The 120,159-nt window shown below is 37.7% G+C and overlaps 14 protein-coding genes across 20 annotated transcripts; 7 read left to right on the top strand and 7 right to left on the bottom strand.

The window, feature by feature from the left end:
* Positions 1-10,387: 10,387 nt before the first annotated feature.
* On the top strand, positions 10,388-15,851 carry RB195_003869 (uncharacterized protein; the record flags this gene model as incomplete). Of its 3 annotated transcripts, XM_064201710.1 has the most annotated exons (8): positions 10,388-10,460; positions 10,781-10,844; positions 11,140-11,200; positions 11,649-11,767; positions 13,316-13,365; positions 14,616-14,676; positions 14,973-15,033; positions 15,783-15,851. In XM_064201710.1, 8 exons carry the CDS (start codon positions 10,388-10,390, stop codon positions 15,849-15,851), a joined length of 558 nt encoding a protein of 185 aa, XP_064057591.1. The 3 variants fall into 3 exon arrangements, with proteins under 3 accessions (XP_064057591.1, XP_013292064.2, XP_064057592.1); XM_013436610.2 differs by lacking the exons at positions 13,316-13,365; positions 14,616-14,676; positions 14,973-15,033; positions 15,783-15,851 and having other exon boundaries at positions 11,649-11,780; XM_064201711.1 differs by lacking the exons at positions 10,388-10,460; positions 10,781-10,844; positions 11,140-11,200; positions 11,649-11,767; positions 13,316-13,365 and adding an exon at positions 13,418-13,487.
* Positions 15,852-17,082: 1,231 nt separating this feature from the next.
* Positions 17,083-25,669, bottom strand: RB195_003868 (uncharacterized protein; the record flags this gene model as incomplete). Of its 3 annotated transcripts, XM_064201707.1 has the most annotated exons (7): positions 17,083-17,322; positions 18,166-18,366; positions 20,072-20,264; positions 21,643-21,809; positions 22,312-22,521; positions 25,477-25,579; positions 25,656-25,669. In XM_064201707.1, the coding sequence occupies 7 exons, from the start codon at positions 25,667-25,669 to the stop codon at positions 17,083-17,085; spliced, it is 1,128 nt and encodes a 375-aa protein (XP_064057588.1). The 3 variants fall into 3 exon arrangements, with proteins under 3 accessions (XP_064057588.1, XP_064057589.1, XP_064057590.1); XM_064201708.1 differs by lacking the exon at positions 25,656-25,669 and having other exon boundaries at positions 25,477-25,557; XM_064201709.1 differs by lacking the exons at positions 25,477-25,579; positions 25,656-25,669 and adding an exon at positions 24,825-24,917.
* A 12,875-nt stretch (positions 25,670-38,544) lies between these two features.
* RB195_003867 (uncharacterized protein) lies at positions 38,545-52,278 on the bottom strand (the record flags this gene model as incomplete). The annotated part of the gene is made up of 6 exons (XM_064201706.1): positions 38,545-38,695; positions 39,269-39,372; positions 39,433-39,559; positions 39,611-39,732; positions 40,828-40,893; positions 52,222-52,278. 6 exons carry the CDS (start codon positions 52,276-52,278, stop codon positions 38,545-38,547), a joined length of 627 nt encoding a protein of 208 aa, XP_064057587.1.
* A 19,098-nt stretch (positions 52,279-71,376) lies between these two features.
* On the top strand, positions 71,377-73,137 carry RB195_003866 (uncharacterized protein; the record flags this gene model as incomplete). Of its 2 annotated transcripts, XM_064201704.1 has the most annotated exons (5): positions 71,377-71,436; positions 71,630-71,702; positions 71,773-72,438; positions 72,511-73,028; positions 73,099-73,101. In XM_064201704.1, 5 exons carry the CDS (start codon positions 71,377-71,379, stop codon positions 73,099-73,101), a joined length of 1,320 nt encoding a protein of 439 aa, XP_064057586.1. The 2 variants fall into 2 exon arrangements, with proteins under 2 accessions (XP_064057586.1, XP_064057585.1); XM_064201705.1 differs by lacking the exon at positions 73,099-73,101 and adding an exon at positions 73,127-73,137 and having other exon boundaries at positions 71,773-73,023.
* Positions 73,138-75,991: 2,854 nt separating this feature from the next.
* Positions 75,992-76,294, top strand: RB195_003865 (uncharacterized protein; the record flags this gene model as incomplete). The annotated part of the gene is made up of 1 exon (XM_064201703.1): positions 75,992-76,294. One exon carries the CDS (start codon positions 75,992-75,994, stop codon positions 76,292-76,294), a length of 303 nt encoding a protein of 100 aa, XP_064057584.1.
* Positions 76,295-76,404: 110 nt separating this feature from the next.
* On the top strand, positions 76,405-77,442 carry RB195_003864 (uncharacterized protein; the record flags this gene model as incomplete). The annotated part of the gene is made up of 1 exon (XM_064201702.1): positions 76,405-77,442. The coding sequence occupies one exon, from the start codon at positions 76,405-76,407 to the stop codon at positions 77,440-77,442; it is 1,038 nt and encodes a 345-aa protein (XP_064057583.1).
* Positions 77,443-77,573: 131 nt separating this feature from the next.
* On the top strand, positions 77,574-78,167 carry RB195_003863 (uncharacterized protein; the record flags this gene model as incomplete). Its single annotated transcript, XM_064201701.1, has 1 exon — positions 77,574-78,167. One exon carries the CDS (start codon positions 77,574-77,576, stop codon positions 78,165-78,167), a length of 594 nt encoding a protein of 197 aa, XP_064057582.1.
* A 2,281-nt stretch (positions 78,168-80,448) lies between these two features.
* Positions 80,449-85,784, top strand: RB195_003862 (uncharacterized protein; the record flags this gene model as incomplete). 2 transcript variants are annotated; one of them, XM_064201699.1, is made up of 5 exons in its annotated part: positions 80,449-80,508; positions 80,717-81,209; positions 84,966-85,038; positions 85,509-85,575; positions 85,650-85,784. In XM_064201699.1, 5 exons carry the CDS (start codon positions 80,449-80,451, stop codon positions 85,782-85,784), a joined length of 828 nt encoding a protein of 275 aa, XP_064057580.1. The 2 variants fall into 2 exon arrangements, with proteins under 2 accessions (XP_064057580.1, XP_064057581.1); XM_064201700.1 differs by lacking the exons at positions 84,966-85,038; positions 85,509-85,575; positions 85,650-85,784 and adding an exon at positions 81,268-81,277 and having other exon boundaries at positions 80,717-81,073; positions 81,130-81,209.
* RB195_003861 (uncharacterized protein) lies at positions 85,664-86,767 on the bottom strand (the record flags this gene model as incomplete). Its single annotated transcript, XM_064201698.1, has 2 exons — positions 85,664-85,778; positions 86,574-86,767. 2 exons carry the CDS (start codon positions 86,765-86,767, stop codon positions 85,664-85,666), a joined length of 309 nt encoding a protein of 102 aa, XP_064057579.1.
* Positions 86,768-87,072: 305 nt separating this feature from the next.
* Positions 87,073-87,273, bottom strand: RB195_003860 (uncharacterized protein; the record flags this gene model as incomplete). Its single annotated transcript, XM_064201697.1, has 1 exon — positions 87,073-87,273. One exon carries the CDS (start codon positions 87,271-87,273, stop codon positions 87,073-87,075), a length of 201 nt encoding a protein of 66 aa, XP_064057578.1.
* A 169-nt stretch (positions 87,274-87,442) lies between these two features.
* On the bottom strand, positions 87,443-88,078 carry RB195_003859 (uncharacterized protein; the record flags this gene model as incomplete). The annotated part of the gene is made up of 1 exon (XM_064201696.1): positions 87,443-88,078. The coding sequence occupies one exon, from the start codon at positions 88,076-88,078 to the stop codon at positions 87,443-87,445; it is 636 nt and encodes a 211-aa protein (XP_064057577.1).
* Positions 88,079-91,721: 3,643 nt separating this feature from the next.
* RB195_003858 (uncharacterized protein) lies at positions 91,722-95,176 on the bottom strand (the record flags this gene model as incomplete). Its single annotated transcript, XM_013442263.2, has 5 exons — positions 91,722-92,060; positions 92,131-92,280; positions 92,354-92,418; positions 93,214-93,311; positions 95,037-95,176. The coding sequence occupies 5 exons, from the start codon at positions 95,174-95,176 to the stop codon at positions 91,722-91,724; spliced, it is 792 nt and encodes a 263-aa protein (XP_013297717.2).
* Positions 95,177-112,362: 17,186 nt separating this feature from the next.
* RB195_003857 (uncharacterized protein) lies at positions 112,363-113,604 on the bottom strand (the record flags this gene model as incomplete). The annotated part of the gene is made up of 2 exons (XM_064201695.1): positions 112,363-112,518; positions 113,518-113,604. The coding sequence occupies 2 exons, from the start codon at positions 113,602-113,604 to the stop codon at positions 112,363-112,365; spliced, it is 243 nt and encodes an 80-aa protein (XP_064057576.1).
* A 306-nt stretch (positions 113,605-113,910) lies between these two features.
* RB195_003856 (uncharacterized protein) lies at positions 113,911-114,196 on the top strand (the record flags this gene model as incomplete). Its single annotated transcript, XM_064201694.1, has 2 exons — positions 113,911-113,950; positions 114,036-114,196. 2 exons carry the CDS (start codon positions 113,911-113,913, stop codon positions 114,194-114,196), a joined length of 201 nt encoding a protein of 66 aa, XP_064057575.1.
* Between the last annotated feature and the right edge of the window lie 5,963 nt (positions 114,197-120,159).

The following is a 120,159-nucleotide window of genomic DNA, read 5'->3' as shown; positions in this document are numbered from 1 at the left end:
GTTGTCTCAAGAATAAGCCCACTACGCAGGCATAAAAGTAGCTTTTACTCAGAGCCATATCTCCACATCTTCGAAGGAGAGCATTTTTTTTTTTGTGTAACCATTTGTTTTTTTCTGTGTACCATTCAAAGCATGAGTTGTAGCAAGTTTTTTTTGTTTGAAATTTTCCAATTTTTGTTCTGATTTGGGCTCCTGTATATTTTGAAAAATTTCCACTTAATCCGAATCCAGCATTTTACTGTAGAAACGATTCGCCGCAATATTTGGTGAAACAATTTGCTTGAAGAAATCTGGAAAAGTTTGATGGGTGGTTTTGAATGCACTCCCGGTAGTCTCACTGAAATCCCTACCCAACAGTTTTTTTTTCCGTTGTTGTATCAGAGCATCGTGATTTGATCTGCAAGAATTTGATCTACCCTGCGAAGAAGTTCGGCGGGTAAGCGATCTGTTCAAAATCCACGTTTGAGGCTACCAGTAGACTCCTTAGTAACATGCTGTTTTTAAATTAGCGTCATCCAACATTTTCATATAAACATGCTTTTCTTCCCGAAGCAATTCATCCCCACCAGTCACTCCGTTAAGTCAAAAGGTATGTAGTTTCGTTTGCGTGAGTTACACCTTAAAAAATAATTTTGAGAGCGAATAAGTGATTCTCGGATCTATGCAATGTTGGAACAACAATAAATATTAGCAATATTTTTCGAATTTAGTTTGCAGAAGTGAGTTTTAGGTAAGAAATCTCTAGTAAATTATTTGGATAACTATTACTATATGAAACTTCGCATACTGTTTTTTTATAAACGAATGGAACCGTGATTTATTACTGATTTATTTCTTTTACTTCTTATTATTTTTTCTTATATTTTTCAAATTTATTTTTTACTTACAAAAATCCGGTCCAGTTGCAAATCTAAGCCTATGAACCGCGAAAAAAAAATCTGCACGAGTTGAACTTTTTGAAGCACGGGGAACACAATACAATTTTTTGTACCATCTCACCATAAATATTAATACAAAATTTCACCTAATTTCAAACTGCAAGTTATGAATCTACTGGTTTGTCAAATCTTTGTAATACGTAACGAAATTATACAGTTCAAGAATTTTCAGTATTTTCGTTTTTTTCTCGTTTTCCTTCCGTGTCCCTTGTTCTTCCGTAATATGATCTCTTCCGGTCATTGACAGTTAGGGAACAAAGATACGCGAAGTTAATTTTTGTTACAAGTCGAGAAACGGTAGATCAGTATCGAGCGTAGGGAGGAGTCTTCCAGTTCTGACCTACCCGTAAACAGCACTAATCAGGAATTGTTTCAAGGGTTAAGTTTGGAAAAGAGAAGCAAGAAAAGCTAAGATTTATTTTCTTCAAAAAAAAATTATCACCTCCATCCATACCATCAACTGTCAACTCCACAAATGTTCGCCAATTCGTAGCCGAGTTACGATAATAATAATAATGATAAGAAATAAAGTCAAATCGATTGTTATCTATTTGATTAGGGCCATTCAATTACTATATCTTTACAGAAAGCTTTTTAAAATCATTATAGGAAAGCGGGTCATTTGAAAAACATGCTACTACGAGAAGTCGATAGATAGAAAAAATTATTTGTATTCGTTTTTTTTTCTATGGAATCTATGGAAGTTTCTAGGAGGAATGGGATCAAATCTTCCAAAAAAGATCACTCCACCTAGCGGATGCACTCGATCGGGGAGGCGTTTCGTCACTAGCGCAAAGCCTTCGCGTGAGTGTGTTGACGTATTTTTGGTGCAATATAGAAGAACAAAATTAAACACCTTTTCTATGGGATAAAAATAGAGCTTTGTGAAATCTGCGACATGACTTTTACTTGTGAACTTTTCATCGGACATTCCGTTGGATTTCCGGGGGATGACACTGATCTCGATAGATCACTCATCAATCATTTGCATTCCAGCCGCACTACTAAATCTTCCTGCTTTGCTCAAAAGCGAACTTTTTCTTTCATTCTTCGAAATGTTTTAACAAAACTTCTATTAATCATAAAGTGATCGCCTAGGTGAAGAGAGAAAAATTAAAGTTGCAGTTTCTGAAAGTTAAGAAAAGAGGCCAGCGGTTCTGCTTTATTGTCTTCTTCTCAGGTCCTTTAAGTACAATGTCCCGAATAAAATCGAGTGTTAAGTTATTTCAGAGTTCTGCAGTTACAACATGAATGTGCAGCATTTAACTTTTCAGATAATTTTTCAGATTCAGGCCTTTTGAAACTTTGTGGTAAATCGAATTTTTTTTGATCGAATTTTCTGACTACCGTAAACCAACAGTTTCTTCTCGAACGGAATCAAGAATAACTAATCTCACCTAATTTCACCAAATCTGTTGTTTGCAGAAATCAGTTGTTTTTTTTCGCATTGTTTTGTCATATGCCATCTAGAAAATATTTTAAGTTGACTTGCAGTCGCGATCAATGTTCCTTTCTTGAGATTTACTTGTTTTCTGTTTTAAGATACACTGGGAAAAATCGATAAAGTTCCTGGGAGCATAGCTGCGTGTAAGACCTAACTGGTAAATGTAATTTGTAATTTTAGGACCAGGTTAAATGATCCGCGCTCAATGACTCAGTGGTGTGAACACGAAGCAACAGTGTACCGTTGTGATGTGTTCACTTGTATCGGCTGCCGATCGAACGCGTTGAATGAATGCGTCATCCGTCCGTCCGACGCAGCGTTCGGCTCTCATATTTATGCGTCGCATTTGTGCAAAATGCCTCAGGTGTGAATCACACGCGCGTTGGTCACTTGCGCTGTCGAAGGTTCCGATTACTGTTCGATACGGATTTCACTTTGTTTTTTTTTAGGTGGTAGAACTCTAGAGACACTGAACATAAGTGGAACAGCTAAAGAAGAACACATTGAACAATCAATAAATAATCAACAATTAATAAAACAATAACAACCAATAAAAACAATAATCAATCAACAACAATGAAGGAAGGGTACGTGTAAGTAACTAAGAATGAAGGAAGTAAACGAAAAGAGAAGGAATGACCAAATCATCACTGTTCACTTCCCAATCCTGAGCTCCTATCTTCAACCTAAGGTACATATTTGGAACCTAGGCGAACAATTCGCTTCTACCAAAATGTTGATAAACCCAAATTCAAGTTCTGATCAAAAGTCTTCTTATAGAGCAATAGAAGGAAAAGAAAAAATATTTTTCTAAACATTAGTTATAATGATCATCTATGGATTACTGTTCACTACCGTCTATGGCGTTTGTTCCATGATGAAGGTCACCGCCGATGGAAGAATTGAACAAAAATTTCCACAAAGAATTCCTAGCCGCCAATAGTGGAGTGAATCCGAAAAGTATATCAGATGGGTTGATGTTGTGAAAACACTGAATGTACTTGATCATCTGATGATCGTAAAAATTCGTAAATTACCGTGTGAACGGCCTTGTGTTTCGAAAATAAGAGGACGATTTATTTGTTTGTGGAGAAATCTCCTAATTCCAGTCTATGGTGCAACAATATATTTTCACTTTCATCAGAACCTTCCAATGATCGACACCAAAAATGTGATTTTCTCATTTAGTGAGGAATTTCATGTTTTCAACTTTTAGGGACTTTTCAACTACTATCTCTATTATTTCAATTTTTTCTTCAATTCCAATCAATATTTCGAAAAAAAAAATTAATGACACAAGGACGATGAGGGTAGTGTTCAGACGCGTTTTTGATACGGAAATAACGCTACGGAGTTTCAAATGACACGGAACTTTTAGGGTAAAATGTAGGGACAGGCACAAGCATAATAGTTCCACATAACATGCCCAGTTTGCGCATAATGAGGAAAATAAACAATAAATAAACATAAATAAAATAATTAAACTGGGAGTTGGGTTAAGTTGGGAAAACATGTGGGAAAATACTCTCTCGGGGTTGCCAACCATAAAAATACATTGATAAATATTAGATTTTACTTAATCATGGAATGTCACTAAAATTTTTAATTTAATATAACTACAACCTCTTCTATTCTATTCTATTTTTTATTTTGCTCTTAAACTACGTGATTGACTATTAACTACATACCGTCTTGTACGGGGTCGTGATCAAATTTATCGGGGATTTTTGATTCGATTGGAAAAAAATTGCAGTTTGAAGAGTATAAGCTATGAATATCTGTAATGACAGTCGTTGTCCATGCATAACAACAGCAACAAACGGTAATCCTGAAGAGGAGCTTCGAGAAAAAAGAAAGCTTTCTCCATGCTCTCAGCAAATTTTCCTGAGTCCAAGCTGGCTGCGTCGTAGGGAACATTCGGGTGACAGTGTGAACAGTATATCTTCTTTATAGAACAATCTTTAAGTTCCTTTTCTAGACATTGGGACTTGGAAAGTTTATCCATCGCTTTATTGCTTTCGCTTCTTGCTAGTCACTAGCTCAAGAAATTTTCTTGTCTAGCTAATCAAATTTCTCTTTTGTTAACGGCACAAAGATGGAGAACATTTGTACAACTACAATAAACAGATAAAGCACATACAATGTGTTAAATTTTTCGTGTTATCCCCCTTTTCTTAATTTTTTCAGCTTGTTGCTATCATGCGGTTAAAAGAGGTGCTTCTAAGATCGAAGATTCTCTTATCGCGGCTTAAATATAAACATCATAAAAATAAAAAAGAAGATAAAACTGTACTTGACTTATGCAACAACAAAAATCGTTGTATTAATATTTTTCGAAATTAAAGGAAGGCATCACTCCACGAATCTGAGGTGCTGCGGATTTCAGGTGGAGTATTCGTATACGGGATGGGAGACTATGGAGAGGGAGGTGATTCCGTCCATTTCTTCCTAATTGCCGTAAAAAACGGCCCGGAAGGCGGCTTCGGGCATTCTGGCGCGCTATTTTCTACAAGGAGTTCGACTGGAGCGCGCCAGTCTTGTGCATGTGCCGCATCTTCCGGGCCGTTTTTTTTTGCGGCAATTAGGAAGAAATGGACGGAATCACCCCCCTCTCCATAAGCTACGATCCCGTATAAGAATACTCCACCTGAAATCCGTACCACCTCAGATTCGTGGGGTGATGCCTCTAAGATCAGCGTAGGAAGTACCGAAGCAAAAATATAGAAATTGAACTACTGCAGCCCATTTCTTCCAGCCAATTCAGGAAGAACTTCATAATGTTCAGCAAGGAAATAAAGCATGTCCTTTTGACTCTTAAATTCTAATGCATCTGCTGTCTTAACTACATAGAATAATACAGTATTTGAGCGTAAGATGCAATGTTTACATATCTCATGAGGCACGAGTGCGAGGTGTTTAATGCATACGAGCAGCGTTACATTTACCAGGTCTCAGTAGAACATCACCAACAGACGATTAACTGTAATCTCTCGGATTCGCTTTCTTCCTGTGTCTTTTTCGTTTCGAACTTTTCTATCGAACTGTACAGATAGTTTGTCGGTGATTATCGTCCATTAAGTTTCTGTTTTTTTTTCTTTCCGCTTAATTCTTACAATTTGGAGAAAAAATCTTATAATTTCTTACAATTCTTAATTTGGAAAGCGACTATTGTATTCAATGATTAGGATTAGGACAATTTTAGCATCATGGATTCGTTCATTCTCCGAAAGCTCCGTATGCAAGCAATTCGTCATATATAATAGTGAGTGGTTATAGTTTTTCACGTCAGTTGACGTCAACGTTAATGCGGTGGTCCTTGTTTGGATTTTATAATGTCAGTCGTGGATGATTTTAAAGATTCTCTTCCAATTTTTATGATGTAAGTGCATGTACATGTGCAAGTAATCTATGGGGACACATGTAAGAAAGGTATAACATGAGGTGCAGAGGAGTCTATCAAACTCAAAGTGAGCAAGAATCGAAAACAGATCATAAGCGGGCGATTAACAAGGGATAGACTTCCCTTTACTCGTTTCATCTCTAATTTTGCTCTGGAAAATTGGAAAAGAAGTGGAGAAGAAAGGAAGGCTAGGAAGAGTTTTCAAAATTTCCTTAGGTATCCTCCATACGTACTATTTATTGTGTTGTATTATCATCTAGGTTGCCTCTTTCAAACGTGCTTGATATCCCTTTTACCGAGACTGACTTGAAAATGACTTGACGATAGGTGTCGTGCGACTTATTCAATTTTATTGTATGAAAAGGATATTTTCGACTTTTCTATATTCAAATCCACACTTAGGCGGTCGAATGTGTACTCAAAAAAGGAATTTCCGCCTAATCCGTGTATATAGATTTTCTCAGGACCTCAAACAAGAATCAATGAAGTTCTTTTTGTATATTTTTATCAGCTGTAGATATTGACCGAGGAATGAAGTTCCGATGGATACAGTGAATTCCGTCGTCTTGTTCACAACTTACACTTGACTACGGTAAGATACCACAACAAATTCAAGCTGTGCGAGTCGTAAGTAAGCGACAGAAATAAGGGACGTTAGTTATAAGCTTGATTTCGAATTGGCTAACTCTGGTGGCCATTTTCTTCATGTCTTTTGACAAACGACATCTTGTTTTTGCCAGAAAAAGATCCTTAACCAGTGGAAGACCCAAGAAACCGTTTTTATTCACGTAAAAAAGGATTTCTGCAGAAGGATAAAGGTCTTTTTGGCTATCTCGTATGGCGGTACTAGAAAGTTAAGGTTACTAAAAGCTCCATGATAAGATCTACTGCATATGCAACCCTTCGTGGTCAATTGTTTAACTCAACATGTATTCCTGCGATCCATTACTCAACGCAGCTTCTATTACTACCTCAATTAAGACGTTATCATCCATTACTGTTGAAAAAACGTCTAAAATTTAGCCGCCACGCTGGGCTTCTGAATTTCGACATATGAATAATGTTTCCGAAAGGGAATATGTGCAGAATTCTTCACAAAGTGTCCTCTGAATAGAAAATGGTCTCCTTATGAGTTCTCGCTGTACATGTGACTAGTATAGGTCAGAGGAAAGTAAGAACTAGGTTATCTACGAATGGGGTTAGGTACCTGGACCGGAGCGAATGTGCTGGTTGACGTTAGTGACACCGAAAAGCCTATTTGCTGTTAGCGGTACGAACAGCAGAGAGCTTTTCGTGGAAGTTTGTGATTCTGATTAATCATAATCAAAATCATAATGACGGAAGAGTTTGGTTAGCTAGTTTTGATCTACTTAGCTCATGATTTGCTCCAAAGAGTAAATTGTTATGACTTGATTTTTCGCTAAAATGGACGTTCATAGTACCACTTTCAAAACGCGCCTTCAAAGAACCAAATTTGGAAGTTTACCTCAAAGACTTGGACCGGCGCAAGGATGCTCCTGAGGCAACCTGAACAGGAGCACGTGCGATGGCCAGCAAAGGTAAGGCTTGTGGCAAAGGTAGCAGAAGCGCGCATGCCACAGTAGTCCTGACATACTGGGACTTCCATGGGACCACCAGTTCCTAAGTGTAGTTCGATCAACCTCAAGTCATTGTTTACTATTCGATAAATGGGCACTAGTTATTATTTTTTCGATTTCTCTTAAGCTAAGAAAAATGTTTTAGGAGAGTCCTCGAGAATAACCTGCAGCAAAAAAAATGTTCTGGATGCTTTTTCTATGGCCCTAATCTCAATAATATCAATGCTGATTACATCCGATCTGTCAAGTCAATGTTTTTATCCTCACAGTCCTGTCCGGTATCACTTTTTCGGTCCCGACGGAGTAAAGGGTTTGGTTGGCACTACGATGGTCTCGAACCATCGTCTTCACGGCTACAGCGGACCCTTGAGAAAATCATCTTCCTGAAGGCGTGCGCTACATAAATTTTCCTCTTGATTTGGAGAAGGTACCTTGAGGCTAATCCAATTGTATTTGCTCATACCGGGTAGCAGTGTTTTCTTGCAAACGAGCAAACTTTTGCAGATTCTCAGGGTGAGTGAAAATGTTCTTTACGGACGTTCTTCCCGCAGCGCATCTGGACATACCAAATGTCGAGCGTTCGACTATTCACCGCTTCGTAGAATAGCTATGTCATTAGTCATTACCCTGCTTGTAGAATGTTTTGTCCGTGTAGTCTAAATGAGATTACGCTATGTGAGCACCATAGTAATCGACCAAGACAGTTGAGAACAAAAAAAGGATCTTGTTTGAGTGGCTTGACGGATTCCTTCGAAGGTACATAGTTATCGATAGGAGCGTTATCTGGAGACAATTATTCGGGTTCGGTGGTACAATCCTGGTCAATTTTATTTTTGTATGTGTATCATTGTAATTTTATATTAATTAAAAAGGTTGAGAGAATAAAATGTTTAAGAAAGAATAAGGTGCCGTTAGTTTGGTATGCGCTAACGAATAGATGGGTATCTGGAGATAGTTGTTTAGTTAGAGATAGATTGATTCCAATTCAGAATTGCCTGATATTTCTGAACAGCATTATTTAGTAAGTATTCTTTAGTACATGCAAGAAACAAAGTAGAAAGAAATAGAAGTAGAAAAAGAAGTAGAGTTACTAACTGAGTTACTGCAGGATATAAAAAATATGAAGAAAAAAATAAAAGAATCAAAAAAATTCGACGTTTATAAGCACACATGCTGGTCACCCAACAACCCGCGGTCCCAGCGAATTATTTAATCCTGTGTTTTTACTTTCAGGAGAAATATTCTAGGACTATTTTATCGACCTCGAAAAGGTGAGAGACCTTGTTTGACCCAGGATCTATTTTATAGATAAATTGGATGATGATTTCATGCTATCAATGTTTGAAGACTGGTAGACTTAACTGGCTGCAAACCCATGTTGGTCCTGATTTCGGAAGGGTCAGAGCTAAATATTTTAGCTGAGCTCACCATATATGGAGAGAATAACTCAAAATACTAGACATAAGTTTCACATTATAGCCCTCCGATCGATTTTGTCAATCAATTTCGATTAGTTTCATCGTTTCATCCTACAATCTTATCAGTCTGTCGTTTCAATGGTTTTTTAAAGAGCGCACAATAGTTTTCCCTTGTCTTTCTAATCGATCCTTGCCTAGGCACTCGTTCCAGTAGATCGCCCGAACAATCGATTTTATGATGGAGTTTCTGGAAGATTTTGGAAGATACATAGGAACGACGGGCAGTGAGACCCGTAAAAATCAAAGATTTCCAGATCCCTTGCTTATAGTGTTTGCTATATAGAAATGTTATTGGGGAGAAGTTAGCAACGTTCTTAAAAACAAACAAAGTGATTCGTTTCTCGTATCGACAATAAAAAAATCCCTTTGATGGTAGCTTAAAGTGTTTTATTTTGCAAAATATACGGCTCTAGCCGTCGTCGTTTGAACCCAATTAGACGTTTGCTCCCTTATCAGAAAGGACAATTCTGCAGAAAATTCCATTTCGAGGGCAACGGGAAAATAACGCATGACTTGTGATTTTATTGTTCACGTATTAGGAATTTTCCTTTCCAGATTTGTGGGTTTAAATGTCTGGATGCTGGTTTACGCTAAAATTTCCTAAACAAATCATCAGAAAAGTACAAATGTTCTAGAATTTGATTAGAAATTCAGTGTCACATGTTTACTTTGATGACGAATAAAAATGATCAACATATAAAGGAAGTGTTGACTGCGCGCGACAACAGGACTGACTGGACGAGGACGTTTCCCTCTTAATTTCCTCAAGAGAAAAAACTACAACTGCTATTTTATCCATATTCGTCGACATGTCTCTGATTGTTTTCAGTGGATCGATGGTAAAAAAGAGCTGAGACGATCCTCGCCTCATGACGAACAGCTCGGCGACGATGTGACCGCAGTGGTATTAATCCCTCAGCAAATATTTATTTATTTCTTTGCTTATCAACACTTCAGGCACTCAAAAATAAATGAGTAACAAGAGTGATGACTACATACGTGGAAATAAAATACTTGAAGAAATTTCTCACCTTTGCTGGAGGAATTTTCGAGTTTTTCTTTTTCAAACGCTTAAAAACTTCGGATGTAAACACAGAAAACTGAATTGTGGAGTGAAATCCAGTTCTGCTGCCACCATTTTTTTTTCTGGATTTGGAAGTGGAAATGCACAGCGTTATTCGGTTCAATCACTCTTCTCGAGTGATTTTCCATGTCATTACCGTCGATATTCAGGTTCTTCAGGGCTTTTTTTCCAGTTTTTTTTTTTTGGAAAAATTTCAGAAAAGTCAATCTTTTCTTGCTTTCTCTAGTTATCTTTATTCGATCTTTGTACTTTTTAATAGTTTACATGAAGGAGAAAGTAACGTGTGGTTGAGAATATTGCAAAATTTCAACTACAGTCCCAAAATTGAATTGTGTTCAGCTGTTCTCTGTCTCCATATCAGAAAATGTAGGAACGTACGGTTTTTTGTTATTGAACAAACAAGAACCGCCTTAGGCAGCCATAGTTGAGGTGTACAGTTCTCAAAATGACATCGCCACGAATTCTCGCCATCCTTCTTGTTCTGGTTGGCGTTGTAACTGCACTAAAATGCTACACTGGTAAGAATTCACGTATCCATGTATCCGTCACCTTTATAGCTTTGTTCTAAAGATCACCAGGTCCTTAGTAAAACTCTACAATACTACCATGAACGTCTAAAATCAGTTTTGTACGCTCGTATTAAATTTTAGTCATTGGAATTAAATTCTTTACCTCTTCGTTTCCTCAGTCACTTGATATTTGCAAAATTTTCTATATTTTATAAAAGACTACTGGTTTAAAGGAAAATAAGAACCTTGCTTATTTGTCAAGCGTTTACAGATCCCAATTTTCTAAAATGTTCTCCAATATACCGAAGCAACTTTTTTTTTAAATGCAGGTCACTACGCCGAAAACGTCAAGCCATCTTCAAATTCGGAATGCAAAGGGAAATCCTGCACAAAGTAAGTCACAGTTATTAAAAAGAGAAGAGAATTTGAATATTTTAACGTAACTCAGCAACTGTCGGCGTTTTTTTCTCTTTTCGGAATATGGTTTATAGTTTCACATAGTCAAGCACGAATGGCAGCAACGCTTAAGTTAGCAATTTTACTCACAATTTTTGCATGCTGAAAAAAGATCAAATGCTCTTTTCATTCCCAAAATTTACTCCTATCAATGGCCAGCGTGAATATTTGGTTGAATCGAATCTCAACGGATAATCAAGAGCGTTAATTGCTTAAAGGAAACTCTTTTCAGGGTTATTTTGAAGAATGATAAATCAGCCTACTACGGTTGTGACATGACAAATATGTGTAATGTAAGTTAAATTTGCCACTTTTTTAAATCATAGTTTTTTTTTCGAATAATAAAGGTAGTGGGAACGTTCACATACATACAAAGCACAGTAAGTAGCGAACGTTCTGGTATTTTTCAGAGAAATTTTGACCAAAATGTGGGGCATTGGCCAATCCCACTCCAATATTTTTTTAATTTTTTTTTATATCTTACATTCCGAAAACGAATCGGGCAATTTGTATTGTATTTTATAGTTTATTTCTAATCACCTCAGAAAGAACTGAGAAGAACATTCTTGGAACTGCCTCTTCCGAGCCGGGGAGATCCTAGATTTCAGAATAAGTGTTTTGAATTCTAGAACATTCTTTGAGTAATATAATGAGTTATCTTTTTATTATGATATTTTCTAAAATACTCGTTTTGAGTATTCGTTTAAATAGGTGTTTTTCTAACCAGATTTTTTTTTACAGAAAGATGACTGCGTGACGGACAAGAACGGTGACACATTGTGTTGTTGTAGCAAAGAGCTTTGCAATTCTTCATCAAAACTTTCAGCTCTTTTCATTATTGCACCGCTTGCTTTGATCACGTTTTTCATTTAAGAATGTAATTGAATTGATTTTGTGCCACTATTTCTCTGTGATTCTGAAAGCTAGAATCTATCATTCATTGAAGAAAAATTATTGTAATCGTCGTCTTCCTGGGATCCTTTGTGTTCCTTTGAAAGGAGAAGATGTCATTAAATGAACGCTCGTTAAAAATTTGTACGTTCTTATCACTTGACAAAGCACCTATGCACGGATAAACATGTTTTTCTTTTCTTACATTCCTTTTTTATACCACACAAAGCATTTAATCCTTGTTGGAAAAGCTGTTTCCATGAAACGCCGTCTCCTATGAAGGAAAATTCGAGAAACGGTAATTTACAGCCGTGGAAACTACTCACATAAAAATTAGTGCTTTTTATTCACAGAAATGAAGAAATCCGAGTTGGAAATACTGTCGAAAACAGTGGTGGATTCATCTCAGATGAACTCTAAAAGGGCTTTAAAATTCTGCTACGAAAGGACAGTCAGGAAAAATGGGCAACAAATATTGATGGTAACCCGGGGAGGTGCAAATAAACAACCAAGCCTTTGTTTACCGTTATCATTCTCTTCAGTACGGTATGCTTCATATTACTAAAATATCTGCGATACCGAAAATGCTTAAAATGTTAAAAAAAGAAGTGGAAGAAAAATAAACTGATTCGCAAGCAGTCCTATCCCTCATAAACCAAGTCCACAATATTTTTGAATTCCTGTGTTCGAGCCGTTGGTGATTTGATTGAAGAAAACATGAGAGTCACTTTTTTTTATTACTCCAGAAAAATAAAAAAATAATTGGACACTACGCTGAGCGTTAGTGAAGAAAGGTACTCTGCAAAAGATTTTTTTTGAAGCAAAAAGAATAAGTCTTAACTCAGAAAAAAGACATCTAAAAACCCAATTGGATTACATTTATTAATAACTTTAGGGGCCTTCGGTACTAAGTTTCTGACAAACGTCGTCCACAATTTTTCCAAATTTTTCCTTATTACTATTATTATAGAAATAATTCAATTAAGACAATATACACTGGGCTATCAAAATTGAAAATAAATCCAAAGAGTTAACGTTGTTACGTTCATTCATTAGAAGGTTTTTTTTTATTTAAAAAAAGTCAGTCAAAGTAAATAAGATGATTTACTTGATTTAGGAAATTTGTAAAGAAAAACAATTAGTCTAATGCCAAAATGTGCCAAAATAAAGACTACAATCGATTGCGACATACATATCTACATACGAATGCGATGTAGAGTACTCTTTTCAGGAGTAATAAACAATTTTTAGTGAAAATAAAAGCAGGTAATTCGCTGATCCAGGAGCCCAGAGTAACATTGCAAAAAAAAGTGGAACTGTAAAGACTAGGTTGGATCTTATCCAGTATCGAAATATTGAGAAAATATTATGAAAAGCACTGTTAGTGTAAGTGCAGTGCATTTTTTTCCTAATGACTGGATATTTAAGGTTTGAATTCAGGTGTCCGCAACCTGGCGGCATTCCAATGAATTTTGGCAGAGCATGGAGTTTTTCTTTTGAATTCTGATTGCTCAAAGGACAACGTCTCCTTATCAGAAACACAAGGATAAACATTGTTTGTCACTGAGTAAGTAACAAACATTTCCAACGACAAGAGTAAAAGTATTCCCACTCCCGCAATGATTTCGTTCCGACTTCTTGCCTTTGTTGCGCTCGTCAGCGTAACAGTTGCTATTAAATGCCATTTTGGTAGGATTTTATCTGAATTTTAGCGCTTTGAATAAGTTTCTAGAAAAAGGAAGGCCTAGAGAATTTCAAAATAGTCCCTATTTTGATTTTTAGGATTTTTGAATTAGTTCCTGTTCCCCTTTTTTCGCCATCTATTCAAAATCCCATATTTTAGAAAAGTCAAGTGATCAAATGAATGGCAGAAGCGTGTTGGTTGAAAACCATTTGAGATATTGTTGCATACGTGCGAAAATTTGGCGCGAGTGGGGTTCGAACCCACGAGGACTTACGTCCATTGGAACTTAAGTCCAACGCCTTAACCACTCGGCCATCGCGCCACGTTTATCGACTTTACTGGATAACTACCGAATCTGCCCTTGCATCTAAAAAATTAAAAATCAAATTCTCTGCACTATGAAGTGCCGATCAAATTGAATAACCGCAGGTTTACCATTGGAAATTCAAATACGTTAAGAAAACGATTAAAACTAATGTTTATTAACGAATTCTCGGTTGTCGAGTTGGCGCTTAAGTTATTACTATAAATTTTTTTTTCTGGATACCTCATAATAGTCAGAAAATATGCGAAATGGTAAAATGAAGAAGCTTCAACGTTCCGCATGTAATGCTGTTGAAGGCAAATATCAATGAGCACACGTACTTTAGAGATTAAAGGTCCATTGAAGGATTCCTTAACCGATTTTTTAACCATCGCGACGAAATTGTCGTGAAGTCTGTTATATCCGTGAAACTTTCCAAAATCCCAAAAAAAAAACAATTCCAAAGAAATAAATCACTGCTTGTAGGCAGCGTACTTCGCCTTTATCTATCTTTACTTAAAAATTTTTCTTTTTTCAAAATTTCTTCAAAATTTTTTGCTTTTTGCGTTTACTACGCCATGTTATTTTTTCCCCACTATGTTTGGAGAAATAACCAAAGTTCTCAAGAAGGCGCGAATCGAACGGATTTCTTTTTCGGGTATAATCATAATCTAATCCTAATCGTTACGGGTTCCGGGAGCTACCGGAGCAGATTTTGTCATCGTTACTAGTTTTGTGCCTTATATAAGCTTTTAAAGAAACAAGAAAACTTTTAAAAGTTATTTGAATAATTAATTATTTGAATAATTATCAAATAGTTTTTTTTCAGGGAGCACAAATACTTCAAAACCTCTCGGAATTTTGAATTGCAGTGGAAAATACTGCACATCGTAAGTTGCATAGAAATACCTTATTAAGAAGAATTTCGTATGGTTCCTTCCTTTCGTATTTTGTTGCGCTCTATGGCACAATAAGTTAAAGTAATCGTAGCGAAAAAGCTACAAAGCGCTGCACACCGTTAGAAAATAATTCTACAGACAAAAAAAAAACACAAAAAAATTGCAGAATTATTTTCTTATTGTTATTCATTATCTCTTTGTTCATTATTAAATTATGAGTACGGATATTAACCTAACGATAGTAATCGTTATGGAACTTTAAGAATTAAATAACTTCTTTTTTCTAGGACAATAACGACAGATAGCGATACGATCTCTTACGGCTGCGATATGATCAATAAGTGCAGTGTAAGTTTTTTTTTTGTCTGAAATTACTTATTTAGATATAACCTTAAGAGACAATCTGAGAGGGACAGCGCTGAAAAAAAAATATAAATAAATAAAAATAAAAAAATCGGTTCCTCACCTCATCCGAAAATTTGGTTGAATCGAGGGTTCATATGAAGATTTTCTGAAAAATGTGCGCTTCTAAGAAAATGACAAAGAAAACAGAGGAAAATTAACCCATCCAAATAATATTTAAATTTACTATTACTTTTTAAGCCATTCAAATAATGTTTAAGTTTACTGTTAATTTTTTTCCATACACAGAAAGTCTCTTTTTACCTAGTAAAATTTTGGTACAGTGTAAGGTTACTTAATGTTCTTAATTTCCATTAATTGCAAACACTTGAGCAAAACATTGCAATTTTTCAATGAGTTTTTTTCTTGAATATGCATAGAAGCGTGAGGGTATTAAGAATTGCTCAAAAATTAGTTTTTTTTTTAAATCAAGGTAAGGTTTTTTTGAGGTTTGCGTATGTCCCTAATGAACGTGTTTTCAAGGCGGATGATTGCGAGATGGAATTAGATGGTAGCACAAGATGTTGCTGCAGTACTGATCTCTGCAATTCTTCTTCACCAACTTCATTTCTCGTTCTTTTCACTCTTGTACCCTTCGTTTTGCTAAAAATTATGTTCTAAAAAGATTACAGTATCTACATATATGCAAATGTGAACCTTTGTTAAACAACATTCATATGATTACATATATTCAGGATGCCATTGTAACTGCTTCTCCTCTTTTGAATAGTGCTCAATTTCCTTACAGTAGTGAAAAGAAGTGAAAAATTAAAGATTCTTTGCATAATTCTGAACTCTCTCATCAGCTCAAAGGGCTCCTTTGAGGTAATAAAAATGCATCTAAACTACTCTTCTTGACTGAATTTTGCTTCATTAAGGACTAAATAACATCTAGTAGAAAAATCCTTTTTTGAAAAATGTTAGGTTCATGTTGAGATTTTTTATATGGAAATCTTTTCCTACAATTAACCTTAAGTAAAGATAGATAAAGGCGACGTATCACGAAAAACTGGGCGGTACAAAACTCGGTGAAAGACTGGAGTTTGGATTATGGATGGCGGGAACGCTCGTCCTCCCCGAATCGTCGTGGAAGATGCTGTTCTTTCCCACGAAATCAGTTGCGACGCATCAACCTTCTGCACGCGCCGTATCCACTTGCGAGCTGTCGTAAACCAATAAGGTCTCCTCGACAGGGTATTCAAATAAAACCATTGTACAGGAACCTGAGGGAAACGGAGCGTGCACGAGGTGACACGTTCTTAAGTACCTCGTAAGAACAAACGTCGTTCCCATGCTCTTTTAAAAGACGATTGAGGGACGATGAGCTAAACAATGCTGGTAAAAAAAAAAACAAGCCCAAGGCTTTTGATATTGTTTCCATTCCAAATTCACGATACACTGCCTACAAGCAGTGATTTATTTCTTTGGAATTGACTGGGTCGAAAGGAGGATCTAGGCAAGGATTTTTCTTCTAGAAAGAACTTCCGAAGATATTAAGAAGGATGTAAGGGTGTTAAGGATAATTTCAAACTCATTAATACAGAAACCCTTTTTTTTAGAGCAACTGCGAACAGTAAAGGTGGTCACGGAATGGAATCGTACGTTTTTTGAATTTGATGAAGACTGGTGAAATTAGAGCATTCTTTCTTCATCATTCTGGTGACAAAAGCTTGAAAAAACCTGCTTGGAGAAAAGTTCCTCACATCATCGAACCCGGTGTTCAATTGGTTTGAGCACAACATGAGGGAAAATAATAAAAAAAAGGAAAAGAAATAATTGTTTGCATTCGCTCATTCATGTACACCTTGCTCTCCTGTAAAATGTGATGAAAATAATAAAAAACAAGGTGCAATCTCATATGGACCTAAAACCAGTTCGGACACAACTCCAATAATAAAATTCCGGATTAAAAAAAACATTTATTGTATTTCACACAAACAAACTGGTTAACTGAATGAACAATGAAAATTGATGAAATGTTATGAACCCGATTTTTTACATTGTGCTTACTAAAAACAAAGAACTTTTAGATTTTATCATAGTTTTCTTAAAAAATGAGAGAATAAATTGCCGGAATTCTCTCATGAAACATATGGTAATCAAAGGATTGATCGCTGGACACCAGGCGAAGAGGAACGGGAAGTAGTTGGACGCTTCTCCTGTGCGACCTTCGAAAAGTGGTGCCAGAATCGAAACGTAGAACGGGACGTGAAGCAGAAGAAACGGGCATGCAGACTGAATACGAACCATTAAGTTTATTATAGATGTACCTTAACGTTGTGCTTTATTTTACAATATTCATAAATTAATATTTTTTATCTCCTGTAATTACATTATAACACAATATATTTTACTTCCCAGTGCGCATCATAAAGAGCTAATATTTAATAATAAAGTGAGTTGAATTAGAACTCAGGTGGAGTTATTCTGGAAGTCTATTTGTTTTTTTTTTTATTGGGTTCGTGGAAAAAAAGCGGAAAATATTCGTTGACGTGAAAAGAAAATAAATGAACTAATTTCAGCTGCGATAATTCCCGTTGAAGAAACAATCTCCCACAGAGGATTGTGTATTAAAGGATCATAATTTACTTTAAACTATTATTAGTTTAAAATAAAAATATAATTTACTTTAAAATAACTAATATAAAATAGTTACTTTAAAATAATCAGGCATACACCTTAGTGATGAAATAGCGTCAAAAATTTGTCTATTAGGCTAAACATACTGAACCCAAGTTAGCAAAAACTACTTATTTTTTAGGTATAGTTGCAAATATTTCAACTTTGAGCGGTTTTCCTCTTCGAATGCATAAAACACTATGTAGGTCATCTCAGCAGTACATACTAAGTTCATAATTTTTTCCAAAGATAATCTGGGATAATCTTGAATCTTAGACATATTTAAAAAGAATTTAAAAAGCTATTAAATAAGTAATAAATAAACAAAAGATGACTGATCTAAAATATGATTTTTTTCTAGATTTCCGTGGAAATAGAGTTGTTTTGATGAACTAGTTCCTTTTTTGTAGCCATCCATTCTAATTTTTTTTTTCAAATTAAATTCTAATTTTCGCTTACCTGCGCGACAAGTGTTTTACATAGCTGAATATGAAGTTGTCGAGTATTTCCGCTGGTTGTATGCATTACCACACAGATAATTTTTTTAGAGCAGAAAATCATTGTTATCATTGACGTTACCATTACAAGAACAATACAGAAAATAGCAGCATAAAGTGTGTAGCTTTGAAGAGCTTCCAGAATATTTGCGTTAGTAGGATTCTGCAAAAAAAAGCATATATTTATATTCATATTTTCCTTGTCAGAACATGGTAACTGACTCTTTGGATGCTGTGAGGGCACATAGTTAGTTTATGAGGGAACTAGAGAAAATATAGATTTCAGATCATCTTAACTCTTCGTTCGCCTTCTATAAATCCAGAAATAGAACTTAACGCTCTATTTTGACTTCAATTACTGGAATGACTTAATGAAACTCAAGACCTCAACATGAATTTAAAGCTTCCGAAGCATAACTCAAGCAGTAGGATGTTATCTTAAATTTTCTAGTACAAAATCTGTAGAGAACATTCTTCTGAACATGTGACTGTGACATGAAAATGCATACTCAGTCGCTTAACTCCTTGCATTTCCCAGTAAAATTTTTTAAAAATATGTATGCACGTTCAATCGGAGGTTCGAATCCGCTCTGGCCCTCACCAAGTCTTTCATCCCTCCGAGGTCGATAAAATGGCACCAGACTTGTCTGGGAGGATAAAAACGCTGACTTAGTTAGCCACTGCAAGTCATTATATGGGTCAGTTACACGTTCGGAACCCCAACCGATTCTGAATTGAAGTGAACGTGGGGGGGCGCATCCCAAGCGGACTGATTAACGCCAGAAACTTTAACCTCTATCATTTTGTTTTTAAAAACTAGTGGGAAGGTAAGTTCAAAGGACAAAATAGCAATAGCTATTTCTTAGTTTGTCTGAAAAATAGGTTGCATAATAAAGAAAAGAGACAACTCGGCGCATCCTTTCTCAAAAAAAAACCTTAAAAGAAATGCGTCGGGATTGCGCACGATCTCAGTCGTCTGGATGGTGGGATCCTTGTTTTCGCAGTGGTTCCAACTGTCAGAGTATACGCAAATGCTGCTACTTTAAAAATCCATATTCTCTACGGGGATTCTAATGATCCAACTTCGATCTCCCTTTACTTGCTACCGATCTGAAAGGTGCATGGATCAAAAAGAAGTGGAAGCGCTTCGATACCATTTGAACCATTAAGCCAGAAGACAGAAGAGCCCTGAAGCCTTAAGGTAAAAGAGCCCTGGAGCCTTAAGGCATCTAATATCCATTTTGATCCTGACTCATACACTCTAATTCGTGTTATTAGTACACTATTACGTCGTCATAAGTTATGGATTAGGGTTTAGGACGTAATTAGCCATTTTACATTGTAGTGATGCCTCAAAGGCAAATCCCACTAGTCAACTTTGTGTGGCCCATAATATATGTACACGGCAGCGACACTGTAGGAATGGTACGTAGAGATAACCCTCGGGCCTGCAAGAGAGAGCAGGAGGAGCAGAATTAGTGGCCGCGCCCCAGCTATGGGTCCGTTAGCTAGGCTGTTAAAATGGCCCAGCCCAGCGCGAGTTCTTTTGGATCCGAGCAGTCGTGATCGAGGTACGGTCACCAAAGACCGTTGCTTCTTCGGGATGGAGTATATTCTCGCTGTAAAAACCATTCTCCATCTGTTGCTACATAATTGTTTATGAGTTTTACAAATTATTAGGTACTGATTCTTCGAATTTCAGGGATTTCTGCTTCTTTTAGACATTATAGAATCATTATAGATATAGGTATCCAAAATAATCATCAGCTAAAGAAAGCATCTCGTGCTATTTAAGTAGAAAAAATACGATAGGAGTAGATTTTTTTGTTAGGATCCTTATGCTGAACGTAGGACAAAATTCGACTCACGTGTAAGGTAGCGACGAGGAATGTTGTATTTCCGTTAACATTAATAGCATAAGCTATTGATGTGAAATACTCGAGATCAAACTGTGTTGGCCAAGCAGCAAAACATAACAAAGCACACGTTGATGAAGATGTGAGAAATGGAACGATCAGGAAACAGCGCAGCCACTGGACCCGTTGAACAATGTAATTCGACCTAAACATCTGGAGATTAGTGGTAACTTAAGAGTTATTAAGTTTATTTTATTATAGTTTATTTATTATTTTATTTTATTTTAGTTTATTTTAATAAGTTTATTAGTTTGTTTAAGAGTAATTAAGTTAAATTATAAATCCTGCTTTACTTGGATATAATGGATCATACGTCCAAATTGCTTCAGGAGTAATAACAATTTCTAAGGAATTTTCAGCATTGTTCTTCATGTTTAAGTATTGAATAGAAAATAATATGGTATTTGTGAAAATTGTGAGATTTATCACACAGAATTACATTCACTGCAAGTACAAAGCAAAAAAATATAAGAGAAGGTATGTGATACTAAGAAATAAATAATCATAGTAAGGATATATCATACTTTATAAAATCTCCTTTAAGAAAAAGAAGAAGACGTTGTTAGAAAAACAATTCTAGTTTGCAGAAAATGTCATTGTCATTAATTTATTTTCAATAATCAGTGATGGCGAGCGGAGCGAACACCACAGAAATAAGCCTGTTATTATATAGTACCAGTCTGAAAGTCCAGCTTTAGCCGGACATTCAGACTGGTACTATATAATAACAGGCTTATTCTGTCACGTGTGTGTGTGTGTGTGTGTGTGTGTCTGTGTCTGTGTGTCTGTGTGTCTGTGTGTCTATGTGTTACACCGGCGCCAGAAAGCTATAAAATGGAGCGCGACGGGTCCATCGGCGCCGGATCGGTGAGCAATAACTTCGTGTGGATGTCGCGAAAGGTACATTAGACGTTGCAACTGTTTTATATCCATAGCCACTGCAGGAGTTACATTGCATGTCTGTGACTCCTCCGTGTATCTATTTCGTTGAACGTTCCCCTCAACTTGGTAGTATGCGTTCTTCAGAAAGTGGAAACACCCGCACAAAGGGCTGCTTATATAGTGCCCAACAGGTTACATGATCTGATGTGGAACTTATCTTTATCAGTATGATGATGTTGTTTAAGTGATTTTATGTTAAAACATCATTCTGTGATGAATGTTGGGGAGATCAGGAGGAACACCCATACTTCGAGTAATGCTTTCTGCATCTATGTATATTACATTGGTATGGAAGAAGTGTTTGAAGCTGATGGTTCAATATTCTCCAAAAAACTCGTAAAGGAGTACGTGTCGAATATGCGTGGAATGTTCGGTCATTATAGGATGAAATAGGCAAGTAAGAGGGAGCCAGATATGTTATGTGTATACAAGCGATAGTTTCCTTATATAATATATTTAAAACGGGAACTTCCAGATCATCTCAAAAAATCTGCGCTACTGCGAAATTTTCGGCAGATATTTTCCGAGCACCCTACTAGATAGGAAATTATTTTTGATTGTTCACATTATTCTGATTTTACCTGCATATCTGTAGATACCGGAACACGAATAGACAAGCCGGTGTGACAAGCGATTGACAAAGCAACCATACAAATACTATTAGCAGCATGAGACCCCAATCACTTGACATTAAAAAACCACCGTTGACTATAAGTAGTGCTGACATTTCAGGGGTAGCGGCGAATGTCTATAAAATTCATCCTCAGATCTTGAAAATTATCAATTTTCAATTTTATCCAATAATTTTTCTACTGCTGATCACCGCCTAACGATTTTTATCCGCATTAGAGTTAAAGGCATCACTCCACGAATCTGAGGTGGTACGGATTTCAGGTGGAGTATTCGTATACGGGATAGCAGATTGTGGAGAAAGGAGTTCGACTGGAGCGCGCCAGCCTTGTGTGGCGCCGCATCTTCCGGGTCGTTTTTTAACGGTAATTAGGAAGAAATGGACGGAATCACCCCCCTTTCCATAATCTACTATCCCGCGTACGAATACTCCACCTGAAATCCATACCATCTCAGATTCGTGGAGTGATGCCTTTAAAGGTACCGTATCGATCGGGGCGCAAGCTCCACATGAAACGCGTTGCATACGCGTGCCGCAACGTCCGCAATGTGGTGATCAACAGCACAAAAACAATGCTGATGGCTCTTCAGAATAGAACAATTCTAATTATCGTACTTACCGGACTTACAACTATATACACAATACTAAAACAAATATCAAAAATTGCACAAGCAGTCATCATATATTTATATGCTCCTATCACTTTTGGACATCGTTTATGAATCACATAGATAAGCAAGGTGTTCAATAAAATGGATATCACACCGAATATATACGAATTGATTGTTGACAAGCCTGATTCAGCGATGCTGGCTGTCATTACGTGATTCTGAAAATGGAAACATGAAGTGAAGAAAGTCTCAGAGTTCATCATCAGCGCTGTAGATGTATTTAGTTCGATATTCGTTCGCAGTATAAAACAAATTTGTTTATTTGTTCGAATCCATCAAAATCTGCTCGCCAAGTGATAAATTGCTAAAAAGTATTCACTGAACAGTAATTAATGTCCATGGGAATGTTTTGAGTGGATAAGAAAACTCTGCTGCTCAACGATCAGCAAGAGGATAGAGATTCTGTTCTGATTCCTTCAAGAAGGAAGTGATAACTTTTCAGGAATGAGATGGATTCATTATTTGTAATTTTCAAGGATCATGCGGTAATCGCACGATCCTACCAAGCCAACTATATTATAAACTATTCATACCGAACATAAAACAATATCCCACTATGATTTTCAATCAAAATCTGGCTGAGCGCGTTAGTCGGAGACGACGTGAATAGAAACTGTGTAACAAGAGGAACATAATGAAAGTTGAACAAAGAAAAACTTGTACTGAATGAAAATTGAAACAACTACAAAGAATTGAAGGAAAACTCGTGGAATAACGCTGTCAGTACATTCACAGGAAACAAACACTGATAATTACCACATATATGTATATAGAGTGTGAAGAAAAATGCTTCACGAACTTCCAGTCTAATACAATTCAATCTAAAGTAATTTAAATGAGGAAGTTTGTTGAAGAGTTTCAAATTTAAAATTTATACGTTCGGAATTAAAAGATGGAAGTGAAGATCCTAACGTGTTATTCGGGATCGAAATGAAAGTGTTTTGTAGCACACACGCGCACAAATGTATGCAGCTCTAGAAAATTTTAGAATCAAATTTTAAAAGTGATGATATGAGCTGTTTTTAATTCTCCAGAAAAAAAAAGACAACAAATAATAACTAGCTTGCTGCAACGTTTACAAAAAATTCCCAAAGCCCCCACGGAATAGGAATTTGGCAAGTGTCAGCAATAAGTATTATATTTGTAAAAGAGTGGGCGTTAGATTGATTCTACACAAAATGTAATGAATTTTATAATATGAATCCTTCCACTCTCACTTTTTTTTCTCACAATAGAAAATATTGAGTTCCACACATTCTCCAGAAACAATATTTCATGTGAATGAACGAGTAGTGTGGGCATACCACCCACAAATGCTTATTACACTAAAGTTCTAAAAGATTTTAATAGATTGGAGCACCAGGAAATTATCCAGGAAAACAACAATTTATCCCAATATTTCTTCAGTAGAGTCAATTACGAGCACGAGCAGCAAGAAATGATACTGAGTGTTGAGGAAGAGTCTGGTGGCGATCGATAGGTCAATAACGACAGGATCCATGGTGTAGCATCCATGCTTTACAATTATTTTTTCTCAGTGAATCGAAAATATTCGACGATGCTTGTACAGGTTCCAAAGTACAAAATCATGCAAGAATGCTTTGATCGAGTAATCACATCATAAGACGAATTTCTCCTTACAGTAGCAGGTATTTTGTGCAGACATCACCTCTAACGAGTACTGTGAACTAGTACAGTAATTCAAAAATGCAACGAGCTTCAACACCAATAGATAGCTAATGAATCGTAAGGGAAATAAGGAAAAGAGAAAGAGAGACTGCTTTTATCACGAAAGAGACAAGGACGCAACAATTAGCGGCACCACGATTTTGATTCCTGCAATCCATGGCTCACCCTCGATAAGGGAGAGAGTCGCAGCCGATAGGAGCATGCTGAAATGACTTTCAAAGCCACCTACTCCAGAAACACCTGGTTCCCACTCGATTTTTCCTCTTGCACTTCTATTCCATTCAATTGAAACAATAAGATTATTTACGTATTGATAACAAAGGATTTCTTTTAAATGGTGAATGCTGTCTTTAGGAAAAAAATACGCACATACAGAAAAGAAAATGATAGTTTTTGCTAATAATGCAAAGCTAACAGTACACAATTACCTACCGGACAATCTAGGACAATAGGAATTGAATAAAACTTTTGTTTGCCTAAAAAGTATCATTGATTACCAGTTTTAGAACGCAAATGTGGGACCGACAACATGCTAAATAGATCCAGTGTTTGTGTTTTCCACAAATTTTTCTACTATAGAATCGCTGAAACGTTCAAAAATCCTATTTATTTCGATGGAAACGACTGAATAACCGTTGATTACTGGAACACGAGTAGATGTGGACAGCTAGTGGCTGTGGATAACAAAGCTGTGATAATTTGTAAGATAAACGGTGTAGGAAAGGAAGAGGGTAGAATAAGGAGAGACCTCCTCACATATTTGTTATCGTACCGATGCCAGAATTTTCCATGAGTTTAATACTTGTATGCGATTGTTCGTTGAGGTGTTTCTTTGAAATTTCTCTCCTACGCATGAGACGTTCATTCATATTCACGTCGAGACATATGAGTCATTCTAAAAATTACATATATTTAAGATGTTGTTTTTGAGGAGAAAAGTGATAAGTGTGGGGAACTACTTATGTAGAACAGTAGTCGGATGGCATCATAAATCAGTACATAATTTCTTTACAGTATTCTTAATTGTAGCACACAACCAGTCAAATGAATAGATGTGAGAATGGCGCCCGAACCGACGAGAAACTCTACTATGCCCCCATTTGGCTATATGGATTGGATCAATCGAGTAATCGATTATGATCTCTGCCTTTAAAATGAGAATTCTGCGTTATGAGTTTATTTAGGCAGAAACCTGGATAACAACACATCTTGAAGAGAGAAATTTTAACTTCTTAATCTGATGAGCAGTTGTGCTTTTTGAATTTAACAACTGCATTTGATTTTTTCAGAATTTATGTCACTGATTAGGATTTTAGTATTTCTTTAAACATGTACATGAATGGGTTATAATAATGGTGAACGTATGTGAGCACAATTCTTTCGTGAAGGGAATTAGAATGAATAGGATAAACGGAAAAGCTGACATTTGTGAATAATGGAGGAACAAGTTCTTTCCTAGGTACGTCTTCAGGTTCGTCTTCAGTTTTGTGCGATCTTGACGACATACGACGTTGATGAGCCTCAATCCTAGAGAAAATCGGAACAGATTTGTCACTGAGATGCAGTTCTGCTATGTAAAGGAAAAATTGCGTAATTTACAGACATAGTCATAGTCATGCTGATTGGGAGTAAATGGAAATTTAATGTTATTTACTGAGTGATCACCGAAAAAAAAGTAGACGACAAAAGAAACTCCTTCGTTGTTTTGTAATAACTCTCATTTAGTCGCCACAAAGTAACTAAATCGTTGCCTCTTACGAAGCCAGAATGTATGGAAACTTAATGATTGGAATAATATCAAAATGAAGATAGCAAGAGGGATATAATGATAATAATAATAATAATAATAATAATAATAATAATAATAATAATAAGAAGAAGAAGAAGAAGAAGAAGAAGAAGAAGAAGAAGAAAAAGAAAAAGAAAAAAAAAAGAAGAAGGAGAAAAAAAAAGAAGAAGAAGAAGAAGCATTGTCACTCTCTTAATATGACCAGACTTCAATTTTCGGATATCTCGGGACATCTATGGATGTCGATATTGATTTGATAATGACCTAGTGCAAGCCTTACTAAATGCGACTTTGTCGATGACAGTTCTCCTTATGTCAATCATACTTTAAAATTTTAGAAAAATTTAAAAACTATTATTAAATATAAGCACGAAATTGAAATCCACTTTTATTACGAAACATAATCTTAAGTATTGATCGAATGTGAATTGATATCAACGAAAACTCCCGAAAACTCAACCACGACACGATAGGAAGTGATCTAGCGGTGAGTCTATGACCTACGATTAGGTTCAGCTGTGATCTACACGAGATAAAAACGGGAAACAAATGCATTCATACGATTTTTGCTCGTTTAATCATACGATTACTGGGTGCTCTTAGGCTAATACTAAAATCTAATCAAAATTGTTGTGATGAAATTATAGATGTCTGTGATGATAATTCCCATCGGAATGACTAATTTATTGCGAATATTTGTATTCGAGCATTATCCAATGCACGATTTCCCTATTCAAATGAATAATATCCGGAGTATCTATATCCGGAGAATACATCCGGAGAATATCCGGAATATTTTCTCAAATTTTTTCAATTTTTGAAGTTTCAAAATGGTAATGATCTAGCGTTACACGTTCAGTTCAAAATGGCTATGATCACACAACACCATCCATACAATCATGATTTTCCTTAGATGTTTTCCTGTAAATCATTGTTGACGTGAAATTTTCATTTTTTATTGAACGTATTTACAGTATTACGGAGACGAAACCAAATTTCTATTCCCCATAGCGGATTATAGCCGAAATATCCAGTTTGTTGAAGGAAAATTCGAGTTTTGCTCTCCGTATTGTAGAGCAGATTTTTCTCCGGGTCTGCTTTGCTGCAATGCTGCGCTATCGATTTTTTTCCCAACATTTCTTTGCGATATCCTGCCGTATTTCTCCTTTTTCAGCATTTCCGTACAACTTTCGTACCTATATTTCCTTTTAATTCCAGATCTAGCTTTGATTTTACTGGATCCTTCGGTATTCGGTAATTAGTGCATGAAATGATAAAATGATTGCATAAATCTGAGAGAAATCATGCTCAAAAAATGACTCATTCACATTTTTGAACAACGTATGAACAATATTCAAAATTGATTTCTTTAAGAAAAAAAAAGTGAGAAAAAAGGAACTACTTTTTTTACCACCGGCTAAATTTCAATTTTTCCAATCTAATTGGAAAAATTGAAATTTCGTAATATTTGAAATGTAGAGCGAGTTTGAACCGATATCCCAATTCTGTGGGACATCGGTCTTCGAACCGATCATTTTCCTATAGCAGACCTTTGAATCCACAATCACCATTACAAACGTGATTTGGATGGAATGGGCTGCACTGGGTTCGAACTAGGAACCCCGTGATTGGTAGCAGCGATCTCAGCCGCTGCGCCATCATAGCTGTGTGTGCGTTCCAAAAACCGTAGAATAATCCTAAGGACGCTCTTCCACGTCGCTATTCATTCTTACTTGAAGAATCTCTATAGCAATTTCATTTGATTACCTCTTCATACAATCTTGATTGTAAGCATTTCCTCTTCTTTGAAGGTGAGGGGGGAACAAGGTAAAGTTCTAATTTATTTGATTCTTATGTTCTTCAATGTTCAATTTTTAATTCCAGTGCTGAAAAAAATCAGGACTGCATTCACTTTCGGTTAGTTTCTATTGATTATTCTTACATTTCCATCTCAAGATCCTCATCAGCACTTTAGCCAACACTTTCTTTCTTTTTTTCTTTCTCTTTTCTTAATATTTCTTCACTTGTGTCTAATTTTCTCATTATTCACTTCACTAACTTCACTGGTGTCCTTTCTACAATCCTTTTTGATTAAGTTAGTTTCTAGGCCTATGTTTGAGTTACATGGATTTTCTTTTACCTGACTTCTTAGCCTTTCCATAGTAGCTTTTATGTCGTTTTTTTTTCCTTAGGTAATGTACATCACGCATTTGTCATTTTTGCAGGTCACCAAAGCTTGAATAGCTGGAACGCAATCATATATTCACGTAGGTGCTAATCATTTTATGCTTATCCTTCTTTCACAAACCATATTCTTTAGTTCAACTCATTTCACACCGCTATCTCTTTTCTAGCCATTACAAAACATTGGTTTTAGGTAATTGCCATTCCTGACTAACCTTTGCTATTTGCTATCAATGTTTTCTAGCGACGTATCCCGATGGAACGAAGCCGGAAGCCCACTTCGTAATTAACTACCTACATTAAAACACGGATAAGTTACTAATCTATTTTTAGTTTTCATCTGTGCGCGCTGGGAACTCATCACAACTCCATTCCTCACATTCTCACCTCAGCTCAAACTAGGTAAATTCCGTATTTCTCTATAGTTAGGTATTGGTTGATCCGAGACGTTTAGCTGTGACAATATGCCGTCATTTTGAGCCGAAGCGCCAGAAAGACTCGTCACGTGGCCTAGCTTCGGTGGCTTAGCGGAGCCTTGTAGGGAGTGTCTCGGTAGAACCGCACTTGTAGTTGGCTTAGCGGAGCCTTTTAGAAACGAGATGGAGATTCCAGATCGTCAGGCCCAAGTACCCTTCTATCCCTCATTTCCCATCCCTATAGGGTCCCTAGAACTCTGCGCACAATGTGATATAAATGTAATGAAATATTGTTTTATTCTTACAGCACAAGAATACAAAATATCTACACCACAACACAACTATATGCAAAACTATACAAATAATAATACGGAGGGACCATGCACGATAAACGGGGAATTGTGGCATGGCTAAGTGTTAAATTATATTAGGCCAAGGCCCGCGCGCTCAGATGGGAGCACGGTGCGTACACCCTTCCTGAGGCGCACGGCCGACCACTGTCCACATGGTGAATTTCAAAATCACAATCAAAATACGACTCAAATTCAAAAACGAATTTAAAAGCATCACCCCACGAATCTGGGGTGGTGAGGATTTCAAGTGTGTTACGCCTATACGGGGTCGCAGATTATGGAGAGGGAGGTGATTCCGTTCATTTCTTCCTATTTGCCATAAAAAACCACCCGAAAGATGCGGCGCGTGCACAGGGCTGGCGTGCTCCAATCGAACTCGTCGTAGAAAATAGCGTCACGGAACGCTCGTAGCCGCATCTTCCGGGCCGTTTTTTGAAAGCAATTAGGAAGAAATGGACGGAATCACCTTCCTCCTCATAATCTGCGATCCCGTATAGGCACAACCCACCTGACCTGAAATCTGCACCTCGCCAGTTTCGTGGGGTGATGCCTTTAAATTCAAAACGCAAGAAAAAACAATTCAAATTATGATGCAAGCAAAGGAGTGAAAAAAACTAGAACCGGGACCTAAGGTGCGGGGTGCGCGTCCTCACATACTGGCAGGGGAAAAGCTGAGAAAGTTAGGAAGGTACCGCCGGCGATATCTAGAACATCTCTTCACCATCGTGCTATAGCTATAGGGTCGCTGTTCGAAAAACCACTCCTCTTAGGTACATCACTTTTTTCCGTAAATGCTTGCGATATTCGCCAACAAAGCACAAAACAATCAGCAGATTGATAACTGGGCACCAAGCAAACAGAAACGGTAAATAAGCTGTAAAACGACCAGAAATGAGGTCAATCAAGGGTGCAAGGATACACAAAGAGAATGGAATATTGATAAATATAAACGGGATGGCGAACTGAAAAAGATGTTTAACCTTAGTTGATCGTGGAATGATATGTTTTCCAAATTAGAATATTCTAAATTGATTTATCACCTGGAATATTAGAGTTTTTGAGAGCTGAATTTGTAAGCGGCGAGCATTTGAGCTGGTGACCTGTAGTAGCGTTGTCATTATAGATTTCGTACAATACAGCATGACAATTAATGAGGTTAGGATTAAGAAGACAAGTAGAATAGCATCTGTACACATTATTCCGCTTTGGATATGTTTACATGTGAATCCGTCCATCTGGAACATTAAAGTGATGCTTGAGAAAAAGTTACTAATAAATTCCCATCACTGATTTGCTGGAATTGCGGACAGCTACGAATTGATCATGTGGATCAGTTTAGTTTGAGAAATTTTACCAAAATTAACCTCTTGGGCGGCATGCACTTGAACCCAAAGTACACCCCAAAGTGGAGGCATGTTGGGACCGGATGCGACTAAGCACGTGCCGGGCGCATAGAAAGATGAACGAAAGTAGTGCATGTTATCACCCAGGGACGGGACGGGCCATCTAAGTAAGTATCTAGGTAAGTATCATTCACAAAGAAGAGAAAATCACTAAGAGTTAATTAGTCGCCGTTCCAGAAGGTGCTATCGCAAAATTCAACTTTATGCTATAGTGGAACATCGTAGAAATCCTTACTCCAGACTTCAAGCAGTTAACTAATTACTCATAGTTGTTCTTTAGACCGTTTCTTCGTAGTTCCTGCCAGGACTCAGAATAATCCACTATTTCGGAACCGAAATTCTCCAGTGTTCAGCACCAATTCAATTTACGAGCCGCTGTTTTCGAACGTGGAGCTTTCGTTTCTTTAAAGGATAGAGGATAAAGGTTAAAGTGTCTGGCGTTAATCAATCCGCTTGGGATGCGCCACCACGTTCACTTCAATCCAGAATCGTTTGAGGTTCACGAACGTGCTTCAGGGCTCTTCTGTCTTCTGGCTTAATGATTCAAATCTTATTGAAGCGCTTCCTTTTCTTGTTGATCCATGCGCAATCCAGATCGGTAGCAGGCAAAGGGAGATCGAAGTTGGATCGTGAGAATCCTCGTAGAGAATATGGATGTTTAAAGTAGTAGCACTTCGCATACTCACTGGCAATTGGAAATAAAGCAAAAACAAGGATCCCACCATTCAGACGACTGAGATCGTGCGCAGCCCCGACACATTCCTTTTATGGTTGTTTTTTTTTTTAGAAAGAATGCGCCCAGTTGTCTCTTTTCTTTATCACAGAGCCTATTTTTCAGACAAACTAAGAAATAACCATTGCTATTTTGTCCATATCTTCGAACTTACCTTCCCACTAGTTTTTAAAAATAAATTGATGGAGGTTAACGTTTCTGGCGTTAATCAATCCGCTTGGGATGCTCCACCACGTTCACATCAATCCAGAATTGTTTGAGGTTCACGAACGTGTAATTGGCCTATACGATGGATTGCGGAGGCTATCCGATGTGTGAGGTCAGTGTTTTTATCCTCCCAGACACGTCTGGTACCAATTCATCGACCCCGAAGGAACGAAAGGCTTGGTGAACGCTAGAGCGGGATTCGAACCTCCGATGCAGGCAGAAGAACCTCTAACCGACCGCGCTACACCGCCTTTGATTTTTTTTACCTATGTGAATTTGAATTCTTAAATACTAGAACACTTTTTTTTGACTTTCTGTCACATCGTTTCTCACCTCCCTAACCTTTGCGCTGAGGTGCGTCGAGGAAGACTAGCGTTGAAGCGTAATGCACATGTGATATGAGCAGAGGAACGGGCAGGTCGCGATTTCCAGCTATTGTTTAGTTTCTACGCGCCAGCGATGCATAATCCATCGAGCTCCAAATTACGAGTCAACTGCGATTTTGGAAAAAAACGTAATATCTACTGAAGCGGAACGATGCTCTCACAAATACTGCTTTTTGATCTGATTTAGTCAATCACAAACGTTTTGTTAATGTATATTACAACTTACACTAACTGTTGCAACGAAATATCCTTGTTCTTCATGTCTGGTAAGGTTTGTCACAAGTGACTCAAAATATTGTCTATCGAAAGCAGTAGGCCAAGAGGCGAAACAAAAAAGTCCACAAGTTGTTGAGGAAATAAAAATGGGAATAACTAGAAGGTAGCGAAGACAGTGGTGATGACTTGCGAGAAAGTTTGACCTGGAATTCTTGCGGAATTTGTTTGCTATGCAAACACAGTTTTAAGAGCAACATAGACTATTTTTCTTTACTTTGTTTCCTGATCAGCGTTACTCATTTAAAGGCATCACTCCACGAATCTGTGGTGGTCTGGATTTCAGGTAGGTTAAATCTATACAGGGTCGTAGATTATAGGGAGGAGGGTGATTCCGTCCATTTCTTCCTAATTGCCGTAAAAAACTGTCCGGAAGATGCAGCTTCGAGCGTTCCGGGGCGCTATTTTCTACAACGAGTTGGATTGGAGAGCGCCAGCCTTGTGCACGCGCCGCATCTTCCGGGCCGTTTTTTTAACGGTAATTGGGAAGAAATGGACCGAATCACCCTCCTACCTAAAATCTACGACCTGGTATAGGCATAACCCTGACACCTGAAATCCAGACCACCCCAGATTTGTGGGGTGATGCCTTTAAATGTTTGAGGACATTCATGCAGCTCTACGACATCAGAAATTCGTATCTAAAAATTTCGACGAGATTTGGAGAATCGCATTAGAATTTGGAGATCTTAAGTGTGTACGAACGAAATAGTGATTTGAACCTAACAATTCGTTCAATTCTGGCACTCTCTCTTCTTTAACTAAGTGTAATACTTAGTGATGGTGCCATCGGTATTTATAAACATCAACCGGAATCTCTAAAGAATCGGAAAAACAAACTTGCATATTTGAAGATAACGAAAAACAAATAAACATAGTGGTGTGACAATAGATTGGAAGAGTAGAAACAGAAATATCATAAGTGCGATTCTTCCGATGTTATTCGGTAACGGAAAACCACTTTTGACGATAAGCAAATAATTCATCACATCAACATCTATGAATACCTAAAAAAAGAGGTTTTGACAGTGAATCCGTTTATAATCTATATTGTTTTGTTTGTTCTTTGTGTTGTTTTGCCTGTTTGATTTGTTCGTAGCGAAATCTACAAAATGAGATAATTTGAATTAAAATGACGTTTTCTTCGAAGGGATTTTGAAACGAAAATAGGTACGGCTAGTAGCATTTTCTTAGTAATTTCTTAGCTGATCTGGGATTCCAGTGATGGAAACGGAACGAATCTTAGCAGCACATACGATTAAGTGAAATTTTTCACTCATAATGCACCTTGTATTGTACTGCTGCCTCAATATTTTCTCTTTTTTTTATTCATCGCGCGGAAAAAAATGACTTTTAAGAATGGAAACTTCTGTGTGAACTGTGAAGTGTGTTTTAATGTAAAAACTCGATTACAGACATGTTTAAAATCCTCGATGGTGGAGATTTGAGCACTTATGAGACTATGTTTTATGATATCATCTATGCCTACGTTATTGCGAATGAATAAGGAAGTAGTCCTAGCATACTTCCGTTCTTTAAGTCTTTGTTCAAAAGCGATTAACAAACCAGGTGTTGCGGAACCTTTTTTTTTGGAGTTTATTTTTCTTCTCCTTGAAAACTACAGATGGTTATCGTTCCGGGATTCAGACTCTACCGATACTATTAGACCATTTGATGGGAACGCCTACGCATTCGAATCTGTTTCCAACAAGAAATTCCTGGTTACAATGAACTGGAGCGTTTTTTTTCAATTGCATTCACTTCTTGTTAATCATGTGGAATGAATATATTTTCAATTGTGCTGCGATTCGTTATGTATGCATTAAAATACAATTACATGTCGTACGTACTATTCGTGAAAAAGAATATGTGAAATTGGTTAGCTCAGCGGCAGAAAGGGAGAGTTTTTGAGCTATGCTGCGTAGCTGCTTTCGTAGGTGTCCAAGATTAAAATTCAAAGAAAAGGAGAATTTCTCTGGAAATATAAAGTGATAATATGAGATGAATCTCCCGCTTCTCACGTTTCTTATAAAGAAAAAGTCAAAGTATGGATTTCTCAGTTTATCAATAGAGTACTTAGGAGCCTTTCAGGAGCCTTTAGTAATTTTTTCTTTCAACACAAAAACGAATAGAAAAAAGAAATTAAAGGATACCACATCATAAAACAAAGGTTCCTCAAAAATCACTGCTGATACCACTGAAAAAGTGATTTTGTTTGTTAGGATTTTAGGATTTTTCTCAGTTGTAAAGATTCCAAGAGTGCGCTAGTTGCAAAGTTTTCCCTAATAATAAGCTGCAAGTAAGGTGCCGTGCAATAAAAAGGTGTCAGTTTTGAATTAAGTCCTCAAAACTACATAGTTGTTTACTGATTTCCATTTAAAGCGTATTTTACATAGCACTAGTGAAAGCACTATGTTCATTAGCTTTTACTAAAAGCCACCAAAGTCGATTCTACAAGCCTACAAAAAAAGATAGAAGCTGATATTTTGCATTTTTTTTTGTAATGTTTTAATAGAGACGGCTGCTTTCGACAGGCGTGGGCCATCTCGAGGCTTAGACTTTGGACTCGGGACCTTGGTTGCAGGTTTATGCAGCCAGGTGAACAACTGTGGATGGCAGATCACCTTCCATAAAATCACTCTTTCTCGGCTCTAAACCTATCAGAGAAGTTCCACAGGAGCAAGTTGAAAATGGAAGGAGTAAATAAGTCGTGGGTGTGGACGAGTTGAGAGGTAGATCTATGTTAGCTGTTAGCATTAATATCTGTGCTGCATCTGTGTAACACCACTTTTTTGTAAGTTACAATTCAGATACTTACTAAATTTTGCTTTTGGAAATGTGTTGAAAAAAATTGCTCTGGCAGCTTCGACCTTACAAGTTTCGGGAAAAATCAAAAGAAAAAAAAATCAGGAACTAGCTGATCGTGAAGTAGTAAACTACCCTTTTCTCGGGTTTTCAGTTATTACGGAAAATTCTCAAAACATCTCTGCGAGTACGGAAGTGTTTGTTTAGAAATTAATTGAAAAAGTTCTTACAGGGCTTGCTATAATGCACATAAGACTGAAGGCCGCATCAAGTCCAGCAGATGTGATCATGAAATATTTGAAAGCACCGACAGCAGTTAACGAATGTTTGTACAATAAATACATTAGCAATGTATTTATAAAAATTGATAGTGCACCGAATAAATAAAAATTAATAGACGAGATCGTGGTCAAAATTGGATCCATTTTCCTGAAAAAAGAAGATTTCGTAGTATTAGGTGGAGAAAAGCAATAGAAACCATGGAGTCGTTGATCTTCATTTCATCGGATCAGGAAGAATGTGGCAGGAAAAGAAAAATTATCACGCTTATTTAAATACCACAGCATTAAAGACGAAAACTACAAAACTTCTTAAATTTTAATTTTTTAATTTTTTATATTCCAAAAGTCACCGATACACTATGTTACACCTTAAGTTTTTGCCTAATATATCGCATTTTTGAAGGTGGAACTCGTATTTCTTGAATTGTCCTCAACGTTCCACATAGGCCTGGTCAACTTAAAGGCATCACCCCACGACTCTGCGGTGGTGCCGGATTCAGATGGGTTATGCCTAAACGGGGTCGGAGATTATGGGGAGAAGGGTGACTCCGTCCATTTCTTCTTAATTGCCGTAAAAAACGGTCCGGAAAATGCGGATCTGATCTGCGTTCAGGGGCGCTATTTTCTACAAGGAGTTCGAGTGGAGCGCGCCAACCTTGTGCTTACGCCACATCTTCTGGGCCGTTCTTTTACGGCAATTAGGAAGAAGTGAACGTAATCAATCTCCTCCCCATAATCTACGACCCCGTATAGGCATTACCCATCTGATATCCGCACCAGCCCAAATTCGTGGGGGGTGCCTTTAAGTTGATCATACCTGCCATCTTGGAGTTCCATTTCAGGATCCTTTTTTCATTGAAATTTTCCCTCAGGTAGGATGGTTTGACAGAAAAATATAAACTGAAGAGCAAAGACTACGAATCGTAATAATGAATGTTATCGTGAGTTCATTAAAGTTTTTCGCAGAGTAGAAATTAAACTAAAAATAAAAAAAAACCAAAAAAATCGATGTTTTTTTGCGAAGAGCAGATTCTCTTCATTTCTTTCGTAACATTGCTGTTAAGGTACACAGCCTTGTTAACTTTAGGGAATGAAAACTTTTTTTTTCTTGAAATAGGAATCTTACCTTGCTTTTGTTTTTTGAAATCCTCATCATAAAGGGACTTACCGATCTGTGTCAGTAAATTTAAAATGTAATGAGAGTCGGTCGTTAGGCGGGAAACTTTGGATAATCAAAATCTTTTTCTGATGTTTTTTTCTTGTGAAAGACTGTGATTAGTTACCGTATTTAAGAGTTTTCATACAAGCAGTACTAATCAGCGTAAAAAAATTATAAAAAGGCCATGGTCAAGTGCAGCCACGGGCACTGCTAGACTAATTTTAATGAAATATTACAATTTTTATTGGATAGAGGTGAAAGCAGTGATAACGGTTTGTTGCAGCTGTAGTTCAGACTATGACTACTTGAAACGAACTATTGCATTTATTTCTCAGAAAAAATGTACGTCTTTTGGAAGTATAAGTGCAATCGTTACGAATCTGTACGAATCCAATAATGTGGAATTAGTGTGCATTTTGCAAAAAAAAAAAAAATGAAACCCATGTTATCCACTTTATTCGGAACGAATATCGTATCGTTTCATGGAGCAAACAGAAATAGGAGCTTTCAGAAATGATTATAACTTTTACTTGGACCACAAATTTTTGTTTTTCAACAGTCTTTGCTTTAATTTCATACAAATAAAGACAACTAGTAATATTTCTCGCACTATCAAATTAATTTCACTAGCTTTAACTATCGGTGCTATACCTCTGAATGAAAAAAAAAATATTACGTACCATGAAGAACTGTAGGGTAAGAACGATAACATCATATGTATGAGGGAATAACTGGGGATTTTATCAGCGAAGTGAAAATCCAAAGAAAAAAAAGTAGTGCTTATCTCCTAGCAAAAAGTCCTTTCCGATTTTAACAGACATACATCTTTCTTTTCTAAATACGGATAGGCTTGGTGCAGCGGCTAATGGATCTTGGCGTTAAATTTCCGGAAATATTTGCCGCTACAAGCTCGAAATTTCGTATCTATCAGAGCATTTCAAGAATCTTTTCCAGTTATTATGTTAGCTCCTGCGCCTAATTACTACGATCTTTGTTATAACGCTTTTTACAGTACTATTACCTTATGCGCACATGTGCGCTCCAAGAAAGACACTGGTTCCTAATTTCTTAATGTGTACATAGTTGTTGTTGAGAAATGCACGAGATACGGTATATGCAGTGGTACGGTAGCCGCATTCTATACGACGATGCTTACTTCATTGTGGATAGTTTTGGAAACTTTTTGAAGAAAACTCATGTTCAGGGATTGTTCTGTTTCATAAAAATTGTGATAATGAGAACTGGAAGTGTGCTCGACCTTAAAGGCATCACCCCACGAATCTGAGGTGGTACGGATTTCAGGTGGAGAATACTTATAAGGGATAGTAGATTATGGAGAGGAGGGTGATTCCGTCCATTTCTTCCTAATTGCCGTAAAAAAACGGTTAGGAAGGCTTACGGCTCCGGGTATTCTGGCGCACTTTTTTCTACAAGGAGTTCGACCTGAATTGAATTGTGCGGCGCCGCAACTTCCGGTCCGTTTTTTACGGCAATTAGGAAGAAATGGACGGAATCACTCTTCTCCCCATAATCTACTACGCCTTATACGAAAACTTCACCTGAAATCCGTACCACCTCAGATTCGTGGAGTGATGCCTTTAATGGATATGAAACTCCGTAGTGCGAATACGGTAGTCTTTGGTAATCTTTTACAGGTTACTGTATTGGTAAGCAGACAAATTTACCGTTTTCTTTCAACCACCGATCAGCAAGACCCTCCGCTAGGCCAAGGGATGTGATGAAAGTGGAAATATGTGTGGATACATGTATGATCCGTAAAAGGCTGCGAAATATTTCTAATGCAAGTCTATTTTTAAACTCTGAGACCATAAGAGCTCGGAAACGTCAGGATTTCTTCCGGAGTTTAACTGTAACTTAGGCGATAGGATTCTTATAAACACGAAACAGAAGTTGTACACAAAATAGTCATTTGTTCTGAGAAAAAAGACAATTTGAGGATCCGTTTATTTCAGGAACAAAAAGAAAGAGGAATTAATAGTAAATTTGTCAACACTGATCAAACGATGTATGTGTTGAGATAGTTGCTACAGTAACTAAAGGATATTTTGTCGATGTTTACACCTGTAAACAGTAATAAAAAGCGGAAAGGCATTAGAAGACAACGTACGAATCATTTTCAAACGAATAATATTTGGAGACATATTTAAGTACAAGAAAACGCATACCGGCAGACATGGGTATGGGACTCGAGACAATTGTTCAAATAGAAAATGTTGAACACTTAAATAGACTGCAAAATTAAGTAAGCTCATCGAAACAACTTTGTAGGATATTGAGGACTTCGAAAATTCAGAAAAAAATTAGCGCCAGCAGCATTTAAGTCAGCGTCATGAATGAAGAAAAGACATACATAATGTTGATAATGGGAGAAAAATGTCGACGTAGGCGTATCAGCCTTAGAAGATGTGATCCGCTAGAACTCCACTCAACGCTTGATAGGCGACGATCGGAGCTTTTTCCCCTCCCCGGGAAACAGTTCGATTTACCTCGATGTGGATCTGGTCAGGGGTCCTTCTGTTTGTATGGTGGCGACTATTTCTTCGAGTCGCTGTAGGGCTTTTTGTTCTTGCATCGCTAATTTTTTCATCGCCTCACGATGCTCCAACTGTTTCTGTTCGATCATTTGCTCAGCGCTGAAAGAAAAAAACAGAACCTTTTCTAGAGCAACAGATTCTGCTGAATTGTAGTTATGGATGAAGTACTAGTGGATTTTGGGAGGGTAGAAATCAGCAAAAGTAGGAAGCGATTAAAATAAGGAACAAAAAACTAGTAACTACGGATTTGCGAGAAATGATGGACAAAAAATCATACGAAGAATGAATAGGCGTGCACCGTTTTGGTAGCAGTTACCGTTCGATATCCAAAGGAGAGAAAATGTTCAGAAAAAAAAAATCTCCAGAAGGAGTAAGTCCCAAGTTCGACCTAACAAAACCTTACTCTAACAACTGGTGGTCTGCTAACATCACGATTTTGTTCTGAAGAAGGCGACGACGCCGAAACGTTAACCAGAATAAAGATCAATAACAATCTTGGTTCTGCTCAAAAAGTAGTAAACAATCTCCAGAAGGTTTTCAGAATACTGGCACATAAAAAAAAAGAAAACTGCACAAGCTCAAGAAGAACTGCACAGCGGAAAGTGATTTTCGTACAATTCATGTACCGTATACCAACCTTCCATGACCCATCCAGTAATCCACGAAACTCACCCAATCGAAAAACGCTTTCTCTCCTTGTTGAACACATGTTTTGTGCTCTCATTCATATCACGCATTCGTTTCTCGCGTTCCTGTCGAGATCGAATAGATTGGTCCTGAGAAGAAATGGAGGTGGATTAGAGAATACATTGGATTTATCTATTTAAAAGAATTACCATTGAAAGACGTCGAAATTTGTTCACAGCGAGATCTGTTTGTGCTTGTTCCAGATCTTTTAGACGTTTCTCGAGTTTCTGTCGTAAAGCATCAACTTGTGCTTGATGCGCCTCTTCGGTTTGTTTTCTAAACGTGATGATCAACGTACGGTGAGCACAGAGTGATGTCGTCACTTACCGTCGCTGCTCAAACTCCTTCCGTATATGAGCACGGCAACGTTCCAATTCTTGGCTAGCATGACGTTTCGCTTCTTCGTAGCAGCGTTCGGTCTCAGCCATTTTGTAGATCCACTCCGGTATCTGAATAGATAAGGAATAGATAAAAACTATGAAGCTGGAAATAGGACTTGGATACGGTGTTTATGCGTCTAAAAGTAAGTTTTGTAGCAAGTTGACAAATAAGATCTGAAACAACTCGGTGTATGTAACTGAGAGACCTGGATTACTCATATCACAGGCAGACTGCACGCTGTTACCGTTGAAATATATTTTTGGAAAATTAAAATTATAAAGGATAAAGTCACTGGCGTATTATGCCACTCGAAATGCGCCTTTTTTGAAAATGATTGAAATAAAATCAAAGTAACTGGAATAGATAGAAAGGATATAGAAGGACAAAGAAGTTGGGAGGGTGACTAGGTGGCAAGAGACATTAGATGGATGGAAAGCAAGAACGGATTTTCTCCCGGAGCACAACAAAAATTAAAAGTTTATGACGTTCTCCTATGTAGTAATAATAACATAATATACATAATAATAATATAATAGAATGGTGGAAAGCGGGGGAGTTACCAAATAAAATATGTATTATGAACTATGAAATGACCCAAAGAGAATGAGGATGATTTTCTGTATGAATGAACGCAGAGAAACGAACCATAAAACAGAGGCAACATCGAGAAAATAAATGATAAAACAGTTTAGATGCTCATTTTTATTTTTGACGACTACATAAATCCATGAATATACATATATCCATATATCTGAATATCTATATACATAGATAGAAAAGGGATTCAACAGACTACTGCGTGAGTGTAGAAGAAATGATTCATGAAATAGCCTGGATTTTTGATCTCCGAAAAAAAATTGCTTCCATCCAATTCACTATCTTTTATTGCTTTTGATGAATAAAATATGAAATGACAGTAACCAAACGAGTTACAATTCGAGGGAAAAGTAGTTAAAGTAGCTTTTTGAATATAGTCGGTTCTACATACTGCAAGCCATCCGAAAAGAGATGGTGGCTGGTGGTGTTTTCGATGAGTACACGTCTAGACTGAGGATGGATGGAAGAGTTAGCTGTCCGTCAACAAGTGCAACTACATTTCAAAAGAATGTGTTACTATCTTTATAACTTTACGTCTTGGGAAAAGTCAGAAAAAATGAACTCACATCCCCTGTGTGCGACGAAGACGCCGACAACGAAACGTGATCCGACATCGCGTCCTCGCTTTTGCTCTGAAATTAAGGGAGGATTACGTGGTTCTCCGCTAGTTGCAAACTAAGAACAAATAAAAATGAAAAATTTGACAAGGAAGCAAGAATATCCTCGGAAAGACTCTTGAATAATTAACTAGAACCAGTCATTAAAAGCCCTGAAGTCCTTGAAGGTATGTTTTCCTAGAGAGAAGCCTCGTGGTTACTAACTGAACTTATGCCAATATGTCCTTCTCACACAGACACAAAACCGCCGAGCGATTCTCACGGATCTCACGAACAGGAAAGCGGGTTACGCTCGGGCGAAAAACTCTCAATTCTCAGAGTTCGGCTCTCTAAGGTTTCACAGGATTTTTTCTATACTTGGATACTATCTTAATCGAATATAAGGTGGGAAAAATGCAAACTATGAATAAGGGCAAATATTAGTGAAGAAAGAACGTGGAGGGCTATGCTAAGAAAACGAGGAATGGGAGAAAAGTTTTGAGAAAAGCTTAGTTAAAATTGTCCAAAAATTCGAAGTTGATGAACAGTTTTGGGACTCAAGCCCGTCTTTTTAAAAAAAAAAAAACCGATAACAAACAAAAGAAAGTAAGGGAATTTTTTTTAGAGAAAGCAGAAAGCTCTCGTTCATTTCTCTAAAAAAATACATGGCATTCGTAAATGGGATAAACAATTATCCAGGATTTCTCAGAATCAGGAAGAAAACTTAAAAAAGACGGAAAACGGCCAAAAACAGAAGACGGTTTAATTCTTAAATTGGTTGTTTTTTCATTTTCTCTTCTTTAATCGTTCGTTCCACTACTTTGAGCAAGCCTCTTTTCTTTTTGTTGTATTAGGAGAAATCGAAAAAATACATAAAAATATGTATAAATACGACGGAAAATAACTGACCATCAGCAGAGAAAATAGTGCCATAGTGCGAGGACGAAGCGTTGCAAAAGGACAGCGCTATGGTGGTTTGCGCGACAAATCCGAGATGAAGTCAGTGACAAGAGGAAGATGGAAGAGGAGGAGCGTCTTCGCAATAAACCACGTGAGATGCAAACAAACTTTGCTATCAGACGAGAATCTCAACGGATCACTGAATTTTTCACAAAACTGAGCGACATATTGTCAAAAAATTAGAACCGGTGCCAAAATAAAAAGAACATTCAACAACGAACGTCTTTGACGACGTCTGAGACCGTCAGTCAGAACGCGCCTCCCGGCTCTCCGTTGGGAATAGAAATAAGCAGATATAACGACGTGGACGTAGTGTTCTACGACGATTCCCAACACATTCGTGCATCCATGGATATGAGGCAAAAATTGGTTCGGAGAACTCTCGTGAATCCCATCGAAAACATCGCACTCATGAATCAGAAATCGTGCTTTTATTATGCTGAACCGAAATTGAGGTGGTTTGCCTCTGTGGCCGCCCAAAGATGGATGGGCAAATCCGCGAGGTTTCTAAACGTGTTACAAAACTTTCCATAGATTCCAATAATATCCGTCTTAAGCTGCGGAAATTATAGAAAAAAATATTGAAAAAATAATAATGGACAATCTCTTAGGATTTCCGACTTTTAGGATTAAACACTTTGAAGATGTATGGGGTATTTCAGCTGCAGGAAAAAAAGGAAAGTATTGCATTGCCCTTTCAATTATTTTTTCCAGTTTGAAAGAAAAACTTTAGCCATTATAAGAATTTCAAATCATAGAAGTTATTAAAAGAAAAATAAAGGAAGGAAAATATCTTTTTGAAAATCTCGAACCTCTGAGATTCAAGGATCGTATGGATGGGGCAATGAGACAAATACTATTTCTGTTGGGAATTGGGTAGTGAGCACATCCGGACAAAACAGGGATATTTACAAGCAAAAAGAGCGCTATTCATTCTATTTTCTTCTTTTCTGTCATTTTCTTACTTTCCGTTATTCTTTAAAAAAAGAATTTTATGCGAAATACTAATTAATCTTAAAATAGAATATACTGAGCCACTACTGAGAAATAGAAAGAAGATAGAAAGCGGAAGATTTTTTCCGGGGTGATGTTTCAGTGAACCCTTAATATATGGAAGGCCAGTAGTGGGAAAGATAATCCGAGAACTCTTTCGGAGTTATGACAATGAATTTTCGGACGCTTCGAGCGGCACTTGGCAACAAAAGCACCCAGACTTCGCACTTTTTCGTCGTTATAGGAATTCGAATAGATAAAAAAGTAATGAAATGGAAGAATGTACTTGACAGCGAATAATGGATTATTGACGAACTATTCCCGTCGGTACAACAGAGGTACATAAACGATGAAAAGAGGAGGAGATTCTGAAGGATAGGCGGGGAGGAGAAAATGCGAAAACTGATCCCCCTCTTCCACACTGGATTACAAAAAGTTTGATTTCCATTTTCAAAAATAAAAAAGAAATTGATATTCCAAGTACTGTTGGGAAACTTTATGCGAGCAATTTTGACTCTGTAGCTTCTGTAAGATTTCCACGAATCATAGAGTTTCTGTGGTCGGTGTCACAGTCAAGGACCAGTTCTCGCTTTGAACACAATGATGATGTTTTGATTAAGCGCGCTCTAAGTATGGGCCTAAAAGAAGTAGATGGGCGTCGATTTTGAGGGATTTGGAAATCAGAAACTACCAATTTCAGTTCAATTCCCGACTACAGAAGGGATGAAAAGTACCAAAGTAAAAAAAAAAAAATCCCTAACGAATACATACGTCAGAACCGGATTACGGTGTTATTCCCATAAAAAAAACTAGATTCATGTTTATTGATATGGTTTTTAATAAAGCATACTGTTTCAATAAAATCAGCGTTGGGATTGTCTAGAAAAAATGGTTTTTTCGATGTCATTAAGTAGGTAAATATTTTTAGGAAATTGAAATTTTTCTAGCTTTATCTACGTATTTCATAAACTAAACAAATTTCGGTTTTCATCAAGCAGATACTTTTTTTTAAATTGAAAAATAGCCACTTCAAAAATGGAAGTTGAGAATTTCAAAAGAATCGCAGTTGATCCCAAGGTTGGAAGTTTTGTACACATAAGTAGAAGGTTTCCCCTAGGAACAAGTCCAGCAAGTAGCTGAACGATGAATTCCAGCAAGTTCCACCATTCAATCCATTTCATAAATGAATTTCATGCCTCAAGCAACGATAAAGACATTCAGATATGCATTAGGCAATGAAATTGGCGTTTTAGAGCCATGCTGGAGGTCTTTGAACAAGCATTATGGTAGTTGCACCGAATTGAAAAGAATTTCAGTAGAATGAAGTGATCAACAGTGGTGTCTGGATGTACGGTACAGACCGGAACACACGCCTTTGGAAGCCAAACACGTTCTGCAGCTTCCCGGGGGCGAAAAGTGCATCGGGTCCGCGTTTCGGAATCACGAGTTTGGACGGATATGAGCTGGAGCTGAGCGCACACGCGCCGCACGAATCCACGGAAAGCAACATTCAGTTTTTGGCGTAAACAGAGTATGCCATTTGCAAGCAATTCCATCCATTCAAACTAGTCCGATCCAGTTAGAAAACCTCTACATTGAGTTCAACTCGGCAGCTTTATGAGGCGAAGACATAATTTTGGAGCGAACACAGCATATAAACGGAAAATGTTTTCCACTAGGGAAATCTTAGTACACAAGACGTTGCACCAATAAAAGATTTATGGCAGATTTAATGGGGCTCAAAGAGTAGAGGAAGTTCTAGAATTTATAGGTTCGTGCTGTGATTTCATGTTCAGAGATACAAGAGTGTTTCAAAACTGCAGATATTTTTTCTTTTCTTTTTCAAACAAGAAAAAAAGAGCCATAACGAAAATCTGTAGTGACATCTAAAAAAATTCGCACAGATTTCAATGTCTGGAGTCAGACTAACGTCTGAGGAGATGAAAACAAATTTCTAAGCTGACCATAGCCTGGGAATATAATTCGTGAAAGCCACGAATTTGCGTAGTAGATCTATTTCTTTAGAGCATATAAGTTTATTTTTGTTGTGTGAACTGTGTTTGTTACGGTTTTTTTGTTGGTGTTATCTTTACCAGTTTTGGCTGGAGCTATTACTATGTTGTTAACTGATCGTAATTTAAATACTTCTTTTTTTGATCCAAGTACAGGTGGTAATCCGTTAATTTATCAGCATTTGTTTTGATTTTTTGGTCATCCTGAGGTTTATATTTTAATTTTACCAGCATTTGGTATTATTAGGCAATCAACTTTATATTTAACTGGAAAAAAAGAAGTGTTTGGTTCTTTAGGTATAGTATATGCGATTTTAAGAATTGGTTTAATTGGTTGTGTAGTTTGAGCTCACCATATGTATACTGTTGGTATGGATTTGGATTCTCGAGCTTATTTTACTGCTGCCACTATGGTAATTGCGGTTCCTATTCGTGTAAAGATATAAACCCTTACTAAATCATGAGTTTCGTTACCTCAAGTCGGGAACGACGTACATACCACAAAACAATTACCAGCAAGCAATTCACATTTATACGTTTGATGCTTAACACGCAAAATAGCAATTGTGCGAAGCAGGATGATGTCGTTTTTATGGGGCGCATGGAATGACCACCAATAGGAGAATCGTTGATGCATGGAGATGAGATGTCGATTGAAGGGAGAACGAAGGGAAAAAAAACAGCTAGGAGATTTTTAAGGATGATATGAAAAGAATGACGAGAGAAGTGCAGGCCACGCAGAGTAGACGCACAGCGAACGAGAACGAGCAGAAGCAGAAAAACGATTATTCGTGGATGAAACTTTCTCACGCATCAGTTTTTAGTGAAGCAGAAGATGAAAGAAATCTCATCATTTAGGAAAACAATTAATTGATGAAAATCATCCTAACTACTAGGACATACTGGGACATATTTGTGGCATGAGTATGCGTTCACGCATTCAAATGCATACGTATTGTTAACGACGCTGTGCTGAAGAAAGGCGGGACCGGATGTTCAACCAATAAGGTGTCATTCAATAACATGCGTAGGACACACCTTCTCTTTTTACATCATTCCGAGGTACATTTTAAAACATGATCTTATAGTTACTTTCGAACATAGGACCCCTAAGAGTGAGCCTGGACCGTTTTTTTTTTTCAGGAAATATGCTCCGATGTTCAAAACTTCTAAGAGACAAGAGATTAATGAAAACATTAAGGTCATAAAAACAATTGCGTGATTTTTCTTTCAAAATCTAGCTCAGATAGAACATTTCAAAAAGCATTTGCGAATTGGAAATGTGATGGGACTCACGGTGTCCATGCAGTGCACATTTACAGAAGAAAAATTGACTGTAAAAGTAGATAGATAAGATAAAAAATACGATGTGAAAGTTCTCACAATACCATGACTTTTGAAGGAAGCAGATCTGAAATGAAAAAAAAAACGGCAGAACTGCCATTCATATAAAACCAGTGACCAGATGGCGGGCAACGGATTTTTTAATTAAATGATCGAATTCAAGTGAAAACAACTAGTGGCGACGGTAAACAGCCCAGCCCGACGAACTGAAAATTGGGGAATGCTGGCTTTATGGGTAACTAGGGAAATCCAGGTTCCTATTCATGAACTCATTTATTAGCTGTCTGCCTAGATAAAATCTGAGCTACGGAATTTATTGGCATACATGCTGTTGTTATAAGATGAATTTCATGTCACCTTATTCAATTTGCCCTCATAAAATTTCCACAGAAAAGACTTCCATGCTCAGTTACGGTTCCTCAGTTTGAATCCTAGTAGCGTGGAATTTTCGTGTCAACGAACGAAAAATTTTCAAAGTTAAGGGATATAGCACAAAAGAAAAATGATGGAAGTGTCTGTGCGCTTCATTCGATTTCCGTAAGTTCACACCATAAAAGGAAGGTGCTCTTTCCTACAATTTTCTGATTATTCTAAGTTAAACACTAGAAAAGATCGCTCATCATATCTCAATTCCATTTCGGCTACTGATCCTAACTGAGTTATTTGCGAATTGTTCGCAAAAATCAACAAAAAAAAATTTTATTTCTTCTTTTTTTTCTATTGTCAAATATTGGGGTACTGCTGAAAAATTGCATAGAAACTACAAATTATCCTGCAGCAGCAGATTAAACTTTGCTTTTTGTTTAATTTTGGCAACGATGCGGAAAGTTGCAGTAAATGTGAATTCGTGAGCTCATTGATGTATTAAAAATTAAAAATTCTAATTAGAGAAGCAGAGCGGGCAAGATCCACAGAAAAAGCATCAAATCATCATTGAAAGGCTTGCTTATAGGAGTTATTACCATTTAAATTCTAGTTCTAATTTGAAGAAAAGAGCTGGATAACTGTTAGAATCCAAAAAAATTAAATACGGGAAGTTTGCAGAACGCTTAATATCCTTTATATTTTCAAAAATAGGTAAAAAGGGACACCACTTTTCTTCGCATAGTTATTCGCCTATAAATTTCTGCCGAACTATGTACCGGGATTAGATTTGAAATAATAGCTTCAACCATCTACATCCAGTTTGAAATAATCAGGATTCAGACTGCTGAATCCCGATTATTTCAAACTGTGGATGGTTCAGGAAGAATCAAAATAAAAAATGCTTTAGTATAATAGTAACGGTCGACGAATGACATAAATGCCCACAATTTGTTCCCTGTTCAGCATGAAACGAGCAAAAGTCAGCAAAAGCTTCTTTAAATGAGGTCCATCCAAGCACATTCATGGTCCAGCAGTTTCAGCTAATCAGCTTCTGATGAAAACCGTCAACAAAAGGGAATAGCTGGCCATCATTGATTGTGGATGACGTTGTGGTAACGTTGGATTGCGGAAATGGCTATGTAAATGAAACCTACATGCATTAAAAACCGACTAAAAGCGTTTTTTTTTAAATTTTTCCTTCATAAATCTCCAAGATTACAGTGTCGAATCTCTGGAGAGCTAGAAAAAATCATCATCTCTACCGCAGCTTTGAGTTGAGCAATGAATTTCTTGTCAAGAACTAAACTCACCAACGGATTGAAAAGAAGGATTTCAACGGGGGAAACAAATTAAAATAAAATAGCTGCAGAATTCCCTGCAGAGGGAAAGAGGGAAATTGAAAAGTCAAGAGAGCTGTTCCTCATCGACAATTTCTTCCTCTTATATTTCTCGGTCTCATCTGCTCTTCCATTTTCTTCTGGTTTACAATGAAAGATGATCCTTTGAGAATTCGATTGTCTCGAAACACTCTGGAAATGATGGAAGACATGCTCTTCTCCAATCCGGGTGGGTATGGAGAACAGAATTCTGCTGTTCCCGAAATACATAATCGAGCCGAATAGTAGAAATAGAGAGGTACATGATGACGTTCTCCAATATTCACGCGGAAAGATGACCTGGACCTATTAAAATATTTTCTGGAAAAAGTAGAAAAATTAGGAAAATAGTCTGCTGTTTCGTTAAATTATGTGAAGATATGGAAAAGATACTGAGGGAATTGTTTTCCTAATAGCTGATAAAAAAATGGTGAAAAATAAATAAACGAACAAATATATCTTCTCTGCAGTTATTGAAAAATAACAAAAAAACCTTTTTTCGATGGAGGATAGAGCAACGCAAATCCTCGAAAATCTCATCAAATCAATTAGGCTGGAGACTTTATATTTTTCGAAGACGTTGGTAAAATTCTGTGCTTAGCAGTGCTGACTATTACACCAGTAATCTCGAACTGATTCTCTTCTCAAATTTAGTAAATTCGATTTTGGTGGCTTGTCTCGTATTAAATCCGAAAAAATGTTGGGTGTGAAATCTGCTTCACAAGATTATAAAAGGGAATCTATTGAAACGAGGTTATGCAAGGCGTATCTCCCCAAACATCCAGGATTTCATGGAAATATAGAATTTCCGATAGGGTGATCGTGGAAAGATGGGGAAAAAATCCTCAGTATTACGTCTCTACATAAGCACTGAACACTTGAGCCTTGAGATATGTTCACTGCTACGACAAGTGGTTATTATTGAACGAGATGAGGTAGCCGGAAAGAGCACTCGTATCACAAATCATACGAGAAAGAAAGGAGGGGGAGAAAAAACTGAGATGTACTATAAATAAATAATAATAAATATTAATGTATTATACTATTACTGTATCTGTTGCCTTTTCTTAAAAAACGATTTAAAATTAAAAGCAGCAAATTTCTAAGCTATTCTGTCCAGTTTCTACCTGCCCTAAGAATTTCTCAGGAAAAGAAAAAAGAAAGAAGGATCAGCTCAAGTTATCAGAAATAATCCTGGATCAGCGCAAGTTATGAGAAACAATTTCTTCATGAAGTATTCATGAATTCAGAAATACCACGAATATCGCAATTCGCCTTCGTTTGCAGAAGAGCAGCGGCCATGCAAATGTTGCGTTGAGTTAGCAATTGGGACATTGTTATTTTTGATTGGAACGGAGTACATGGCGAAAAAAAGCCGTCATGCTTGGAGCTTGGATAGGAGGAGAGAAAAATCAAAAAAAAATAACGCTGGAGTGTTTTGAGGGAGTGAGAGAGGAGATATTGTACGAGTTGCTAGATAGGACTAATTAAGCAAGATTAGTTTCCAGGCAGATTTAAATTTGACCGATGGGTTATTCGATCCGGATAGAGGACAAAACTTTTGAAAAAAATAGCGAATTTTCGAAAGATTGTAACAAAAATCAGCAAACGGAAAATATTGGAACGGAGCCCGAAAAAAAAGTTTCGTCAGTTTGGAGAGGAAGCTAAGAATTTTTGCAGCTTTTGCAGCTGACTAGCAAAATTGGCACGCTGCCTTCCCTGAGATTTTTCAAGTTCATTCAGTAGAAAATAGATAAAACAGAGTTATGGATTAACTGCCCGAATAACAAGCTTCTTATAGAGAGCATAACTGAGTGATTTCGTATGTTGAAGAAAATGAAAAGTGGGGGGAGAATACGTAAATTTTATCCAGAATTTCCAACTTCCTACTTTCTATAAATTAAATGAAGCATAAACATCCTTCGCACATTTAATTCATAATCTTCCAGATAAATAATTTTACTATACTTTGTGAGTTTTTTTTGGTCATCAATCTACTAAATAATCCTTGGAGTTTTCCGAGCGTTCAAAAAGAAAGTAATTTCATGATTTTGCTGCTTTACTACGAAACACAAGTAAATGTGTAAAAGAACTATAAAAATAAACTTTAGAAAATATTCAATAGGAATATATGACATACATTATTTGGACCTTATTTTGGCTATTTTTTTTCGGGGGAGGGGGGGGGGGGGTGAGGGGAGGAGGACTTATAGGCGACAATCCAATCGAGTTTTCTATGAGACTCTAACTTCATTTTACTGGGAATTGGCAGAAATAAGAAGTTCTGCAAAAGTCGCAGCTAGTCACAGTATTTGTGTTAAAATAAGTTGTATGCGCATTTCTGCATGTGTCCTTCCACAAAAGAATTTGAAATAAGTCTAGGAGTGCATTTGATTTATTCCCGAGCTTTTGGATTTAGACAAAGAATGCTGCGTAGCCTCAGCACCGCCGGCCCTCTGTTCACAAAAGAGAAGAAAATTTTAGCAGATGATTAATTCATAGACGAAGCAAACGGTGCTGACAAGAATAAAAACTGAAATCTTCCTGGATTTCCTATCCTACAGAGCAGGTGTTCATTTTCGCTTATGAAATATGATCGTATTCGACGGGAGGAAGTTGTGTTACCTGTTTTTTGATCAAAAATAGGAGCGAAGATTGTAAACGGGTGGTTTTCATAGGATCTCACATGAAAAGGTGGTCACTATGGGAAAATTGTGAACAACTCTATCTACTTTCTTATTTCTCCATAACCATTCTTTTTCTGGAGGTGAGGGGAATGAGAAACTACAGTCATTTATAAAGACATCTGAACCCGTTACTGTTTTTGTCAAAGAGGACTCTCAATCAAACTGAGGACGATGAAAACAGAGGTGTGAAGCCTTGTCTGTGCTCTCTCTGGTCCAAAGTTTTATTTTACATGGTTTTCATCTTAGTATTTTTCTTGGACTAGCTATCATGGATATGTTTGAGACAAGGTTGAGGAATGGAACAAATCCCTTGGGAGTTTAATCTGTAAACAAAGAAATGATCCCATCAAAAAAGCGAGAAACTCTGAAACCCTGAAATTTCACCTGTTAAAGGTATCACCCCACAAATCTGAGGTGGTACGAATTTCAGGTAGAGTATTCGTATACGGGATCGTAGATTATAGAGAGAGGGTTGATTCCGTCCATTTCTTGTTAATTGGCGTAAAAATGGCCCGGAAGATCTGGCGCGTGCAAAAAGCTGGCGCGCTCCAATCGAACTCGAAAATCGTTGTAGAAAATAGCGCTCCGGAAAGCTCGAAGCCGCATCATTCGGGGCATTTTTTACGGCAATTAGGTTGAAATGACGGGATCACTCTCCTCCCCATAATCTACGTCCCCGTACAGGCGTAACCCCCCTGAAATCTGTACCACCTCAGATTCGTGGGGTGATGCCTTTAAGTAACGTATCGTGAAAAAGAGTCTTAAGTAGCAAGTTGAAATCTTTAAATAGTAAAATAAATTATAAACATTATAAAAGATTCCCAAATGTGATTTCGATTCCTCTTTTGGTTTCTCCTAATGAGTTCCCAATGACTCTACGGGATTGCATAACTATACATAGATCATATCTGAAAAACGATCTTCATTAATGTCCTCTTTGACGTCACGTGCTTCATAAATCCCTTTGGGACCCAACAGATGAGTTATCTATCCACTCTTCTCACTATTACCCTACGCTAGACGAGGAAGTGAAACTGAGCAGAGATGTCCGGGTGTTTATGTATGCATGTTTGCGGATTCGTTGTTTATGCATCATGAATCCGTAAGGAATATGTCCTTCAACAGCAAACAAGCGCAGAAAACGGGAAGCACGTCAAAAATTGCTTTTGCAAAATTATTAGCTTCGCTAATTTTTTTTTTCGAAGAAAAAAGCGTCTGTTTTTAGGTTTAAGTTTTTTTGAAGAATCTTTTCGAATGTGTGCTGAGAGGAACCAAAAAAAGCAGCGCGCAGTGCTAATTTACTCCCTTTCGCTGATCATTTATCTTCTTGACGTAGGCAACTGAAAAAACAACGGACCACATGTGAATTGGGGCTAATTTTTTGAGATTTCGAGAGGATAACCAGAACGGTAACGATTAGCTAACAAACCCTCTTAGGTTAGGCAATTTTCTACTACACATCTGCTTTTCTGTGGAGAAGAATCCCCACGCCAGAGAAAAAACTACTTAAAATGGAACTGCAGGCGAAAAATGTTGGCAGAAGACGAGGTTAGAAAAATATTTTTAATTTTTTGCTACTACGTGGATGTTGCTGGAAAGATACCCTAAAGGAAATCGTAGACATACCTTCTTCTGCTTGAATAACACTCTTTGGCATTGATCTGATAGTTTTCGTAGCATCATTTCGATCCTGAAATTGATGTGCTGTCACTAAACTTTTCTTGTCATTCTTTGACCTTCTGGCTGAAGTAAAACAGCAGAGAAACGGAAAGAAAATATTGGTAACAAAAAAGAAACAACGAAGACTGAATGAATATCATCTCTACAGCGGATCACTACTATGAGTTACACCAGAACTATTCAGAAAAGCTGCTTTTGTCCTCTCTGCTATGCCAGATAAGAGGAAATGAAAGTAGAGAGGACAAGACCACTCGCTCAGGGCAATTTGTATGAGTAATTAAGTAATTTGTGATTGTTATGAGTTGTTTAAGTCCCTAGCAGTACTGTAGCAGAGGTAAATAGCCGGCAAACTAAGCAAAAATGGTAAAGCAATAGTCAAAAAAGGATCAATCACTGGTTTTTTGAGGATACGATTACATGGAAATCGTTCAAAGGCATCACCTCACGAATCTGAGGTGGTGCGGATTCCAGGCGGAGTAAAGACCTAGACGGGGTCATAGATTATGGAGAGGAGGGTGATTTTGTCCACTTCTTCCCAATTACCGTAAAAAAAACGGCCCAGAAGATGCGGCGCGTGCACAAGGCTGGCGTGCTCCAATCGAACTCCTTGTAGAAAATAGCGCGCCGGAATGCCCAAAGCCGTATCTTCCGGGCCGTTTTTTACGACAATTAGAAAGAAATGGACGGGACCACCCTTCTCTCCGTAATCTGCGATTCCGTATACGAATACTCCACCGGAAATCCGTACCATTCCAGATTCGTGGGGTGATGCCTTTAACCTCGCGCTTTTTCCGATACGCGATAACTCTTGCGCTGGGAAAGCGATATTAGCTTTTCAATTATTTCATCTGCCTCTCAGAAAAAAAAAGAACAAAAAAGAAAAGAGATAGTGGTAGAAAATGAGAATATTCTCCTTCGCATTATAATGCAGATTAATTTACATTTTCTACATTTTTCTCCATTTTTTGCCAGCAGAAAAAGCTCGTCTATATGCATTATTTATAAAGGAGCACGCCTCACTACTCTTTCAATAAAAATTGTCGACAATGCATAGTAATAAGGATACGGTATAAACGAGTGCAGTTATGCGGAAAGGAAGGACGATGGGTATGAAAATCTGCACTTATGTAGCAGTACTCCCTCCCATGAGGTACAACTGTTCATCCGGGGGCACTGAGCGATCACGGATGTGACGGTAAAGCATGAGAAGAACGTTGGTGGCCACAAGTTCTCCTGAAATTCGACACCTCACAAACGTCACTAGCAAGTGGTTAAAGAAGCCGACATTTCTGATATTTATTACAACATTAGCTTCATAGAAAGGAAAATAATGAAGAAATAGAATTAAAAGACGAAAAAGATAGAAGAAATTAAAAAAATGAGGAAACAGAGATGTAAATGTACACATTTCTTGCAGAAAGAGTTCCACAATGTGATCATGATCAATAAAATTTGATTTTAGGAGAAGTAAAGGAAGTGATTAAGTCGGAATAACCAAGCAATGAATACTACCATGGTGAAATTGTCTCGCACGGGAATTCGAATTAATCGAATGAATGCTACGAATAATTTACTAATAAACAAAAATTTGGCCTAGTGTCTTCGTCTCCTCATCCGAAGAAATGATTAAAAAAAATTGTGCATCTAAAGAAAAAGGGAAAAGAGTGAAAACACGAAAGCCTATGAGCCCTCACAAGACCATATGAGGAAAAAAGGCGTGTTCCAATTAGGACCTTCGTGCTAACGTACGTTATTTGAACAAAGAAGAAGCTACAGTCAGGTCAGAAAGATCTGAAATCGTTGCAGTTGCGTAAGGAGCTGCGGTCGTAGCGGAGTCGTTGGGATCGAGATCCGGCCAGCGCTAGCTCCACTGGGACTGTAGCGATGAGTAGTGCTGGCGATGGTGGGTCCCGACTCGATCCTAACCGCTACATTCGATCGCGTCGCTTCAAGTGCAACTGCACCGAGCAAAAGGTTGTTTTGACTCTACTCTAACAAATGAAAACATGGTTCTTGCCACTCCTGTCAATAACTAGATGCCTTTCAGTCGCTCATCAGAGTTTTGTGGAAAAATTTTTAGAAGTTAAGGAATTTTTTAAGAATCTAAAAATAGATTTTTAGGAATTTTTTAGCAATAAATAGCTTTTTCAGTTTAATGGCTGCAACTGAGGTGTAGTTATAATAGTAACATTTGCTGTGTCTGCTGCTTCACCTTAATGAAATTTGTACCATATCCTGGAAGTAAGACAGTAAAACAAACAGCGCATATTATAAGAAAATCTTCAGAGAAAAGCGCTCTAGGGAAAACCGCTGTATTAGAGGGCAGAAATACACTAAAACACGGGATAAAATTGAAGAAATTGACGAAATGATGCGCTTAGAAGTGCAACGTATAAGGTCACTAAGCTTAGAAATTAATGAACTATCCCTTTTTTCCGTTAAAATCGTCAACAAATGATACTAAGAATAGCATCCAAATTTGATACTTTGAAAAATTCTTTACATTTCTTCACATTTCTTTTTTTCCTCTCTATCTTCTTTTTTTTTACTTTACATTACAATTACAATTCTTCTTTCTTTTTTTGCTTTAAAAAACTTTTTTGGACAACTTTATTGTTATTTTGGCTGGAAGGAATTCGAAACACGCCACTCAACTTCAAATTTAATGCTCTATTCAACAATGTTAAGGAATTCAATCAAGTTTTTCTGGCCCAGTAGGAAATGAAGAGGAGAACGGAGGACATATTGACAATGTGTATTTTTATATTATTGAGGTATTACGACTATACCGAGAGATGTTGGAAAAGACTGTTCATATTAGTAATTCATTCTTAACTTATTCATCTTAGGTACAGTTTATTTATTAACGTATTTAAGATTTATCGTATTTAATATTTATTTGGTCTCGCTGAGTTTTAGAAATTTTGAAAATAATTTGTGTTGGATGTGGATCCGCTATTTGCATCCGCTATCTGCGAACCAAGACAACTACCACCCTCCAACAGAAACGAATGCATAGAAGGAATTCCAGGAATAACAGTCGAGCCTTTTTTAATTACTGGGAACAAATTGGGGATTGGTGAATGCAAAAAAAATTTGCCGCATGAATGCTATTCGCATTTTTCTTCCACATAATGTTCTATGCTTTTCAATTTCCACAGACATCTCGGTTCTGGACGGAAAATTCCACAGGAGACAATTCCAGACACGTGGAATTAAAGTTACAAGTCCTGCACCTTCGCCAATCGTTCGACTTTAGAAGAAAAAGAAACAATTTACGGAATCAGTTTACGGACAGTAGAAAGAATTTAGTTCCGACAGCGGAAACCAAGCTATGAATGATTGGTGATTTCTAAACTCTTATCTACTTATAGAGGTGATTCCGAAAAAAAAAAACGAAGAAGAGAAAAAATTAGAAGAAATTTGGAAAGAATTTGTTTGGATTGGAATTCTACAAGATTTTCAGTGAAAATAGCCGAAAGTATTGTATTATAAGTATTATTTTGTATCACAAGAAGAAAACCAGGAGAAGGACAACGCAATGTTTCACGCTGAGAATTTTAGTCGTTTTTAAGTATGCTTGACATGTCTATAACAAATGCAAGCCAGTGTAAACACCAAGATGTTACGTAAACAAAAATTTCTCGCCCAGCGAAAAAGAACCACCAACGAATAATCGGCCGTGTTTATTAGCTAGGAACCCCTGAATTTCTGGAATTTTTAGAATATGGTCGCCAGAAAAATGATGAATATGAACAGAAAAATGGATGTTCCTGAAACTCAATGCAAGAAGAAAACGTTTGTTAATTAATTCAAGGATCAACTTCACATCTTATTCGCATTCATATGTTAATATCACGAAAAAATCTCTCTAATAGAGCTTCAAGTGTGTTCATTTTATTTATTTATTTACTTATTTACATGCACTAATGATGTACCAACAAAGCAAGCGATATTTTACCCGATTCGAAATGAATTTTTTTTGTTTTTTTTTTCTAAATTTTTTGTTACTATTACAGCAACTATGTCAGTTGTTAGAGTAGTAACAGAAATGGCGGATCCCAAGCGGATTGATCAACGCTAGGAACTTTATCCTTTATCCTTTTCTTCGTCCTTATCGTTTACTACAAGTATAACTTAATTCAAGTAAGGATGCAGAGAATAGGAACGAGAATAAGAGTTTCAAAGAAACTTCTACTGCTTTTCTTTGCTCTTTACCTCTAGTTTGTTTACAGTAAACAAAATTAATTCAGTAGGCTAAGTTTTTTTTTAACATCCTCTTCTAGAGGAACGTTAAGCAAGAAAATAAACATTGAAACCGTTGTAGCGAGTGTGGATATCGACGTCCAGATAGTGGGTCGTTAGCAAAAAATAAACGACTCCACACATTCGCACCAGTTGCCCGTTCCCTCACAGTAAGACCAAAGTTTGTCAAGGAATAACTCCTAAGAATTTTTTCAGATAGTATTACGATCAGGAATATTGTTCAAAATATGTATATCCGTAAAAAACCGTTGCTCTACAGGAAAATTCAGAAAATGAAATAGCATTTCCTACAAAGTTTACTCAATTCACTATGGTTGCATATATATACTCACGAATCAATCGAAAAGTTCGACTCCGAATGAATCTTTTTAAAAAATTTTAATGATTAGATTTTCAATAAGCTACACACGAGTTTGTTAAATAATTTTGTTGTCTAACAATTTGGAAAAATCCCCTTTTTCAGAACCTGAAAAGGTCAATTCAATCCAGAGCTTAAACGGGAAAATCTCCCCGCAACTAAGCAGAAAAACCCTAAGCCTACTTTTTCAACCACTGACGTAGCCAGTAAGGTGAATGTTCACCTTGGCTTGGAGAATCCTAGTGGTGACCGTGGCCTGATCGACCACAACAGCGAATGATTAGAATGTTTCTTCCGGAAAAGAAGGGCCATACCAGTTATGGTGCGAGTTCCCGCGTTATCGAAAGGCATTCGCCCTTGTGGTTCATTTTAGGGTTTTTCGCTCGGATCCAAAATACCTCCAAAGATTTTTGAGCCGAAGTTTTAGACTCGTACGCCACGATTTAAACCCTAATTTCAAGATTGGCTTCGTTTTTGAGGTCTATGGATGTCTGTGGTTGTTGTAAACATGGATATAAAGTCCTTGGTTATGAAATCCGATCGTCACGAAAACAATTAGATTGAATACAATGTCACAGTCCCTTTACACCGAGTTAGCTACTCCCTTCATTGATACGTAATCTTTCAGGAAAACGACTAATACTAACATTGCAACTAAACCACCTTTTTCCCGCTGTTGTAGAGAAAACACCTAAACTCCCTTTTAAAGGCAGCATACCGCGAATTTTACGTGGTGAGGAAATTTCTAGAAAAGGCTAGAGATAAGTTTGTAGATAGTGGAATCAGGGGTAGTTCCGCTCATCTCTTCCTAACCGTCGAAAAAACCGCTTCAGTTCATGCGAGTTACATTTTAACACTCCTCTATGTACACATTCCTTTCCTCTCAGGAGCCTATTCATTGGTTTCATTTGAATAGGCTGGTGAAGACCCATTATTGATCTTGGACCGCTCGCACCTGGATGCGGCGCGTGAGGATGGCGCAACGACGTCTCCCAAGTCTTTTTTTTACGACGATTAGAAAATGTGAGCGGAACTACCTCGAATCTCACTTTCTGCAAGCCCATTTCTAGCTTCTCCCTCGGATTTCCTCATCACGTCAGATTCGTAGAATCCTTTAAATGAGAAATGAAGCATTTTCTTTACAACGTTGGAAAAAGTGGTTTGGTTGTGGTGCTAGTATTAGACGTTTTCCTGAAAAGGTACTTATCAGTGATGGAAATGAAGGAAAATTGACAGAGAAGTTACTTCGATGTAAAGGGACCGAGACATTCTATTCAAACTAATTGTGACCTTTATTTATTGTTGCCTATGACTTTTAATTTACTTCTAAGATGTACCTCGACAGGCCAATCACACATTAAACCTAAGAGGCCAATGCGAATTCTTCGTAATTGAAGAAAGTCTATAAAAGATATTCAGTTCCCTGCCATAAATCGACTTTTTCTATTCATTCCACCTATATTTCACCCCTGGGAAATTATTGTGCAGTATATGCTCTCAGCGGAATGCAATCAACGACTAAAATTCAGATTAGAAGAGTGGTAAATTTTGTTTTTGTCGAACCACAAGAATGGAAATCACTCAAAAACACATTAGCGAGCAAATGACAGAATTAAAGCAAACTTTCTGAGGGGATAGAATTCTCGGTAATAGAAATATGATAGAAAATAGATTCTAGCATTATTTTCTTCACTTCTTGGACTTTGTTTTCGTATCTATAATCGCAACAAGAAGATTATAGCGCTCTGGAAGAAATTCGTATTGAATTAGCTCAAAAATGTCAACTTATATCTATCACATATTCTGTTAGATTGTGAAAAAATGTTTGGTGCTGCAAATCACTTAGAAGTTTTTGAGACAATTTTTGCTCTTTTCTTTTTTTCTTTTCTTTTTTACTACTCCGTTTTCAAAGTTTTTTTTTCCCCAATGTTTCAGAGAGCATTTCGAATACTTCTATTTTAAACGTTTTTTTTTTCAACGGTAATGTTTAAGTGTCTCCAAACTAGTCTTATCTAAAAATGGATCCTACAAAAATTTCAGCATGCTTCCTGCAAAGAGTTTCAGCATGTTAAAGTATCAGATTTATTCCTTGAACAGTACATTTTTAATCAGAACCTACGGCGGAATGGATGGCGAGAGTCCACTGAAGGGAAGTCCTACAGAAATACTAAGGAATACCCTCTGCTTCCACAGAGAAAAGCGACTGACCCTCAGCAGAGAGTGAAGGAGACTGGAAATGTCAAAACATCGAAGGGGAAGATCCCGACTAAAACGACAACGAGAAGATCTGTCAACGTTTTTGTGGAAGGAAATGGGCTGCAAATCCCAGGGTCAAATGCTCTGTGAACACATGGTTTAGTTTGAAGTTTTCTGTGGTGGTGGGAAAAAGTAGCTGTAACATCTGCAGAGGAAAACGTTAACGATCTTTCAAATTTTGTGATATCCCTGATCCAGTCTGGAAAGTGCACGTCCAACTTTCATGAGCATGTTCAATCCAAATCTCAATGAGCAGGAAGCTTTGAAGAAATAATCTGCAAATTTCTGGAGACTCTACGGATCCACCAGAACGAACAAGGAGTCAGAATATGTAAACCAACAGCTTCCGTTTTTTTTTGAACGAAAAAATCGCATTTGGAGGCCAGTTCTGAAAAATTATAGGTTTGTTGCTGCTTTGTTCCCTACTCTGAATACTACATTAGGGGTCCAGATTTTTGATGTGAACCGGAAACACGCAAGGGACTAATATTTTCTGGAAGCGGAAAAGATCACAAAAATCTCTCATAAAAGTTGCAGTTAGTGAATATTACGTATGAATCTAGCAGCGATCCTGATATCATTCGTCTGAAAAATCCAAAAATAAACACTGTAGGATACGGTTTAGATGAATAAGTTGCTTACTGTGCTCGAATATTCCCGTGCCTCCTGAACACCAGGAATTTCTTGCAGATTTTTCTTTGTTCCTTATGACTAGCCATTAATTTTGGCAGAAAACCACTCTACAAATTCCTCGTGGAATTTTTCTTGCACTAAAAATATTATGTGCAGATCACAGCAGTGGCTACACACGTACGCATCAACGATCAACACGTGCCGTTACGACAACTGTCCCTGTGGGATTTATTTTCACAAGTACTATTTCACTTTATTACTAGTATAGTCGTACTGTTTTCCCGTAGAATTAATGCAAGAATAGCGCAGGCTGAAGAGTACTGTATCAGGGGAAGTATTCTTCTGGATTTTTGCTTAGGTGACCAGTAGATGAGGAAAAACGACTTTTGTGGCTAAGATCTCGTGGCTTAGTCAAAAAGAAGCGTAAAAGCGCGATTGGATATTAAAAAATACCAAAAAAAATAAAATAGGAATAAATATAAAAATAAATAAAAATAAAATAATAAAAATGAAAATAGAAAACACCGCAGCGTTTTCGGAAGAAATTACCTAAGGACTCGAAAAAACGGAAAATTCCTAAGTCTGCTAGGCTTTCAGCAAATGTGAACAACTCGTTTCATAGAAATTTCTTACACAGGGATTATTTCTGCTCTAGTCTTTGGCTGATCGATAGGTTTCTTTCCCACCGGCAATAAGAATAATTCATTTGTTTTATCTTAAACAATAAGTGATGCACTCTTCAGCGGGTGCTCAATTGTTTGCAACCGAACAAAAGTGATTAATGGATCTCATCCAGAATAATGCTTCTACGACCTTTGTGCTTCGCAAAAAACCAAGAGAACACAGTTCATACTGGCAGAATGATATCGTTTGCGGTGAGAATTTCTTAGAGCAGACTACCGGAACGCTGGACTATTCCTAACGCTTCCTAAGAAACCTAATAAGTGAGAGTTAATTTAGGTAGCTCATCTCCTGGAGGGGTTCTGGACGTTGAGCACACCGATGTCATATAAATCAGCCTGCAAACTTGCATAAGTGCATGCTTCCATGCGTTCGCCTGAATTTTGCAGCGATCACTTTCAAATGCGTCATAGTTTGCAGTTTACAGGAATCCTATTCTTTCCCTCCTCTGCCATAAAGTTTTTTTTGGAATTTTTCTTCTGCTTTAAAAATTGCTAAGAGCCATTTTTACAAAGATAAACACAGCTATGCTCAACTCCCTGCAAACACCGTTGTACAAAAAAATTCCTTCAAAAAATCCCTAAAGATGAGTCCCTTCATAAACATTTATCAACAGTGGTTTGAAAGTGGGGTTTGTGGATTAGGTGGATTATTCGAGAAACGCGGGAAAAAAGTTTCCTTGAGGAAAAGAGTCAGTAGTTGCAGACTAAAAGAGCAAAAGTACTTCGAAGACCTGGAGCCTGCGAATGGGAAGGGTCGGTAAAATTTGAATCGGAGATATGGGAAATAAAAACGGGAGGGAATTTTATGCAAAATGGTTATTTTCCCTAAACTGCCAATAATGTAAGAAAAAAAAAACAATTTGTTGAAAATTACGTTGAATGTCGTACGAAAATGAAGTTTTCCTCAAAACTGAATGGTCTTCCATTTTCAAATGTACACAAACTTAGCAGATTGCAATATTACTCTTTTTATTATATTTTTCTTATTATTTATTAATATTTTATTACTCAAGAAAAGAAATTACCTCTTATGTACGCTGAAAAATCGAAGATTTCAAAAATTTGCCACTGCTTATTCCATAAATATTTAACAATGTCTGGTTCACCGATGAATACGGAACTATACGGACTCTATATGTGATCTCACCTGAAAGGAAATCCTCCATCCCTTAAGTCCCTAAGGATAACAACTACATTAAGGACCTAGAAGTATGCTATTGTTTTATATTACATTAGGCAGAACTTTTCTGAAGAAAATTTGGAAGGTAAAAACAAACCGCTTTTTCTATCTTTCATTTCATTTCTCCATGGAAATGAAGAAAATCGTCGTGCATGCATAATTCACAATTGTCGAAAATTTTTCAAAGACTAAGAAATTTATAAAAACACTATTTACATCTAAAATAGAAGAACAATTAGCATAACAACTTGAAGGAATAATTTTTTTTCTTCTAATTTGTTTAGGTAGTGCATGAATATTGGACACAGAGCCAGCACTTTTTCATAATAGCAGCTGTATAGTTGGATTTAATTTTGGGATTAGCCAGAACGGATCGTGAAACGAAATGAGTGAAAAATGAAAGACTGAGGCGAAAAATCAAGTCTATGGACCTGAGACACCATAATGATGAAATTTTTGACAAGATTATATCAAGCTAAATGCCATAAAAAAATAAGAAGTGTATACATAGTATAGGAATTCTGATTACAAACTAGGAAGCAAGTTTTCACTAAGTGAAGGCGAAACAACCCCCTTACGCCTTTCTATTTTTTGTTGCTTAAAGACATCACCCCACGAATCGAATAAGGTGATTCCGTCCACTTCTTCCCAGTTGCCGTAAAAAAACGGCCCGAAAAATGCGGCGCCTGCACAAGGCTGGCGCGCTCCAATCGAACTCGTCGTAGAAAGTAGCGCGCCGGAACGCCCGAAGCCGTATCTACCGGGCCGTTTTTTACGGCAATTAGGAAGAAGTGGACGGAATCACCCTTCTCCCGACAATCTACGACTCCGTATAGGTGTAACCCATCTGAAACCTGCACCACGCAAAATTCGTAAGGGTGATGCGGGTAATCCTCATTAATTAATCAGAATTTGAATGAGAAAAGCAACTAGTAACAGTTCCTACGTTTCATGCTAAATAGGTTCTCTTTCAATTTCTTTTTCAAAAAGAAAGAAACGGAAGAAACATGTCGTCTTTCTGGTGTACTAAGATAACAAACTTATGTAAAGTATACCGGTATTTATAAGATCGCTAACAAAAGAATTTGTGAGATTCAAATTCTAAACGGGAACACTTTCGGCAGCTTTAAATTATGCTAAACAAAATTTCCGGCCAAAAATGGCTCAACGACGATTTTATTGTGAAAGGAGTTGGTTTCAGAGAGTTTGCAAAGAAACTCCTGATCTTACAGTAGAATTCTTTTTTTCCTCGACTATCAGGCTACCTTTCTGCATAATTCACTAATGAATGTACTCGTAAGAGTTAATTTGTATATTTGAACAGGGTTCCGACAAGAAAATCTCCCTCTCCCTGAGATTTTCGTGTTTTGAAATGTTCTCACACGACACCTTTCGTATACTTGCTGTTCTTGCTGTACTTGAAAAGCCTGAATAATCCATTTGGAAGTGGGGAAGTGGGACATTGAATAAATAAAGAGAAAAAAGAAACAAACGCTTAAAGAACTGTTCTTCGCATCCGCCAATAGGACCGAAAATTGTACGTAATGTTGGATTCCGTACAGCTGGAGAACAACTGACATGCGGGGAAACAGCACTTTTGAAAGAAAAAATACTTTACATTAGTTCCCCCCCACAACAACAATCTTTCACCAGACAGATGTATTACTTGAGCAGAAAAAAAGATGAACAATAGCTCAAAGAGAGATGGAAAAGAGAGCATCGTCTATGTAATTTTTCTAGGAAGCGAGGATGGGGTGAAAAGCGAAAAAACCCGGAGGTCATATGGAGAGCAGATGTTGTTAATTGACATTGCCAGCATTGACATTACGCTTTTTCAAGCTATAACTAAATGAATCCGAAAAAAAAGTTTAAAACAATTGAGAAAATTTAATGGATAGCCTTAATAAGTGAGCTTTAAATAAATGTTCGCTCTCACGCTCTCTTTAACGAATCGCAATTAATCTTGGAGATCGGAGGCAAAAAAAAAAATCGGAGCCAAAGGTCTGATTACAATTTGTTCATGGCTAAAATACTGAGATACCTACAGAATTTGATTCAGTTGAAAATTGAAGAGAAAAAACTCCACAAATACTTTAGTCTATAAATTTCAAAGGGAAAAATTCGGTGCAGCTGATGGGAATTTTTTTTTTGATTTTTTTCTTAATGGATTTGGATCATTGCGAGTAAATTTTCATTAAATAACTTTTTGAGAGTCAACTTCTGACATGAATTATCGTATTTTAATAATTAATGTAAAAAAAGCTGGGAATTCGGGGCTGTCCTGATAACGAAAATTCGAAACAATGTTCTGAGTCGATAAAAAATATTAATTGCCTGAACAGAACCGTGTACTACTCTTAAAAAAGTAAAAAAAAATGTCACTGTATTTAAAATCCTTAAAGTTAAAGTTCTTAAAAAAGTCTTGCAAAGTTTAAGCAAGCATTTTGTCAAAATGGATCACAAAAGCACAATTGAAGAGGTAATCCTAGCAGTTCTCTTGCCTTGCCACTAATATCCAACTACAACGTCAAGCATGCTCCGTCCAATTCAAATTCTAGAGAAGTTCCTAAAGTTTGCGGAATTCTTCGAGGAATTGGTGCAATTCTAATCTTTAAAACACATAAGAAAAAACTTGTTTATTCTTTTATCCGATACGAAAAGATGGACAATTATCGTCCATAACCATCAAAATTCCAGAGAACATTGGAAAAGAACGTTGAAATAATGGCAGAGGCAGGATTCGACTGAAGGAGAGCATTCGAGAAGAATTAATGTTTGCATGCATGGAGCATTTTCGCCAACTGAAAAACGATTAATTCGAGGCTCCAGAACATGTAGGAATTTCCAGAAAATTTTTCTTCGATCTTTACCTGCAAAGATTTGCAAGTACCGTATTCTTCAGCACTTGGCTTTGCATGCGCTAAGCAAGTTTCGAGCAAAAAAAAAGACATTTATTTGTTTATAATGTGTAAATAGGGTTAGGGCAAATAAAAGAAAGAAGAAAAGAAAGAAAATAAGTAAGGAAGAAAGAAAGAAAGAAAGAAAGAAAGAAAGAAAGAAAGAAAGAAAGAAAGAGAGAAAGAAAGAAAGAATAAATGAGCAACCGTCTGAAAATCAACAGTAATGGATTTTCACCATCCTATAAAATTATCTAAACGGAGAAGTGTTGAAATAGCCAAAAAAAGTCCAAAAAAGTAAAACCATCTAGAAATTGCCAACAAATTTTATCCAAAGTGGTGATAATAAGGTGGTCCTGCACAGAAATGTTGTTCTATTACTTTAATAAGAAAGAAAACCTGGTGGGTTCAATGAAATATGCAGTACTTCAATCCAGTAATCCTAACTAACTGGCGCTGGAGACAGTAAGTGCTTTTTTTTTTAGGAGGAAATAGACCTGATAGATATTTTCCAGGAAAAAATATACTTATAAGATGTGGAGTAATAATAGTAGTAATCTAATAAGATGAAAGAGTAGCTCTAAGATAGCCACGCACGTTTTGTGTCAGTTGTCCGGAAAATCTACCCTTTCATTGATTGATTGATTGATTGATTTCTACATAGGAGTAATCAAGAAATACATTGTTCGAGACATTAATTCCTGTTTTTATAAGGAAGAATAAGGAATGAAACACTTCTAAAATGTTCAACCTTGCCGTAATCAGAATTTTTAAGAATTCATCCTGAAAACTGCTGAATCCACACATTGCTACGTTGATAGCATACAGGAGATGATGCCAGTTAGGCGTAAAGTCACTAAATGACATTTAGCCGGTCTGCACTGATTTACTATGACAAAAAAAAGGACCAGTTGTCCGTGCCCGGCTCACATGACTAGTGGCAGTGGGGGCTAGGACACTATGTGAAGCTGAGTGGAACAACAATAGTTTGGAATGCAGATGCATGCTGCTGCTGCTGCTGCTGTCAACATAATGATAATCCAAAGATCAGCAGCTTTGGGGGGAATCTGGGGGCTATTCATGGCGACACCGGATTTTCCGGCTTCGCTGGCGAAATCCCAAAATGACGCAGACGCAAGAAAAAAAATTGGAGCGTAGAGTTAGAGTACGTACATGGATCGTCCACTCTAAAATAATGAATCCCTCTTAATAAAGAACTTAGCTCCGCTTATTATCTTTAGAAAAATCAAAGAAAAAGGAAAAAGAGAGAGGAGAGGAAAATGAAATGACGTTTGAATAGATGAAATTAGAACTGGGCGCGAGAGCAAATTGAAAAGTTTAAAACTGCATTTTTTCAAGGAAAATAATATAATAATAATATATAAAATAATAAATAAAATATAATAATAAAAACAAAAAGTAATAAAAATATAAATATAATAATAAAAATAAATAAATAAATAGTATGAAATAATAAATAAAATATAATAATGAAATAAGAAATTTTTTTCGGATTCGAGTGCGAGCTTAACATTCCTTTAAATACTGATTCTCAATTCAAAATTGAAAAGGGTAATCAGTTTTTTTTTTCTAGACCTTCAAAATCGAGTGCAAATGAAGTGCAATAATGACATTTTCCAGAACCGAGCATATATTACGATAGAATTCACATGGACAAGGATTAATTACATCATTATTAGTATAGAATAAACAGGTGGGACGAGTTTTGCAGTACAACCAATAACTCGTACTGACAGCTGTGAATAGTGAGTGCATCATTGAAGCGAATGCAAGGTGCAGCGCAGTTTTTTTTTTGAGCCTCGACTTTTGTTGAGTATATAATTGGAGTTTTTCACACTAAGGAAAAAAAAACCCTCATTAATTCAAGGATAATTATTCAACTGTTTTTGTGAGCATACACATTTAATGGTGTGTGAACTAATCCTGAGAGGAAGAAAAATGAGAAAACCGACGGATAGACTCCAAGAAAAAAAAGAGGAAAAAGAATGCCTTCGGTTTCTTCTCGAAGTGAAAGTGCAAAATACTATCATTTGCATGTGATTATCGTAAAAATCATTGCAGCTGGGAAATTTGACCCTTTCTCAGGGGAGAAGGAGGGGTTTGGGATACAGTACAATAATGAAATCTAATCCCTTTCGAACTGTAGCCATCAGAGACTTGCCCTGCCTCCTGGAGCAACACAAACCACTGATGAGCATTAGCGACCGAAGCCTGCGAGCATGCTCGACGATCTGATTAGGTTTTTCCAGAAAAAAAAGGAAAAAAAAAAGAGAGAATGACTGAGAACCACTTCATTCTGCATCGATGCGCACCCGACTAACGAATCGAATAGATGGCACAATTTATTCTTTTAATCCTCGTTTGGGATTACTGTCAAATAGAATTCCTAAGTCTTTGCAGAAAAAGCGTTTCTAGGAAAGCGTGGCCGGATGCATGGATTTCAGTAGTGAAAGCATGGGGACGTGTAAGAAATTCTTCAACGTTGTTTTCATATCTTTGACGAGATTGATGTGACGTTGAAGTCAACAAGAACGCTTCGTATTTTTCGGATGCTTGATATTATTCGCTTTGCTGTGCATGGTTGTATAGCGCTCCACCGCGGATGCGACGATACAACTGAGTCTGGATGGCGTACTTGGGAATACTGGATGTGATGATGAGGCCAAATTGAATAGATTTTTCGAAATTGCGAATATATGTGTAATGATCTAAAGGAACAGAAATAAAAAGAATAGCGAAAACTAACTCTACTTTACATTTAAGAAAATTCTTTCTCTATCTTACTTTTATTTTCTATTTTACAAGTTTTCTTTATTAAAGTAGATATTACGGTAAGATTATAGGACTGAATTTCGATCTTTAACCGGAAATCAGGATGAATCAGTGGATGAAAGCTGGGAAGAAGAAGAAGAATGAAAAAGGCTAAAGAAAGTTATGGAACCATGATCCATTTAAAAAGCAAAAAAGAAACAGTAAGAGATCAACGAAGAAACGTAGTAATGTAATGATATTGTTGATAATTGGTGACCTTCAGCTAACCATGCCGCTGTCGAATGACCCTTACTACGCAAGGAGACGCCTCAAAATGGACCTTATACGACCTATTCTGGAATCATTGAGTCAATCGATCCGTTTTGTAAGTTTTAGTTCTAAGAATCGCTTAATAAACGAATGTAATGATCAATAACTTCGCAACTTACGATGAATTAATTAATTTATTTTTATTTACTTATTTTACAATTTATTTAATTTCTATTTATTTTGCGAACTAATTGTATCCTAGCTGTTTTCGTTCGCTTTTGCGAAATAGGAAGGAAAATAGGTCAAATTGCGGTAGTACTGACATCCTTAACACGGTTCTTCGTCCATTTCATGGTTGCTATCGGCTATTGATCCTCACACTTTAACATCGGGATTAGCCTTTAGCGCTGATCGGAAAGAGATTTTCAATAAGGACTCGAATTATGGATTTTTCGGAAGGAGAATGTGGGGAGAGTAACCTTCAGGGCGGACGGATTTTTAGATCAAACTCACCTGAGACGAACTGCATGTGAAATTTCAGACGCAAACTGCCTGTCTTTTCTCCTACAAGGGATCATGAAGAGCTCTAATCATCGTCGCAATCACAAGAAAGACCAGGTGAGATACTTATACACTTATTTGATCATTACATAAACCATGTTTAATATTTAACCTGGTTAAAGGTGGAATTAATGAAATACAAAATCCAACGAATATACAAGAATGTCTCAAGAGTCAATTATTTGTGAATTGCAAGAAAAAAAATAGCTGTTAAAGATGTATCCGATTCTGTGATAGACGCTGAATACGAATAAATTGAAAAAAAAGTTCGTTCCGTCTTGAATTGTCCAACTCAGACGGTCAAATTAAATTCAGAATTTGACCTTATCGAGGAATTGGATAACGACGAACTTAAAAATCGTCGTCTGGCAAACATAAACAGATTGATGGACGAAGCTAGCAAATGTTGAAATCCTATCACGAGTGCTTGCGGACCTCATTGCGGGGTTCGTTAACTTAGACCAGCATATCTCTATGAATACGACATGGATTTGTGGAATATGCTGGAGTAGGCGCTAAGATTGGGTAGGGAAGAGTTGAAGAAAAAGTTCGCGACGATTCTATGGAAGTATTCTCCATTTCAGGTAGTTTACGGTTAATGCAAATAATACACAGATAATGAAACTCAGATATTCGTGCACACGTAGTACAATCGAACAACATTATTGCAAAAAACAAACACAACTTCCACCAAAATAGCTGAAATTGTAAATATTTTCTGTCAATCATGTCTAGGGTCAAGCGTGCTATGATGGGGTTTCCCTATCGGGGGTCGTAGAGGGGAGGGAAGAGGAGGGATGCAAGGGAAGGGACCCGTAAGGGAGTGCTCGATGCAGTGTAGTGAATGGAGGGTAGCACGAGAACCAGGACAAAAACAAAAAAATATTTTTAAACTGAAGAAATTTACAAGGAGTTCCTTTCAAACAATGGAATCTCTTATTTTGTTGGTATCTGCGGCGCGTCACGCTTTGCAAAGTTCGAAATTTTTTTCGATTTCATTTGAAGACTCTGAGAAATTGGGTTCCACAAATAACACAAATTTGGACAGAGCATTAGTTGAAGAAAATCGACCTCCATGTACGAATAACACTCCAAAGAGAGGTCTAATTCGTCCTCAACGAATCCTCTCAGTAAGCTAGTTGAAATTAGCTTCTCTGAACCAATTCTATTGTTTACGAAGAGCGATGTTATTTTCAACGACAACATTGTCATAAATGAAATAGGAGAAAGCCACGTGATCCATGAAATGATGCTTTGTTGTATTGTTTTTTCTATTTCGACAGCGAGGGAGGAGACGGGCCATTAGGTCGCGAAAGAATCAGAAATGAAGGATTTAGGACAGTAGAGATTTGCTTCTGCATTGTTTACATTTCTTCCAGAATGTGCTGAATGTTGATGATCAAAAATTGCTGGAATTCTATTTTTAGTTGGAAGAAGAAGAATGTTTTCTGTTAGTGTGTCCACGAGATTTTTAGATGTAGCTCTTATTAACCGGAAAAATTATTATTAGCTGTTAATTTTAATTTTACTAATCTTTTTAAAAGTTATCGTCTCGTAGACATTTTAGCCAGAAACCAGATCAATGGATGAAGCTAACAAGCTAGCAATCACAAGTGCTTGTGGACTTTCATAGAGACGTCGTAAACTCTTCTCCTCGTCGTAAGCTCGTCGTAAGCTCGTCGTAAGCTCTCTCTGAATCCGATAAAGATTCATGGAATGTATTAGTGTATCCGCTAAGACTGCGTAAGAATTTAAAAAAAAAACAAACTTCACGAAAATTTTACAGAAACATTTCTGAAAACGAATAGTGTACCAAGCATATGTGGTACATCCTAGTTACCTATTTAAAAAAGGTAAATCGCCGCTTGAGGTCCCACACAGAACTCCGTGGTACACAATGCAGCGGTAAGTACGTGTTACCAGTGGCCGGACGTCCGGTGGAACACCAGGTAAGACTAGCTTCAGCGCACCTGGTTTCCGTTTTCTCTACCTTGGAACAATTATCGAAAAAAATTACCCAGGACGGTGTGAGGCTTGACGGAGTAATGTAAGATTGTTCTGAATTACATCCGGGACCTTATAAAAAAAGTTGAAGTTGTTGTTTAGTTTAAGTATTGAGAGTTTTTTTGTCCTGAGATATTTGAAAAATTAAGGTGATGAGAGAGGTTTCCACGTTTTACGCAAAGCTTTGCTACTACTTTACTGAAGACAGAGAAAAAGAGACTGAAGCAAGGATTCTAATCCTTGCAATGATTCAGTGAACAATCAAGAAAGAAAAAGGAGAAGGGATTTTCTTAAGCAAAAGATTTCTTTCGACAATAATTCAGAACACTTTTCCTTCAACCGATCAGCAGTTAAAGTAGTTTTTAAGTAAGCGGAAAAAAGACAATTGCAGCACTTTGAACACAACGTGCAAACGGTTGTCTTCGAAATTCTGTAAGCTTTTGATATGCGGTTGCGTAAGCAGCGAAAGAAAGCATCAGTCCATCTTTTGCTACAGTAACCATTCACAGGTGAATTAATAAAGGACGTGAATTGATGACATTCTGCAGGAATCATTCAGAACTTCAGATAGTCAAATACAGCGTCGGAGCGCATATTCAATGGGATAAATTGCAGCGTATCCAGAAAAAGGACGTTGGAAGCTGTGAAACAGTATGCATGCACATGCTGTTAGGAATTTTATGAACGGATTTCTATCATGAACTGACCTTAGCTCGAAAAGACAACAAAGAAAAAACATTAACATGGAATTATTAGTTTATTCCGGAGCTAAAGGTTTGAGTGAACCTCACTGTCATATTATTCTGAGAGGATTTAATGTATCAGAAATATCTGGAAAAGAAGAAAAAACGTAAGAAAAAATAAAATTCAGTGGTTGAGTAGTCTCAAAAATCACTGTGAGACTATTATTATTGGATTTCAAACAAAAATATGAGAACTGTATAGGTCGTCATTTCCTGAATATACTGAAATATCGCTATTATTATATCAGTGTTCAGAAATTCTAAGTAAAAACCACTGGAACAGAGGCGAACATCTGTACAAATGTAAAGATTGTATAAAGACACGCATATAGAACAGTGTTCCCGAATTTTCAAACGCTTCTCTCGGCAATCTAAACAATAATTGCAATAATTATTGCAGTAATTTTTCGATATTTAGCTTTCCCATGCTAATTTCTTCCTCAAAGTTAGTCGGCGGCAAAAATGTCCTGATTTCAGCATGCAGCTCTTGTTGCTACTACTTGGAATTTGTCTTTCTGTTCCTTCATATTCACGTTCGGTGAGTTTCATTGCTTTCACACTACTGGTTCCCTTTCTCGTGGAATAAGCTTGCTGATATATTCATTTATTTCAAAATATTACAGCTTTCCTAGAAAAGAAAAGTAAATACACGGAATAAGCAGTGACCAAATAAGGAGCAGGATTACTGCCAAACATTTGTATAATATAATTTTAGAGAAGCTTTGCTTTAGGTCAACAACCACCGGGCGACTCCCGCAGCGGCCGAACCGGACGCAGTAACTCCAACTCCAGGAACGGACACAGGTGGAGTCTTGAATTCAGTAGCCGTCGTACCAGGCCATATCAAGCCCATATTAGTCAAATGTATATACAGAAACTGGCACCGTAAACCCTGGAACCGCCACTCCGGGAACGACAACTTCATTACAACCAGGCGTAGTATATCCACCGTACTTACCTGGCACCGTATACCCTGGAACTGTCCTTCCGGGAACCACATACCCCTTCCAACCAGGCGTAGTATGGCCAGGAACTGGTCCCGTATACCCTGTAAACGCCACTCCTGGAACGACAACTTCATTACAGCCAGGTGTGGTATATCCACCGTACATTCCTGGCACCGTATACCCTGGAACCGTCAATCCCGGAACAACAAACCCATCACAACCGGGTGTAGTATATCCACCGTACATTCCTGGCACCGTAAACCCTGGGATCGTCAATCCGGGAACGACAACTCCACTACAACCAGGTGTGATATATCCACCTGGCACCGTAAACCCTGGAACCGTCAATCCGGGAACAACAAACCCATCCCAACCAGGCGTAGTATATCCACCTGGCACCGTTTACCCTGGAACCGTCAATCCGGGAACGACAACTCCACTACAGCCAGGTGTAGTATATCCACCTGGCACCGTAAACCCTGGAACCGTCAATCCGGGAACAACAAACCCATCCCAACCAGGCGTAGTATATCCACCTGGCACCGTTTACCCTGGAACCGTCAATCCGGGAACGACAACTCCACTACAGCCAGGTGTAGTATATCCACCTGGCACCGTTTACCCTGGAACCGTCAATCCGGGAACGACAACTCCACTACAACCAGGTGTGGTATATCCACCTGGCACCGTAAACCCTGGAACCGTCAATCCGGGAACAACAAACCCATCCCAACCAGGCGTAGTATATCCACCTGGCACCGTTTACCCTGGAACCGTCAATCCGGGAACGACAACTCCACTACAGCCAGGTGTAGTATATCCACCTGGCACCGTTTACCCTGGAACCGTCAATCCGGGAACGACAACTCCACTACAACCAGGTGTGGTATATCCACCTGGCACCGTAAACCCTGGGACCGTCACTCCGGGAACGACAACTCCACTACAACCAGGTGTGGTATATCCACCTGGCACCGTTTACCCTGGAACCGTCAATCCGGGAACGACAACTCCACTACAGCCAGGTGTAGTATATCCACCTGGCACCATAAACCCTGGAACCGTCAATCCGGGAACGTCAACTCCACTACAACCAGGTGTAGTATATCCGCCGTACATACCTGGCACCGTATACCCTGGAACCGTCAATCCGGGAACAACAAATCCATTCCAACCGGGTGTAGTAAATCCGTTTGTACCTGGCATAAACCCATACAGACCTAATATTTTTAATCCTTACCAACCTGGTATAGTGAACCCTGGGATATATGGCCCATACAGACCTGGCATGATGAACCCTTGGATCTATGGACGAATGGGAGGAGGACGAGGACTGCGTAGACGTCTCCATCGCCGTCGCTGTACGTGAATATTGCATATTGCATATTCATTATTTGTTTTTAATATTATCGAATGATTTCAGGAGGAGCTGAACACATTTCGATTGAAGTGATCGTTCTGTGATCAAACAAATAAAGGTTGAATAGTTCTATTACCCGTTAATTGAATTAATCTTGTTTAGAATTACGTAAGCAAGAATACGACAAGTTAATAATTGGAACATGCCGGCTGTATCAACTGTGCTCTGAGTCCGCTCAAAAAAAAAAACAAAAACATTTTCAGGAATTAAAGTGAAGAACTCGATATGAAAGCAATCAATGTAGTTCCAGAAACATGAATCATTGTTGTTGAGTGTTATGGAAGGAATTCCCCAACGACTGTAGACTAAATGTGTATGTTTCGGATTGTATCCACGGGAATCTGTAGTGTCTTGTCTACGGCTCTCCCAGATCACAATGATGGTTTTTGGTTCTATTGGTAAACCCTAGATTTATATACTTTTTAAGTCTGGAAACTTCTACACAAGAGCGAAAAGAAAACACAGAGTGGAGGAGAACTATAACTGAATGCATAGAGCAAAAATCACACTTTTCTCAGATATACGCCATTTGGTTGCAAATTCTCGTTTAGGAATTCCCTTACTTGTGTCGTTAGCTGACTGGTATCCTTTTATTTCGAATGGTAGAAACTACCACGAACCTGGACCACCTCATGAGTCTTTGGTGGTCCGGGTTGGTCCGGGTTTCAGGTGGGTTATACGAACACGGGATCGTAGATTATGGGGAGGAGGGTAATTACGTCCATTTAATCTTAATTGCCGTAGAAGACGGCCCGGAAGACGCGATGCGGCTTTGAGCGTTCCGGGGAGCTATTTTTTAGAACGAGTTCGATTGGAGCGCGCCAGTTTTGCGAACGCGCAGCATCTTCCAGATCATTTTTTACGGCAATTAGGGGACTGAATCACCTTCTTCCCCACAATCTACGACCCCGTATAGGCATTACCCACCTGAAACCTACACAATTCCAGATTCGTGGAGTAATACTTTTAAAAGAAGTACACAGGACACTGTGTCATGACGAGTTACGGAGTCTACACAGCCCTGAGTGATGAATTTGGGCTGTGTAGCTACGGAAATGATTGTCTGTTTCCCGAAATGTTCACGAAATTTCGGAGATTGAGAGAGCTGGTACAAATAAAGGATAAAGGATAAAGTTTCTGGCGTTAATCAATCCGCTTGGGATGCGCCCCCACGTTCAATTCAATTCAGAATCGTTTGAGGTTTACGAACGTGTATCTGGCCTATACAATGACTTGCGGTGGCTAGCCTATGTAACAAGTCAATGTTTTTATCCTCCCAGACAAGTCTGGCACCAATTTATCGACCCCGGAGGGATGAAAGGCTTGGTGACCACTAGGGCGGATTTGATCGTGCAGGAAGTGGAACCTCTAACCGCTACACCACACCCGCCCCTCTGGTACAAATATCGGCTACAAATTCTCGTTCAGCAATTTTCATATGAATAACGACATGTTGTATAATAATTTCGTGAACAAATTCACAACGTTGTCTTTGATTACAATTAATATTTACAGACATAGCACACGAAAAACTCCAATGCGACAAACTCGCTGATTATGTATGATCAGCCATTATATGTGCATTTTTAAGCGAGGGCGGATGTAGCGCAGTCGGTAAGAGGTTCCGCTGTCTGCACCATCGATCGGGGGTTCGACCGGTCGCCTTAGTGGTCACCAAGCCTTTCATCCCTGGGGTCGATAACTAGGTACCAAACATGTCTGCGAGGATAAAACACTGACTTATCCTTGCTGCCACCATCTATCGCTGTAGTTTGCGACGGTCCCAACTCGGTTCCAACTGCTACTTCCATCGAGCCGTTTTGAGCGCACAGCACGCAATTGCACAGCAACTGCACTCATGAATCATGTCGTTTTCACTCGACCATATTTGAGTTGGCACATATAAGGACAAATTTCTATCCAGTACGCTCTTGAAACGGGCGGGTGTAGTGTAGCGGTTAGAAGTTCCTCTTCCTGCACGATCGATCGTTCTAGTGCTCACCGAGCCTTTCATCCCTTCGGGGTCGATGAATTGGTACCAGACTTGTCTGGGAGGATACAAACACTGACTTGACACATCGGCTAGCCCCCGCAAGTCATTGTCTGGGCCAGTTACACGTTCGTAAACCTCTGAATTGAAGTGAACGGAGGAGCATCCCAAGCGGATTGATTAACGCGAGAAACCTAAACTTAAACGCTCTTGAATGATTGTTTGACAATACTTGCAAAGTCCCAATAACTGTTTATGAGGTGAAGAACACCCGTAGCTTAGAAAAACCTGGAATGGAAGAGCTACTAGAAAATGGAAATCTTCTGAGGGCCGAAAAACTAATATAAATTGCTGCTTTTTCTATTGAACGGATCCACGGATCTCCCTCTCTAGAGGGATCACAGCCGGTTAGTCGCGAGGCTGACTCATGACATCCTTGTCTCCCGCACGTCGGTCCAGCCAAAAGCCTGCAAACAAGTGACTGGGAGGTGCAAGGGAGGCGGTTTGGAGTCGCCTCCAACAAATAAGCTCCAAATGTCTACTCCGGGAGAACGGAAGTTCTCCCAGAAACTCATGGGACTAGAGGCTTGCAACCTGCCCATGGGTTTTAAAATTTTACGCAAAACACAGTAACAGAAAAGAGTCTCCTGATTCCGGATGAAAGCCTGGTACGGTAGCGCCAGGTGGGACGGGGTTGCAGGAGTCATGTAGGCTACCGAAACGGAAAAGGACTAGGATGGCGATCTGTACTTATAACGCACGTACTCTTGCATCGGAAGCGGCCATCGTAGATCTGGTGATGCAAGCCAAGAAGATCAAGTACGACGTCATCGGACTGACCGAGACGAGACGACGTCACCCTCTCAACGCCGTATATGAAACTGGAGAAGAACTGTTTATAGGAACATGCGACAGTAGAGGTGTTGGTGGAGTTGGCGTCCTCGTCAACACGAGAACGGCAAAGAACATCGACTCTTTCGAAGAACTTACGACCCGAATCGGACGTCTGCGGATGAGAAGATGTGGCCCAAGGTCATAATTGGCGATTTCAACGCCAAAGTTGGCCCAAGAAGAACGCCGGAGAAACTTTACATCGGGACCCACGGCCTACAATAGATTGACCAGAAGGAGAGGCTCTCTGAGTTCATCATGACGACTAAGACCATCCATGGAAACTCGCAATTCCAGAAGCTCTCCTCTCTACGCTGGTCGTGGGAGTCACCCGGTGGAGGGTACCGTAATGAAATAGACCACATCATCGTCAATAAAAGGTTCTGCCTGACGGATGTCGCTGTTGTACCAAGGTTCAATACGGGATCGCACCATCGCCTCCTTCGAGGGAAATTTTCCTTCACAAGGAGAGCAGAGAAAGCCGCCAAGTTCAGAGAGAGAAATCCCATGACTACCATCAACTGGGATCTCTACGCTACGCTAGCCGGCTTCTGGGAAGATTCCGCAATGGACAACATCGACGAGGAATATGACCGGCTTGTTGAACACCTTCACGACTGCGCGAAGAAGGCTGAGAGTTTTAAAACGATCAAGAGCCTGTCTCTTGAAACTCTTGAGCTGATACGCCAGCGTGGAGCAGCACGAGCCGCAGGGAACCAAGAACTCACGTCCGAGCTCGCAAGGCTTTGCAGAGAGACGATAAAGGAAGACCTTAAAGAGAGAAGAGCAGAAGTGCTGGCTAAAGCTGCAGAGGCGGGGAAAAGTATCCGCTATGCCCGTCGAGACTTCGCCAGTCGCAAGACGAGGATGACTGCTCTCAGGAACCCGAAGGGAACGACCATAGCATCGAGAAGAGGAGTGGAGAAAATCATCTACGACTTTTACTCTGATCTGTTCGACAGCCATGTCCACTTGCCTCTTCACCATCTGAGGGAAAATGGACAAGTCATTCCAGAGGTTTTCCCGTGCGAAATACGACATGCTATTATGTCGGTAAGAAATCACCACGGCACCCGGTCCCGACAGAATAAGACCAAAACACCTGAAGAGCCTTCCGCCAGTACACATCAACACCCTGACGAGGCTCTTCACGTTATTTGTCGGAATGCAAGGTTCCTAAACAGTGGAAGACCAGCAAGACCGTGTTGGTGTATGAAAAGGGAGATCCACATGACATCGGCAACTATCGTCCCATCTGCCTATTGTCCGTCATCTACAAGGTCTTTACAAGAGTGATCCTTAATAGGGTTGAAAAAGTCTTGGATGAAGGACAGCCATGCGAGCAAGCAGGGTTTCGAGAACAATTCAGCACGATTGACCACTTTCACACTGTTTCTAAGCTCATCGAGGTATCACGAGAGTACAAGATGCCGCTTTGTCTCACCTTCATAGGCTTGAAAAAGGCCTTCGACTCAGTTGAAACGGAGGCGGTCGTGGAAGCCTTGGACAACCAAGGCGTCCCTACTCAGTATATAAAGGTACTTCGAGAGTTGTACAGTAACTTCACGACCGGAATTTCGCCATTCTACAAGAACATCGTCATTGACGTGAAGAGGGGGGTCCGACAGGGTGATACAATTTCACCCAAAATATTCACAGCCACCCTCGAGAACGCAATGCGAAAGTTGGAATGGGACGACATGGGAGTGAAGGTTGATGGTCGTCAGCTACACCATTTGCGCTCTGATGACATCGTACTGGTAACACCTATCATCAGCCAAGCGGAACGAATGCTGACCCAATTCGACGTAACATGTGGATGCATCGGTCTTAAGCTGAATCTACAAAAGACGATGTTCATGCGGGACCGTCTCGGATGCCCCATTCACGCTCAACGGAACGAACATATCCGAATGCACCAGCTACGTTTACCTGGGTCGGGAACTGAACATGATGAACGACCTGACCCCCGAGCTGACCAGGAGGAGACGAGCGGCTTGGGAAGCGTACAAGAGCGTTGAGGATGTAGTGAAGAAGACCAGCAACACCCGGCTCCGTGCTCACCTCTTCAACACCACCGTACTTCCTGCTTTGACCTATGCTTCGGAAACCTGGGCATTTCGCAAGCAGGAAGAAAACGCTGTGAGCGTCATTGAACGCGCAATTGAGAGAGTGATGTTAGGAGTATCCCGTTTTGCGCAAGTGAGAGACGGGATTTGAAGTTCTCTCCTACGTCAGCGATCGAAGATTAGAGACGCCGCCGCGTTTGCCAAGGAAAGTAAAGTGAGGCGGGCTGGACACGTGATGCGCTTTAATGACAACCGTTGGACCAGGGGCGTGAGCGACTGGGTTCCCCGCGATATTAAGCGCACTACAGGAAGACCGCCGACCCGCCGGTCAGATTTCTTCACGAAGTCCTTTAAAGAAAAATATGATGCTCTTCTTGTCCCACGCGAAAGGAGGAACCACTGGGCTACTCTGTCACGCGATCGGGACAAATGGAAGAATTACTGGCGCCCGCTCGACCAGTTCGAAGATCAACGGGAGTAAAGGTGATCAAGGTGATCTATTGAACAATCTGCAAAGTTCAACAACATTTGAAGATTCTTCTAAACAAAACATTAGAGGTAGTGATAAACAAACTTTCAATGCGCCAACGCGTTTTACTGCAATTCGTAACCGTTAAGGTTTTGGAACGCGTGCAGGCCAATACAGGGTGGTCCACATGAAGTTTGACGGGCTATGGAAAATCCGGAGATGCGGCACTGTGCTTCCTTGAGCCAAAGAACCGGTAAGGACACTGACAGGACCATCCTGCAAATTTGGGCCCCACCCCACTGCGCAAAGAAGACACTGAGACACTGAGTGGTGTGAGAAAAATCTTCCGGATTTCTGGACGAATGTGTTTAGCCGCCAAACTCGCCTGATATCAGATCTTTGATTCCTGCAGTATGGTGGGTTTTAGAGCAGAAAACCTGCTCTTTTAGTCACAGGTCACTGGATTCGCTGATAAGGGACCTGGAGAAGATATAATGTATGGAAAATGATCACGAGCGTCCTCAAAAATTTCCGGAAGAGATTGGATGTTTGTATTGAAGCTAAAAGCAATAGTTTCGAATGTGATGTGTGAGAACATATGTAGAATTTTGTGACTACTGTGTAGAAAAAGAGTATTTTTTATTTCGATTGACTGGTGCAAAATTGTGGGTAGTTTTTTGTGTAACACTTCATGTGGACCACCCTGTACAATGACTAGTAGGGGCCATCCAATAATCAAGCCATTGTTTTTATTCTCTCAGATAATTCTAGTAAGAATTTGTCGACACCGGAGGGATGAAAAGCTTGGTTGGTGCTAGGACGGTTCTCAACCATCGATCGTGCTGCAGCAGACCTGTTGCCGACTGCGCTATACCCGTCCCAGTGCAAGGATACCTCGAGAGTATTCAAGAAAAAAAATATTTCTTGGTCAACTAAGCGGAAAAAAAATTGCAGCACTTTGAACACAATTTGCAAAAAGTGGTCTTCGAAATTCTGCAAGCTTTTGCGGATATGCGGTTGCGTAATCAGCGAAAGAAAGCATCAGTATATCTTTTGCCACAGTAACCATTCACAGGTGAATTAATAAAGGACGTGAATTGATGACATTCTGCAGGAATCATTCGGTACTTCAGATAGCTAAATGCAGTGTCGGAGCGCATATTCAATGGAATAAATTGCAGCGTTCCAGAAAAAGGACAGAAGAAAACAGTATCTCACCATACCTTACCGTATGCATGTGCATGCTGATAGGAATTTTATAAACAGACTTCTATAACTGATCATTGCTCGAAAAGAGAACATCAGCATGCAATCGTGCAGTAGTTTATTCCGAAGCTAAAGGTGTGCGTGAACTTCACCCTTACCATTCTAAGGGGATTTAATGTATCAAAAATATCTGGAAAAGAAGAAAAAACGTAAGAAAAAATAAAATTAAGTGGTTGAGTAATCTCAAAATCCACTGTGAGACTATTATTGTTGGATTTCAAACAAAAATATCAGAACTGTATAGCTAATCATTTCCTGAATAGACTGAAATATCGCTATTATTATAGCAGTGTTCATAAGTTCTAAGTAAAAACCACTGGAACAGAGGCGAACATCTGTACAAATGTAAAGATTGTATAAAGACACGCAGATAGAACTGTGTTCCCGAATTTTCTGTCGGCAATCTAAACGTTATTGCAATAATTTTTCAATATTCAGCTTGTCCGTGCTAACTTCTTCCTTAGAATTAGTCAGCGACAAAAATTTCCTGATTTCAGCATGCACCTCTTGTTGCTACTACTTGGAATTTGTCTTTCTGTTCCTTCATATTCGCGTTCGGTGAGTTTCATGCTTTGTGCTGGTGATGCTTTCAGACTACTGGTTCCCTTTCTCGTGGAATAAGCTTGCTGATATCTTCATTTATTTCAAAATATTACAGCTTTCCAAGAAAAGAAAAGTAAATACATGGAATAAGCAGTGACTAAATGAGGAGGAAGATCATTGCCAAATATTTGTATAATATAATTTCAAAGAAGCTTCACTTCAGGTCGACAAAAATCGGGCCACTCCCGCAGCGGCCGTAGCGAGCGCAGTAAGTCCAGGAACGAACACAGCTAGAGCCTTGAATCCAATAGCCGTCGTACCAGGCACACCAAACCCATACCAGCCAGTCGTATATCCAGGAACTGGCACCGTATACCCTGGAACCGTCTTTCCGGGAACAACATACCCATTCCAACCAGGCGTAGTATGGCCAGGAACAGGCACCGTTAACCCTGGAACCGTCATTCCGGGAACAACAAACCCATTCCAACCAGGTGTAGTGAATCCAGGAGTGGTCTTGCCTGGTACCGTATACCCTGGAACCGTCTTTCCGGGGACAACAAACCCATACAGACCTAATGTTTTTAACCCTTACCAACCTGGTATAGTGAACCCCGGGATATATGGCCCATACAGACCTGGCGTAATGAATCCTTTCATCTATGGACGAATGCGAGGAGGACGAGGAAGGCGTGGACTTCGCCATCGCCGTCGCTGTACGTGAATATCGCATAATTTCACTGTTTTTTTTTTGATATTATCGAATGATTTCAGGAGGAGCTGAACACATTTTGATTGAAGTGATCGTTCTGTGATCAAACAAATAAAGGTTGAATAGTTCTATTACCCGTTAATTGAATTAATCTTGTTTAGAATTACGTAAGCAAGAATACAACAAGCTAATGACTGGATCAGACCGGCTGTATCAACTGTGCTCTGATTCCGTTCAAAAATATTTTCAGGAATTAATGTGAAAAACGCGATTTGAAAGCAGTCAATATAGTTCCAGAAACATGAATCATTGTTGTTGAGTGTTATGGAAAGAATTCCCCAACGACTGTAGACTAAATGTGTATGTTTCGGATTGTATCCACGGGAATCTGTAGTGTCTTGTCTACGGCTCTCCCAGATCACAATGACAGTGTTTGGTCTATTGGTGAACCCTAGATTTATATACTTTTTAAGTCTGGAAACTCCTACACAAGAGCGAAAAGAAAACACAGAGTGGAGGAGAACTATAACTGAATACATAGAGCAAAAATCACGCTTTTTTCAGATATACGCAATTGGTTGCAAATTCTCGTTCAGGAATTTCCTTATTTGTGTCGTTAGCTGACTGGTATCCTTTTATTTCGAACAGTGGAAACTCCACTCGAAATATTTAAAGTTATCACCCAACAAATCTGGAGTGGTACAGACGGTTTCAGATGGGTTTTGCCTATGCGGGGTCGCAGATTATAGGAAGGAGGGTGATTCCGTCGATTTCTTCCCAATTGCCGTAACAACCGGAACGGAAGATTTGAGCGTCCCGGGGCGCTATTTTCTAGAACGAGTTCGATTGGAGCGCGCCAGCCTCTGCCGCATCTTCCGAACCGTTTTTTTTACGACAATTAGAAAGAAATGGATGGACCCTCTTCCCCACAATCTACGATCCCGTATAAGAATTACCCACTTGAAACCTACACCTAACCAGATTCGTGGAGTAATGCCTTTAAAGGAAGTAAAGTACGTTGTGTTACGACGTCTCCTCCCCGATTTGATCTACCGAAAACAGAGATCATAGCACCATTGTAAGCGTAACCGTATCCTACTCTTGTGTGTTTTTGTTCTTAACGTAAACACGCATGACATACGGCGCAAAACAGTACTTGTCCCTGCACTGTTGAATGAAATACAGTAATCATCCAGGCAGGATCGAACATTTGAGATTTATGGGGAATTCTTACCAAAGTTGCTTGGAAACAATTCGAATGTGGTTATATGGGAACGTCAGTCGTTGGGCGTGAAATGAGAAGAAGACAAAAGAGAAAAAAGACAACGAAGCGTAAATTTCTAATGTCAAGTGACTACGGTGGAAAATTAAACCTTTGTTTGTCCTCACAACGGAAAAATATGCGAATTACTTGGACGAGAACAGGAGCTTAGACCGAACAACTGTAATTTCACATAGGAGTGGGAGCTTACTTTAGTTGTACTGGAAATATTAAAAAATAAGATCCGAATGAAAATCGCCATACATATACGTATTGTGCTATAAAGTTTTTGCTTAGTGCCGTCAAAAATCCTAGATTTCGTCACTTCTCACTTAAATGCAGGTGGAACTCTTTGAATGTACTACCTCTTCAAAGCGCTTTAGTCTGCTCTCGGGATTTGTAAAGATATTCTAATACGCAATCGAATATAAATAGAACTTCTGTTCTTGTGCTCAGAGGAAAGGACAAGCGTCGACGACTTTAGTGAAGTGGAGCAGCGAACCAAAAATTCGTCACTTTTGCCGCAGCGATTCGAACAAAACATCCGTTCTTTTGAAGCTGATTCCAGGCCTTTCAAAGAACGGAGCTATTTTCATCGATAGCGTTCCCGTAAATAGAGTTTTTCGAGGGCCATACTCTTTGATAAAAGACGTTTTGAATCATTCTTTCGGCGATAGCTGTTTAGAAGGAAAAGGACCTATTACCTATTCATTACTAACATTATTTGTAGACATCCAGATACTTTTTCAAGAGCAAAGAGATACTTGGTGTGGAAGTTGCGATGATGTTTTTTCTTTCTAGAATTTTTCATCAAGATTTAAGAAACAAAACTCCATAATTTTTGTGCTAATGACATTCTGTACCACTCGATTATAGACGACAGAAGAACATGGTTAGAAAAATTGAAATTCCTAAAGTCTGTTGTAACTGAATTCGAATAGGGCATTTTCTTAAAAACAGCGCAGAGTATTCTTCAGTAATGTTTCTACTTAAAGGCGTCACCCCACTAATCCTGGGTGGTACGAGTTTCAAAGGGTTTATACCTAAACGGGGACGTAGATTATGAGGAGGAGGGTGATTCCGTCCATTTCTTCCTGATTCCCGTAAAAAACGGCCCAGAAGATGTGGCGCGTGCACAAGGCTGGCGCGCTCCAATAGAACTCGTTGTAGAAAATAGCGGCCCCGGAACGCTCGAAGCCGTATTTTCTGGGCTGTTTTTTTACGGCAGTCAGCACGAAATGGACGGAATCACCCTCCTCCTCATAATCTATGACTCCGTATAGGCATAACCCAGACCTGAAATCCGCTCCAGCCCAGATTCGTGGGTGATGCCTTTATTGTATTTTTTTCCTATGTGCATAGGAAGATCAGTATGATCAGTATTCGAAGGTTACGTATTTTGAAGTCCATTCATCCGGTTTTTCTGCCCCCTTCATCTTCTCATCTCCTACGTGTAGAAGAAGGAAGGGAGTGTTTCCACCTTTTACTTCAGCTTAATCTTTCAATCGGGGAAAGAAGCGGGTCGGAGCACTGGTAAAAGTGAGCACCATCGGAATGGACCTGCTTTCTCATTTAACTTTTAAGATAACGTCCGATAAGTCAGTATTAATGCAACGTCGTTGCTGTTTGACGACAGATAAAAATTTCAGATTAAAATATCGTAAACGCGTCTGGAGTGCAGATAAACGACACGCTTTAGCCAAAACTTTGAAGTTTGCGCAAAATATCGTTGGCAAAGAGTTGAAAGATTTATAGTGCTACAAATGTTTTGTTTGTATGTGCTGCTTTTACAGTGATGTCGATTCTACACATTGAAAAACTGTCAAAAAGTAATTTCTCTTCATAGTGCTGGAGAAGTGTTCAACACAACAAAGAGTAGTCATTTTGTGAACTGGGATCAGAATATTTCTAATGTAGTTCAATCAAAAACTAAAAAAAAAACACCTTCTTATTGCCTGGATCACTCATCCTTTACTCATCAAATTCTGACTTACGACTCCATGTGTTTCCGTTTTCTGACCTTCACCCTCCAGTTGCTGTATTTCCTTTTGAAAAACACAAACCGTATAAAAAATCTTCAAAGTTGAAATTTTTATAGAAATAATTGAATTCGCCTGAAAATCCCTTCCAAGTGGTCATTCCCTCCTTCACTTTTAAGTAGTGAATTCAAAGCTTTTTGCTCATTGGGTGGTCTAACGTTTCCACAATTTCCAGACATTTTTATACTCATTCCGAAGGGCATCGTCAAATGGTCGCCGTAGCATTCCAGAGGAAAGACAACACTTCTCTTATCTGGTGGCAGACCTTCCCTACAGTTCCTATAAATGCGTCCCAACGCCTCCGTCCATGTTAGTAATGGCGGTACTTCGATTCATCACTTCCTTCACAGTACTACTCACAACTGCGTACACCTTAGACTGTTATTCTGGTAAGAAATTGAAGCATGCTTCAGGAATAGCTTCTGCAATCGTTGAGTCCATAGCTGTTGAGTCAATTTAGATCAAACTAATGGAACGAAGCCGGATATAAGCAAGAATCGTAACTGTACTGATACTTCCAAATACTGCATAAAGTAAGCCCCTTTCCTGATATTACTTTATGCTAAAAGTATTATTAAAATCATTTTATTCACTGTACTATATCTGTGTCTAAATTAGCTGTACATTTATTTATATGAAATTCTACTCAAACGGAGAACGGTTAGAAATTGATGACAACAACATGGGTGTTCAGGAAATCCTAGAGGAAACGTATCTTTGGTCAATTAAAAATTGGTCGACAAGATGAACTCCAGTAAACTAAACATGGTTTAGTTGATTATTTCTAAGTAGATATCGTGATTATCAAAACTTGAATCTGATTTTTTGGTGACACCTGTCACGTGCAGTCAAGTGCCATGGGCGCAGCTACGCAGAGGCGGTTGCGTTGCGCTGCCATTCCTTGACGTGGACAAAATCAAAATGAGATGATTCCAACCGTAAATGAAAGAAAATGGCAGGGCGATGCTCTAACTGGTGATTCTGACAAAAAGCTCACGTTTAGGACGCTTGCTACCCAAAGTGGGAAGCAACGAGCATTTTACGACTGTGCTGATGATACTCAATGCTGGGTAAGTTCGATACTGGGATTATTCTGACAGCTTATTCTGCCAATCCATAGAAACTAGCACAGAAATTTTTCCAGGCCGAAGGGTGCACTTACCCGTCCAAGGGTGCAGCAGTCTGTTGCTGCAGCGAGGATGAGTGCAACTCATCGCCAACGTTCAAGTTGATACCAGCAGTGATTCCCATGGCTATTATGAAGTTTTTCGGCCTATAACATATGTTTTATTACTTTCTCTGTTATGTATTCTGCCTGAAGTGGCATTTTGGAGCTGAATGTTTTTGTGGTGATAAACAGCTTTACCTGGTTGGATTTTTCTGAAGCAAATCGACCGAAATCCGGTGATTTGCCTCGTTTGCGTCATATCCACTCCTTTTAGAGTGGGATGAATGAGACATTTATACATTTATATGGTTAGTTTGAAGAAATATTTATTTAACGCATTTTTCTGTCTTTCCAAGCACTAAGACAACTAACTATGTATCCAATTCGAATCGGACGTGAAAGTCAGCCGCGAGCATCGAAGCATATATTTATTACAAAATTACAATGTACAATCAAACATCTGTTTTCACAATGCAGATCTTACAAAGAGTCATTTATAAGTCATAAATTATGCATTAGAAGACACTATATAACTTCCGAAAATGCTATTTTGTAAATTATTTAAAAGGCTTATAAAGTTGGGGTTCGTAAACATGTATCTGTTCATTCGTGCACCATCTCAAAAATGTCCTCTTGGTTTTTGACGAGAACGTTTTTCTAATCAGCTAAGATTTTTTTTTCAAAAGCCTGTCTCTTTCTTCAGCTTCTCCTTATTTCCCTAAATTTTGTTTAAATCATTCATTAATCAGTGTGTGCACGGCTTGGACGCATTTATTATTCTGAGGAGATGTTAATGCTCTTGCTATTGGTGTGCGTCGCGTCGACGTACAGATTCTATAATATGGTTCATGTGAGTGCGGGGAGCATTAGATTATGGGGACACATACTAATGTATAGTACTTATATACTTGAATACTTAGATGGCCCGTCTTCACTGGACGTGCGGGCCCCAGCATCGCTTCCACTCGTTTCGTTCCCTCGCCATTGTCATCCAAGATGTTCTCAAGTATCGTGAGTGACGTTGACGACGTCCTTGAGCCGTATCCAGCTGAGTTCTCAGCTGGTCCATTCGTGTAGCGAACACGTCGCCCCATCTCGTCGGCGGGCTCCCTCGATGGCGTTTAGCATCTCTTGGGATTTCGCTTGAGGGCACTCCTAGACTTTCAAAACATATTGTTTATCTCAAGAATATTGCTGAAAACATGTATATTGAAGTTGATTCTAATCAAAGAGCTACAATCTCGAGAATTATAAAGCTTCCTTCTACTCTAACCTTCTTTTAGTCCATTTATCGTCGATTCTTCTCATGATGTGACCTGCCCATCTATGTTTTGCTTTCGATACATATTCCGCTGCGTCGCGAAGACGGGACGTTCCTCTTAGGTAGGAGCTGCGAAGACTAGATAGGTGTTGTGTGCGCCGGTTTTGCCCACGTCTCCGCTGCGTAACAGAGCACTGGAAGGACTGTCGAGTCGAACAGATGGGCACGAAGATCTTGGTCCGTCAGTTGGTCCGTAGCTTCCCTGACGGCTGCGAATGCTGCGTATGCTGCTCTCATTCTTCTATTCAGTTCTTCCTTCAAGTCGTTTTCCATGTTCATAGAACATCCGAGGTATACGTATGACGAAGTTTCCACGATTTGGGAGCCTTCAAGTTATACTCCTCCGTTCTCGCAGTAGGCGTTCTTCATGACGTGTGTCTTCTTTCTGTTTATTCGCAGTTCTATTCTCTTCCCTGCTTTGTTCAATTTGTTGAGCATCGTTTCTGCTTCATTGGTACTGCTCGAAAAGAGAACGATGTCGTCCGCGAAACGAAGGTTCGAGAAACCTTCCATCAACACGTATGCCCCATTTTTCCCAGGAAAGTGATTTCATTATCCATTGCAATGCAGCCGTGAACAGCTTCGGCGATATAGTATCGCCTTTTTGTACCCCCTTTCCAATGAGTATAGTGAGAGGGCGGTGGAAAAGCTGCATCCTAGTCGTGCATCGATCGTAGCAATTGGCTAATATCCTCACATATGACGCGTCCACACCTTGATCAACAAGCACTGACAGTATTGCATTCGTTTCTACGTTGTCAAAGGCTTTCTCATAGTCGACGAAGGTTAGAACAAAGGGCAGGCGGTATTCCCGGCAAACCTCTATGACTCTCGACACGGTCTGGATCTGGTCCAAGCAGCTGAACCCTTGGCGGAATCCAGCTTGTTCTTGAGGCTGGGCTTCATCCAGCGTCTTAGATATGCGCGTGAGGGTGATTTTGGTGAATACTTTGTGTAACACGCTCAGCAAGCATATCGAACGGTAGTCCCGAAGGTCCTCTCGGTCACATTTCTTATGGATAAGAACGGTTCGCGAGGTCTTCCACTGGTCTGGGATCCTTTCTTTCTGAAGGTAGGATGTCATGTGCGCTTTTAAACATGAAGCGGATGGCCACCAGCACGAAGAAAGTCTGCTTGTATAAAATCGGGTCCGGGAGCTGTGCCATTGATGTATGATATCTTCAGAAAACCTCAAAAAGACAAATGATATCGTTCAAACTTCAGAAAAAATCTAGAGAAATTGAAAGAAATCATGTGAGAATAAGAAGAGACTAAAATAATACCGAATGAACCGAAAAATTCCAACCGATAACGTTTTATTAACGGTCAGAAATGCAATATAATCATAACAATATGTAATATAATCTTCCTTGAAGATTTGTTCGCTCCGGATTATGCCAAACGTCCTCCACCAATGCTCTATGTACACTTAGTGTGGCCGTATGTGATCAATTTATACACAGTTTTTAGGTTTGAAAGACCAAAATAACAATTTTAGAATGAAGTTTCATTATCTTGACTTCATGCCCAAGATTAAGACTGCACGTAAACATGATATACGGCGCGAACAAGTGCTTGTCCCTGCACTGTAGGATGAAATGCGGTGAGCATCCAGCAAGACTCTAATGTTTAAGATCTATTGGAAATTTTTACCATGAACCAAAGTTGCTTGGAAACAATTCGAATGTGGTTATATGGGAACATCGGTCATTGAGCGAGAAATGAGGAGACAAAAGATAAGAAAGATAACATAGCGTAAATTTCAAATATCAACTAACAACGGTGGGAAATTAAACCTCCGTCTACAGAACGGAGAAATATGTGAGCTAAAATGTTGTAACAGATGGATGATAACTAGAGCTTAGACCAAACAACTGTAATTTTACATACGTGCGGACACTTTCTCAAATTTTTCGTGATTTGCTTGAGCTCTGGCCAGGATTGGTATTCATAATTATCAACAGCTAACGTTTTGGCGAGGTTTCTCAGATTTAATGTGTTGAAAATATTAAAAATAAGGTCTGAGTAAAAATGGAAATACACACATGTACGAGTTGTGCTAAATACAAATCTTTTGCTTTTTGTCATCAAAAATTCTAGACTTTGTCACTTTCCCTGTGTAATGTAGGTGGAATCGCTCAAATGTGCCCACTTCTCCAAAGCGGCTCAGTATGCTCTCGTGATTTTTTCAGCGTCAACTAATTCAGGCACAGAAAAATATTCCAATGCGCAATCGAATATAAGTGGAAGTTCTCTTCCTGCGCTTAGAGGAAAGGACAAGCGTCGACGTCTGCAGTGAAGTGGAACAGCGAATCAAGAACTCGTCACTCTTGCCGTGGTCATTTGGGCAAAATATCCGTTCTTTTGAAGCTGATTCCAGGCCTTTCAAAGAACGGAGCTATTTTCGTCGGTAGCGTTGCCGTAAAAAGAGTTTTCCGAGGGCCATACTCCTCGATAAAAGGCGTTTTGAATCATTCTTTCGGCGATTGCTGTTTAGTAGGAAAAGGACCTATCACATGGTTCAAAACTAACATTATTTATAGGCGTACTAAAACCCTTCTTTATGACCTCTTTTTCTTCTTTTTCTTTTTTTTTTTTGAAATCAACTCCATAATTTTGGTGCTGACATTTTGTACCACCCGAACAAAGACAACAGAACAACTTGGAAAAATTGAAATCCCTGTAGTCGAATGAATCGATTCACTTAAGTTTGAAGATAACGTCCGATAAGTCAGTATTAATGCAACGTCGTTGCTGTTTGACGACAGATAAAAATTTCAGATTAAAATATCGTAAACGCGTCTGGACTGCAGATGAACGACACGCTTTAGCCAAAACTTTGAAGTTTGCGCAAAATATCGTTGGCAAAGAGTTGAAAGATTTGTAGTGCTACAAATATTTTGTTTGTATGTGCTGGTTTTACAGTGATGTTGATTCTACACATTAAAAAACTGTTAAAAAATAATTTCTCTTCATGGTGCTGGAGAAGGGTTCAACACAACAAAGAGTAGTCATTTTGTGAACTGCGATCGGGATATTTCTAATGTAATCCAATCAAAAACTAAAAAAAACACCTTCTTATTGCCTGGATCACTCATCCTTTACTCATCAAATTCTGGCTTACGACTCCATGTGTTACCGTTTTCCGACCTTCACCCTCCAGTTGCTGTATTTCCTTTTGAAAAACACAAACCGTATAAAAAATCTTCAAAGCTGAAACTTCCATAGAAGTAATTAAATCTACTACTGTGTATCATTTAAGTATAGCTGAAACGCAATGAAATAAACTAACTCTATGATTATATTTTTAATTAATCAACATATCAGCATCATTAGTTCTATTAAACGACAAACTAGTGCATTTTTGAATATTTAAGCAGCAGAGTCAGCCAATAGACCGGCTGAAAATCCCTTCGATTCTCTCTATCGCTTTTAATTAAAACTTAAATTTTGAATTTATGCATTTATTCGATGGTCTTTCACAATTTCCATACATTTTTATACTCATTCCGAAGAGTATCGCCAAATGGTCGCCGTAGCATTCCAGAGGAAGGACAACACTTCTCTTATCTGGCGGCAGACCTCCCCGTACAGTTCCTATAAATGCGTCGCAACACCTCCGTCCACGCTAGTAATGGCGGCACTTCGATTCTTCACTTTCTTCACAGTACTACTCACAACTGCGTACACCTATCAATGTTATAGTGGTAAGAAATTACGCCAGGAATAACTTTTGTGACCGTTGAATCCATAGCTTTTGAATCTATTTAGATCAAACTAATGGAACAAAGCCGAATGCGACTTCAGATTGTGATGATAATAGTAGTCCTTTCTGCATAAAGTAGGTTCGTTTCCTGATATTACATTTATATTACTATTAATAAAATCATTCTATTCACTACACTATAAATATGTCTAAATTGGCGCGGTAACGCAGAGACGGATGCGTTGCGCTGCCATCACCTTTTCGACGGGGACAAAATCAAAATAGGATGATTCCAAGCGTAAATGAAACAAACTGACGACGATGGCAGGACGATGCTCTAAAATGGGGTGATTCTAATAATGAAAAGATCTCGTTTAGGACGGTGGCTACCCAAAGCGGGAAGCAAAAAGCATTTTACGACTGCGCTGACGATACTCAGTGCTGGGTACGTTGGATATTGAGATTATTTTGACAGCCGTTTATTCTGCCAATCCATAGAAACCGATAGCCAGATCTTTCCAGGCCGAAGGGTGCAATTACCCGTTTAAGGGTGCAGTAGTGTGCTGCTGCGCCGGAAATCTGTGCAACTCATCGCCAACGTTCAATTTGATACGAGCAATGATTCCTATAGCTATTATAAAGTTTTTCGGCCTATAACATATGTTTTATTACTTTCTCTGATATGTATTCTGCCTGAAGTGGCATTTTGGAGCTGAATGTTTTTGTGGTGATAAACAGCTTTAACTGTTTTGGATTTTTCTGCATTATATCGATCGATATCTGGTGATTTGCCTGATTTGTGTCATATCCATTCTTTTAGAGTGGTATAAATGTGACACTTATACACTTAAATTTGATTGAATTTTAAAAAATTATTTATGTAGCGCATGCAGTTCTTCTTTCTTGCCAAGCACTAAGACACCTAACTATGTTTCCAATTGAAATCGGACGTGAAAGTCAGCCACAAGCTTTGAAGCATATATTTATTACAAAATTACTGTACAATAGAGAGATTTACCACTCAACCTATGCTGATATTCCGCAACGCTTGAATAGTGAGTTGCGTTGAGCTGCTGTTGTAGTGCAGATAAGGATGCGTTCGATCGTCTGGATTTAACGATCCCAAAACAACAATAACACAAAGAAATAGTATAAACGACACCCAAGTGCCCAACAACCATAGTTTCTTTCGTCGCATCACACAATCGCAGAAATTTTTCGATTTTTGATAGGTGATCGCCGGGATACTGTAACGGTAAACGGAAACGCGATCTGCGGACAGATGCCGCCATTTCACGCGACGCACTCGGTGTGTGGATTTGAGGTGATTCTCGAGAGTTTTGATGGAGATCACGGTGAACTGAAAGAGAGAAAATGTTTGTTTACTCTACAAAAATACTATCTTTCAAACTAAGAACCTTAAAAATTACCTTATTGGTTTTCTGATCCTTTATCCACATAAAGTATTGATTTTCCTGACGAGGAGAATTTTCCAGGAATTTCTTCAGTACGTGTCTATTTTTCTCGCCAAGAGAAGCAATAAATACGTCAGCTTGTGCACCAACAGGTTGTTCACATATCTTGAAAAAAAAGAAGAACTTGTTTACGGACATCTACCGTGGAGAATAAGACGGAAATGGTTCCTGTGCTTACCGTCGATGGTCCCGGATCTTCGCCATATATGGAGAAGATTGATGGAGCGGGAGAAGCACGATCGGCTACAAAGGAAAATTTAACAGAAATTATTACAAGGAATCCAATAATGATTGTCGATTGACAATAATAGATTGATTGATTGATTATTTTGTGTTTGTATAAACACTCTTGTAAAAACAACCCTAAACCCAATTAATGCAGTTTCAGACATCAAAATCAAATTTTTACTTCTATGATCATTAATTGACAGATTAGGTCCCAGGTGGAGCGAGCAGGTGGAACATGGATTATGAGAACCATTACTCGTGTTCTTACTCTCATTATGTTTCTAAAACTGGCGAGTTCCCTGATAAGAAACATTTCTACGTCATTTTCTTGGAAGAGCAAATATGCTTCAGAAACACTCTGCAAAGTGTTCAATGTAAAAGTTTCCTCGAGGTGGAACGATGGATTCGCATTTTTCAATTTCGTATAAAAATAGTTTCACAGAAATCTTTGTTCTTCTTACAGTAATTCCAAGTCGAAGCAGAAGGAGAAAGAAATGAAATCCAAGATCATTCGCACTTTTTCTGGCTGATTTTATCTGATATTCTTTAGATAGTTACTTAATTTCATTCTAGATCCCGAAAGATAAACAAAATTCCATCTTAATGGATTTTTGTCAACGCCAGACGTAGTGTTTTGGTGCGCATCATGGCGATATGTGGTGACGTCGCTAAAAAATTGGCATTGCTCAATTTGCGTTATTTCATTAGTAAATTCAATTATTCAATAAAAATTAGTTTGTCAGCAAAAATCACGACAAGTTAGATCATTTTAAGTGCATGAGTTATCTTTTAATAAAAATTTAAATTCACCTGAAGTTCCCTCTTCGTCTTCCTCTTGTTTATTGCCTTCGGTGCTCAGCGCGGCGAATCCAAATGTAATCTGAGGCTTCTCGGTCTCCCTTCGGTCTCTAAAGAAGGAAGTTTTAGAAGCGCTTTCCGCTAAAAAAACATTTCTGGATTGCTGCGCACACATTAATTCAATTAAACAAAGAGTTCATCCCAATTTTTTTCACCAGAGAGGTTCTGCGTTCGTAAGATTATACAGCTAAAGCCCGTGATTTCTAATCAAACAAAGAGGTCAGCATAGACAATGGTACCAAGGTCCCCTGATTCCGTAAGTAGCACTACCCCTTGAGAGATTGAGAAAAAAAAGGAGGAAAGGATTAAAAAAGGAAATAAGTATTGTTTAAAGCACAAATAAACTTAAAACCGGAAACCTTTAGTCAAGAAATTAAAATAAAAATTTATATAATTCTATTATTTCTATTTATTTAATTTATTTTTGAATCTGGATCTAATTTATCTAAAAATCTAAAAGGCAAGCTTTGTGGTTTTTTTCTTGAATCGTCAAACTCTTCAATTTCAGTTTCTTTAACCGAAATAAAATCAAAATAAACTATTTTACTGAACTTCTAAATAGGAAGAGAGTGCCATGAGTCTTGTCATGTGTTTATCAAGCAGAGTTCAGCTCCTAGTACCATTTTCAAAAGAAGAGAATTTCTACGGCAAACAGATTGGCTTTTTGCGTCATTTTTGTGAAATTTTCGACTAATTCAATACGAAAAGATGTGGATACGAATGGAAAAAAACGGTGAAGTCATCATAACCCATAAGATTAATATTTACTTTCGATAATGATTTTGCAAAAGCATTTGATGACCGCAAGAATAACGCTAGAGGCTGCTGTAAGATGGTTTGAGATGTTTTTTTTTGAGAATTTTTTTTTGATGGGATTGTCCTCACAAAAAGTATAAAAGATTTTTTATTTTGTAAATATAAGTGAGTATACTGCTCTTTTTCTTCTGTAATAACTGTGAGCACCGAATCCTTGAACATGGATGCACTTAGTACGATGAGCCCCTTAGATCAGCGAAGTGGTGAATATTGAAAGTAAAACGAATCATTGACATAGGTCCCAGGGATCCGGAAAAATCCCCAATCGCGTTCGTATCCGTTGACTGTTTTCGCGGATGGGAATTTCACTCGCTCACTTTATTTACGGAATTCTACTCGACAACCAATGATAAATGTCATGTCAACTTAGGCATGCAACTAAGACCCACGGACTAAACTAGAGGCGTGGGAAAATAATATAATAATACAGTTTGAGCCAATATAGTTTTAGAGTTAGAAATGAGTGTTCAAGAAAATTCTAGAAGGAATTTTGCGAGTGTCATTCACCACACTGTGTGAGGAAAATAACAGAGGTAATCCTGGAAAGGAGAGGAATGAACAACATTGTCCGGAAACATTAGGGTTCATGTGAGAGGTCACTCAGTTCCAGGTTTATGTCATTTCCTTTCGATTATGGTGTATTATGTGTAGTTATGAGAATTGAAAGTTTTTTTTTTTATTAGAGTGGTACTTCCAAACTTGTAAAAACCTCCATAAAAAAAAGAAATCTATCCCACTTAGAAAAATAGAGGATCAAGAAAAAGTATCGATGACGATTGTTACGGATCGGGATCTCGCAGTGTCCAGAACCGAAGTACAAAGTAAGGAAAATGTAAGAAATAAGGCAATGCGAGCATTTGAAGGGAACGGTGCTCGTGAATATTGTACTGTCAACGAATACAGAGCACTAATGATGTTTATAGTAAAATTTTTGCGAGTCCAGAAAATCCCGAACGAACCTGAAGCTCTCATACGGCCGTATCGTTACACGTCGTTCGGACGCCTGTCTTGGTACACTGAATCGTTTGTTAAAATCCCGTTTTGGAGCAGGTATCACTGGTGGGAGTTCGCCAGCGTTCGGAGCCAGACCGACGGTCATTCTGGAAGAGAATTACTCAAAATTCTTGATTAAAACCAGTCGAACGAAGGTCGAACGGCAAAACATGTTGATTTTTTCAATGGAAAGAAGTGGCCACAACAAATAAGTGGGAGCTAGAGAGTGAACAATTTCAATAAATCCGACAAAATTCAATCCATGTCAAATCTTCCAACTTTTACTATATTTTTATTATGACCTAGTAAGAAAATAATGTTAGTTGACGAGTAAATGCACATCTGTAGGGAAGAGAGGACAGAAATTGAGGTAAAGAATAAGGTTTATGGTTATAATATATGGTTGCACAAGAATTGCTAATAATTAACAGAAATATTTTTCTGAACAAAGAAAAACGTAATAAAGGGTATTAGAGAATCTCTCATCGATTACGGTACACATTTAATGATAGATCCGAGCGGAGAGAACTACTGTTTCGGGCGAAATTTCTCAATAAATGCTTTTTATTTGGTTAGAATCAGTATTGAGACGTTTCGGTGTGAGATGGATTCATTGGAGGAGGAGTTTAAACTAAATTGATGCGAAATTAAAACGCACTGATAGTCTAAAATTGACGTTTTAAAAACGAGTTATTAGTGAAACTTGCAAAATAGCTTGTGACATTACCTGAACCGAATGCAAAGATGTCTTTTTCATCAGAAAAAGTTGTCGAGAACTGAGAGAAGAGGAAAAAATAAAGATAAAAACGGAGAAAAGAACGAAAACGTAAGTTTCAGAGTCCGTAGTAGGAACGTTTCGTTGATCTGACCTTGTAGTTCCATTGAAAATAGGATACGAGCGACCATATGAGCATCATCTAGCCCCTAAGCGACATTAAGAGCCTAAGGACCTTAGTAGACTTCGAGCCGTTTGGAAGTAACTTATCATGGACTCAAAAAAACCAGTCTATTTGTATTTGAACGCTTTAGTGCTGAAGTACGATTCACAGAAAATATGGATCCCATTTCTATGTTTCCAGATTTTCCTCATGACAAGCTACAGTACTACTCATTATTGAAACATTCAATTTTGCCCGGAAACATACACATACCTCTAAGTGTAAACTTATAAGCGTCAAGTGCCTTATTTAGAGAATTTACATCCTTTTGATCTACAATCAATACAGTCAAAAGTCCATTTTTTACAAATATTTACTTCTGACCTAAACATGTTGTAAATAATGTCCAAAACAAAGTGAGGCATGAAAGAGAAGGAAGGCAAATAATATCATTAAAAGAGATTTTTTCCACTGAGAGCAAAGGAATGGGGTTTTAAATTAAATTAATGATAACAATTACACCAGATGGCTGAAGTAAAAGAATGAAAAGTCACAATAGAAAAGGATCTTTTTAAAAAAATCTGGCAAAAATATTTTAATTTGTAAATAGGGGGAAAATGTTCGAAAAATATTATAAACAGTATATTTTTATCGGAGAGAAAAATATACTGTTTATAATATTTTTTTCTTTTTTGTTTTTGAGATTTTTTTCCTTTGTTCATTTCACAAAAATTACATAAGCGCTTCCTAAATGTGGAGAAAAACTTGGAAGTTTTTCATAAATTGAAGTGGTTTTGAAATTTGGTTTTGAAAAAAAAAGAAAAATTCATTTTCGTGTTATTAAAATAAATTGGCATAGTGAATATATAGTGAGTTTGTAAAAATGTTAGTTAGTAAAAAACTATATAAGCAGAGAGCCGAGCATACAAGTCTGATTGCTACCTGCTCGTGCTTATACTGAATGCAATCAGGCATTCAAGTATTCGTTGTGGGCACGTGAGAGGAATTTAACTTTCACAGTTATATGGCAGGATTTATCCAGAAATTCTGGAAAAGGTGCCGTTATCCACTTACACTGCCAATGCTTAGCTAAAATAGGTTAAACACCTAGAGGGAGCGTTGAATAGCTTGTAAAAATCTTAATACAAAAAAAATTTTTGAAATAAATCCATATTGGGTAACATCCAACAAAACCGTGATAATTAATCGTGATAAACGGACGGAAATAATTGTGATTTACAAAAATACATGCAACGTCCTGAAACGAAAGAAGCTCCACACTTCTATTGATCCATGCTGCAGGTTTTCATCCTACGGAAAGTTTTTTAGGTGATCTCGCTTGGTAGCGACACAACAGCTAACCATTACCTCATACGTCATACCTCATACCTCATTCATATCGCTACACGGCTCTTATATTTACTTTGTAATCACTTCCCTTAAAATGGAGAATACCAAGAAATTAAGGTTGTTAGGATTTCTCCACGAATAGATAGGTTTAACGAGTATAGTTCACGACTCACTTTGAATCTCTTCATGCTTTTCTTCGTAATTCCTCGTAATTATCCAGAAAAACAACGTGAAAAGCCCCGTCGCAACGACTTCCCTCCTACGTGGCACCTAAAAACGTGTCACGTCTGCGAAAGCAGGCAGCCTAGTAGGCGGTAGGCGAGCACGAGAGAAATGGTTCCGTTGCGCCAAAGTGTCGACCTGAGGTTACATACTCGTGTAACTCGATTTCGATAGGGAATTAACGCAAGACGCTAACTGTCGTAGCATATGGATCAGTGAGGAAGGGATGGATGGATCCTTTGCAAACTCTTTCTTTCTTTCTTTCTGTAGATCGAGAAAGTTCGGGAAGAGCAATGTTTAAGGACACGACATGCTTCCTACGAAAATCCAAGCAACTGCCAATGTCTGGGAATAGTACCAATCCGCCGGTGGCATCGTTTTTGATTTTCGCTGCTGTCACATCGAGTTAGTATGATCTAACAACCTAGTCGCAAATATAAATAATTTTAATAATATAATTTTGTGAGAACGGAACGCATGGTATTAATAAATTTGCAACTTTACGATGAGAAGGATCAGAAAAAAGAGGAAAGAGAAATGAAGTGAGATATTTTGTCCTTGAATCTGAAATAAAACGGATAAAACAAACAAAGGCGACCAAAGAGAAAAAATGTTGAAAAGTCTCGAACTGGGCAACTATTTTAAGCCTATATTTCCGCATTCTACTTGAAGAATTCCCACAGGTAAGGGAAGGATTAATAAAGAAAGTGCATCCTGGCTAATTACTTCTTCCAAAGAGCTGCATAAAGAACTCGTTCCTAACTCTAAATCCTCTCTCAAAGTTGCTAACCGATGCAGAACACTAGGGTTCTATAAAAACTAAAGCAATTAAGTTTTATAAAGTTTTAAAGATGGCATATCACGGAATTGAGGGTGTTGGAGTCTCTCCACGAGTAGATACATAGGATCACAAGATTCTAGCCATCGCGCTTAATTACATAGTACTATTATGCTTAATTCCTTCTGATTATGTATCTAGATAAACGACGTGGAAAGGCACTGTTCTAACGATTTTCTTCCTACGAAGCACCTAAAACATGTCACTTCCGTTAGCGTAATAATCACAGTTAGATGAAGACAATTCATAGGCTGTTGATGCTTTCTCTCGTGCTCTCCTACTGATCCCTGCCATGAGGCTGCCTTCCTTCGCAAACGGGACACGTTTTTAGGGGCCTCGTAGGAGAGAAGTCGATGCGGGCCTTTCACGTTGTTTTTCTGGATAATTACGAGGAATTGAACGTGAGGGGACTCGAAGTGAGTCGTGAGCTATACTCGATAAACCTATCTATTCGTGGAGAGATCCCAACAACCTTAATTTCTTGGCATTCTCCCTTTTAAGGGAAATGATCACAAAGTAAACATAAGAGACGTGCAGCGATATGAATGAGGTATGAGGTAATGGTTAGCTGCTATGTCGCTACAAAGCGAGTTCACCTGAAAAAAACTTTCCATAGGATGAAAACCTGCAGCATGAATCGATAGAAGTGTGGAGCTTCTTTCATTTCAGGAAGTTGCGTTGCATTTTTGTAAATCACAATTAACAAAAAAAAACACATTGTTTTTTCGCAAATGTAGCAAATGACGAGAAAAAAATCGGTTGAGAAAAAAAGCGGACGTTAGCTGAGCATTGTTATTAACGGGATTAATAAGTCCGTTGGGGATTTGCACAATTTGCAGTAACCGTGAAGAGACGAAAACAAAATCAACGACGTGGATGCAATTCTGAGGCGTAAAGAGCAGTACAGCATCTTTTTAATGACTTAATGCTCCAAGCAAAAACGAAAATGTAATTAAATGAAACGAATAAACTTCAAATGTCACCGAAGGATTTGACGTAGATAGAAATTTTCTTCTGAAAAATAGCTTCTGACTAAGAGAAGAACCCGATTCTAAAGCAAAACGTGAGTGAGATTTTCCAAGTCCTTGAATGAAAGAGGGTGTAAACTATCGAGGATGCATAAAATTGAATGAAAAATATTTCTGAGGTAATAATCTCAATAACTCAGCTAAGAAAAATTTTCATTTCACTCATCACACGTATTTTTCTCGGCGAAAGCTAATCTAAAGAATTTAGTAAAAGAATTTACGTTCTACTCTCTGGAAATCTACTGATATCGTGATCGAATCACAAATCTGATAGGAGTAGCAAGAAAGTACCGAGTTCTCCGAGCTCCCCTTCTGAACCAATCAAGATTTTTTTTAACGTATTTTTCATATTTTTTCATATTTCAAAATCACTTTACTCGCTATCCTCGAAAAGTTTTAGTGAAAAATCACATTACAAATCTATCGTCAAGTAAAATTTTCACAAAAAACTTGTACCTGAAGTCCTTATTTTTTTTCTGACATGAATGTAAATTTAAAAAAAAAATAGACCCTCTTCAAAAGATCACATTAGTGTTTGATTGTAATACGACTTAGCTTGATTATAGAAGAATAATGTGTTGAAGAATTTTTTTTCTCAAACTTTACTCTCGTGTTTATCCTTTTCGATCAAATTCTGATGATTTTTTTTATTCAGGAGATGAAGACAAACTGCAAACACATTGTATTAGGAATACGGTAGCGGAAAGAGAGCAGGCTCAATTTTCATATTGTGGATGCATAAATAAAATATAAAGTTTTGCACTTGTGCAGCTGACGCATTAAAGTACCACGGTTGTTGCAATTAATAGAACTCTTTGTTGTTTGATAAACGTGCATGAGGACGTGCTCGAAAATCATTTCTTTTTTTTCAGGTAACATTTCTTATTTTTCCTCCCTTTTCCTATTTTTTAAAGCTCTTATCGCGGCTTACCATAGGAAAAGACTTGGGAAGCAGCATCTAAATGACGATATGAATGTGAAAATAAAAATGTTTAGTGCATTTTAATTGTTTCTGGAGTCCTTCATTATTATTTTCCTGAAAGATAGAAGTATTATCGTACAAGAGAATGATACAAGTACAGAACAATTTAATTATTGATGTAATTTAGAACAATTGGATTTTCCCCCCAGGTATAAAATATGCTGCCGAATGTCGTCAAAGCTATATTCACACACAGCGAAAAAATAGAAGAAGAGTATGAAAAATTTTGTAAGGGAGGTAAATTGATGACGGAGACTTCTATCGGTTCCCCCCGGGGAAGGGATTAATGAGATTCTGTGACGGTTGTTATGACTTGTACATAGCTGTAAGTGGAGCTCAGCTCTTGTGTGTCTAACGTAATAAAATCAAAGATGAAGTGCCGTTAATTATGCAATTCGAAAATAATTTAAATTTTCAGCGAGGAGTCTGTAAGAGAGGAATGGTGAGGATAATTTAAAGATCAAGAACTCAGGAAAACGTGAAATTGAAGGAAATTACTACTGTCCGGCAGCTGTCTCCATCCACATCATCAAGAGGTATTTTTGAAATGAAAAAGTTCTAAGCACGTCTCAAGATAATTACCTTCTGAAAAAAAGTTTTCTTGCATATTTCTCTGCTAAGAATATGCAGATTAATGTGTTTGGCCTTACGTACAAACGGCTTTTTTTGTTTTTGGTAAATGGATCTATGTGACGCATATCCAGCCTTATCCAGAGTTTTTCATGTTTTTGCCGAAGCTTAGCTCTTACAAGCAGTGTCGCGCAGTATTATTTATTTACATCAAAAAATAAAGAAACTTCTAGTTTTTTCCTATATATTATCTATCTTAAGCAGACAATTTTTTTATTTAAAAAATTCAAGAAACTTCTTTCCTTCAATAAGCCACATTTTTTTCCCAATAAACTCCGTTCTAGAATCGATATTTTAAAGGAAAAACAAAAGAAAACTGAATAAGTTACTGAACCAGTGGCGAATCCGAGAAAACTATGTTCCTCCTCAATTTCTCACTTTATTTTATTTATTTATTACGGTCAAAGGAGTGCCAAGAGTAAGGGGCAAGGAATGAATACAAATAATAAATCGAAAATTTTACAATTTTTTATTTTATTTACAATATTTTAAAAACTTAAATTTTGTAGAGCGGTTTAATTCCTATCAGTGAGAAATTTAAGTACATGCAGATGTTTAAAGAGCAGATTCCTGAAAAAATATGGAAATATTGGCATAAACGGAGATTGGAACACTCATGGATGACGTGCGATCGGCAAACTGCAACTGATCTTATTTCATTGAGGAAACCGCTATGTGCACTGGATTTGCAATGCATCAGATGCGTTGAAGGTTGGCTTGGGCATAAAAATAGAGCAGTTTATTTTACAACAGTGCAAAAAAGTAAAAATTTTTTTTTTTGATATGAACAAAACAGTTTGTATGGAAGGCACAGACTTATTCGACTGCAAAACACCAACCGAATGAATTTGTGAATTTCTGGATGGTAGGAACAGTTGATGTTCGAGACGTTATACTCCTATTTGACAACAATACACGTACTTTTGTACTTGAGGTAAAGGGAATTTTCCCTCAAAGAATGTTTGGAGGAGAAAAAGGGAACTGGGAAAATATGTGAACAGCAGAAGTTGAATTACATACAAAACTAACAGCTATTGATGTTTGTTGATCAGAAGAAAGGAGTTTTTCTCCAGAAAAAAAATTCACCAGATTAGTTGGGAAGAAGCTGAGCATATAAATGAAGTAAGTAATGGTTAGGAAAAGAATGCATCCAAGGCTGTAGTGATGACTGCATCAAACATCACAAACATGTTTTCGCTAAGAAGATTTAAAGAAGTCGAAAGTTCCAGCAACTTCCAGAATCGTATATGTGTTGTCACGGATAGTCGTAGAGAAAATTTTAAAGCACAGAATTCTCTTGCAAAATGCTTATTGCACTGGAATGAAATTCTCCAGGGTGGAAGTTTTCTCATGCCTTGCCCTCCAACCCTAGATTAAATTAAAATGAGAAGAGAAGGCCCAAGTCGATAAAATGCCATTGATGACAACCTTAATGAAAGTTATTCTGAGCGGAATTCCCGGATAAAAGTGAACACGTCAAAGTTTTCCAGCTTTCTTTGCCCGAAACGTGTTCCATTCATTCAAAGAGAAGGAGGAAAATACGATTGCTTTTTTTTTTAATCATTTGGAAAAATGAAGTGTTCTCAAAATCAGCTAGAAAAAAAACTAGAAGAATGACGACAGATATTCTTCTCCGAGCATGAGCTTGCGTAGGTTGCTTCCGCATCCAGCAACAATTCTGGATGAAATGAGTGCATCGTAAACATTTCCGTTAAAGTTCATGGCATAGGAAGGTCAAAGAATGGCGGAGGAGGTCAAGAACGCAGAACACGTGAAAGGAAAACCGAGCTCAGATATGCAAAAAGTTTTGAGGACAACAAGCGACAAAAAAAACAAAATATAAACTTGAGGACTATTCATGTGTGGAACAAAAATGATAATGGCGAGTGACTAAAAAAGATGAAGAACAAAAAAGCGGCTAATAGAGAGGATAAGAGGTGTAAATGAGGAACGAGAGAGAAGACAGTTGCGAAAGAAGTGGGGATGAAGTGTTAGATAGAATCAAAAGTTAAAGAAAGAAGGCAGAGGATAAGGAAAAGAGAAAACAACTTAAAAGACAGAGAGAAGAGAGATCATTAGTTGGGGAAAAGGAGAAAAATTGTATAGAATATTTATAAACTATAGAGAACAGAAAACTGAGATTCACGAATGCATCAGGTATAGAAAATCTCCAAAAATGTCCTTTTTCCTGATTTTTATAAACAGAGTGTGGTTCGAAGCTATGTATGATAAAGAGAAGATTTCTATTTTAGTTTTTCTTTGTTTTAATTTTTTTTTATTTTAGTTTGAGGAATAATTGTTGGAATGATTAAGAATAATTTTTGGATATTTGATGCTTTTACATGCTGTTGGAATTGAAAAGGATACTGGATTAGAGTAAATATTTTCCTTTAAAAAATATAGAACAGCCCATTACAACGAGAGGACGGGTGTAGCGCAGTCGGTTAGAGGTCCGTTGTAGCCACACGGTCGAGGGTTTGAAACCGCTCTAGTGCTCACCCTGCCTTCCATCCCTACGTGGTCGATAAATTGGTACCAGACTTGTTTGGGAGGATAAAAACACTGATTTGATCATCGGCTGGTCCCCGCAACTCATTGTATAGGCGGACATGCGTTCCGAAGCCCTCAACGATTACGAATTCCAGAAAAACGCGTTGGCGGGTCCCAAGTGGATTGATACGTGAGCAACTTTGGCCCTCCTTTCACCTCCTTTGTCGCCGTACGTGCGACATTGAAAATATATACCACAAATCCGCTGTCGCCGTAGCGGCGACACGCTTGTTTACCTTATTTCAGCACCTTAAGATAAAGAAAATAAAATTCGCTTAACAAAAAGCTTCATATATTGCGAGGAGGAAAGAAATGAGACTGCGTCATGTGTTGAAAGAGACAAAAAATAGAAAAACGACGCGATATTTGAGAGTTTTGTGATATTTCCCTTGGGAAATAAAAAAAAAATCCTCGAATTCATATGGTTGACTGCTTCCAAAAATATCATCCTTTGAGAAATTTCCGAATATAAACAATTTCTTTCGCTGCTATCTTATAAACTACATGAGATAACCCATGACGGTGTTTACAACGAATAAATAGTGTTGGAATAGCTATATTTTCTGCTTTATAAAATATGACAAAAAAATAAGAAATAAATAGAATATGACTAGGATTAGGAAGGGAAAAGATTTTCATTTGTAATGAAAAATTCCTGGAGTTTTTGGTTTTCCGTGTACCTGACTAGGCTGGAGTGCAGAAGGTTAATAGAATGAGATAGATAGAAATATAAAATGAGAAATAACAAGGTAATTAAGGAGAATAAGAAAGAAGAGGAACGAAAGAAGGAAGTAGGACAGGTTAAACATGAGTAACGACTTGTTGTATTGAAAATACGAAGAAAACATTGTAAAAGGTGAAATTAGCTAAAATTAGATTCAGAACAAGGAGCGAAGGAAGAGGGAACACATGTAAATGCGCAAATTTGCACAAACATACATTCTGGTGAGCTCTGTTCCATCTTGTTTTTTTTTGTTGTTGTTGTTTTATGGGACACCTGCAGGTGTTTTCAATAAATAAATAAATAAATAAATAAATATACATAATTCCAATGAAAGAGGATGTAGAATGAGGTGAGAAAGACATACAAACGCGGCGAGACAGAGAAAGAAGAGAGAGAGAAAGAGAGAATAGAAGAGAAATTCTTTGCGATTTTCGCTATACGATTCCGATGGATGTGTTCTCGTTTGTTGTTGGCTGTTTGAAGCAATCCTTGTTAAATTAAATGGTATCGTTGAACGACAAGCGTTAGTCGAAAACAACAGACCAGTAGAGAAGCGATGAGAACTGCTGACGATTGCACTGAGTAGCAATAGTAGCAGAAGAAAACATGATGCCCAGTAACAACGAGAAAACACCGATGTGCCGATGAAAATATTACAGAAAAGTACAAATGATTTACCGTAATCGTCGTTTGCTATCCGGACAAGTCCTTGGTTGTTTTCTTCTTGGAAACCTGCGATTTTTTGTTTTAGTAAAGTTCCTTTCTTTTTTAAGTCTTATTTGAAGGCATGTCAGCTTACGTTTCAATATTTCAGCGAAACGCTCAGATAGTATTCACTCACATTTTTCTTTCTTTCCTTTCTTTCTTTTTTCTTCATATATTTTTTGTTCTAAACTTTAGTGCTAGTATGTAGCTCCTGTTGTTCCAGAAAAACTCAAAATATTGGAGTTGTCAACTGGAAACAAGGAGAGGTGAAATAAGTCACAAAATAAACTATATAGTTTTTGCAAAGAAAATAATTTAAAATAAGACAAATTCGCAGGTGAACATAAATTTTCTGCTTTTATGTAAAGATATCTACAACAAAAAAAAGTTAAACGAGATTTTAGATTTAGATTACATGGAAAAAAGCTGTAGTTTCGTTTTTTTTAATAGTTACCATTTCTAAGGTATATAGAAGAGCATTATCAATATAATGTATTATTTTCACGTTGTCACATCATTCCATCGAATAATACAGCGTCAGGGATTCAAGGAAAAGGTACTCTATAGTATAGGAATACAAAGTGTAATATGTGTATAGGCTATAGTTTGGCGATAAATTAATTCCTTTCTTATTACCTTATTAAGATAGAAAGATAAAGATATTCTCAGGAATTCTTCCTGTTCCTCGGATTTCTCACCTATGCCAAAAGTGCGATTGCAAAAAGCTCTTGATTTCAGTTAGATCGTGTCCAAAAATAGGGAATCCACAGAGATATGTTGCATAAAATAAGTTGTACATAGTTGGTGTCGATGACATCTAACCAAGAGACATCAAATCAGCCACTATTAACGTTTAAAATCTACTAAAATAATCTTATTGAAATGGCAACAAGCATGAGTCCTGGGACAAATGCCGAGATCATACGAAGAATCCGGGAAAATTCACCTGGTCCAAGAAACATCTGTCAACGTCTGAAAAGCCTTAATTGATTTTGGACGGTAGCGGAAACAACGCGGTGATTAATTTGAGAAGATCTGTTACTCCCTTAACTATTTTACTGGATTGACACACTAAACACCTCTATAAAGGAAAAAAAATGATGGGGATAGGATTGGACGATGAGCTTAAAGGACTGTAATGAAATCAGTAATGTGAGAGCGGATGCGGTGGAGGTGGATTCGGCGTAAAACCAAACAACAGGCGCACCAACGCTAACACTAATTATTTATCGAACACTAGGCGCTTGTACTGTTTTGATTTGGGAAAGTTCTCTTCTAGAAATACTGATTGATTGATCGATAATGATTTAGATGAGATAAAATCGTTATATGAATTGAAATCATCGCGGCAATTCCAGTCTCTTTTTTTCTGAAGGAAATTCCATCAAACTTCTCTTAGAAGAGAAAAGAAATAAAACTTATTGCCATAGAATACAGGATACTAATATAGTATATAGAATATAGCACTTTTTAAAAAACAACGATAAGGAGAAAAGGATTACGAAAAAGTTCAAACACAGTTTTAACTTTTTAAGGAATACGGTAGGAAATTGAACAAGAAAGATGGTTAATCCTGGTTTTTTTTCTTACTCACAGTTACAAATAGAATATACATCCAAAAAGCATGGGTGCTTGCGGACAGAGAATAAACAGAAATTATTGGGAAGTAATTCCTTAGCAACAAGTCGAAGTACATATTGATTTTAAAAGTAAACATAGACATTTTTCAGAGATCGTTTCATCGATTTTTGAGAAATAAAATTTAGAAAAAATCCGAGAACAGGGAAGGGAACATAAGAAAAATCCACAACGCACAGATGTAAAAATCCTGGGTAGAATTGAAAACAAAAAAAAATTGCCTTTTTTCTTGAAAAAAAAGAAATCTGCGTCTACCATTTAGCGCCAGCTTCTATGCAAACTTTGAAGCTGTTCCAATGTTCACCGAAAAACTAGCGTGAATTCAGCAATAATTAAAAATTCAAAAGAGAGATCTTCCTGAAAAGAACGGATGAAAACAAAATGGAAACCACTTGGTATAAGTGCAAGTTTTTTGAGAACACATCAAACGCTTTAAAAAAACTCATTTGCAACATTTATAAGATCAAGATTCTCTCGAATTTTCTCACATTCACGTGCTGGAAAGAAAAAAAAATTCTGCAACGAGATCATAGTTTTTGCAAATACAGTAACCTAATCCTTCGGAAAAGTAGCAAATTTTGCTCGATAGTGTCAAAATATGTACTGAAGTCGCTCAGATACGCAGATAACAACTTAGTGACCTTGGATTAAGGAAAATGGAAAACTAAAAACGAAGCTTAACATTTTTCTTTAAATTCTTTGAGAGAAGAAAAGGCAAATAAACTGTGGTGACGTCGAAAGCAGACGAAATCGAGGCAGAGAGACTAACTATTACAGAAGCAAGGAGCAATGAACACAAAACCAGAGTTTGGTCGCCAGATACTTGATAAAATAGGAAATAAAAAATAAATAGGATCGACGTCCTAAAATCCTGGGTGAAAAGTCGTTTTCGACAGAAAATGTGCTTCTGATAATCCATGTAGAAACTTAGAGAACTTAGAAAAAGAACAAAAAAAAAAAGGATAAAATGTGAATGCTGAAAAGAATAAGTTGATTTTCATAGGAGAGAAACAGGTCCAAGAAAAGAGCAACAGATTTTTTTAAGTACTGAAGTTTCAGAAACTTGCTAAAAAAAATTGTGTAACAATTGTAAATAGTAAACTGTAAAAATTTTCTTCCATGTCTTCATGTATGAACGACTTCCGATGAACCTCGGCCTTCGATAATGTTTCGGTAATGGGCCCAGAAGAAGAAAAAAAAACGTAGGACTTTCTTTGTTTGGCGGATAAGGTGTTTGATCGGATTAATCACGTTCGATTTCACCTTTTCCGGGCTCTGAAGAAGGCGATGTTCCCGAAACGGGAACAGCTACGAATAAAGGATTGTAACAACCTCGTGTCCGGCTCAATTAAATAAATTAATTATCTCCTATGTTTCTCCGGAAGAGGAAAGATCCAGAAAAAGAGAAACGCCGTACCAGCTTTTTGTGTACAGACGAATACGCTGAGGTCACAGCTCCATAAAAGAGGTGATGTGATCGAAATTTCGGCGCGGAAATTGCTAGAAATTCCAGAGAAAGAACTCACATCGGCAGATAATTAGGTTATTTTTGACTGAGTGCTCTTGAATCCTAGCGTTATTCCTGTACTTCGACTAAAAATTTTCGATGATAAGTCCGAAAAGCATGGGAATATTTTAGGAGTAATTTAATACTCAGAACATGCTTTGCTTCTGTACAAAAAACAAAATTCCATTAAATAAGCACGTAATGTGTGCAATGTCACGAATATGTAGATGTTTTTACGGAGAGCGTTAAGGACAATGATCCATTTGTGGGAATATGTAAGGCGTAAGACGTTAACTGCATTATTTAACTTCTGTACTGTAAAATAAAAAAATACTCCAGACTGTATAGCAAAAAATAAATAAAGAGCTCTTTTTCTTTCCATGAAATTCTCCGAACCGACTTTTTCATTCTTCACACTGAAAAGTACAGATGGACTTTGACTATCGCAGTCACATGAACTATTTACGTCACTTACTTTAGGGATAAACGGATCCAGAATTGATTTGGAGATCGAATTCGACGTAATGTGTACTATTATACGCTAACTTAGCTAGTTTGGATACTAATAAAATTCCGTTAAGAACGTGTGAGCTCCAAAATGAACAGACTAGGCGGAGCTTCATCCAAGAACGAGTCTCAGAAGACTTGCCTGAGGAATTCAAGGAAAGGGCAGACCCTAACCTTGGTATCGCTTGAACAGTGCGCATCAATGTTTTTGGGCCCTAAAAAATTTTTATTTTATAGTTTCTTAACGGGACGCAGCTGGAAAGATAAGGTTATTTTATAGATGTGTGTAATTCTTGAATTTCAGAAGAAGAGCGAGAACGACAGAGTTGGAGAATTGAAAATTTCCAAGAATCAGGAAAAATTCAACCTGGAAGTTAGTCATTGATCCAATAGTGAACGACGGATAATGATTTAATTATGATAACCCACACTGTTTAACGTTCAAAAATTTTGAAATTATCCCAATTTCCCTCAAAGTTTCCTGTTCAAATGTCGTTAATAAAGGAGTCACCGGGGACTGCTCCTCTAGTAACTCGCCATCGTGATATCCAGTGGAAATTAGGGAGATGGAAGGACGGATAAGAATACCAGTTCTGATCGAGGCCCTGTAGACGCTTCAGTTTCGAATGAAGATGAAGAACTAAGAAAACAGTCTGATTTTATCTATAGACAGAAATAAAACTTTTTTTGAGGAAGAATGAGGAAAGCAAAAGTGGTCTAGTACTAGTACTTCATGACGCAAATGTGGTAGTTCTGAATACTGTCAAAGAGGATCCAGAAATGCACATAAATGAACGAAAAAGAGTGGTAGAAAAAGAAATATTTAGTGGTTGGAAATGAAGTGAAAAAGGAGGAATGGGAGCGGAAAGTAAGAAACACGACGGCAGAATTAAACATAAAGCAACGAGCGAGAAGATAATATCTGATGGTTAACGGAGCGTGCAGTGGACTGGGGGAAAAAGTTTAAGAAAAAACAGGAGAGAGGATGATAGATGGAAAAAGGAGATAAAGATATGGGAACAGCCTCGTGAAAAGGGGGATGGACAGCGGGGAAAATATATGTGAGAAAAAACAAGGAAAAGATCTATGTGCTGAATGAAGCAAATGAAAATTTGCGCATCTTACCTCCTTACGACCGTAGAGGGTAGTAGAATTTTTTTTTGACCTATGAGAGAAAAGGATGACAAAATACAATAGCGTATATTGATGGGAGCAGAGAAAGTCATAGAAAGAAAGTTAAAATCCGAAAGGAAAGAATGTATGGAAATGATACACAATTCATTAGAATGGGACAAATTTTCTGGAAGTGGAGACGTTGGAAATGCATCGTTACAACGCCAAAAGCCTATTCTGAGAATTTCTGCGGATTATTTTTATTATCTTTATATTGTCATTATTTATTATTATTATTATTATTATTATTATTATTATTATTATTATTATTATTATTATTATTATTATTATTATTATTATTTATTACTACTATTCTAGTTATTATTATTACAATTATTTTAGTTATTATTATTATTGTACTATTATTATTACCATTATTATTATTTTAATTATTATTACTAATATTATTATTATCAATATTACCATTGTTATTGTTATTTTAATTGTTATTATTATTATTATTATTATTATTATTATTATTATTATTATTATTATTATTATTATTATTATCATTATTATTATTATTATTATTATTGTTATTATTATTATTATTATTACGTGATTAGTCAGATGTTCAAATAGCATCGAATTGTGTAGTATGGGAAATATACTGCGAAAATTCCTGACATTTCAGGAAGTGTTACAGTACGGATGTGAATACGATCCAAACGACTAGAAACTCTCATAATGGCGTACCCATCGTATAAAACGTCAGACAGCGCACGAAAATCACACAAACACGGACACGACGGGAAATTTCTCCACGAAAACTGGTCCCCCTTTGGTACATACATACGTTCCGTTTATGATCCATATCAAATAATGCAAAGAATGTGGATCCAGAAAATAATGTGAAACAAGAGGAAGAGGACTTTTTCACAGGAATAGTGGAACAATTAGGATGTTATGAAAAACAGAATCGCTGCCAGCAATAGCAATTATCTATGCATCGCAGATCCAGAAAATTCGGTGACGATAAAGGGAAAAAGTGTATTTTCAACAAAATTGCTAATTTAATACATGCCCTTCTTACGGGAATAAAAACAACCGACAATAATTTTTGAAATAGTAGAATCGACAAAAAAAAAACAAGATTTTTTATACTAATAGACTTTTTTATACTTAAAGAATGTATGAGCACGCAGAGTAGATAAAAATAAGTAAGTTAAATAGTTTGCTTTCAAAGAAAGCGAGAAAAAAACATCTGGTAAAAAAAAGGGAAGAGAAGAAGAAAAGCACTTTCTCTAGCGATAAAAATAATTCTACACAAATGAGAATCTTACGAAGGAACATTTTCACACCGTAACCAGAGAAGTTCCATAAAAAAAGTATTACACCACAATTTGTGTACTACGGGATGTTAGAAATATTTGGATCCTATTACAGTAATCAAATAAAACAAGCGTCAGACTCCATAGAAGGGGAGAAAAACTCGGGAAATATGACCATACGAACGTTCGTACACACCGTGTATATATGTACTAATATATTTGTGCACTTTCGACCAAATCACTTAAGGTGACGTTAACAAACGCTAAATTTTTTGACTTTGTAACTGTTTTAAAATGCTAACTTCAATTAAGTAAATAAATCATGGAAACAACAAAGATGGGATGCATTATTATCCAGGTATTCCTGTTTTTCTCTAAGAAAAAGTTGAAGAAAAGAAAGAAGACCTCACATTACTGTAAGCTACATACATAGGAGGAACTACATACTTCAGTTTTTATGTGCAGCGATTTTTAACACATTCTGAAGTGATATTAGAAACTTTTAAATTGCAATTAAATTAATCAATTCAAAAATCAAATCAGTTAAAGATTTAAAGAAATTTCTCTCTATGAGGAGGTAGGGAGCCTCAAGTCTCAGCTGCCCGAGTAAACGAACTCATTTTCTTCAAAAGGTCTCATAGCAGAAGACACATGATCACCGCAAAAATGACGGTTATCGGAAATCGGAAATAAACTAGAAGAGGAAAAATCAGAGGAGTAAATTCAAACGTGTCCAAGAAACAGGGAAAAAGGTTTTAAAACCTAATAGAAAATAATAAATAAATAAATAAATATGATAAGTAACAAATAACGAGAAATAAGAAGGATAAAAATAAATCCAATCCAACAAATCACTTCATTCCTTGAGCTTGATGGAGTTATCAGAAAATAAGTAATAGAAATCGAAGAACTATCTTCATCAGCAGTCGACAATGAGGACATTTCTCGAAAAAACAAAGTGAATGAGAAGTAATTCCATATTTTCAGATTACAGAAATATTGCTATAATCTGGTCCATCTGGTCGAAAAATTACATCCAGTGAAATAAAAAACACAGAATATCTGTTTTCTTCGTAATGGGGCTGTTAAATCCTCTGACTGACTGCATTAATCGGTAACAGATGGTGAAATTACTGCTTTAAATCTTTGATGAGGACTGAGAACTAACAACCTCATAAAATTCTTATAAAAAAAAAGGTACAAGATAAATTACTATACAATTTAATGCATTACAGTAACCAAGATGAAGGCGTAAAATAACTGTAGCCTAAGAGGAAAATGTGTATGCGCTATAACTGAGTGATTTCCTCGGCCAAAGGAGTGTATATTCCTCTGAGGGAAGTAGCGACGGCAATCCCCAACACGACGATAATGGAATGTGACCCGTTTGCATCGCTGAATCTCTTGTTGCCGTTCCATTGAATCAAGATCGCATCCACAACAATCTGTAGCTCTATTTATCCAAGTAAACAAATACGGCATTATTTGTCTTTTAAGCGTTTTCTCCTTCTGTAATTAAGGAAGAAATTCCCACACGAGTTTTATTCATTTATTTTATTTTTTTCATTTATTTTTATTATTTATTTATTTATTTTTTATTCATTTATTCATACTTGCATTTCGTTCCACAAAAAAAAACGTTTCAAAGGAACAAGGAGTTGCAAACGGTGTGAATAGAATGAGTTTTTGATTCTCAAATATTTTCAAAACCTTACCCTATCGGATTTGTTATGAACGACAAAATCACAGGAACACAGGTGTTCAGCTTTGATTGAAGGGGTTTTTGAGCAGTTCTGGGGATCCCAGATGGTGCTGAATATGTTTTTGCCCCTAGGGTTGAGAACTATAGGTTTGTTTTACAGAACCCTGAGAGCTTACATCCCAGTTTCTCATGGTCACAACGCTCCATCCTGGCCTACGTCACCAAATTGCTTTTTTTTTTTGTAATCTGGCAGTGAAACCCGTGAAAAGAGTATTCCGGAGCAACTTATTTGGCTCCTTGTTCAGCAACCACTAAAAGCTGGAGCAATTTTCTCCCAACCATTCCTAGAACAACTTGTATTCTTTTAAATAACTGAATCCTTAGAGAAAATACGTCACAATGTCGGCTTCATATCGTTTTAGTGCCTTTCATATCACCTCATTCGCTACTAGATTTTGAGAAATGTAATTTTTTTCTGATCGACTGGCTTAGAAAAAAGTATTAGCTCTCCTATGAGGTAAAAATTGTATCCTGACCTATGCTGTGAGTTCTTAATCTTTGGTATATATTTACGCGTGATTATTTCGTAATTTTCCTTGCAGTCAATTATTCTTTTCCAGAAGTTCTTCTAATTTATTTTAATTGCACTCAGAACAGCGCTCCTTTTCAACCCCGGCTGCTTTCCTTGAGCACGGTTCTGCTCATCTCCCCTTTACTTCGGACACTCGAACTCAAGACTCACAGAAACGTAACGAACCGCTCCAAGAAAGAAAAGAAAAAGAGCAGCTGCGGAATGTTCCAAGTACCTCCCAAGCCTCGAGGCGTCCATTACCTCAAACCTCAAGAAATAATCCAGTTCATGTGGTTAATTTATGAGATAAAGGTGATTCTAGTGCAGAATATTAGATAACTGATCATGATAGAACGAAAAAAGGTCCTAAATGGAAATAGTCATTCCGGATTGAAAATAATAACAAGCGAGTCAAAAATCTGAGGCTTTGAGAATGAATTTAGAATATTAAAGGGAAAAAGACCTCAGGGGACTGAAAGGACAGTACATAGACAGTGCATAGAATAAAAAGACAGTACATAGAACAGAACATAGTACATAGAATGAAAGGAGGATAGGAAGGGCATGATGAAATTTTGTAGGAATCGAATGAACGAACGAAACGGTATGTATGTATTTGTTAGGAGCTATTTTTTCAAATATAATTACTATATTTATATTGGTTGCCGTATTTTGCCGTAATGCCATAGTTATATTATTATTATTATTATCATTATTATTATTATTATTATTATTATTATTATTATTATTATTATTATTATTATTATTATTATTATTATTATTATTATTATTATTATTTACAGTTGAAGCTTACCTAGCACAGGTGAAGAAAGTTATATTTCTGAAATAATTTCTGGAATTGTAGGAATAAATAAGAAGCACATAAAAATTATGCAAAAGAAACTTGTCGCAATTTTGTTGAACACTTATGGCTTAGTGTTATATGTACGAGGATTTACACACTTGAAAAAGATAAGGTAAAGGAAAAAAAATTAACTGAGATAGAAACAAGCCCTAGACGATCAAAAACCAGAGCTAGACCCAAATTAATATTAATCTAAAATTTATAAAATGTGCGTGATGGGAAAATATAAAATGTAAGATTTTAGTATTTGATCAAAATATTGCGATACGAATGGGGTCCGGTACAAATTCACATGTCGTCATCGACATGATCGTGCATAATTTCCTACCTATAATTCCGGTCCGTGGCACCAAAGCCGCAAAGTACAATCAAAATGTCACTCTTCACTATTTGAGGGCATTGACTAACTAAAACATCGTTTTTTTCGGTGAACAATTTGTTAAAGAAATAGAGGTCCCAAAACAATAAGATGGTTATGGGACAAATTCAAAATTTTACATGAATTACAGGTTGTGGTTTCAAACCACGATGAGGGCAGCAAATCCAATGTTCTTTCTGGTTGACATCCAATTAAAGATTACGAGCCACTTCGGTTTGAACTTTCACTTAGTCGAAAACTCGTAATATTATATAAAAATATAATTTATATTATATAATATAATATTTTCCGAGTAGAAGGTGTTTCTTGGTGCAGCTGAGCCTGCAAGAATCTCTGATGTCACCTTATCGCCTTTAATTCTTCTCACAGCCCTCAGCGTGATTGATCCTATTTGCACGCAGAAACTTCTGGAAAAAGAGATTTGTGGCAGAATTCCGTAATGAGAAAGTAAAAATGAAGAAGGGAAAGCTAGGCGAAAACATTAGAATTAAAAATGGGAAGAAGCCCTTGTTATGCTGAAAGTCTGTGCATTTCTATCTACCAATTACTCGACCTCAATAAAATGTTATCCATAAAAAGTAGAAGCACTAAAAACGAAATGAAACTTCTACTCGCAATTTTTCGCTACTCCAAAACATTTTAAACACAATGAGGGGTAGTTCCCGAAACGAATGAATCCACGAGTACATACAAATCACGAAAATAAGAAAGAAGTACGTATATTTGAGTCATCAGTGTGGCTTGTTTATCCAAGACGTGCAAACTTCTTGTTAGATTAACGACCTCTTCCTTGAGTACCTCAATTAGAGATCGAGTTAGGAATTCGTAGAAGAATGCGCAGACGAATTCAAATGAATACTCCTGGGAAAAGCTAAGAAAATCGCCCGTGTGTTACATGAATGTGAAGCGTTCATGTTGTTTTGGAAATGTTTTGGTCGTATCCCCTTAATTGAGGTTCGGTTCGTTAAGGCTTGCAGCATGTCCAGACTTAACCATTCTGTTTCCTGTTATTTGCAGCTCAGGATGGATAAATCAATAGGCGTTATCAGCCCTAAAATAAACTCAATAATGAGTGTCAATGTGCCTGGGAGGCCTTCCGGAGTTTCAGTTAATGTTGTGGAAGAAAAGTTGTAGCGGGTTAATATTTTATTTGCAGAAGGAAGATTTGGAAAAGAAAAGGTTTTATTAAAGAAATATACTCTGAAAGATAAAAATCTATGTCTAAAATGAGTTCCTAGCTAGAATCGCCTAAAATTTAGAAAAATACGGTGCTGAGGAAAGCTGATTTCAACAAACAGAATGAAATCAATTATGTATGGAAACAAAAATGAAGTTTTAAACGGAAAATAGTCCTCCAGAAAATATAGGATGACTCTTGAAAACCTCCTTGAAAACAAAAGCAGGAGAATTTTTTCCATTGGACTGGTTTTGAATGAGTTTTGGATTGATGGAGCCTATGTACATAAAATAATGCATCGTAGAAGACAACAGATCCTTAGATCTTACTCATAAAATTTTATGTGAAATTTTTAAGAAAACGAACAAAAAACGGCTTTCAAGAATCGAGGAGAGGAATTGGGAAGTGGTGTTTTGTTTACTTTTCTCCTTATTGCTACTGCGATCCAAGAATTACACCTGAGAAGAAGTGATTCTTTACTGATCTGTCCATCTAAGTTGAAAACAGCCAGGATTATCGAAGAAGACATTTCCCACCTTGCACATCCCCTCCCCACAAATAATATCCTAGCACTTCTACTTTGAAGAAAAAGTGCTAAAAAATAAAGAGCAAATTCTTAATAGTTGGAAAATATATCATATAAAAAATATACATCCACATATATATCTTACTAGATAGAAAAATCTTAGAAAGTGTATAAAAATGTGTGAAAAACAGTGTATCATATGAAAATCAGACGTATTACTGAGTAAAACGGATGTGTATCCGAGAATGCGGCAATATATCCGAACAGACCACGCCCATCTCGGATAAACAACTCTCATCCTCTTTAAAGGCATCACCCCACGAATCTGGAGTGGTACGGGTTTCCGGTGGAGTATTCGTATACGGGATCGTAGATTATGGAGAGGGTGTGATTCCGTCCATTTCTTCCTAATTGCCGTAAAAAACGGCCTGGAAGATACGGCGCGTGAAGAAGGCTGGCGCGCTCCAATCGAACTCGTTGTAGAAAGTAGCACGCCGGGACAGTCGAAGCCGCACCTTCTGGGCAGTTTTTTACGGCAATTAGGAAGAAATTAGCGGAATAATCCTCCTCTCTATAATCTACGATCCCGTATACGAATACTCCACCGGAAATCCGTACCACTCCAGATTCGTGGGGTGACGCCTTTAAAATAGCAGTCATTTAACAACTTACAGCTTGTTAGGAAGTCCTACCCCGTAGAATTTGGATTTACATCACATTATTTCGCACATCTCAGTCATTTTGAAGATGTCTAAGAATACAAAAAAAATTGAAAAATTTTAAAAATTTTGTGGTGGATCACAATTGCTGATTTTGGTGCTCTTCGAAAAGGAACTTCTTGTTGAGGCCAAAATTGAAGTTTGTTTGGTGGTTAAATAAAAATAACAGTAAATGTAATATTTCAAGAGCGTACGAGACGTTTTTAAAGGGATCAACCCACGAATCTGAGGTGGTACGGATTTCAGGTGGATCATTCGTATACGGGGTCGTAGATTAAGGAGATGGGAGTGATCCCGTCCATTTCTACCTAATAGCTGTAAAAAAACGGCCCGGAATAAACGGCTTCGAGTGGAGTGTTCCGGCGCGCTATTTTCTACGACGAGTTCGATTGGAGCGCGCCAGCCGTGTACACACGTCGCACCTTTTGGGCCATCTGTTTATGCTAATTAGCAAAAAATGGACCGAAATGGACTGAGTCACCCACCTTTCCATTATCTACAACCTCGTAAATGAGTATTCCACCTGAAGCCAGTACGACCTCAGAATCGTGGGGTGATGCCTTTAAGAGGTTGAAGCCATAAACAAACGTCGAAGTAATTGAGGAGGAAAATACATCGAATAACAATTACGAAACGGAAATTGGATGAACGTCAGACAGTGTTTATTTATTCCAAATTTTATTCCAATTTTTTTGTTTGCGTAATTTCACCAGGCAGTAGCTTCTTATCGACTTAGTAACCGTTACAGGTGTTTAGAAAATGAAACAGCTAAGAAACAAACAAACAAACACTATGGAACGATGGGAGGAGAGAGGCAAAGGTTCATGGGAAAGGAATGAAGTGAAACGAACCTGCTCAGAGAAAAAAAAAAACACTGATCTTTGTATTTGAAAGTTTTTTTCCGGAATACGAATGGATTTTCGAATGGACTAACGCATTTCTATGGTTATCCTTTACTGTTCCCGTAAATAGGAAGCGAGAAAGAGGAGAGCGTGAGCTCGCTCATCAATTGCATTTTGCATGGCGGAATGGCGCTGTGGGATTGTTGGCCAAAAGCCAATCACTGGCGTTCTCGTGAATTTGAGGGGAAAAACGCTGATAAAAAATAAAATTGGTGTCGTAATAAAATCCCCCACTTTATTATGATGAGCATATTTTTGCTATTGCTATAACATGTTTTTGAATTTATTACGCTAATGGAACATTTCGGTAATTTCCTGCATTATTATTTTCGACCTTAAATTGAACAAAGAATGAGTGAAGGACATCTTTTTATTTTAGCACAAATTTTTCCAGGTGTTTAAATACCTTTTTTTATAATTGTCCTTGTAACCCTAATGATACGGTCCGTTAATTCATTGCTGCAAGTCGGGTCAGTACTGAACCTCTACTAACCATGGTACATTTTCAATGAAATTTCCAGAAAAAAAGGAGAAAAACCTGACGAACCCCTCATTTCTGGACACAAAAATCCTATCGCTGAACATAAAATTCCTGGCTCAGAGTACAACTCCGAAACTATCACGCAATCGGACGTGATGGCTGCGATTCGGCACGAAAGGAAAGTCTCTTGCGCCTCTAATTTCCAAGTCCAAAGAAGATATTTTACACAGTTTTCTTCCAGAACATCCAGTTCTTCACATCCCATAGGATAGATAGGATTGTTCTGGTTGAATTAGTATGTATATGACAAGAAGCGACGTTTTCGGGAAAAACATGAGCAATTGCAAAGTTCAGCAAAGAAAAGGAGGGCCGATTCACGTTCAGCGGCTTATAAATGAGCGGTTATAATGTGTCCATAGAGACCCGTGCTGGACAACCGCCTATTTTTTAAAAGTGAACAAGATACAAGGCGGATTCGGTGCTGAGAAGGTATTTGGGCCATCGGCCACAAAAGGAAATCACACGTTAAAAATAATATCCATGGAAACTGAAAGCATCGGCCAGTTATTTATTTTTTATGTTTTATTTTTAAACAGCGAGAAAATTTGAGCTCAGCTGATGATTCTTTGGAATTTTAAGCAAAAGAGCGAGAATAAGCTGGAACTCTATGCAAATTCTTCGCTTGTTATGCGTAACGGAGGTTCTTAAGGTGTTTTCCCTCATTCCAGTCCGAGGAACTGCCTAATACTGCAATTTTTTCCACCTGGGTGGCAAAACACAGCGTAGGAGTGTTTTTAAAGACAGTTTTTCAAAGATAGATCATCCAGTATAGAAGTACAAAAAGCTTTGAGCTATCTGAGTGCCTTCACAAAAATGTAAATTTTTAGAAATTCGAAACGAATATATATATACGGTTACTAGAAGAAACGAAGGATTTTTTTTTTTTCGCAAAAGATATGTAGCTTCAGTGAAAATTTCATCTTTCGCCAATATGTTTGGAATAAATTGAAGAAGGAGAACAATTTCTCTGGGAAGAAGATTTCTGAAGGAAATTATGTTTGCGAACATATGTATGCTGCAGAAAATTGAATCATCCTCCACATTCCCTTATGTTAGACTGGAAATGAAACATACATACATATTTCCTGCAATTTTTCTTTTTTTTTGGGTTATCTGAATATGGTTTTTGAAGGATAACCCTTCCTAGACATAATAACACTAACAAATGTTGTAATAGTTTAAAGGTTCCTTCTATGTTGAATAATAAAAAAATTTAGAAACTCCCATACATTTACCCTATTTCAATTCATCAAGAAAAAAATGAACAAATATCTGTACTATTTCCAACCACCGCATAATTTCTACTCTGAGAAAACAGAAAAATGTAGCTCGGAACGGATGAATCCATAGAAAACTTTGATTTTTTTGCTTTGTTTGTTTTTTGTTGTTTTGCTTTTTGTACAAATCGACTTCTTGGAAAGTATTGGATTTTTCCACGCTATACTTAGGACTTCTCATTGAATTTTCATAATTAAATTCCATAAAATGATCCACAGATGAATGATTTGGTAACCGGCCAGATAATAACCGATTTCTGACGCGTTGTTGTGAGCGAAGTACCAAAACTCTACGATTGATCTGTTTTCGAATCCCGTCACGTCACTGTTCAGTGAACGGTAGGTAAAGTAAACAGTTTGTGCACGATTTTCCTGGATTTCGGCTAAATCATGGTTAAGAATTTTGAACAAGCTCTCAACATCAGAA

This window comes from Necator americanus, chromosome IV (genome assembly GCF_031761385.1).
Source record: "Necator americanus strain Aroian chromosome IV, whole genome shotgun sequence".
NCBI lineage: Eukaryota > Metazoa > Nematoda > Chromadorea > Rhabditida > Ancylostomatidae > Necator > Necator americanus.
The sequence above is the reverse complement of the archived record's forward strand: the minus strand, read 5'-3'. Positions and strand labels throughout refer to the sequence as shown.